Raw genomic sequence first — 144,179 nt, 5'->3', positions numbered from 1 at the left:
AATTCTTGACTGCATGTGTTAATGGTGACTATGGGTGATTCTTGATTCCTTTTTGTCATTTGTTGATGTTAACGTGTGGGCTTATGTTTGGCGGTTTGGTGGGAGGATGGGATCATTGTTGTTGATGTGGAGATTGACATTATATTCATTACTATTTATTGGTTATTGTTGGTGGGTGCAACTTTGGGAGAAAATGTGAAAAAAGAGGAGAATAAAAATATATTTTTTTAAATGTACAAAGATTAGTTGTAGATGAGTGTAGATTAAATGTTAATAATCAACTGTGTATTCTTGAGGAGTATGTGTTGAATCCAAATTAGTAGTGCTAATAAATTTACAGCTTTGTTTAAGTTCAAGCTATTTTGTCGTCTTTGCGAACTCTTCACCTACCATCCTGAAATAAGCAACACAAAGAACATCACATGGTACCAGGTGTCAATTCTATTAGTAACCAACTGTTAGATTAGGAAAGATTAGCAGAAGGAGATTGAAGAAACAATCCAGAAGCTACAAAACTCAGCAACTCTACAATGAAGACTAATCAGAAGATGGAGAGTCTCAAGAAGCCTAGCCACTTCAGGACAAATGGTAAACTATGACAAAACTGGCCATTCTTTAAACAGCAGTTTGACATTTTCCTTTCTGCCTCCATGCTTGAAAGTGCCTCCGACCAAAGGAAAATAGCACTCCTATTAAATTTGGCTGGACTGCAAGCATTGGAACTTTATGATTTGTTTGAATTCTGTGCTGATGAGGATAAAACTAAATACAACATGGTACTACAAAAGTTTGATATACACTGTAAGAAGCAGGTGATTGAGACCTATGAGCGCTACATGTTCAGAAAAAGGCTGCAGTTAAGAGGGGAGTCGGTAGATTCTTTCATAACAGCTTTAAAACTAAGAGCGCAGTCCTGTAACTTTTCCTCAGCATCCGAATCAATGCTGCATGATCAAGTAATTTTTGGGCTAAATGACAAATGTTTGCGCGAGAAAATGCTAAGACGACCGGTTTACCGCTGGAAGGTGCGATTAACATGTGCAATGCCAGTGAACGGGCATCGACTGAATATGAAGAGTTTGTGGCAAAAGAAAAGAGTGCAAAATCGGGAAACTTGGCTGACACCATTAATGCTGTGTCACAGCAAAGAAAACTGCGCACAGCGGCCGGCAGCCATTTTGAGAGTGACGGCATGAACGTGATGACGTGCACATGCTGTGGCCATGCACACAGTAAAAGAAACTGTCTGGCAAAAGGCAAGCAATGTTCCAATTGTTGCAAGTTGAACCACTTTGCAGCACAGTGTCGTTTGTCAGCAACTTCTCCAGTAACCAAATTTAGAAAGTACTCCACTGATTTCAGATGGATCCAAACTGTTCAGAGTGAAGTTAAAAAATCCAATATCTTGACTGATAGAGAGCATTGCCCACCGTAAACACTAACGGATACTTTCATGATTGGAGCAGTCACTCAGAGTAATTTACTGGATCCTAATTATAGAACAAGAGCTCTCGAAGATAATTAAGGAGTGAACAGTATCATTAGAAATCAATGGCATTTAAAATTGATACAGGAGCACATGCAAATATTATCACAGAAAGATATTTAATTGGGGTGGATACTTGTGAAAAATTGCAACTAGTTGAAAGTGTATTTCAACTGACCGAAATGAAGGGTCAACGGAATACTTAGGTGTTGTGGATAACCTCTCCAAACCAACCACTGATGCTGAAATATCAGAACCCCAGATCGCCCAAATAGTGGAATCTCAAGCCTCTTTCTTTACCAAGATACTACCAAAGTCTGACCAGAAACTATGCATAATCAAAGCCGAAACTGAAAAGAATTTGATGCTCCAAAAGGTGAAGAAATGCCTAAAAGAAGGATGGCCTACTGGATGTCAATCTGTCTTTCGAAATATAAAAGATGATCTTTCTGTAATAGATGGTTTCCTGCTCAAGGGAGATAGGATTGTTTTTCCTGCCAGTTTACACTTGGGTATTCTGCAGCAGATTCAAGAGGATCATCAGGGCAATGAACAGTGTTGTAGAAGAGCTAGGCAATTCAGTTGGTGAATTGGCCGGGAATCAACAGAGATGTTGATCAATATGTACAAGAGTGCACAATCTGCCAGATCCATCAGCCAGTACAGAGCAGAGAAAGCATGAAAGCTATGGAAATCGTTACATCCATGGAGCAAAGTGGGCATGGATTTATTCTATTTCCAAGATCGTGGCTATTTAATGGCCATATAAAGCAGTGATGCTAAGCCTTGAGGGGACTGTGTGCAGGAGTTAGCTAGAGAGAGTCAGAAGTACAAATTGTGTGAGTAAGAGCAGATCATAAGCGTAAAGATTGTTGCAGAGAGTGTAGTTTAAATGTTAATAACAAACTGTGTATTCTTTAGGAGTACGTGTCGAATCCAAATTAGTAGTGTTAATAAATTTATAGCTTTGTTTAAGTTCAAGCTATTCTGTGGTCTTTTTGAACACTATGCCAATCATCCTGAAATAAGCCACACAAAGAACACCACAGACGGGCCATCTCAGGGAAGGGGAACTGCGGTGACTTGTAGGGGAACTACTGGGTAGGGCACACACACCACTGGACGAAACAAGAGAAAAATGGGAGGAAGACACTATGCAGGGCTTTAATGACAGTGGACGTGGTCATATTGGGGCAGGGGATTGCAAATGGTAAGTGGGAGAACTCATCTATGATGTTGAGGAAAAATGTATTGCGGTTATTGGAGGGGAGGGGCCCTTTGAAATCGATACTGAGGCGTTCAAAGGGCCAGGATGCCTTTACCAGGTGGGCCTTATCTGGTTGATAGAAGTGCGGTTTACACTCCGCACAGATTTGGCAGTCCCTGGTCATAGCTCTGACCTCCTCGGTGGAGTAGGGCAGGTTGCGGCCCTTAGTATAGTGGACGAGCCGGGTGACCCCCGGGTGGCAGAGGTCATCGTGGATAGCCCGTAGTCAATCATCTTGCGCGCTGGTGCATGTGCCATGGGACAGAGCATCTGGGGGCTCGTTGAGCTTCCCAGGAGGATATACTATATCGTAGTTATAGGTGGAGAGTTCGATCCTCCACCTCAAGATCTTATCATTCTTGATTTTGCCCCGCTGCGTATTGTCGAACATGAAGGCTACCGATCGTTGGTCGGTGACAAGGGTAAACCTCCTACCAGCGAGGTAATGCCTCCAGTGCCGTACGGCTTCCATGATGGCTTGGGCTTCTTTTTCGACCGAGGAGTGTCGAATTTCAGAGGAGGTGAGGGTGCGCGAAAAGAACGCTACCGGTCTGCCTGCTTGGTTGAGAGTGGCGGCGAGAGCGACCTCTGATGCGGCGCTCGCCACCTGGAAGGGGACAGACTCATCCACCGCGCGCATCACGGCTTTGGCGACGTCCGCCTTAATGCAGCTGAAGGCCTGGCGGGCCTCAGTTGCCAGTAGAAAGATGGTGGCCCTGATTAGTGGGCGGGCTTTGTCCGCATAATTGGGGACCCACTGGGTGTAATATGAAAAGAACCCAAGACAGCTCTTCAGGGCCTTGGGGCAGTGAGGGAGAGGGAGTTGCAGGAGGGGGCGCATACGGTGAGGGTCGGGCCCGAGGACCCCGTTCTCCAGGACGTAGCCGAGGATGGCTAGTCTGGTTGTGCGGAAAACGCATTTCTCCTTGTTGCAGGTGAGATTGAGGGTTTGGGCGGTTTGGAGAATTCGGTGGAGGTTGGTGTCATGGTCCTGCTGATCATGGCCGCAAATGATGACATTGTCCAAGTCCGGAAATGTGACCCACAGCCCGTACTGGTCCACCATTCGGTCCATTGCTCTTTGGAACACCGAAACCCCATTTGTGACGCCAAAGGGGACCCAGAGGATCTGCCTCAAAAGCCGTGTAGTGGCAGTCCTCCGGGTGGATTGCGAGCTGGTGGTATGCAGACTTCAGATCCACCATGGAGAACACCCGGTAGTGTGCAATCTGGTTTACCATGTCTGCAGTCCGGGGAAGGGGGTACGCATCGAGTTGTGTATACCAGTTAATGGTTTGGCTGTAATCAACCACCATCCGGAAATTTTCCCCGGTCTTGACGACCACCACCTGGGCTCTCCAGGGGCAATTGCTGGCCTCGATGACACCCTCCCGCAAGAGACGCTGGACCTCGGACCTAATGAACGTCCTGTCCTGCATGCTATACCGCCTGCTTCTGGTGGCGACTGGCTTGCAGTCGGCGGTGAGGTTTGCGAAGAGAGGGGGAGAGTCGACTTTTAGGGTTGCGAGGCTGCATATGGTGAGTGGGGGCAGGGGCCCCCCGAACTTCAGGGTTAGAGTCCGGAGGATACATTGGAAGTCGAGTCCCAATAGGAGAGGAGTGCAGAGGTCTGGGAGCACATATAATTTAATGTTAGTGTACTCAGCGCCCTGTATTGCTAGAGCAGTGCACCCTTGGATTTGCACGAGGCGAGGGAGATGGTTTGTTGCACCAGCAAAATTGGGAGTGAGCAGCGTCTTACCATGTCCAGGTGAATGAAGCTCTCTGTGCTCCCGGAGTCGAAGAGGCAAGGCGTCTTGTGCCCGTTAACCCGGATGGCCATCATGGAGCTCCGGAGGTGCTTGGGTCACGACTGGTCCAGGGTGACCGCGTTGAGCTGCGGGTAGCTGGGGACATGGTCGGAGGTGCTGGGACGGCCCCTCGATGACTGTCCATATTGATCATATGCGTCGAGCGGCGTAGCAGATGGTGGCCAAGGTGGCGGCCCCATGAGTCGCACGTGCTGTGAGGGCTGGAAGATGGCTGCCCCCACTGATAGCACGAGGCTGAGGCATCTGCAGGGAGCGGAGTCAGCAGACATGCTGCCAGCCTCTGGGGTCTGCGGGCCTGTGAGTCTGAGGATCGGGTCTGTGAGTTAGAGCTCTTCGATCTGGCCAGGCAGACTTTGGCGAAATGTCCTTTTCTCCCGCAGCTGCTGCAGTTCACGTTGAGGGCCGGGCAGTGCTGTCGGGGTTGTTGAGACTGGCCGCAAAAATAGCAGGTTAGCCCCCCACGATGGGCGGGCGGCCGCGCAGCACAGGCCTGGGGTAGTCTTTGGTCGGGGGCCCACGAGGGGGTCGCGTGGTCAGCCGGGAACGCAGTAAGGCTCTGAAACGCAACCTCCAGAAAGGTGGCTAACTTTACCGTTGTAGCCACCTAAAGTGGCCAACTCCCGATTTAAATGGCGAACGGCAAAGGCTGATGGGAAAGTCAGCCAACAAGACAGAAACCAGTGGCTGCAGGTTTGCTGTGTATTTACCTCTGCAAAAACCAGACAACATCGATACCAGCGGCCATCAGCATAACAAAGTAGCAACCATCTGCTTACTGATAAGCAATCCCCGGGAACAATAAGTAACATTTTGACACACAAAACAAAGCCAGACTGCTCGGCGCCAGCAGGAGCCAACACAAAGGAAGAGAACGAGCACCTCAAGACCGCCCATCGATCAGGGAACCGCTCCAGTATTGGAGAAAATCGAACCAAGCAATTGGGACAAAGTCCAATCACTTGGGACCAGGTACAGGGTCCGCCCCGAAAGGCGGGAAGCCCCTGGGGACTAAAAGAATTGAGCCCCAAGTTCAAATTGCTCTCTTCTCTTTTTACCTCTGCGTCCTGCCCGGGTCACCCAGCAACACAAACCAACATTGACCGTGACCGGTGCAGTGACTCCAGTGATCACCGAAACCTGTAAGTCTTAACTCAACGCTCGCTATGAGATAGGTGCTCCTAGCTACCAATCCGTATCAACTTCGAATCCCACAGACTCAGAACCCGAACGAAAGGCTATTTGTTCCCCTGACCTGGTGGGCCAGTCCAAAGTTAAGTATAGGCCTGTTAGTTGTAGAAGTAGCTTAGACGTGGAATTTGTGCATGAGTAGCGATTACTGTGTATAATAAATGTGCTTTGATTTAAATCTTACTAATCGGTGTATTGGGTTATTGATCATTACTCGATCATTACCCTTGAACCTCGTGGCGGTATCATAAAGATACCTGGCGACTCGAGAGCAAAGGTAATAAAACAGAGCAATTGAACCAAGGAGAAAATCAGCAACATTATTTGGCGACATCCTGACGGGACCCGATCTAGAAGTGGGAAACCACTCCGGGAGAACCCAGAATTTGAATTACAGACCCAATTGGGAACAGAAAACCACAAGTATTCAAGCAGTTCTGATCAATACTCATAATTCGGAAGTGTGTGTATGCATGCGTAACTAACAGGGCGATAAGGTAAAACTGATAGATTTTTTGTTGCGACAAAACTGTCGGAAGTTTGTATATCGGAAAGTAGCGAAAGCCGTACCCGTATTTACAGCACCGTCTTAATACCCCTGTCCCAAATTTGAAGAGCAGCATTCGGATTAATACTCCTGTCCCCAAATTTGAAGAGCAGCATTCGGATAGGAAAGATGGCAATGCAGGCAATGCAACGCCTCATGAACCCAGAGGAATTTGCGGTCGCAGCGACCAGTAGCAGTAGAGTGGGACAATGTCCCATTTGGGAGGAAGGGATCAGGAAATATCTCAAAAGGAAGGGATGGCCCCTTTGGAATGAATTCTGTGATAACGAGGAATCAGGCCCCGGGAGTATAGGACATACTTGGTGGGAGAACCTGAGCGAGATCCACAAAAAGAGCTTAGGGAAAGCTCACAAACCGATGGCAATTGTGTCCTGCTTGGCACAATTGCGAGGCACAGAGGAGGTCGTTAGGACGCTCCGGAAATTAGTTGAGGGCATACATCGAATGAGTAAGGTCGATGTAAGCGAGGTAGAAAAGGAGAATTTGGAATTGAGAAGGAAGTTGGCAGCAAAAGACGGAGAGGTGGTGATGCCAAGTGGGCACACCAGTCTTGTCTGGCGCACTTAAGCAGCTTCCAGTCTCAATATGAAAAGGCCTATCAGGACACGCAAGGTGCAGTTCTGGTACGAGAGGAGACAGAAAAACAGGTAGAAGCGTTACACAGACAGTGTAGCGATCTAAAGGCAGCATTAAGAGCACTCCATGCTGCCACCACAGAACAAAGACAAAGCACGCTAGACCACGCAAAGTGCCGGAAGCAGATTGCAGAGCTGCAATCGCTGCTTTCAGTTCAGAAAGGCTTCCAGGAAACCTTTGGAGCGAAATTAGATCAGGAAGACAACCCTGATTGGGAAGAATTGAATGAGACAGCGCAGAGATATGTTCAGGGAACATGCGCACAGGGAAAGCCGCAAAAGAGGAAAGCGCCCCAACCCCCCACAGAGCAGATAGTTCAAGCTCCAATGAACCCAGTCACCACCCACCGCACAGCCACATCAGATGATGCGGAATTTCTATACTCCACCCCCTTAACAGTGACCCAATTATGGGACGCGTGCGATAAAATCACACCGTTCCTCCCCACCTCAGACCCCCACCATTTCTTTGCCACAGTTAAGCATCAGACGACCATGTACAGCCTGGATGAGCGAGAGCATGTAAAGCTCACCGTTTTAAGTTTAGATCCTTCAGTAGCAGCAGCCCTTCCCGACCTACAGAATGTAGGAGGAGGCACCCTTGCAGAAATGCATACCGCGATCCTAGATGCGAGCAGGTATAACCGGGGTGACCCCGTAGATGACCTCAACAAATGTAGGCAAAAGAAATCCGAGCACCCCACAGCGTTTGCTGGACGCCTGTGGATCCACTTTGCAGCAGTCTTTGGACACTTAGACCACGCCCATTTGTCCCCAGGCAACATGGCCAAATGGACCCGCACCCTTATCTCCCATGCCACAGGAACAGGACAGAAAGCTTGCGTGAGTTATGATCCCTCAGAGGAGGCCCATAACGAGAAGTGGGTAGTGAAAAGATTATCCCGCACTTGGGAGCAATCTATACAAAACAAACCCGCAGTCAAGAATCCCAAGGAAAAGCAGGCTGACGCAGATATACAGGCAGTAAAAACACACCAGAACCCCGCATGGGTGAATGAAGGAAAGAACAGCCCTCCACCCAAGTCACATGAGTGTTACAACTGCGGACAGTTGGGACACTTCGCAAGAGAGTGCAATGCCCCTAGAAAGCCACAGAGAGCCCAGCAGACGGGCACTCTGAGTAAGAAAAAGACAGAGCTCATTCATCGCGTTAGCGCCCGTTCAGATCAGACGGACTTGACCGGAACGGACTGACGGTGTACGGGCTCCCCCAGTTGGGTCTGCGACACCCTTTGGGATAGGTCCGGACGACCGGTAGTTGCAGCGAAAATTCGGGGACAGCCCATCGAATTTCTATGGGACACTGGAGGGTCCCGCACCACAATAAATTCCTCCACCCTGTTTCAAAAAGACACGTGGCCCACTATCACCCTCAGCGGCTTTACAGGCCACTCACAGCAGGGACTAATCACAGCCCCTATACCCATTCAAATCAGTACCATCACCACCAAGCACCCCATAGTTTTAGTTGACCTACCTCACACAGCAGAACAACATCTGGGAATCGATTTCATGAATTCCCACAATCTTTCATTCGATCCAGTCAACCAGTGTGTCTGGAAGATGGCAAAGTCTGCAAGAGCCCCCGCAACGCTCAACATAGGAGAATATGTGAACAGAATTAGCGCAGTAGGCGAATTTTGGTTCAACCCTACCACGCTTAGTACGGACAAGCAGGTTAGGGCAGTTTGGCAAAAGAACAGGACAGCATTCGCGACCCACAAACACGACTGTGGAGGAATGCCTGGCTCCGAACAAATAACAGGACCTGACCCTAGACCCCAAAAACAGTATGGATTTCCCCAAGAGGCAGAGGGAGAAATCTCCAAGGTAATAGAAAGCTTATTAGAGCAGGGCGTACTTAGATCAGTAGCCTCCACTAATAATGCCCCGATTTGGCCAGTGAGAAAGCCCGATGGATCATGGCGACTGACCATCGATTACCGGGAACTCAACAAAATCACCCCCGCAGCAGCCCCACACAGTAGCCACAAGTCCCGAGACCATGCTCAAACAGGGACTCAATTCCCGCTACTTCACGGTTTTGGATGTCAGTAATGGATTCTGGTCCATTCTATTGGCAAAGGCGTGCCAGTACAAATTTGCCTTCACCTTTAAAGCACAGCAGTACACGTGGACATGCCTGCCACAAGGCTTCCACAATTCCCCCTACATTTTCCACCGACAGCTGGCAAATGGTTTCGCCAAATTCTCTCGCCCTGAATGTCTCGTTCAGTCCGTAGACGACCTACTACTGCAGACAGACACCAAGGAAGAGCACATTGAGCTTCTGTCCGAACTCCTGGAAGTCTTGCACTCAATCGGTTGTAAAGTCAACCCCAAAAAGGCCCAGATTTTGGAAGAAAAGGTGATATATTTGGGAACAATTACATGGTAAACGCGAGATCGAGCATAAAAGGATTGACTCGATTGCTAAATTGCCCCTTCCCAAGAATGTTTCTGCCCTCCGGTCATTTTTAGGACTGGTTGGCTACTGCCGAAACCACATTGACGGTTTCGCCAGCAAGGCAGCACCCCTTTCAGACCTCCTAAAGAAAGGAGCCCGCTGGGAATGGCTTCCGCAGCATACGGATGTTGTGAACTCTTTAAAACAGGCACTCATAGCAGCCCCCGCACTACAAGTTCCAGACCCGCTTTCCCCTTAAGCCATAGAGGTAGCGACCACAGACCCTTTCGGCCGTGCTCCTCCAGGAACGGCACGACCAGTTAAGGCCCGTAGCTTACGCCTCCAGAATTTTAGATGCTGTGGAGCAGTGATTTTCAGCCGGTGAGAGGCACCTGCTCGCAGTATTTTGGGCAGTGCAGTATTTTTCGGACATTACCGGACTGAACTCCATCACAATTCTCACCGAACACACCCCCACCCAACTTTTACTGGACGGACAACTCAAGGACGGTACAGTAAGCCAGATTAGAGCAGCGAGATGGACCCTTCTCTTGCAGGGACGGGACATCCCTGTTAAACGGACAAAGACGCACACCTTTTTAGCTGACAACTTACAGTACCCCGGAACCCCCCATGAATGTGAAATTATCTCTCCACACCACAACACAGGCCCCTTTATTGCTAAAACAATCCCCCAAAAGATAGGTAGTTCAACCCAGAGCCCCCAGCAAACAGACACGTGCGAGCCTATAAAGATTATTGCGGATGGATCTTCCACAGTCTTGGATGGGAAGCGCATAACAGGTTGCGGTATCTATGTCGAGGACGCGCAGGGACGCGCCCTTGAGGAAATATCGTGAAAACTTCCAGGCCACTTAGGCGCGCAGGCAGCAGAGCTCGCGACCATCGCATATATAGTGGAACACCCAGATTCCTTCCCCAGCCCAGCAGACATATACTCGGACAGCCTCTACGTCTGCAAAAGCGTCATGGAATTTCTGCCCCTGTGGAAAGCAAGAGGATTTGTTTCCGCAGACGGAAACCCCCCCCCCCCCCACTCAGCCCCATTGCTCCGTCACATTTTAGAGAGAGCCCAGAACAGGACCTTTGGGATAGTCAAGGTTCGTAGTCACCATCCTTCCTCCCCCCTGGAAATGTGAAAGCCGACGCACTGGCTAAAGCAGGTTCCAGGCATGGATATTTTTGGATAATCCCCGAAAGCGCACCAGTGATTGCAGTTCAGGTCTCACAGACAAAGATCGAGGATCTAGTGGAGGCCCAGAAGCAGGACAGCAATCTCAGGGAGATTGCAAAAGGAAAATACCCAGCTCCCTATGAGAGGTTCAAAAATGCACTGACCACACATGACGGTGTGGTGTTAAAAGACACCCTTTATGTGGTTCCTGAACAGGACAGGAATCAACTGATTTGTTTGTTCCATGACGGTCATGGACATCAGGGAATCGATCCCACTACAGCCCATCTCAAGCAGCTTTGTTGGTGGCCGAATTTAAAGGATGATGTAAATCACTACATCGAGAATTGTCTTATCTGTGCCCAGAATAATCCGGACAGATATGCCAAAAAGGCTCAACTCAGCCACACCCGACCCGTTAATTGCCCCTGGACTAACCTCCAGATTGATTTTATAGGACCATTGCCCCCTTGCAGGAATGGCTATAAATATGTACTCGTGGTGATTGACACATTTACGAAATGAGTGGAAGCATTCCCAGCCCGCACAAACACTGCAAAAACCACAGCCAAGATTTTGACCCACCACATCTTTACAAGATGGGGACTCCCCCGCAGCATTTAATCAGACCAAGGTTCCCATTTTACAGGACGTGTCATGAAGAACGTCCTCACGATATTTGGCATCACCCAAAAATTCCACTTAGCATACCACCCACAGTCGAGTGGTATCGTGGAGCGCATGAATCGGACCCTAAAATCCACCCTCAGAAAAATGGTCCAGCAAAACAACACCACTTGGGACCCAGCCCTCCTTTTTGCGCTGATGTTTCTGCATAATACAATTTCTACTTCCACAGGTTACACCCCACACACTCTCATGACCGGACGCCCCATGAAAGTCACAGAATATCTGTTAGGTTTAGACTTGACCAGCCCCGAAGTGACGACCCTCACACACGAGAAAGCAGTGGAGCAATTAGTTGGAAATGTTAAAATGGCTCAGCTAGCAGCCGCAGTAAAATTGGACACAAGGAAGAAACAGAGCAAGGCTTGTTTCGACAAGACAGTGCATGCGACTGAGTACAGTATAGGACAGCAAGTTATGCTCTCCGTATATAACCCCAGCACATTCCTGTCACCAAAATACTCGGGTCCGTACTCCATTGCGGACAAAGTAAGCCCTTCCGTATATAAAATAAAGTATCCCAACGGTAAGACTGCGTGTATCCATATCAACCAGCAGAAGGCATATGGAACACAGTCTAACTACTCACACCACGCCCCGCCCACAGCCAATGTAACCCTACCATCCCCCAACACGTCCAGCCCAGCCACGGACTCAACCTCGACTCCACCCCCGAAATATACACTCCGCCCCGGAACACCCACAGACTGCAGCAGCAGAGACAGCGACTGTGACTCGGACCATAGCCACAGCACGCCTCCCTACTATCCCCATGCAACAGGACCCACACCCAACGATTCCGACTACGATCCGAGTGATCCCTTCATGATCACTTTCCTAAATAAACCCCACAACCGACCACCGAACTATACTGACGACCCCGATTCCGTCCCCACACAGCTAGACACCAACTATTGGCACCGAGATAACTCGTTCCGACTCGTCCGCAACGACGAGAGCGACCCCACCTCACACCATGCAGCCCTTTCAGCCCTGATACACTCAAGAGTTTGGCACCCAGGAGAAGATGACGACCTTGGGTCTGACTCCCAAACCGAGAACCCCTTTGCGACCCTGTTCACAACCGAGAACTGAGGTGTCCAGATGATGTTTTAAAAGGATCCGCTTGGGAGAAGTGGTGTCCTTTCTGATGGAACCTGCAGCATGTTTTATGTTGTTTGTAGTGTTTTGTTAAATGCTGTATGTCAGACAGGAATTTTTTTTTTCAAGGCCCCATGCCTTTTCGGCCGAAACCTCTGAGGACTTGCCCACAGAGACTCACTATTGCTAGACACTAGTTCAGCGGAACTAGCTTGTCTGCAGACACTTGTTAAAGTCCCTCCACACGCCCATTCGTAACTGCCCTTCTGGTTCGAAGGAAACAACCACTACCACAGCCCCACCACGATGACTACATTTCTTGCCCGTTCTTGTCGGTTGCTCAGGCAGTGGAGAAACGGCTTGGGACCCGCCCTGCCTGGGAACCCCCCCTCTGGTCAACTACGCTCGGGTAGGGGAGACACGGCATTGGTAGCCGTCCTACCCGGGAACTCCATCCAACTCTTACCCGTCGCGGCCCATACGCACCTCATTTCGGAAATTTTAGTTCAAAAAGTTTTGTTTCGTTTCAGGTAACCCTTAGGTTGCTAACCACATGCTATTTACATCCTCAAACATTTGGATGGTAAAGTGCACAGTCTGCGAGACGGCTCGCACTGGTTCATCATTTGGAAGTGTGCCTTGTCCTAAAATTCGGTTTTTGAAAAAAAAATGAGGGAGTCACACATAGTGACCAATTATAAAGGGAGTAATTGGCACTAAAGGACAGACAGGCTATCTTACGAGATGTTAAGCCAAGATAGTTACAGACACTATGCTTGATTCCACAGAACTCCAGAAGCTCCAGGACCGGAGAAGAAAAGAAAAGAAAAGAAGAAGCACCATGAGGACATCCTCCGGATGGCTTATCTTTATGCAAATTTGGTTGCGAGCGGACGCGAACCCCATGACCTCAAGCCCCCCAGCCGTTAACGTTTCACTTCCCCACAGTACCCAGAGCCCAGTCACCAGCGACACCGCACCATCTTGGTGTGACAGGTTTATAACCTGGTATTCCCTGTCCTACGTAATAGAATCCTTATTGGTATCCGTGATACTCTGCTGCATCGTGCAGACTATGCGTCTAAGAAAATGGAGAAGGAGAGCCTACCGCGCTCGCACACCGGTATATAGGATCAGATCCCCTATCTTCGGATACAACCAGACCCCCGACCCCCGCGGTCTATAATAAAGTGCATTCATTTGCGGTTTTATTGTAAATAAAGAAATGTAAAGAAATGTCATGAGCAATTGTACGATCCTGAGCTTGACTGCCAAGCCAAGAAAAATGTGTATAAACTGCTATGATTTTGTTTGTATTGTTGAGGAAGTTAGAGTGATGAAATGTTTAAGTGAGAGTCGTTTATGAAGAATAGTTAGAGGTTCCCATTTTTTATTGTTTTGTAATGCATGTCCCTTAAAATTGGCAGTTAAAACATTTTTGCATAGTTATGGTCAGTGTAGAGGCCATGAAAGAAGTGCTCCCCAGGTCAGGGAATGGAAAGCAACATCGTTATGTGATCCTTCACGCTTCGCGTTAGGATCACAAGGAGGGTGTGTAGCCACCTAAAGTGGCTAACTCCCGATTTAAAATGGCGAATGGCAAAGGCTGATGGGAAAGTCAGTCAACAAGACAGAAACCAGTGGCTGCAGATTTGCTGTGTATTTACCTCTGCAAAAACCAGACAACATCGATACCAGTGGCCATCAGCATAACAAGGTAGCAGCCATCTGCATACTGATGAGCAATCCCTGGGAGCAATAAGTAACATTTTGACACACAAAGCAAAGCCAGACTCCTCGGCGCTAGCAGGAGCCAACACAAAGGAGGTGAACGAGCACCTCAAGACCGCCCATCGATCAGGGAACCGCTCCAGTATTGGAGGAAATCGAACCAAGCGATTGGGACAAAGTCCAATCACTTGGGACCAGGTACAGGGTCCGCCCCAAACGTCTGGAAGCCCCTGGGGACTATAAGAATTGAGCCCCAAGTTCAAATCGCTCTCTTCTCTTCTTTACCTTTGCGTCCTGCCCGGGTCACCCAGCAACACGAACCAACATTGACCGTGACCGGTGCAGTGACTCCAGTGATCACCGAAACCCGTAAGTCTAAACTCAACGCTCGCTACGAGATAGGCGTTCCTAGCTACCAATCCGTACCAACTTCGAATCCCGCAGACTCAGAACCCGAACGAAAGGCCATTTGTTCCCCTGACCTGGTGGGCCAGTCCAAAGTTAAGTATAGGCCTGTTAGTTGTAGAAGTAGCTTAGACGTAGAATTTGTGCATGAGTAGCGATTACTGTGTATAATAAATGTGCTTTGATTTAAATCTTACTAATCGGTGTATTGGGTTATTGATCATTCCTCGGACTTGAACCTCGTGGCGGTATCATAAAGATACCTGGCGACTCGAGAGCAAAGGTAATAAAACAGAGCCAATTGAACCAAGGAGAAAATCAGCAACACTGTGTCGTCCAGATCCTGGGCCCCCTTTTCGAGCAGGCGCTGTCTCACATATTTCGACCGGACTCCCGCCACATAGACGTCTCGGACGGCAAGTTCCATGTGCTGAGTGGTCGTAACGGCCTCGTAATTACAGTTGCGTGCGAGGGCTTTGAGGTTGCATAGGTAGTCATCTAGTGACTCCCCGGGGCGCTGGCGGCGAGTGGTGAAGATGTGTCGCGCGTGGACCTCGTTCACGGGCCGTACGTAGAGGCATTCGAGTATCGCGAGGGCATCTGCATAGGAGGAGGCCTCGTCGAGCTGAACAGAAATGCGATGACTCACCCGTGCGTGGAGGAGGCTCAGCTTCTGTTCATCGGTGACGGAAGGCGTGGAAGAGGCAGCGAGATAGGCCTTGAAGCACCGAAGCCAGTGCGAAAAAAATGTTTCCGCCCCCGCAGCGTGCGGATCGAGTTCCAGTCAATCAGGTTTGAGGGCTGATTCCATAGTTGTGTTGAAGCTGATTAAATTGATGCGACCATCAATTCACTCAAAGACACGAGTAGAAGTAAACCATGGTTTTAACCAGCTTAGAACAGTGCCTGCCTGCGGCTGGTACAATACTGTGTACCGCCTACAGGTCAACTGCTCTTTATTCTTCCTTTCAAGGGGAGGAGCCATGGGCGGAGCCCGTACATGCCCCAACATATCCCCCTGTGGGTGAAGCCACACAATGGCCCATAGGTGGAGCCCGCAAGGTCAACAACATAACTTAGTGTAACACAATGGCAGAACATGATACTAATACACTGGTGAACTACTAGTACTATACATTCACCGCATATATACATATTTTCTTTTTTTTTTCCTTTTCTTTCTCTTTTCAATTGTTTTCAATGTATGTTCATGATTACGTTCGTTTATATAACACACAAAAATCTTTAATAAAAACATTTGTAAAAAAAATTAAATGGGAGGAGGAGCTGGGAGGGGAGCTGGGGACTGAAATATGGGCGGATTCATAGCGGAGGGTAAACGTGTCCTTGTCATGAGCAAGGTTAAGTCTCATCCAACTTAAAGTGTTACACAGGGCTCATATGACTGTGACGAGGATACTAGATTATTTGTGGCGGTAGCGAATAGGTGTGGGTGGTGTGTGGGGGGAGGGCACACAATATGTTATGGACGTATCCGAGACTGAGGGGGTTCTGGGAGGGGTCCTCAGACATGATGCCCGAGGTGCTGGATGGTTCTGAGACCAGAGATGATAATATTTGAGGTGTAGGAAGATCTGGGAGTACAGGGGGTAAGAGAGGCCGATGATTGGCCTTTGCCTCCCTGATAGCCCGGATCAACGCAATCTCGCGAGACGTTGCAAGGAGAATCCCGCTCACAATGGGCAGGATCACTTTTTGGCAAATCTGTACATTAGAGCGAGGCAGTAAGCCTTACTCTAATGTGCAGATTCCCAAGGTACCTGAGGCTTTGGGATTCAATCCCTTCGCCTCGGAGGCCTTGGGCGGGTGCCGTTTGGTACTGGTCCCCACAAATGGGGATCGGCGGCCCCCAGCTGCATGCTATTTGGGCAGGGTGGTGCCCAGGCACTGCTGGTGCCACCTGGATACCCTGGCAGGGGCACGGCCATGGTGCCAGGTTCGCACTGCCAAGGTGCCTAGCTGGCATTTTATGCGTGCGCGCGATTTGGCTGGGTTACCCATTGTGAGTGTTAGCGGGTCTGGGGGACCAACCCATGTTGTGTTTGGGCAGGGAGGAAATTGGGGATTTTATTTGTGGGCCTCAGAGATCGGGGTATCATTTAAAAATGGCATCACAATCTCTTGCTACAACGGGCAGTTCCAGCGAGCAGAGCTCCCCGTTGTCAGAAGTGGGGCTATGTGCATCCTCGGCCACGCGTTCACCGTTCAGGACCCTTATTCAACACGAGTAGCATTGAATAGCCACATGTTTCTCAGCACTGCAACTATTGGGAAACACGCAGCTAAACGTGCTCGCTCGGGGACTTTGTTCCCTTTTGGGATGATCGCGCCCATTGTATCACCCCTCACAGGTCCTCAACAGAAATGGAGGACACTTGCTTTTTGGTCATTTTACAGATCAGTCTCTATCCATGGGCTGCTGTTGTACAGGCAGCAGCAAGCATTTGATTTTGATTTGATTTGATTTATTGTCACATGTACCGAAATACAGTGAAAAGTATTTTTCTGCGGCCGAGGGAACGTACACAGTACGTACATAGTAGGCAAAGAGCAGCAAACACAAACTGCAGCACCACTTGAGAATAGTTTGTTTATTAAACGGCCAACAGAAACAATGTTTTGAAAATCAACTACGTAACATTCCACATATCACACTAACCATTAAACAACAAGGAAACGTCTCTGATCTATATTGGTACGAATACAAAGCTATATTAGCTCATTTTCACAGAAAGAAACCAAACACTCGGTATCACCTCTCGCAGGTTCCTCAACAGAAATGGAGGATAAGCCTGAGAAGGTGTTATCACGTCCAGAACTCTGCGGTAGAAATGATCTGTCCATCAATGTGTGACTTGTTCCATTCTCCATCCAGGAGCCGCAACTGTGCAGGTCCTCCCACAGGACCCAATCTCACTGGAACCAAATCCAGGCCTCCACAAATTCCACTGGCGCTCAAGGTGCAGTTGAATATCCTTGACTTCTAGCGTGTTTAACCCGCGGTGACCTGCCAGTTACATGCAGCACTCACCACACCAGCAACAAAAGCATCAGCAATCTGCGAAAGCATTTCTTCAACGGCATCATCAAATGGCCCATTTGGATCAATGTTACACACCAGATCCCCCAGCATCCCCTTGCTTTAAACTGGATTGCCTTCTGGACTCATGACTCCTGAGCCCGGTGTTCCAGGACCAAGGTATCTCAAAAAGAATTGTCCTTCTTTCAAGCAACAGATAAGGAAGGAAACAGCAATAGCAGCCTCCAGGCATCTTCAGCCACCAGCAGGAGCTGCAGCAAACACAACTGCAGCTGCGATGTGCTCTCACAACTAACAAGGCCAAATCCTTATCAGCAATAGCCTTCAACTGTGAAGCTTGAGGCTGCTCACAGTCAAAGGGAGATAAAGTGACCATCAGCATATAACCAAGAACACGGCTCTGTCCTGGAATTGTTTGGGAGGACAGACAGCCAGTTGCTTTAGTTGTTATGGGTTTCCACAAAATTAAAAGATTGCTTGAAGGCCTCACAGACAAAAAGTTCCTCACCCTCCATCCCCTCCCCTCCCCCAATGGAGCCCCCGATCTGGAACACGTCAGCTCCACCGACCACACCCAACCCCCCATCCCTGCCAGTAGCTCCAGTGCCCTTGAGCTGCATGACCAAAACGGAAATGGCTACTCACCTCCTCCGTTCCCCCAGCAGCCATTGCACCAGCGTCACATTTTTAAAAAGGAATGCTGAATGACACCTGCGTGATTTCTCACTGGAAAGCCACTTAGTTCCCAGGAGGCCATTACATTTGACTTGCTAATGAGATAGAAATCAATGCAAATTGAGGTTAGTGATATGCTCGCCATATTTGGGCATGTTCTGGAACTCGCTATCAAGAGCGGGCAGTTTAGATAGCAAACTGATTCACGCCTGGTGCAGATCGCGATTTTGTCCTTTCCCACTATTTAACCGGCGGACCCAGATCCGTACCGGACGCAACGCCATACATCCTTTAGCTGCTTTTCCCTTTTTTAAAATAAATTTAGAATACCCAATCATTTTTTTTTCCAATTAAGTGCCAATTTAGCATGGCCAATCCACCTAACCTGCACATCTTTAGGTTGTGGGGGTAAAACCCACACAGACAGTGCCCCAGGGCTGGGATCGAACCTGAGTCCTCAGCGCCGTAGGCAGCAATGCTAACTACTGTGCCACCGTGCCGTCCGAACTGCTTTTTCCTTGAATTCTCCTCAACAATATCTTGTTCAGCTCATTCGTCTCTGTTCTCTTATCTTCAGTCTTCCTGAGACATTCTTTTTGACCCAATTTCCTGGTTGTCTGGACTTTATCTGGTTCTTTGCAAAATTTGCTTTTTGCAGCCCCCTTGTCCTGTCCAGTTTTCCTTCTGGCAGAGTTGAGAGATGTTCGCTGTCCAGTTTTCCTTCTGGCAGAGTTGAGAGATGTTCGCTCCCTGATGTCCTATTTCCAACTGCACACAAATTCGAGGGCCCTTGGTTGCTGAGCAACGCTGCTATGCTTCTCTAACCTCATATTTACTTTTCACGCTGTAACCCTTTCTAAGCACAATATAAGCACTGTTTGAACTGAACCAAACCCCACACATTCAAACACCTTCATCCAGCATTAATCTAACTATAGGTTTACACTTCCAGGCACAGACACACTAAATAAAATCCACTTAAAATTATGGATGCGATTATCCGGAAAGGTTTCCAAGAGTTGTAGCGAGCGGGAATTGCCACGAGCATCCCGGCGCTCGGCCCAGCAAGGCCGGCAACGCTACTCAACATTAATTAGTCCACTTAATGAGGCCTCACAGGTCTTTTGCCGCATGAAGGCTCGCCAGCTGATCAGGTGCGACCACACTGGCCAGCAACAACCCCCCCCCCCCCCCCCCCCCCCCCACGGGCCCACCCCCGCCGATTCTCCAGCCGCGATGGACCGAAGTCCCGCTGCTGGAATGCCTGTCCTGCCAGCATGGATTAAACTACCTTTTGAACGGCGGGACGAGGCGGCACGGGCGGGCTCTGGGGTCCTGGGGGGGGGGGGGCGATCTGGCCCCGGGGGCATGCCCCCACGGTGGCCTGGCTCGCGATCGGGGCCCACCGATCCTTGGGTGGGCCTGTGCCGTGGGGGCACTCTTTTTCTTCCACCTTCGCCACGGTCTTCACTATGGCGGAGGTGGAAGAGACCCCCTCCCCTGCGCATGCGCGGGGATGACGTCAGCAGCCGCTGACGCTCCCGCGCATGCGCGGACCCGCGTCGCCTGGCGAAGACGTTTCGGCCCCGACTCACGTGGCGCCAAAGGCCTTTCCCGCCAGCCGATGGAGCGGAAACCACTCCAGCGCGGGCTTATGGTGAGCATTTGGCCCCTAAAGGTGCGGAGACTTCCGCACCTTTGGGGCGGCCTGACGCCGGAGTGGTTCCCGCAACTCCATCACACCGGGACCCCCCGCCCCTCCGGGTAGGGGAGAATCCCGCCCAAGGTCAATGACCTACACCGGGCAGCATGAGTGAGTGGATAGCAATGCCCCCTCCCCCCCACACACAACCCCCACAGGGGGGCATTTAATCCCCATGCAGCCGCCAACACTCCCTCCATCCCCTCCCCCTTCAACCACCCCAACCCTCCCTTCACACACCCATCTCACTACCATGAACCACGCATGTGTCTAATGATGCCCTCTCTATGTCTCTGCAGGAAAAGCTCTCCCATTGTCATTGGGAGAGGGCGCTGACTGGCAGAGGGGTGCCAGACTTAAGAATATTCACCTTCCTCGAGGAGCATGCCCTGGAGATGACTGAGGTGGCCGAGGATGGAGCGGTCACCCACACGGTGGTTGGAGGACGCCACAGAGGTGAGGAACCACCGGGACCCACCCGGAGGATTTGTAAAATGTGAGCTGTTATTGTCTTACAGACTGACCAATTCCTCCCACTGACCACATGTCCATTCTCCCGCAGGTCCTCCAACCGATGGCACCGGCCCATTACGGGCGGCCCCCGTTCCAGCCTCTCAGGAACACACCGAGGAGGAGAGCTCCAAGGAAGCCACTATAATAGTCATGGCACTATCCACCCTCCACCAGCACAGATACACACACCTCGGTGGGGCATGCTGGAGGACAGGCTTTGGGTCACAATCTGGTCAGCACCACACTGTTGATGATGTACATCAGACATAGGCAGGAAGCCCCAGGTAAGACAGTAGTCGAAGATCCCTCGACCCAGCTGAGTCCCAGGCTGATGTGGAGTCTGTGGAACAGAGATACTCAGAGCTGATTGAGATGATAGGGAGCAGCCGGGACATTCAGGGGGAGATGTCAGTGTCACTCCAGCAGGTCCATAGCAGCTTGGAGGTGTCCCAGAGGCTACATGTGCAGGAGATGAGGCCGGCAATGCGTAGTACCGAGGCCAACACTGCTTGGGTGGCGACTGCAGTGGAAAGCCTGATGCACTACGGCGGCCCCATTAGTGAAGGTGTCCAAGGCGTCGCACAGTCAGTGACAAGCATGGCTGAGGGTCTCGTCAGAATATCTGCCTGATGGGGGATGTCACCCAGTACTAGGCTGACCTTGATGAGTTTCTACCGGACATGTCCCGTTCTCAGATGGGAATGGCCCAGGGATTGCCGAGGCTCTGCAGAGCATGACCCAATCGCTGAGGAGCATCGCCGAGGCCGGCAACATAATGGTGCAGACAATGGGGTACTGCCAGTGATGGCAGAGCCAGATGATGCAGGGCCAGCGGGGGTTCGGACCAGCTGCCCCTTTGTCCCGAGGTGAACCCCAGGGCCCTGTGGCCTCCGACTGAGAAGTAACAACTGGGACCCATCTCATGGGACGGCGACGGTGGCCACCAGCTCTCCCAAGATCCATCCCTTGATGAGTCCGCGACACGGGGTCAGCACATGGGACAGGGTGGCATGGCTGTGCATGTGCCATCAACAAGTGAGCCGGAGCCTCCCCAGCACCAGAGCCCCAAGAGGATATCCGCCAGGGGATCGAAGGCCATGGGATGAGGTCAGCAGCTGGCTGCCTCCACCTCAGATATGCATTCTGGGGAAACACCAAGATGTAGTGTTAGAGCTAGGAGGACCAGGCACATTAAAGAGCACTGAGGGTACCGGGGCAGGGGGGAGGAGGTGAGGGTAGGTAGGGGGTGGGGTTGGGGACTGGGGGGGGGGTGGCTGGGAGGGACGGCACTCTCAGACATAGGGGATTTTACAGCACATTAAACAACTCTGTGCATAACCATTATTTCTTCCGCAAGACCGTCTTAGCCTCCGGACCCTTTGCCCATCTCACCAGGCAACTCCCCCTGCCATTTCCCTATAGCGATAGCCTTCAGCCGCGCAGCCAGAGTCCTCTGCAGTCGGTGGCGGTTATGGGTGATCGGTGGGGCAAATGGGTAGGGACAAGGGTTGCCACTGGAATAGGGTTGGGCTCCAGGGGTTGTCATTATGGTGCCGAGAGCGATTGCCCCCCCCCCCATTTTCTCCACTGCACCACCCCACTCCCTCCCATGGCGGCCCACCCCTCCAAAGCGTCCCCCCAGCCGATGGTCCCCCATCCCACGCTGAACACTGGATCAGCAAGTCCCACGCCGCTGGGCTCTATCCTTATGAGCATAGATGACTACTCATCTTCTAGGCTCACCAAAGAAGCCCTTCCATCAGGGTTACGGTTTTCAAAAGGAATACTAATCGGAGCCAGCGTAACCACTTGCTGGGGTCGCTGCTGATTGACGGGACGCCGTGGATAATGGGTGGCTCTCATTAAGTGTATGGAAATGGCGCTTAAGTGGTGATAATTGGTTTCTCGCCACGCTACGCCGAGATTCTGATTTCGCATACGGGAGCAGGGCAGTTGCATCGCAAACTGTTTGGCGCCTGGCGCTGTTCCTGTTTTTGGCCTCTCCCACTATTCACTGACCTTTTCACGCTTGAGCGTAAGTGTAACGAGGCCGGGTGACCATGTCCGACGTTTATCATGGCTTCTGGCTTTCTTACAGTTATCACTATTTTTATAGATCACTCCACTTACACAGTAACCAGTCTGCCACACCCAACTTCCCATCCCTCAGCCATGTCGACACATTTGATTGCATAGGGGCATATTTGTCCTTGCGGTAGAAGAATTGCTTCAGAATAATGCTGGTTCATCTGTTAAATCTTACAGAGAGTCAGAGCCACCTTGGTACATTTAATGATTTGGGCTCTTACTTCCTAGAATCACAGCCACAACACATAAACTGCAACATCAATATAACATGATGCGACATTACAACTATAGTGCAGATTGCTGCGTGTGTCAATTTCAAAGATATTTGCAGGAGGGTTTCGCAGGAGCGGATGTGTAAAACCCGTAAATGCTGATGTTCAGAGGGGAATGGGTTTACTCATACATGGAACATAGAAAGTCATTATACAGGTAAAGTGAAGAATCAGGAAGACAAATAGCATGTTGGTCTTTCGGGGATTGGAGCACAAGAATAAAAAAAATCTTGCTATAATTCTTCAAGGATTTGGTGAGAATATGGACGAAATTCTCCATTTGGGAGTGATAATGGTCAGCACTCTGCTGGTGTGAATTCCAAGCAATTCCTGGCCTAGAGGATATTCTAACAGTAAAAACCTCATGCTAGGGCCATATAGATAATTGTACCTTAATCTAATGATAATTTAAGTATTTATTTTGAATTAATTAACTAGTGCATAAATGTCACTCAGGGGGTGCAGTGCTCTAACTGTGAGGTGTGGATCCGTGACGCTTCCAGCGTTCCGTTCATCTACGTCTGCAGGAAGTGTAACCAATAGCAGCTCCTCACATACTGCATGGTTCGGTTGGAGAAGCAGTTGGATGCTCTTACGAGCATACAGGTGGTGGAAAGCGTCATAGATATGAGTTATAGAGGCGTGGTCACACCCAAGATGCAGTCAGACAGATGGGTGACCGCTAGAAAGGGTAGGCAGTCAGTGCAGGAATCCCCAGTGGCTGTCCCCCTCTCTAACAGATATACCATTTTGGATACTGTTGGGGGGGATAGCCTATTAGGGAGAACAACAGCAGCCAGAACAGTGGCACCACAACTGGCTCTGTTACTCAGCAGGAGAGGACAAAGTGCAGAAGAGCATTCGTTATAGGGGACTCTATAGTAAGGGGCACAGATACACACTTCTGTGGACGTGAAAGAGACTCCAGGAAAGTATGTTGCCTTCATAGTGCCAGGGTCAAGGATGTCTCTGAACGAACACAGGACATCCTGAAGGGGAAGGGTGAACAGCCAGACATCATAGTACGTATAGGTACTAATGACATAGGCAGGACGAGTGATGAGGTCCTGCAGAACGTTCAGGGAGTTAGGCAGGAAGCTAAAAAGCAGGACCTCTAGGGTTGTAATCTCAGGGTTACTCCCTGTGCCACGTGCCAGTGAGGCTAGAATTAGGAAGAGGGTGCAGCTAAACTTAACTGTTCCATGTCAAAAACAAAATCCCATAAACCAAAAAACCCTTTTCAAGGGCGTGGCCCAGCACTCTGCATTCTCACTTGAATAAGACTGGCTTTTCCTGAGATTCTGATCCTGTCTCACCAGCGGGTTTAGACCCTTCCGGAAAGCAAACTATATCTTTCAACTTACCAACACAGCAGGTAGCTATAATGAATGAGTTTTTACTGGAACAGATATATAAAATGAAAATAGAGAGAGAGAGAGTTAGGCCAAAACACTTGTGTTCTCTGTCTGAGTCTTCTGACGTAGATGAACAAAACAAAATGAAAGTGAAACCAAAACCTCACACAGCCACAGCCCAGCTCCACCCACACAATGACATCACTGAAGCCATGTGAGAGACAAAAACCTTTCTTCAAGGGACACTCACATGACACAGAAATGGATAGGTTCTTTATTGATAAGGGGATCAAGGGTTATGGGGAGAAGGCAAGAGAATGGTGATGAGAAAAATATAGGCCATGATTGAATGGCGGAGCAGACTTGATAGGACGAGTGGCCTAACTCTGCTCCTATGTCTTACGGTGCAACCAGAGTTAGTGTCAAAGAGCCTGGCAACTGGAGCTGTTTCTAAGTGCTCCACTTACCACACACTCACTGTAGCCATCAAGATGGCTCAGAGAAGATGTGACCCCAGAAGGTCAGGAGTCCAAGGTGGGCCCCACAGTTCCATGCCAGTGAGGAGCGGAGGGACACCCTCTTCCCCAGTGTGGGCCGCAGACTCAAACCTGTCCCCCTGAACACTGCGTGGAGGTGGTGACAGAGGCGGGCAGCACTGTCAGTCTCACCGGGAGGCAGCTGGTGATCCAGAGGGATGGGAGTCACTGGTGAGTCCTCTGTCCTGAGAGAGGCAGAGAACTGGGGATGGTTCCAAAGGCTGTGGTGCAGATGTCCTCTGGTTCGGGTGAGCTCTGCTGATCTCCTGCTTCCTCTTGGGGTTGCCAACACCTGGTGAGCTCCCAATAGAGCTTGATCCTTGGTCATACAGCAGGGGTCTGAGGCTGACCAGAGGGGTGGTCTGGATGGGCTCCCAGATGACTAGAGGCCTTCTGAGCATTTAAGGGACACAGGTAGCACTCAGCAGTGTAAGCAGTGAGGAGTCTGTCAGGAGCACCAAGGGGGTGTGTTTAATAGACAAACCACAGCAATGGAGATCTGCCAGGCCAACCCGATCACGAGGGGGGCATCTCAAGTCCATGGACTTGGCAGCAAGTCAAATATCCACTACTGACGGGCAGCCATCCCCTAGCAAGCCCGACAGTTTTCAATAATTTCACAGTGATTTGTTAGCTTCTTGCTCCCGCTCCGCAGCCATAATAATAATAATCTTTATTAGTGTCACAAGTAGGTCTGGAGCCCAGTCAATGTTTGTAACTACTTGTCCGACACCCCCGCGATTCTCCGGCACCCCCGCTATTCTCAGGCCCGGATGGGCCGAGCGGCCAGGCCAAAACGGCAGGTTCCTTCCGGCGCCGTCCACACCTGGTCGCTGCCGTCGGGAACAGTGCGGGAACGCTGGGGGGGGGGCGGCCTGCGGGGGCGGGGGGGGGAGATCCTGCACCAGGGGGTACCTCAAATGTGGCATGGCCCGTGATTGGTGTCCACTGATCGTCGAGCTGTCCTCTCTGAAGGAGGACCACCTTCCTTCCGCGGCCCCGCAAGATCCGTCCGCCATCTTCTTGCGGGGCGGACTCAGAGAGGACGGCAACCACGCATGCGCAGGTGACGCCAGTTATGCGGCGCCGGCCACGTCATCTATGCGGCGCCGCCTTTACGCGGCGACAAGGCCTGGCGCGTGTAGATGGCGCGGCCCCGATCCTAGCCCAATGTCGGGGCCTGAATCGGTCGGGATCGGGGCCGTTTCGCGCCGTTGTGAACCTCAACGGCGTTCACGACGGCGTGGGCACTTCGGCGCGGGAGTGGAGAATCCCGCCCCCGGTGTTTAACTTTCTGGCATTACGGGCCCTAACACGACATCTCGATGGTTCCCCAGACAGTGCAGCAGGAGTGGAGAGGGCCTGCTGAGACTCCTGCCCTGTGACCTGGGTCCCCGTTTGCAGGGTCTTCTGGGCTGCTGCTCGGGTGTCCCGGGTGGCTTGGTGTCGCCCCATTCTGCCTGCTGCCCACTAGATACACCAGGGAGAGGAGGGGGGAATCCAAGGTGCTGTGGTTTTCTGGCACCAACCCAGTGGGAGTCACCGGCACGGTCTCCATCACCTCCTGCCTCTGGGTGCCGATGATTATCAATAATAATAATTATAATTATAATAATCTTTATTGTCGCAAATAGGCTTACGTTAACACTGCAATGAAGTCACATTCCGGCGCCTGTTCGGGTATGCAGAGGGAGAATTCAGAATGCGCAAATTAACTAATAACACATCTTTCGGGACTTGTGGGAGGAAACCCGAGCATGAAATGCAAAAAATGAAAATTGCTTATTGTCACAAGTCGGCTTCAAATGAAGTTACTGTGAAAAGCCCCTAGTCGCCACATTCCGGCGCCTGTTCGGGGAGGCTGTTACGGGAATTGAACCATGCTGGTGGCCTGCCTTGGGCTGCTTTAAAAGCCAGCTATTTAGCCCAGTGTGCTTCACATAGAACCAGAATTAGGCCTCTTGGTCCATCAAGTATGCTCCGTCATTCAATCATGGCTGATATTTTTCTCATTGCCATTCTCCTGCCTTCTCCCCATAATCCCTGATCCCCTTTTTAATCAAGAATCTATCTATCTCTGTCTTAAAGACACTCACTGATTTGGCCTCCCCAGCCTTCCGCGGCAAAGAGTTCCACAGATTCACCACCCTCTGGCTGAAGAAATTCCTCCTCAACTCTGTTTTCAAGGATCGAGTCTTTAGTCTGAGATTGTGTCCTCTGGTTCTAGTTTTTCCTACAAGTGGAAACATCCTCTCCATGTCCACTCCCTCCAGGCCTATCAATATCCTGTAAGTTTCAATAAGACCCCCACTCATCCTTCTAAACTTCAACGAGTGCAGGCCCAGTGTCCTCAACCATTGCTCAGACGACAAGCTGTTCATTCTAGGGATCATTCTTGTGAACCTCCTCTGGACCCTTTCCAAGGCCATCACGTCTTTTCTTAGATACGGGGCCCAAAACTGCTCACAATACTCCAAAATGGGGTCTGACCAGAGCCTTATACAGCCTCAGAAGTACATCCCTGGTCTTGTATTCTAGCCCTCTTGACATGAATGCTAACATTGTATTTGCCTTCCTAACAGCTGACTGTACCTGCACGTTAACCTTAAGAGAATCGTGAAAAAGGACTCCCAAGTCCCTTTGTGCTTCTGATTTCCTAAGCATTTCCCCATTTAGAAAATAGTCTATGCCTAAATTCCTCCTTCCAAAGTGCATAACCTCACACTTTTCCACATTGTATTTTGTCTGCCACTTCATTGCCCACTCTCCTAGCCTGTCCAAATCCTTCTGCAGCCCCCCTGCAGCCTCCATACTACCTGTCCCTCTACAGGGGCAAAATTCTCCCCAAAACGGCGCGATGTCCACCGACTGGCGCCCAAAACGGCACCAATCAGACGGGCATCGCGCCGCCCCAAAGGTGCAGAATGCTCCGCATCTTTGGGGGCCGAGCCCCAACATTGAGGGGCTAGGCCGGCGCCGGAGGGATTTCCGCCCCGCCAGCTGGCGGAAACAGCCTTTGTTGCCCTGCCAGCTGGCGCGGAAATGACATCCCCGGGCGGCGCATGCGCGGGAGCGTCAGCGGCCGCTGACAGTTTCCCGTGCATGCGCAGTGGGGAGAGTCTCTTCCGCCTCCGCCATGGCGGAGACCGTTGCGGAGGCGGAAGGGTAAGAGTGCCCCCACGGCACAGGCCCGCCCGCGGATCGGTGGGCCCCGATCGCGGGCCAGGCCACCGTGGGGGCACCCCCCGGAGTCAGATAGCCCCGCGCCCCCCCCCCCAGGACCCCGGAGCCCGCCCATGCCGCCTTGTCCCGCCGGTAAATAGGTACTCTAATTTACGCCGGCGGGACAGGCAATTTATCGGCGGGACTTCGGTGGGGGGTCGGAGAATGACGCCCCAGATCTTTGTATCATCTGCAAACTTAGCAAGTGCATTCATTTCCTTCTTCCAGATCATTAATGTATAGTGTGAAAGGTTGTGATCCCAGCACAGACCCCCGAGGCACACCACTAGTCACTGGCTGCTATCCTGAAAAAGACCCCTTTATCACCACTCTCTGCCTTCTGCCAGTCAGCCAATCCTCTATCCATGTCAGGATCTTACCCTTAACACCATGGGCTCTTAACCTATTTAACAATCTCCTATGCGGCACCTTGTCAAAGGCCTTCTGGAAATCTAAATAAATCAAATCCACTGGTTCTCCTGTGTCTAGCTTCCTTGTTACCTCCTCAAAGAACATTTGTCAGACATGACTTCCCTTTTAAAAAGCTGTGCTGACAGTCCTGTTTTATTATGTACTTCCAAGTACTCCAAGACCTCATCTTTAATAATGGGCTCTAAAATCTTACCTATGACTGAAGTCAGGCTATCCAACCTATAATTTCCGTCTTCTGCCTCCCTCCCTTCTTAAACAGTGGTGTTACATTAGTCACTTTTCAGTCCTCTGGGATCCTTCCTGCCTCCAGTGATTCCTGAAAGATCACCACCAATGCCTCCACAATCCCTTCAGCTATCTCTTCTAGAATCCTGGGGTGTAGTCCATCCGGTCCAGGTGACTTATCCACCTTCAGACCTTTCAGTTTCCTAGAACCTTCTCCTTAGTGATGGCCATTGCACTTACCTTTGCCCCCTGATTCTCCTGGAACTCTGATATCTCCCACCGTGAAGACTGAAGTAACTATTCAGTTCGTCTGCCATTTCTTTGTTTCCTATTATTACTTCTCCAGTCACGTTTTCCAGTGGTCCAATGTCTATTTTTGCCTCTCTCTTACCTTTTATATATTCAAAAAAACTCTTCCTATCTTCTTTTATATTACTAGATAGCTTGCACTCTTATTTCATCTTCTCCCACCTTATTGCTTTTTTAGTTGTCCTCTCCTCGTTTTTAAAGCTTCCCAATCTTCTGGCTTCTCACTAATCCTTGCCACTTTGTATGCTTTTTCTTTTGCTTTTATGCTGTCCTCTACTTCCCTCGTCAACCATGGATGCTTTGTCCTCCCCTTAGCATGTTTCCTCCTTCTTGGGATGAATTTCTGCTGTGCATCCCGAATAACCCCAAAAACCCCTGTCATTGTTGTTCCACTGTCTTCCCTGCTAGTCTCCTTTTCCAATTAACTCTGGCCAGCTCCAACCTCATGTCTTTGTAGTTACCCTGATTTAATTGTAATACAGTCACATCTGATTTCAGCTTCTCCCTCTCAAACTGCAGATAAATTATATCATATTGTAGTCACTGGTCCCTTAAGATCCCTATCAAGTCTGCCTCATTACACATCACCCAATTCAGAATTGCCTGTTCCCTAATGAGAAGCCAGAGGATTGGGAAGCTATAAAAACGAGCAGAGGACAACTAAAAAAGCAATAAGGGGGAGATGAAATGTGAGTGCAAGCTATCTAGTAATATAAAAGAAGATAGGAAGAGTTTTTTGAATATATAAAAGGTAAGAGAGAGGCTCTGTCACAAGCTGCTCCAAAAAACCATCTCTTAGAAATTCCACAAATTCCTTTTCTTGAGATCCACGACCAATCTGATTTTTCCAGTCCACCTGCATATTGAAGTCCCCCATGATTATTGTAATATTGCCTTTTTTACATGCCTTTTCTATCTCCTGATTTATTTTCTGCCCCACATCCTGACTACTACTAGGGGGCCTGGACATAACTCCCATCAGGGTCTTTTTAACTTTGCGATTCCTCAACTCTACCCACAGAGATACTACGCCTTCTGACCCTATATCGCTCCTTGCTATCGATTTAACTTTGTTCCTTACTAACAAACCCACGCAGACACAGAGAGAATGTTCAGACTCCATGGGACAGAGCTGTGAGTGGATCTAACCCCTGAGGCTCCCCCGACACCTGGATCTGCCCGTCCTGGAGGCGCCTCTGGTCTCGACCAGTGTCCGCACGCTCGAGCCATGGCACCCAGGGAATGGACCATCGCCATCTGGGACTGCGCCACACCACCCATTGACTGTGCCACCACCTTCTGGGTTTGTATCACGTCAGCCAGTGACTGCACCATCTCCCTCCTGGTCTGGACCACCTCCCTCTGTGTCTGTGCCACGTCGGCCAGTGCCTGGGCAATGATGCTGACATTCCCAGCCATGGCCTGCTATGACTGGGCCACGCTCAGGAGAGCCGCTCTGATGTCCAGGTGGCTCTCACACATGGTTGCCAGTGAGAGGGCAACCGTGTCCTGGGCCTCGGCAAGCACTTGCACAAAATGCCTCAGGCCTTGGACATGTTGATCCACGGCCGTCGCCCCCAATGCCTCCAACAAAAGCCACTCATGAGGTGTTGGCCTGGGTGTCACGTATGGTCGGCACCACCTCCTGTTCCTGCAGGTGCTTGATGCTCGCTGACAGCCCTTCCTGTAGTCCCTGGCTCTGCGACCGCAAGTCCACAATTGATGAGACTGTCTGTTCCAGAAGCCCGACACCCGTCTGGATGGCAGCTAGTTCCTCAGGTCTGCCTGCCCTCTGATCGTCCACCCGCCCTTGGGTGTTCCTCCCTCCACCTGCTGTACCGGAGCAGCTGAGAGTGCGCACAGAGAGTGTCCCAGGAGCCTCTTCACTAAAGTCTCAGGTGTAGGGCTGGTGTCCGAGCTGCTCTCCCCCTCGGTGTTCGGCTCAAAGGGAGCTCCGGCTGTGGCACTGCCTGGGGGTGGGGGATGCCAAATGGACCCGTCCCATCACCAGCAGTTCCTGCGAGACACAAGACAATACGCATGAATAGACCGCAGGCCAGGGGTGGGGGGAGGAGGGGGGGCAGGAGTGAAAGTGAAGTGGGTGAGTGTGGTGTGGGGGTAAATGTGGTGTGGGGTTGGGAGGATGTGGGGTGAGGGTGGTGTTGGGGGAGGTATTGACACACTTGTCACAGGGAACCGCAACTAAACAGGGTTTCACTTCCTCGCCTGTGGCTGAACTCCATCGACGGCCTATCTTTCCTCCGGACCACCAACCATGTCCAGGACCCTCTGCTCTGCGACTGTGAGAGGTCGCAGGTAAGGCGGTCCCCCTCTTGTCTTCCCCCACGCCTGACGGTTGTTCAGGCATTCTCCTGAGGGAGCGGGGGTACATAAAACAACAGTGTTAGACAGTCCGGCTCACGCCGCCCAGGGGATAGGTAGAAGGGCACACGGCCATGGAGGCCGGTTAGGGTGCCAGCATGTCTGGCAGGGTGAGGGTTTGGTCACCCTCCTGGTTAAGGGGGGGGGGGTAGGGTTATGGGTGTATGGGGCGGTGGTTGGTTCCAGGGGCACAGTGCTGCCTGCTCACCCTGGCCGCTCGAAGGAAGTCGGTACAATTGTTTCCGGCACGGCTCTCCAGTCTGGATGGTGGCACTCACAGCTCCTGCCACCTGCGCCCTGGCAAGATGAATGGCGACAGCTAGCAGTCTCCTTCCTGGGCCGAGATATTGGGTCATCCTCCTGTCCAGTTCTGCATCTGTGAAAGGTGGAGCTGCGCATCTTGCTGCCATCCTGTTGGCTGGGATGGAAGGTGTGGCGGAGAATTGTTTATATGCGGCTGCAGCTTGTCAGCTTCCTGACTGTCCATTGTGAAACCGGCGAATCTGGCACCGTTACTAATTAGAATCGATTGTGTTCTCTGTGGCGCCGGTGCTAGCCCCTTAGCAGTAGTGGAATTGGTCCACGTGCAGCGGCAATTTTGCTGTCATGAAAGTTCACAAATTCTGTTTTGGCGTCAACACCTAGTCTCTGTGTATTTCTAGGGGTGGGGTTGGCTATTATTACAAGGAGTCCTTTCATTGATACCTCTTTAATGTTTATTTGCTGTCCCTTAATTCGACTGGTCACCTGGAACGGAAGGGGAATGGGTAGCCCAGGAAAGAGATCAAGAGTGTTTTCCCATCTAAAGAACTTAAACGCTGAGATGATGTTTGTAATGATATTTAGTACATCATCTTTGTATATGTGAATGCTCATGTAGAATAGTGTGTAATTACAGCATCCAGCCACTAGATGGGGTGAGAGCACATCTCACAACCCACACGGTGGTCCAGGTGATTTTGAAAAGAGTTAATAAAGTAAAGTACTCTTTCTTGTCACAAGTAGGCTTACATTAACACTGCAAAGAAGACACTGTGAAAAGCCCCTCGTCGCCACATTCCAGTGCTTGTTCGGGTACACAGAGGGAGAAATCAGAATGCCCAAATTGCCTAACAGCACATCTTTCAGGACTTGTGGGAGGAACCGGAGCACCCGGAGGAAACTCACGCAGACATTGGGAGGACATTCAGGCTCCACACAGACAGTGACCCAAGCTAGGAATCGAACCTGGGACCCTGGAGATGTGATGCAACAGTGCTACCCACTGTGCTACCATGTGGTTAGTTGAGTGGGTTAGAGGCAGTTGTGTTTTTCAGTAGTTCTGTGTATTGTAGTTATTTGATCTAATAATTAGCTTTGTCGGCATACTTAAGAATTCACACTTTAGAGTGCAGTGTAAACAAATTAGCTTTGACTAAGTACAAAGTCTGCAAATTCTTTGTAGCAACACTACAAACTTAATAATATGAATTTAAACAAAGACCATCGCAATGTTTCTTCAGGAGACCCATTTGTGGGTGAAGGACCAGTCGAGTCTCCGGAAGGGGTGGGTAGGGCATATGCTCCACTCAGGCTTCGATGTTAGAGCCCGATGCACAGCGATTTTAATTAATAAGCGAGTGTCTTTTTGACCACCGTGATTGTGGCTGACGCGGTGACATGTAATAGTGAGTTGGTCCTTGGCAGGTACTCTGGTAGTTATGGTGAATGTATATACCTCTAACTGTAACAATTGTAGCCACCTAAAATGGCTGATTCCCTATTAATTTGGCCAAAACCCGATTTAAAATGGCTCACCGAAAAGGCTGATGGGAAAAGCAGCCAACAGGACACAAACGGACAGCTGCAGACAGAATAGCGTATTCGGCTCTGGGGAAGTCAGCCCAGATCGATACTCAAGACCATTAGCAGCACATCAACCCAGACATCTGCAGTTTAATCGGCTATCCCCGGGAACAATTGCAACATATTAGCAATTGAATGCCGGGCCAGGCCTGTCGGCGCCTGCAGTGGCCGAAACAAAGACAGGTGAACGACCACCCCCCGATCGAGGAATCGCCCCGTTATTGGACGTATCGAACCCAGTGATTGGGAACACGTCCAATCACTTGGGACTCAGGGTCAAGGGCCGCCCCGAGAGGCGGGAAGCCCCTGGGCCCTATAAAGTAAGGGGCCAAGTTCAGATCGCGCTCTCTCTCCCTTCTTCTCCTGCTCGAGACCTTCGCGAGAACATCAACCAGAAACAGTAAGTTTGACTCCAGCGATCGCTACCCGATAAAGACTCCTAGCCATCGACCTGTATCAGCCTTTTTAAATCCCGTGGGCCAGATCCGATTCGATAAGCCATTCGTTTCCTGACCTGGTGGGCCCTTCCTAAAGTTAAGTATTGGCCAGTAGTGACAGGTTTCTATATAGATAGTAGGATTATTGTGTAAGCATTGCTTGTTGTATATAATAAATGACCGTTGATTTCAATCTTACTAAGCGGTGTGCTGACTTATTAATCATAACTCGAGCTTGAACCACGTGGCGGTATCAGAAAGATACCTGGCGACTCGTGAGCAAAGGTGACATAATCAGAGCTAATAAACTAAGGCTAAAAAGAGCAACATAATGTAACATTTATCAAAGGTTTGCTAGCCTCCTTCCCTGATTTAGACACACATCAATTGGTCTTAGATGGGGACTTTAACTGTGTTTTGGAACCTAAACTGGACCAATGGAACCCTAAATATCTGGCTCTCTTGGGGATGCCGACAGTGCTTTGAACTTTCATGGAGCAGATGGGGAGTAGGCCCGTCGGGAATTCTGCATTCACATGATCGGGAATTCTCATTTTTCTCACATGTACATACAGTCTACTCAAGAATAGACTGTTTATTGTTTGATAAATCTCTGCTCCTGGGAGTCAGAAAAGCAGAATATTTGGGGATAGTGATCTGTGATCACGCTCCACATTTTGTAGACCTTGACCTGGGGTCAGATAACATCGAACGGGCTCCATGGAGGTGAGATGCGGCACGACTGGCAGAGAAGAGTTTCTGCAGTTACGTAGCCACGGCCATTGAGGAGTACATTAGGTTTAATAGTAGTGGATCGGTCTCTCCCTCTACACTATGGGAGGCTCTTCAGCCGGTGTAAGAGGAGAGTTGATCTCATAGAAAGTACACTAGATAGGGCAGTGAGGGAGGTTCGGCAGTGTTTACTAGGAGAGATCCTGGAAACAGACCACCGATATTCGGAGGCTCCTACCCCGGAGCTGCTTGCAATCAGGAAGTGGCTCCAGGTGCAGTTTGACTTGGTATCCACTGGAAGGGCAGTGAAGCAGCTGTGGCTGTTATGTTCTTGTACAGAGACAATTACTGAGTCGGCGTATTAAAGAACATCTAATTCAAGACTAGTTAATTTTATTATAGTATAATAAACTGTGGGTAGGAATCTAATGCTATTAAACTGGCAGAGAATGGTCTCCTTCTGCACTGTAAATTCTATGATAATCTATGAAACTGGAACTAATACAAACACGCCTGACCACGACGGTGTCTCCTCAAGCCTCCCCCAGGCTACAATGTCACGTGCTACTATTTGCCTGACACATAATGGTCAGAGGCTATACATATTTACACATACACTTGTTAATGCATATCACTACAATGACATGCTAATAATAGGAGGAATGTCAAGATAGAAAGGATGAATACGTGACTTGAGAGATGGTGCAAGAGGGTGGGATTCAAATTCCTGGGACATTGGGATCGGTTCTGGACAGATGGGACCAGCACCAACTGGATGGTGTGCACTTGGGCAGAACTGGAACCAATGTTCTTGGGGTAGTGTTTTCTAGTGCTGCTGGGGAGGGTTTAAACAAATGGGAGATGGGAATTGATGCAGGAAGTCCGAGGGAAATAAAGTGGGGACTGAAACAAAGGGCAGTCAGGGGAAAAATGAAAGGCAGAGAAACCAAAGTCAAAAATCAAAAGGGCCACAGTACAGAGAACAGAGACTATGGATACCTCAGTGAATGGGTCCAGTAAGACTAAGAGAAATAAATCACAGGGAGTGTGTACACAACATGACCGGATAGATGGTTTGAGAAAGCAGGGCAGAGAGCAAGGGAAGTCTAGATTAAATTGCACTTATTTCAATGCAAGAGGCCTGACGGTTAAGGCAGATGATCTCAGGGCATTGATGGGTACATGGGACTGGGCTTTATAGCATTTTCTGAAACATGGCTATGGGAGGGGAAGGACTGGCAGCTCAATGTCCCAGGGTACAGATGCTATAGGAAGGATAGAATAGAAGGTAAGAGAGGAGGGGGAGGACATCCGGTGGCGATCATGATGTGAGTGGTCAAACACAAGGCAGCTCCAGCTTGAAGGCACAGAAACGAGCTCTTTTTACCTGATATTGGGTGGAATTGTGATGAAATGGCATTGGTGAAGGTTGGAGGAGTAGTTTCCCTTGGGAGTGGTATGTCTGCTGGTTATCAAACCCAGCAGAAGACAGTGAGGGACCAGGCTAAAGAATTGGAGCAGGCCTGTACTGCAGCAGCAGTTAGTGAAATCAAGGCGGTGAGGGAAGGGCTGATGTAAGCTGGAAGGCCCCAGATGGAGCAGTTGATGGCTATTATTAAGGAGGAATTCCAGCAGCAGAGGAAGCAAATGCAGGAGGATCGCTCGAAGGCCACCATGTGGCAACCCTGAAGAGTTCATTGGAATGGGTGAAGTGTTTGGAGGTGAAGGGGTCGCAGATTTGGGAGATCAAAGGCGTGATCTCGGACCACAGCAATCGTGTGGTGGCTCTGGTGGCGGAGGTGGGGCTCCTAAGGGACCTCTGTAAAATGATGAGGGCAAAGGTGGAGGAGCAGGAGAATACCTCGAGAAGGCATAACCTGTAAATAGTGGCCCGCCTGAAGAAGTGGAATGTATGAGTGCCATGAGGTATGTAACAAAGATGCTGGCAGGGCTCGTGGCAGAAAGGGTACGAGATATGGCCCCTGAAGTGGACCGAGCACATAGATCCCTGAGGCAGAAGCCTAGAGCTGGGGAGCGGGCAGTGATTGTGAGGCTCCACAAATTTGTGGAGAAAGAGAAGATATTGCATTGGGCTAGAGAGAAGCGTACCTGCGACTGGGAGGGGAATAAGGACCAAATTTATCAGGACATTAGAACTGAGTTGGCGAAGCGACGGGCAGACTTCAACAAGGCCAAAGCAGTGCTGTACCAGTGGCAGATCTGGTTTGGGATGCTCTACCCGGCAAAATTATGGGTGACGTTCGGAGGCCGGGACCATTATTTCGAGACCCCAGAATCGGCCGAAGAATACATTCAGGAACATTAACTGGGGGAGAACTGAGTGGGCAATCCTTGGGAACAGGGGTGCTGGCACTTTGTAATGGTTGGGAGTATGTTTGAAATGGGGGTAGACATTGGGGGATTTTTTTTTGGGGGGGTTGCTGTTTACTGTTGGGATTGTAAGGGGTTGTAGGGGTAAAAAGTATATGTGGGGATGGATGTTCCCATCCTCCCATCCTATTTTATGGGACTGTTTGTGTTTCACATTTGTTTGTTCGCTTTTGTAGAATGCTGCCTGGAGTTCAGGAGAAGTCCTTGTTTGGGTGGGGTGGGGGGGGGGGGTGGGGGGGTGGGGGGGGGGGAGGCCTTTGGGAGGTGCCTTTGGGTATGGTGGGGCAGGCAATAAATAAAGAAATAACTGATGGATGTAGAAATGGTACAGCAGTTATCATGGGGGATTTTAATCTACATGTCAATTGGTTTAACCAGGTCGGTCAAGGCAGCCTTGAGGAGGAGTTTATAGAATGTGTCTGTGGTAGTTTCCTCGAACAGTATGTAATGGAACCTACGAGGGAACAAGTGGTCCTAGATCTGGTCCTGTGTAATGAGACAGGATTGATTAATGATCTCAGAGTTAGGGATCCTCTCGGAAGGAGCGATCATAATATGGTGGAATTTAAAATACAGACGGAGGGTGAGAAGGTAAAATCAAACACTAGTGTTTTGTGCTTAAACAAAGGAGATTACAATGGGATGAGAGAAGAGCTAGCTAAGGTAGACTGGAAGCAAAGACTTTATGGTGAAACAGTTGAGGAACAGTGGAGAACCTTCCAAGCGATTTTTCACAGCGCTCAGCAAAGGTTTATACCAACAAAAAGGAAGGACGGTAGAATGAGGGAAAATCGACTGTGGATATCTAAGGAAATAAGAGAGAGTATCAAATTGAAGGAAAAAGCATACAAAGTGGCAAAGATTAGTGGGAGACTAGAACATCTTTAGGGGGCAACAGAAAGCAACTAAAAAAGCTATAAAGAAGAGTAAGATAGATTATGAGAGTAAATTTGCTCAGAATATAAAAACAGATAGTAAAAGTTACGACAAATATATAAAACAAAAAAGAGTGGCTAAGTTAAATATTGGTCCTTTAGAGGATGAGAAGGGAGATTTAATAATGGGAGTTGAGGAAATGGCAGAGGAACTGAACAGATTTTTTGGGTCGGTCTTCACAGTGGAAGACACAAATAACATACCAGTGACTAGTGGAAATGAGACTATGACAGGTGAGGACCTTGAGATGATTGTTATCACTAAGGAGGTAGTGATGGGCAAGCTAATGGGGCTAAAGGTAGACACGTCTCCTGGCCCTGATGGAATGCATCCCAGAGTGCTAAAAGAGATGGCTAGGGAAATTGCAAATGCACGAGTGATAATTTACCAAAATTCACTAGACTCTGGGGTGGTCCCGGCGGTTTGGAAATTAGCAAACATAACACCACTGTTTAAAAAAGGAGCTCGGCAGAAAGCGGGTAATTATAGGCCAGTGAGCTTAACTTCGGTAATAGGGAAGATGCTGGAAACTATCATCAAGGAAGAAATAGCGAGGCATCTCGATGGAAATTGTCCCATTCGGCAGACGCAGCATGTGTTCATAAAGGGCAGGTCATGCCTAACTAATTTAGTGGCATTTTTTGAGGACAATACCAGTGCGGTAGATAAAGGGGAGCCAATGGATGTGGCATATCTGGATTTCCAGAAAGCCTTTGACAAGGTGCCACACAAAAGGTTGCTGCATAAGATAAAGATGCATGGCATTAAGGGTAAAGTAATAGCATGGATAGAGGATTGGTTAATTAATAGAAAGCAAAGAGTGGGGATTAATGGGTGTTTCTCTGGTTGGCAATCAGTAGCTAGTGGTGTCCCTCAGGGATCAGTGTTGGGCCCACAATTGTTCACAATTTAAATAGATGATTTGGAATTGGGGACCAAGGGCAATGTGTCCAAGTTTGCAGACGACACTAAGATGAGTGGTAAAGCAAAAAGTGCAGAGGATACTGGAAGTCTGCGGAGGGATTTGGATAGGTTAAGTGAATGGGCTCGGGTCTGGCAGATGGAATACAATGTTGACAAATGTGAGGTTATCCATTTTGGTAGGAATAACAGCAAAAGGGGTAATTATTTAAATGATAAAATATTAAAACACGCTGCTGTGCAGAGAGACCTGGGTGTGCTAGTGCATGAGTCGCAAAAAGTTGGTTTACAGGTGCAACAGGTGATTAAGCAGGCAAATGGAATTTTGTCCTTCATTGCTAGAGGGATGACGTTTAAGTCTAGGGATGTTATGCTGCAATTGTATAAGGTGTTAGTGAGACCACACGTGGAGTATTGTGTTCAGTTTTGTTGGTCTCCTTACCTGAGAAAGGACGTACTGGCGCTGGAGAGTGTGCAGAAGAGATTCACTAGGTTAATCCCAGAGCTGAAGGGGTTGGATTATGAGGAGAGATTGAGTAGACTGGGACTGTACTCATTGGAATTTAGAAGGATGAGGGGGGATCTTATAGAAACATATAAAATGATGAAGGGAATAGATAGGATAGATGCGGGCAGGTTGTTTCCTCTGGCGGGTGAAAGCTAGCCTCAAAATATGGGGAAGTAGAATTAGGACTGAGTTTAGGAGGAACTTCTTCACCCAAAGGGTTGTGAATCTATGGAATTCCTTGCCCAGTGAAGCAGTTGAGGCTCCTTCATTAAATGTTTTTAAGATAAAGATAGATAGTTTTTTTGAAGAATAAAGGGATTAAGGGTTATGGTGTACGGGCCGGAAAGTGGAGCTGAGTTCAAAAAAGATCAGTCATGATATCATTGAATGGCAGAGCAGGTTCGAGGGGCCAGATGGCCTACTCCTGCTCCTAGTTCTTATGTTCTTATGTGTGCAGCAAGGGCTGCTGGATTCCGATCCTGGTACACCACGGATCCAGAGGCCTCCTGCCTGGAGTTCCCATACCGTGTGGGCATCAGCACTACATGTGAACATGCCTCCTCAAATTCAGCAAGACGCCTATCTATCCTGAACGTTGATTCTGCGGATGACTGATCCAGCCATTCACCTACCAGACCTGGATCACCTCCCAGTGCTGCAAAAGGTGCAGCACCTCAGGAACCGGCAAAAGCTGGCATACGATGCTCATGCTATTGATTTGACTGTGCTCTCTCCGGAAGATGCTGTTCGCATCAAGTTACCTGATGGAGGCTGGTCAGCTCCAGCTGTTGTTGTTCGACAGGCTGCTCCCAGGTCGTTTGTGGTTCGCATGGCTGATGGCTCCATTGTCAGGCGCAACTCTCATAATCTATCTTACTCTTCTATATAGCTTTTTTAGCAGCTTTCTGTTGCCCACTAAAGATTTCCCAGTCCTCTAGTCTCCCACTAATCTTTGCCACTTTGTATGCTTTTTCCTTCAATTTGATACTCTCCCTTATTTCCTTAGATATCCAGGGTAGATTTTTCCTCTTTCTACCATCCTTCCTTTTTGTTTGTATAAATCTTTGCTGAGCACTGTGAAAAATCTCTTGGAAGGTTCTCCACTGTTCCTCAACTGTTTCACCATAATGTCTTTGCTCCCAGTCTACATTAGCTAGTTCTTCTTTCATTCCATTATAATCTCCTTTGTTTAAGCACAAAACACTAGTGTTTGATTTTACCTTCTCACTCTCCATCTGTATTTTAAATTCCACCATATTGTGATCGCTCCTTCCGAGTGGATCCCTAACAATGAGATCATTGATCAATCCTATCTCATTACACAGGACCAGATCTAGGACCACTTGTTCCCTCGTAGGTTCCATTACATACTGTTCCAGGAATCTATCGCGGATACATTCTTTAAACTCCTCCTCCTTGACCGACCTGGTTAAACCAATCGACATGTAGATTAAAATCCCCCATGATAACTGCTGTACCATTTCTACATGCATCTGTTATTTCTTTGTTTATTGCCTGCCCCACCATAATGTTACTATTTGGTGGCCTATAGACTACTCCTATCAGTGACTTTTTCACCTTACTATTTCCACCCAAATGGATTCAACCTTATCTTCCATAGCACCGATGTCATCCCTTACTATTGCCCGGATGTCATCCTTAAATAACAGAGCTACACCACCTCCCTTACCATCCACTCTGTCCTTCCGAATAGTTTGATACCCTCAGATATTTAACTCCTAATCGTGGCCATCCTTTAACCATGTTTCAGTCATGGCCACTAAATCATAGTCATTCACGATGATTTGCGCCATCAACTGATTTACCTTATTCCGAATACTACGAGCATTCAGGTAAAGTACACTTATGCTGGCTTTTATACCTCTGTTTTGAATCTTAACACCTAGATCAGTAACCTCTCCTAAGTTATATTTCCTCCTAACGTTTCTCCTAATTTTCCTTGTCATTGAACCCATATCTTCATGTAACAACCTGCCACGTCGCTTACCATTTATATTTTGGTATTACTGGGCCTACTCACTGAGCTCCCCTCAGTCACTGTACCTTGTACTGTCGCCCTTTTTGATTTTTGACTATGGCTTCTCTGCCTTACACTTTCCCCCTTACTGCCTTTTGTTTCTGTCCCTGTTTTACTACCTTCCAACTTCCTGCATCAGTTCCCACCCTCCTGCCACATTAGTTTAAACCCTCCCCAACAGCTCTAGTAAAAACACTCCCGAGGACATCGGTTCCAGTCCTGAACCCTCTGGTTTGTACTGGTCCCACCTCCCCCAGAACAGGTTCCAATGCCCCAGGAACTTGAATCCCTCCCTCTTGCACCATGTCTCGAGCCACGCATTCATCCCTATCTATCTTGACATTCCTACTCTGACTAGCTTGTGGCACTGGTAGCAATCCTGAGATTACTACCTTTGAGGTCCTACTTTTTAGTTTAACTCCTAACTCCCTGAATTCAGCTTGTAGGACCTCATTCCGTTTTTTACCTATATCGTTGGTGCCTATGTGTACCACGACAGCTGGCTGTTCACCCTCACCCCCCCTAATGTCCTGCAGCCACTCCGAGACATCCTCGACCCTTGCACCAGGGAGGCAACACACCATCCTGGAGTCTCGATTGCGTCCGCAGAACCGCCTGTCTATTCCCCTTACGATTGAGTCCCCTATCACTATAGCCCTGCCATTCTTCTTCCTGCCCAGCTGCGCAGCAGAGCCAGCCATGGTGCCATGAACCTGGCTGCTGCTGCCTTCCCCTGGTGAGCCATCTCCCTCAACAGTATCCAAAGCGGTATAACTGTTTTGCAGGGAGATGACCGCTGGGGCACCTGCACTGCCTTCCTACTCTTGCTCTGTCTTTTGGTCACCCATTTTCTATCTCCCTCAGTAACATTCACCTGTGGTGTGACCAACTCGCTAAAGGTGCTATCCACGACGTCCTCAGCATCGCACATGCTCCAAAGTGAGTCCATCCGCAGCTCCAGGGCCGTGAAGTGGTCTAACAGGAGCTGCAACTGGACACACCTCTTGCACGCGAAGGAGCCAGGGACAGTGGACGTGTCCCTGAGCTCCCACATCGCACACGAGGAGCATGACATGAGTCTGGGATCTCCTGCCATGTCTTCAACCTTAGGTTAACTTATACAACTGCAATTCCAAAAAACGAAAGAAAACAAAAATTAGACAATGAAAAGAAAAACTAATTACCAGTCACTTACCAGAGTTAAAAAGCACCTCCTCCCCAACCAGCTTCGAATTCCCACCTAGTTTCAAATTCCCAAACTCACTCTTTGCTGTCTCACTCTGCCTGTGTCTTCTCTGGCTCACTGGGAGAACTCGTTTGCGTTGGAAATGGAATCGCTGGCCCACGACCGGTGGTGCAGAACTGCACAAAGCTGCATAATGTCCAGGCTTCCCACAATTTAAACATTGCCTGCCTCTTGCAGGGCATTGCCGCTTTAAGTGGGCGGTGCTGCAGTTCGGGTACATCATGACGTTGACGCCGTTACGCTCCGTGCGTCATCGCACATGTGCAGTGCGGTCAGCCGCCATTCGCACCTGCGCAGTGTGTCTTCGGCCGTTTTGTTCTCCCGATTGTGGTGCGCATGCGTGGGACCCCAGGAAAAGCACGCAAAATGGCCGCATTCATCGATACTAAGGCGCCGCATCCGGGCGATGGCCAGTACACTCTCTGCCTCGTGGGGGCAAGTTGGCCCTGTTCTGCCGATTTAAGACGGGAGTACTGACTTCTCGCCTGTTCATGCACTTTACATGTCTCGATAGCGACTGGCAGGGTCATGTTTTTTATTTTTAGGAGCTGCTCCCACAGGGCGTCGGAGTGGACCCCAAACACGATCTGATCCCTGATGAGGGAATCAGCAGTGTCACCATAATTGCAGATTGCGCTAATATATGGAGATGAGTTAGAAAGGATTGGAAAGGTTCATCCTTACCCTGAAGGCGCTGCTGGAAGACAACTTCAAAGCTTCACAGTGACTGTTGAATTTGGCTGAAACAGTCTTGAATTTGGTCTTGCCCTCGCCGTCGGCAAAAGTGAGCGAGTTGAAAATTTGGATGGCTTGGTCCCCCGCAGTCGATAGGAGCAGCGTGATTTTTTTTGGCATCGAATGCATCCTTGAGGCCCGAGGCCTCAATGTAGAGACTGAACTTCTGCTTGAAGACCCACCAGTTGGCGCCGAGATTGCCAGAGATCTGTAGTTGTGGAGAGGCCTGGATCTTCTCCATGCCGCTGGAAGGCACTTGCTGGTCGTCAGTGACTCACACAAGGTAGATTACTTAGATGAAGTAGACTACTGGTACCGTGTCAAGTTATTCACCCTGGGGTAACACGGACTGCGACTGGATGCAGTTGTACTGGAAAGCAGACACCAAACTTAGACGTTGGTTCAATATGATTTATTGAACTTCTGTAACAGTGCACACAGCTTGCTGTCGGTTGACACTCTACTACCCTAAGTGTGCTAACTCTAACTAACTAGAGCAGACTAGCTCTGAGAAGGTGCTAACTGATATATACACCCTGACTGTCACTGCAGTTGTCACCCGTGGAAAGAGGCGGAGTGCTGATGCCTTGTGTATTTTATAGTAGGAAACCTCCCTCTAGTGTTCTGCCTGGTGATTGGTTGTGCTCTGTCCTGTGTGTTGATTGGCTAACCTGGGTGTCTGTCACTGCCTGTCTTTACCTCATTATATGCATGAGTGCATATCATGACAGTTTCTACGCCGGCATAAAAATGCTGGCGTTGCACTCCTGTGTTTCCTCAAAATAATACAAGCTGATTCACTTACTTTCAGGGGGCTAGCAGGGACCAGGAGTGCTTCACGCAGCTTTGGCTGTGGATACGGGCCACTGCACATCTGGTTTCGAGTCCACGCATGCGCATGGTGACAGCCTGGCCCCCCCGGTGCCCGATCCCCCCGCTCCCCACTGGGGTGGCCGCGGCCTGAGTCCGCAGTCGCCACGCAGAATCCTGACCGGCCATAGCATGTTAGTTCCACGCAGTCGGGAACTTGGCCGGTCGGGAGTAGAGAATCGCTGGGCAGGACTCTGGCAATGGCCACACAGCCGCGCGGAATACTCCACGAACGCGCCGATTTTCAGGGCCCAGAGAATCGCCGAACCGGCGCCGGGCCCGACTTTGGCGTGAAATCGGATTCTCCACCCCCGGGTCAAACGCGATTTCGGCGTTGGGCTGCGGAGAATCCAGCCCAGAATCTACAGTCATTTAGACAGGCAAGGGCTAATTAGGGAAAGTCAGCATGGCTTTGTAAGGGGAAATCTCACCAATTTGACTGAGTTTTTTGAAGGGGTAACCAAGAAGGTAGATGAGGGCAGTGAAGACGACGTTGTCTACATGGACTTTAGCAAGGCCTTTGACAAGGTACCGCATGGTAGGTTGTTGCAAAAAGTTAAATCTCAAGGTCTCCAGGCGGAAGTAGCCAATTGGGTACAAAATTGACTTGGCGACCAAAGTCAAAGGGTGGTTGTGGAGGGTTGTTTTTCAAACTGGAGGCCTGTGACCAGCGGTGTGCCTCAGGTAATCGGTGCTGGGTCCACTGTTATTTGTGATATATAAATGATTTGGATGAGAATGTAGGAGGCATGGTTAGTAAGATTGCAGATGACACCAAGATTGGTGTATAGTGCAGAAGGTTATAGAAGATTGCAACAGGATCTTGAACAATTGAACCAGTGGACCGATGAATGGCAGATCTGGATAAATGTGAGGTGATGCATTTTGGTAGATCAGATCAGGGCAGGACCTACTCAGATAATGGTAGGGAGTTGGGGCGAGCTACAGAGCAAAGAGATCAGGGGGACAGGTTCATAGCTCCTTGAAGGTGGAATTGCAGGTGGACAGGGTGGTGAAGAAGGCATTCAGCATGCTAGGTTTTATTGGTCAGAATATTGAATACTGGAGTTGGGAAGTCTTGTTGAAGGTCTACAAGACATTGGTAAGACCACACATGGAATACTGTGTTCAGTTCTGGTCACCCAATTATAGGAAGGATATTGTTAAACTAGAAAGAGTGCAGAAGAGATTTATGAGGATGCTACCAGGACTTGATGGTCTGAGTTATAATGAGAGGCTGGATAGGCAGGGACATTTTTCCCAGGCATATAGGAGGCTTAGGGGTGATCTTATAGAGGTCTACAAAATAATGAGGAGCATAGATGAGGTAGATAATCAACATATTTTCTGAAAGGTAGAGGAGTCTAGAACTAGAGGGCATAGATTTAAGGTGAGAGAGGAGAGAAACAAAAGGGACCAGAGAGATGGTGAGCATCTGGAATGAGCTGCCAGAGGCAGTGGTAGAGGCGGGTACAATTTTTTCCTTCAAAAAGCAGTTAGACAGTTATATGGTCAGGGTGGGTTTAGAGGGAAATGGTCCAAATGAGGGTAAGTGGGACTAGCTTAGTGATAGAAACTGGGTGGCATGGACAAGCTGGGCCGATCTATGACTCTATGACGCTAAATAAAAATGAGGGGAGCAGCAACCTGACAGTGGTTGCCACAGCATGGAAGATTCATCCCTATCTGATGTACATCACCAAGGCAGCAATTCAGTTACATAGTACTGAAACTATTAACCTTTGTTATCTTCCATTTTGATTATAAGTTGGTTGCAAATGTGATCGCCATGCAGACCCCCCCTACCAGAAAGTTTCCCTCCAACCTGCACACCATTCTGACTTGCCATCAACATCTCTGTTCCTTCACTGTTGTCGGGTCAAGTTCATGAACTCCCTTTCTAATAGCACTGTTGGTGTTCTTTTTCAGATTGGTAACGTGTAATCAGTGGGGTTCCACAGGAATCAGTGCTGGGACCACAAATTACTGACTTGGAGGAAGCGAATGTACTGCATCCAAAATTGCAGATGACAAAAATCAATGGAAAAACGAGTTGTGAGAGGGATACAAACAGTTTGCAAAGAAATATTGACAGGTTAAATGATCAGGAAAAAGGTTGGCAACAGGAGTACATATGCGAAAATGTGTTTTTTTATTTTGGAAGGGAGAACAAAAGAACAGGGTATTATTTAAATGGTGAAAAACTGCAGAAAGCTGTAAGACAAAGGGACTTGGGGGTACTTGTGCACTAAACATAGAAAGCTAGTACACCGGGGCAGCAGGTAATCAGGAAGGATATTGGAATGTTGGCCCTGAGAATCATCGAATCATAAAATCTCTGCAATGCAGAAGGAGGCCGTTCACCCATTGAGTCTTCACTGCCCCACTGAAAGAACACCCCACCTTGGCCCAAACTCCCGGCCCATCCCCATAGTCTGACCTAACCTTTGGACACTTTGGGCCAATTTAACATGGCCAATTGACATAACCTGCACATAGAACATATAGTGCAGAAGGAGGCCATTCGGCCCATCAAGTCTGCACCGACCCACTTAAGCCCTCACTTCCATCCTATCCCCGTAACCCAATAACCCCTCCAAAAAGTTTTAGACACTAAGGGCAATTTAGCATGGCCAATCCACCTAACCCGCACATCTTTGGATTGTGGGAGGAAACCCACACAGACACAGGGAGAATGTGCAAACCCCACACTGACAATCACCCAACGTCGGAATCAAACCTGGGTCCCCGGCAGTGTGAGGCAGCTGTGCTACCCTCTGTGCAACTGTGTTGCCCTCATTTCAAAGGCTTGGAGTATAAGAGTAGGGAGGTCTTGCTGAAACTATACAAGGTACTGGTGAGACCACATCTAGTGTATTCTGAGCAGTTTTGAACCATGAAATCCGTACAATGCAGAAGGAGGCCATTCAGCCCATTGAGTGTGCACCAACCCTCTAAATAGGACCATATGGCTGCTAAATTCAGATGTGAAAGTGCTAGCTAAGTTGGTGGCGGGAAGGATAGAAGGTTGTATCTCAGGATGGTTGCGGAGGACCAAACAGGTTTCATAAATGGCAGGCAGCTTTCTAGTAATATAAGGAGGCTATTAAACATGATCATGACTGCATTGAGAGCCCAGGTGCCGGAGGTAGTGGTATCCATGGATCGGAGAAGGCATTTGACCGAGTGGAGTGGTGGTACCTGTTTGAGGTCCTGGGAAAGTTTGGGTTTGGGCCAAAGTTTGTAGCCCAAACCCAAAAAACGTGGCACCGATTGCAAGTAAGTGAACCAATGACATGGGTTTGCGAAACTTTAAACGGCACAGGGGAACAAGGCAAGGATGCCCACTTGACTCTGGCAGGGAGGATACAAATGGTGAAGATGAACATTTTGCCGAGGTTCCTGTTCATATTCCAGGTACTTCCAATCTTTGTTCGAAAGACCTTCTTTCGAAAACTGGATATGATTCTTTCAGACTTTGTAAGGGCAAGGGAAGTCCCAAGGGTTAAGAGGACGCTGCAACAGAGGTAGAGGCAGAAGGGAGGATTGGAGTTGCATTATTACTGGGCAGAGAACGTGGAGAAGGTGAGGTGGTAGTGGAAAGGAGAAGGGGCAGAACGGGTTAAGATGGAGGAAGAATCCTGTAGAGTGTCCAGCTTGAGGACTATGGTGACAGCGGCTTTGCCATTGGTGCCAAGGAAATTCTTGGAGAGCCCCATGGTGCAGTCCACAGTAAATGTCTGGAACCAGCTGCGGATATCGGTGTTGGCGCCGCTGTGTGAAAACCGGGGGAGGGGGGGATAGATGGTAGGAATAGGAAGGGGAGGGGGTTAGATGGCAGGTAAAGGAAGTGGAGGGAAGTGTGACTGGCTAAGGTGAGGGGTCTGTTCCTGGAAGAAGGGTTTGCCAGTATAGAAGAAACTGAGAGGATGGAGCACCCGAGAGGGAGTGAGTTTAGATACCTACAGGTAAGGGACTTTGCACGGAAGGTTTGGAAACATTTCCCAGGTTACGAGGTACATCCTGTTGGAGCAACTGCTGCTTCCGGATGTGGAAGGGGAGGGCAGGATCGGAGACATAGACGGGTGGCTGGGAGAGCAGGGAGGTGAGCAACTGGTGAGGGTAAAGAAGTGGGACGGGGAGCTGGGAGGGGAGATGGTGGGCCGCACAATAGCACAGTGGTTAGCATTGTTGCTTCACCACGCCAGGGTCCCAGGTTCGATTCCCGGTTTGGGTCACTGTCTGTGCGGAGTCTACATGTTCTCCCTGTGTCTGCGTGGGTTTCCTTCGGGTGCTCTGGTTTCTTCCCACAAGTCCCGAAAGAAATGCTTGTTAGGTGAATTGGACATTCTGAATTCTCCCTCAGTGTACCCGAACAGGTGCCGTAGTGTGGTCATTGGGGGCTTTATACAGTAACCTCATTGCAGTGTTAATGTAAGCCTACTTGTGACACTAATAAAGATTATTATTATAAACTGGGGAGTATGAAGTGAGGCACCATGAAGGGTAAATGTGAATTCCTCATGTGCAAGGGTGATCCTGATGCAGTTCAAGGTCATACACAGGGCCCATATGACTCGGGCAAGAATGTGTGGGTTCTTCCAGGGGGTGGTAGATGAGTGTGAGATGTGTGGACGGGGACCAGCAAATCATGCTCATATATTCTGGTACTGCGAGATTGGAGAGGTTTTGGCGGGAGTATTTGCGGCACTAACAAGGATAGTGGAGGAGGTTGAGTCGGGCAGCACAGTGGTTAGCACAGTTGCTTCACAGCTCCAGAGTCCCAGGTTCGATTCCCGGCTTGGGTCACTGTCTGTACGGAGTCTGCACCTTCTCCCCGTGTCTGCGTGGGTTTCCTCCGGGTGCTCCGGTTTCGTTCCTGTAGCACCATCGATCACACACGAGGCGAGACGTAAAGAACTTCAATCGAGGCTTTATTGAGCAGAATGCAGCTGCTGGGAGTAAAACGGGTTCTTATACCCCGCCTATCTGGGTGGAGCCCAGTAGGCAGCAGATCCAATCGGGACCCAGCATCTATCCTCCAAAAGCTCCTCGGCATTCATGGTGTACCGTATTACCCCTAATACATACCACCACATTCTCCCCTTGTTAAAAAAGAACCCGGCGGGGTGGTGGGCGGTATGGTGGTCGGGGTTTACAGGGTCGGTACCTTAACCATTGAACTATATACAATCATGCCGCTTTTACTGGGCCACTGAATTATTCACATTTTACCCGATTAGCAGCGTTAACTATTTACAACAATGCCGCTTTACTGGGCCACTGAATTAATTACATCTTAAGTCGATGCGATGAGTCGAGGTGGTGCTCTGGTCGCCCTTTCCGATCGTCTCAGCCCGGGTGGTGGTGGTGGTGGTGGCTCGGGTCCGGTCGACTCTGGGAGCTTTGTGCTGTCCCCTTCTGTTTCCTTACTCCTGGACGGGCCTGGGAGGAGAACCGATCCCCCCCGGAAAGGGGGTGGCTGTGGGGTGCATCGGCGGGAGTGAGGGGGAGGTGATTTGTGTTGGGGGGGGGGTGGGGAGCTCCGGCGGGCGCCAGGTCCCGCAGAGAGACCGTGTCCTGTCGGCCATCTGGATACGCCACGTAGGCGTACTGCGGGTTTGCATGGAACAGATGTACCTTCTCCACCAGTGGGTCTGATTTGTGCGCCCGCACATGTTTCCGGAGCAGAATGGGTCCCGGGGCTGCCAGCCAGGTCGGAAGTGACATTCCAGAAGCGGACCTCCTAGGGAAGACAAGGAGGCGCTCGTGCGGCGTTTGGTTCGTGATGGTGCACAGCAGGGACCGGACAGAATGAAGGGTGTGGTAGTATGTATTGGGGGTCATGTGGGACTGGAAGCCCTAATGTCATTGGCTGACAGATCCCGGGTCCTGGTTGGCCGTTGACCTCAAGCTCCGCCCTGAAGGCGAAGTATAAGAAGCCGGTGCCTTCCCCCGCAGGCCAGTTTACTATCGGGCTGCTGGGGAACAGACACGCTTAATAAAGCCTCATCGACTTCACTCTATTCGTCTCACGGAGTCTTTGTGCGCTACAATTTATTAATCCCAGGCGATGTTTGGGGTATTGCAGAGGCCAGAGTTGAAGGCCGATGTTGTAGCCTTCGCCTCTCTGATTGCCTGCCGAAGAATTCTGTTGGAGTGGCGGTCAGTACTGGCCTGGCGGCGGACTTATATGACTTTCTTCAGCTGGAAAAGATTAAGTACGAATTAAGGAGTTCAGCGGAGGGCTTTGAGAAAAGGTAGGGGGTATTCGTGGCCGTGTTTGAGGAGTTGTTCATCTCGGGGGGGGTGCGTGAGGGGGGAGTGAGGAGGGTTACGGAGGCAGGGCTGGGGACTGGGACTAACTAGTTTGCTCTTTTGGGAGCTGGTGCAGACACGATGGACCGAATGGCCTCCTTCGGTGCTGTAAGTAACAACAATAACAACAATGTCAGCCAGAATCTGTGGATGGAGAATCAGAGTTATCGTTTCAGGTCAATAGCCTTCCTTCAGAACTGAAACTGTTTGAAATTGAATAATTGTTCAGGAAGCATAGAGATGGGAGAGGGCCAGGGAGGAAGGAACAAACGGGACGGTCTGCGGAAGGAAGGCTGGAGTGATGAAAGGGCAAAGGGAACAAGACAAACAGGGGTGATAATGGAACAAGCAAAGAAAGAAAATATGGGTCTAGTGGAGGTGTAAATAGTAACAGAATCATAACCTGTCTGAAATTTGGGAGCAGTGATTATGATCTGAAATTGTTGAATTGCTGGCTTTCTTTTACCAATGCCAATTTGGAGATGGTTTGTCTTGCTCCAAATCTGATACATACAGCAGAGATACAAGTAGAAAAGGAATGATAGTGTGCTATGGTCATAATCATAAAGGCAACGTGCTATTTGGGCAGAGCTAAAGGGACTGACGAGCTGTGGAAAAATGAATGTGAGGCTTAATGGTAGCGTTCTATGTTAGGACCTTTGGAGAAGACGCTCCTGGAGCAGGAAATGGTGTGCACCACTCAGCTGATCCAGTACAGCAGATGGAGCTAGGAACTCCCGAGCGAACGGATGGTCAGAGGGCTGGCTGACCCCAGCCATCCAGACTGGTTTCGGGTAGGGGACAGTCCCATTGATAATGGAGATACCGTCGCAGAGCCAGGGACTACATGACAGGTTGTCAGCGAGCCTCCAGTATCTGCAGGTGGAAGAGTGCAACCGCATGCAGGAGCAGGAGGTGGTGCCGGCCATGTGTGGCACCCAGGCCAATACTGCAAGGGTGGCGTTTGTGGTGGAGGCCTGGTGGCAAGGGTCAGCATTTCCAAGGCACCCATACAGCCGGTGTCACTCTGCAGACCCAGAGGCCAAGGTGGGTGGTCAGTGGGGTGCGCAGCAAGATGGCTGCCTTGCAGGTCGCGCAATGGCAGGCTGTGTCTGGAAACTAGGTCCCGAGGGGTCACCCCGATCCTGTGGCACCCCATCCCCCCCCACCCCCCCGGCCTTGGCACAGGCCCTTCCCCCGCAGCCAGCCTTGTCAGTGTCAGGACCGGCAGACCATGGTCCACCTCTCCACGTCCTACCTCCTCCTTCTCCCTCATCAGCCACGGTGCCTGTTTCTCAAGTTTTAAGAGCACAGCTGAACCTCGCTGTCGGGAATTCCCCCGGTGGAGGTGGAGAATCGCCGACGCCACGGAGAATACTGGGTCAGGCCCGCTAATGATATGCAAATGACATTTACTGTACGGTGGAGTAGAACGCATTGTCGCTGCTGGTGAGTCACCGTAGAATAACAATTTGGCGTGAAACCAGCGCCGGCCACGATTTTGCCTTCAAAACTGATTGTCCACCCAATCGCATTTTGTGATTCCTGCGTCAGACAATAGCGAAAGGGTAAGGCACACGCCTGCGGTTTAACACTGGCAGGCGCATTAGTGACAGGAAGATAAAATGAATAAACAGTAGGAGACAGGAAGAACGTTGTAACTCCACCTCAAAAAAAAGGAATATAAATGCCAACCAGGAAAATAGTTTCATGACACCTGTTGACCCGTTTCAAGCGATACTGTTTCTGCAGAAAGAGCGTTTGAGAAGACAGAAGTGTACGGAGGCTGGGTACAAGATGTGGCTTTACTTCATTCTGTTGTTTGCGGTGGCTCAGAGGCCATGCAGAGCAGGTCTCTGTAAAATGGGTAAGAATTAACTATTGGAAACTGTAAAAATGCCGTTACGTCTTCGGTTTTCGGAACAGCGCTTCTGAGAAGTGTACTGAACATTGCTCGGGAATGTTTAACCAGCCAGATCACTTTTCATTTGTGATAAATAATATTAATCATTCATTGAACAGTCTTAATTCCTCATTTTGAGATTTCTCACCAGTCTGCAGTGGTTTGGGTAATTTTTGCATAATATCTCGAAAGCCTATATTGAACACACGGGAGAACAAATTGAAAACAAATGTTTTAGTGAAGATGAACGGACGTGAGGTGGTTTTGAAGTTCTTGGTGAAATTGTTTCTGTCCAGTTATTTACTACTGCAATTTTTGGCGATTAGTTTCTGATGGGATCAACTTTGATTTATTCTATTTTTTATTATCCCTTCGCACCTGAGCGTGTGAAGGATCCGAGCCACAATATAAAGTGTCCAGTCACATTCAACCGAGCGCTGTTCAGAAGCAAACATGCTCCGGACACCGAATATCGGAATTGGCGCCAGAAAATGCTGCAAATTCTCAGCAGGTCTGGCAGCGTCAGTGGTGAGGGGAACCGCTCGAATGTGTCAGCTCCAGGATTTAAAAAATCAAACCTAGAAACTGGAGCAACGGTAAGCAGAGAGGCAGGAAAGAGGGCGTGTGTGTATATAAAAAAGGAAACGTGTATGTAATAGGGAGGACGGGGGAAAGTAATTAAAGAGCGATGATGGTACAAGGTAGAAGGAGATGGTAATGGGACAATATGAAAAAAAAAGAAAAAGGATCCAGGGGAGATGTGAATGGGGATAAAACAGAATAGCACCAACAACTACTGTCCAATAAAAAAAACAAGCAGTGGTCATGATCTGAAATTGTTGAGTGCAGCGTTGAGTCCGGAATGCTGTAAAGTGCCTAATTGAAAAATGTGATGCTATTCCTCAAGCTCGCATCGAGTTCCACAGGAATGAGTGTAGGAGGCTAACAGCAGGAAGGTCAGAGTAGATGTGGGTTGAAGAATTAAAATTGCTGGTAATCGGTAACTGAATCACACCTGCGTCTTGAATGGCAGTTTTCCACCAAGTGGTCACCCATGATGTTAGGGCAGCACGGCAGCATGGTGGTTAGCACAATTGCTTCTTAGCTCCAGGGTCCCAGGTTTGATTCCCGGCTTCGGTAACTGCGGAGTCTGCACGATCGCCCAGTGTGTGCGTGGGTTTCCTCCGGGTGCGCCGGTCTCCTCCCACAGTCCAAAGATGTGCAGGTTATGTGGATTGCCCTTTGTGTCTAAAATTGCCCTTAGTGTTGGGTGGGGTTACTAGGTTATGGGGATAGGGTGGAGGTGTGGGCATGGGTAGGGTGCTCTTTCAAAGACCGGTGCAGACTCGGTGGGCCGAATGGCCTCCTTCTGCACTGTAACTTCTATGATTTGTCTCCCAAACTTGGAGCAGACTGCATTGTGAGCAGTGAATGTTGTGTACTAACTTGAAAGAAATACAAGTAATGGTACATCAAACAAAAATACCCAGAAGGAATGTTTCAGGTTTTAGGAGAGCAGGGAAGACTTGAAGGACAGTGTGGTGATATGCCTGTGATTAATATTCCATAAACTTAGCAATGCGACCTTCCACCAGCAGGTGGCATCAGACATCAGTCATGTGACATCTGGCAATCAGGAATTGGTAGTAAGGCGTACACAAGTGCATTTGCACATCAGGTCGTTCCAGAGCAACCTATTCCATATAGCATTCTATGTTATCCTTCCATGTGTTAACTAATAAGTCATCATTTTAAGTCATCATTCTAAGTAAGTCATCACAGTTCTGTATGAATCATTGCAAGGACAAGACAACAGAACACAACATGGTACCAATAGTGTTGATCATTTAATAAAACAGCAGATAAGACAAAGGAAAACCAGTTGAAAAATGAAACAGAATAAAGAAAATTCTTCAACCGACCGAGTAAACTACGCCCTGTAGAAACCCAACGCAATAAAAGACAATGAAGCTCGAGATGGTGGAGAGTTTAAAGGCACCTCACCAGCTTCAAGTATAGGGTAGGCACAGGCCCCGTAGGGAGTCCGTATCTTGTCGGCTGTCAGGGAACGCCACGTAGGCGTATTGGGGGTTAGCGTGTAGCTCGACCAACGGGTCCGACTTGTGCGCCCGCACGTGTTTTCGGAGCAGGATGGGTCCGGGTGTTGCCAGCCACGTCGGGAGCGAGGTCCCGGAGGAGGACTTCCTGGGAAACACAAGGAGACGTTCATGAGGTGCCTGATTGGTGGTTGTACAAAGCAGTGACCAGATGGAGTGGAGGGCCTCCAGGAGGACTTCTTGCCAGCGGGAGACTGGGAGGTTCCTGGACCGTAGGGCCAGCAGAACGGTCTTCCAGACCGTTCCGTTCTCCCTCTCTACCTGTCTGTTTCCCCGGGGGTTGCAACTGGTCATCCTGCTCGAGGCGATGCCCTTGCTGAGCAGGATTTGACGCAGTTCGTTGCTCATAAAGGAGGACCCCCTATCACTGTGTATGTAAGCGGGGAAACCGAACAGTACAAAGATACTATTGAGGACCTTGATGACGGTGGTTGCGGTCATGTCGGGGCAGGGGATGGCGAATGGTAACCGGGAGTACTCGTCAATCACGTTCAGGAAATACGTGTTGCGGTCGGTGGAGGGAAGGGGGCCTTTGAAGTCCATGCTGAGGCGTTCAAAGGGATGGGAAGCCTTAATCAGGTGCCCCCTCTCGTGCCGGTAGAAGTGCGGTTTGCACTCCGCGCAGATTTGGCAGTCCCTGGTGGCCGTCCTGACCTCCTCGATGGAGCAGGACAGGTTGCGGGTCTTAACGAAATGGAAAAAGCGAGTCACCCCCGGGTGGCAGAGGTCCTCGTGGAGGGCTCGGAGGCGGTCCACTTGTGCGGTGGCACATGTGCCGCGGGACAGGGCGTCAGGAGGCTCGTTTAGCTCCCCGGGACGGTACAAGATCTCGTAGTTGTAGGTGGAGAGTTCAATCCTCCACCTCAAGATCTTGTCGTTTTTTATCTTGCCCCGCTGTGCATTATCGAACATGAATGCCACCGACCATTGGTCAGTGAGGAGAGTGAATCTCCTGCCGGCCAGGTAATGCCTCCAATGTCGCACAGCTTCTACTATGGCCTGGGCCTCCTTCTCGACTGAGGAGTGGCGAATTTTGGAAGCATGGAGGGTACAGGAGAGGAAGGCCACAGGTCTGCCTGTTTGGTTGAGGGTGGCCGCCAGAGTTACGTCGGACGCATCGCTCTCGACCTGGAAGGGGAGGGACTCGTCGATGGTGTGCATCGTGGCCTTTGCAATGTCTGCTTTGATTCGGCTGAAGGCCTGGTGGGCCTCTATTGACAGGGGGAAAGTTGTGGATTGGATCAGGGGACGGGCTTTGTCTGCATAGTTGGGAACCCACTGGGCGTAGTAACTGAAAAACCCTAGGCAGCGCTTCAGGGCCTTGGGGCAGTGAGGGAGGGAGAACTCCATAAGGGCACACATGCGTTCAGGGTCGGGGCCTATAATTCCATTTCACACTACGTAGCCGAGGATGGCTAGGCGGTCGGTGCTAAACACGCAGTTATCCTTATTGCATGTGAGGTTAAGGATTTTAGCGGTCTGGAGGAATTTTCGGAGGTTGGTGTCGTGGTCCTGCTGGTCGTGGCCGCAGATGGTGACATTATCGAGATACGGGAAAGTTGCCCGTAAACCGTTCCGGTCGACCGTTCAGTCCATCTCGCGCTGGAAGACCGAGACCCCGTTAGTGACACCGAAGGGAACCCTTAAGAAGTGATAGAGCCGCCCATCTGCCTCGAAAGCAGTGTATATGCGTTCACTAGTGCGGATGGGGAGCTGGTGGTAGGCGGACTTGAGATCCACCGTGGAGAAGACCTTATATTGCGCGATCCTGTTTACTAGGTCGGATATGAGGTGGAGAGGGTACGCATCCACTTGATGGTCTGACTGTAGTCGATGACCATCCTATGCTTCTCCCCGGTCTTTACCACCACTACTTGAGCTCTCCAGGGGCTGTTACTGGCTTCAATGACCCCTTCCCTCAGCAGCCTTTGGACCTCTGACCTAATAAAGATCCGGTCCTGGGCACTGTACCATCTGCTCCTGGTGGCGACGGGTTTGCAATCCGGGGTGAGGTTCGCAAACAGGGAAGGCGGGTCGACCTTAAGGGTTGCGAGGCCGCAGACTGTAAGGGGGGGTATAGGGCTGCCGAATTTGAAGGTTAGACTTTGCAGGTTACACTGAAAGTCTAAACCCAGGAGTGTAACCGCGCAGAGGTGGGGAAGGACATAGAGGCGGAAATTTTTGAATTCTCTTCCCTGGACTGTGAGGTTTGCTAGACAGAACCCCTTTATCTCCACTGAGTGGGAACCGGAGGCCAGTGAGATTCTTTGATTAACAGGGTGGATAAGGAGGGAACATCGCCTTCCATTCGGGGTGTATAAAGCTCTCTGTGCTCCCAGAGTCGATCAGGCAGGACGTCTCGTGGCCATTGATGAAGACAGTCGTCGTTGCTGTTGAGAGTGTTCGAGGTTGAGTCTGGTCCAGAGTCACCGAGGCCAGACGCAGCAGTTGTGGATTTTGTTCAGGCAGTGCGTGGTCGGCCGAGCTGGTGTCCTGGGGCCCCATCCAAGATGGCGTCTCCCATTGGTCGCACATGGTGGCCGGGGGTGCACAAAATGGCGGCGACCATCCTTCTAGCGTGGTGTTCGAGGGACAAGGTGGCGGTGCCCGGGGTCCGCACGTGGCTCTTGGATATGGGGATGGTGGCGACTGCTGGCCGCACGGGGCCCGTGGAGAAGTTCGATGAGGCGGTCCGGAGTTGCCGAGACCGCGGAGACCGCGGCCACCGCTCGTGCCTGGCAGACCCCCACGAAATGGCCCTTTTTGCCACATCCCTTGCAGATGGATGTGCGCGCCGGGCAGGGCTGGCGGGGGTGCTTTGCCTGCCCACAAAATAAACAGCGGGGCCCATCGGGGTTGGCAGGCTGCCTTACTGCGCAGGCCGGCAGGGAAACGGGGAAGGTCTCTGGGTCGACCGCTGCGGAATTCCACGCTGCCCAGGGGGCCGCCGCGCGGTCGGGCACGTAGGCTTGTGCGTTCCTGGAGGCCACCTCCATGGACCCTGCAAGGGCCCGTGCCTCCCTAAGTCCCAGGGTGTCTTTTTCTAAAAGACGTTGGCGGATTAGTGAAGAACTCATACCTGCTACAATGGGGTCCCTGAATAGGAGTTCCGTGTGCTCGCTCGCCGAAACTTGCGGGCAGCCACAGCTTCTTCCCAGCACCAGTAGCGTGCGGTAGAATTCCTCCAACGATTCCCCGGGGGTTTCTCGCCTTGTTGCAAGCAGGTGACGAGCGTAGACCTGGTTTACTGGGCGAATATAGTATCCTTTTAAAAGTTCGATTGCTGCATCAAAGTCTTCCTCCTCCTCGATGAGGGTGTAGATCTCTGGGTTTACCCTTGAGTGCAGGATGTGCAGTTTCTGCACCCCCGAGGGTGTGCCTTCAGCCGTTTCCAGGTAGCCTTTAAAACACGCCAGCCTGTGCTTAAAGATCGCCGCTGAGTTCGCCGCGTTGGGACTGAGTTGCAGACACTCCGGCTTGATTCGGAGATCCATCCTTTCTACTTAAATCTAGCTTATTAAATTGATGCACGATCAATAACTACTAAAACGAGGTTGTAGTACAACTGAAGGCTTTAATAAGCTAGAAGTATTCGCCAGCCGCTCAGGTACAGAATGAGGGCTGCTGGGACGGCACGAGTTCTTATACCCCGCCTATCGGGGCAGAGCTACCATACTCTACAGCCAATGGTAAAACCCCTAGGTTTAACCAATGGTACTTCAGCCTCTCAGGTACCGTAATACCTGATAATCACACACTGGTTAGGTGAATTGGCCATGCTAAATTACCCCTTAATTGGAAAAAAAATAATTGGGTACTCTCAATTTAAAAAAAAAGCATAGGGTAACATAGACAAAAACTGATACGTTTTCAAACAGCAATTTAAGCTCTATGTTTCAACCCTTGACCTGCAGACACAGCCTGACGAGAGGCGCATTGTGTTGCTGCTCACGGTGGCAGGTCCACAAGCTATCGAAATCTACAACACATTTGCTTTTGATAGCGAAGATGAACGCAAGAGCTATGATCAAGTGATAGAGTACCTCGATGGGCATTGCTCTTCCAAAACGAATGAGACATTTGAAAGATATATTTGTCGTACCCAGAAACCTGCACCTTTTGAAAGTTTGGTTGTCAGCTTGAGGCTGAAGGCCCAGTCCTGCAATTTCCGTACACTGAAATCTTCAATGATCCGTGATCAAATAGTATTTGGCATATCAAATGACAAGCTCTGTGAGAGATTGCGGGAAGATTTGATATTGGATAAAGAAATTAAGATTTGTCATGTGAGTGAGTTGGCTGCACAGCAAATTGTACACTCAGCTCGAAACAGTTTGGCGGCAACATGGAGGAAGACACCAGCACCATCAGCACTGTGATGCAGTTCAATAAGAAATATGGTCTCTGTGTGGGTGGCAATTTGAAGTGGTCGACAGAAGCCACCCTCTTGTGCCATAAATGTGCCAACCGTCATGGCCCCCGGCAATGTCCAGCATATGGAAAAGTATGCTCCAGATGCAGCCGAACAAATCATTTCGTGAAGCAATGTTTTTCGCATCCTTCAATCGACCGAATTAGAGCAGTTACTGCAGTGGAGGAGATGGCTCTAGAAGAGCAGTTCTTTACTGTTTGAATTTCAGAAAAGAGCCAATGCAGTCTAACCAAAATGAGTGAAGAAATCCTTCTGAATAGTCGTGAGCAGCTGTATGGCCCTGTGTGTGCAGTATCGTATTTTACAGACTTTCCAGTGACACGGACTCTGAAAATGAGTCCTTTGATAAATCCTATGAAGACTATGCAAACAATGAAGTAACCAAAGGTCCGAATGGTGAGCCGGACCTGGGCGAATATGAAACACGAGTAAAGCTGGTTTTGCAGGAGAGATCGCCCACTCAATGAGGGAGCCTGTGCAGCACTACGTCAGTGGTTTGGCGGGAATGATGAGGTGAAGGGATGTCCAGCCTGAGCCGGACCTCGAGCAGTGTAAATGCTCTGAGATGGCATACGAAGAAATGGGCAGCTAGATTGCAGCAGCAGACACCTCAGCTAAACCTATGTCGCTCTGAACCTACAGGAAACAGAAAATACTTTATCAATTCTGAAGAAACTAGCTCCAGAAGCATGAAGGGAACCATCAAAGCCCCAGGAAGAAGTTCCAGTAGTGGACGCCCCAAAAAGTCATTCCACAACAGGGGACTTTGAAGAGCAAATGACAGCATCCATATACAGTTCTATGGCGATGGGTGACATACATCATAATCCATGACAGGGATGAACCATGACCTGCATCCATATGCAGCGCCACGACGACAGTTGATACTGAATCTGGATGCAGTTTCATGCCGTTGGATTACACGTACAGCTGTGAAGCCAGCACACAATGAGGATGAGTCCCCACTTGGGCTATGTGAAAAACATGAGGTGTACATAGTGATATCGAGTGATGAGGAGCCATCACTTGGGGCTCAAACGGAAGATGAAGGCACAGCACCCAGTGCTGACGATGCTAATCCTACCCAGATACCAGAATGTGGGGTTATCCGTCCCAGATACCAGAGGATGAGGCTCTGCAGATGGTCGCTGAAGGTGCTGACTTAACTACCACCTCACGGTCCGTTGGAAGCATGTCGACACAAGATGTCTCTGCAGACGACCCACAGCACACTGATTCTATGGCACAGGCCAGCGACAAGATGGGTGCCACCAGAGCCAAACCAAAGACGAAAAACACTCAAGCGATAGCATTTTTTAAACAGAAAAAGAGGGAGAGTGGGGGATACTTTGAGTCCCACCGAGGACACCAGGAAAGGAGACAGTGACAATGTGACTGACAGACCGGAGACCACACAACAGGTCAGCAGCAGAGAGCGTCGCGCGAGCACAGAGCAATGCAGCAGCCAACAGCATTGAGCAAAGAAACAGAAGAAGCTGGAAACACCAGGATGGCCTACAAGAATACCAAGTGCCAAGGCGCATCGTGTAAAAAGGCTAAAATATAAAAGACCGGCACGGAACCAGTCTTCAAAAAAACTGACAAAAGCCCTGACGACCAGCGGGGTGATTCCGTGAGGGAGGCACAATGAGCTGTGCACAAGGGACACACGCCTGCAGGCATATCATGTCTATGGACGCATTAGTTAAATCTGTTTGAACATAAACCACATATGTAAAGATATTAATCATGGGTTTGTATATAAAGACAAACATCTCCAAAAATGATATGCCTGTGTGAATAATATTGCATACACTCAGCAATGCGACCTCCCACCAGCAGGTGGCGTCAGACATCAGTCATGTGACATCTGGCTATCAGTAGTAAGGGATACACAAGGACAATCGCACATCGGGTAGTTCCAGAGCAACCTAGTCTGTATAGCTTTCTGTATGTTATCCTTCCACGTGTTAACTAATAAGTCATCATTCTAAGTAAGCCATCAGCATGTATGAATCAGTGCAAGGACAAGACAACTGAACACAACAGACAGGTGTTGGTAAAATACTGTAGAAAGGATAGAAGATGTTGGGGATTTCTGAGTGGACCAAGACGATGCGTACATAGAGACATAGAAGCAGCAGTAGGTCACTCGGCCCTTTGAGCCAGCTCTGCCATTCATTATGATCATGGGTGATCATCAAATGTAATGCCCTGATCCTGCCTTCTCCCCCCCTCCCCCACCATATCCCCTGATCCCTATACCCCCAAGAGCTATATCTAATTCTTCTTGAAATCAGACAACCCTTTGGCCTCAACTACCTTCTGTGGTAGTGATTGCCACAAGTTCACCACTCACTGGATGAAGAAATTTTGCCTTACCTCAGTCCTAAAAGGTATACCCCTTATCCTCAAACTATGACCCCTAGTTCTGGACTCCCCCACCATCGGGAACATTCTTTCTGAATCTAACCTTTCTAATCCTGTTAGAATTTCTACGTTTCTGTGAGATCGCCTTTCACTCTTCTAAATTCCAGTGAATATAATCCTAAGCGACTTAGTCTCTCCTCGTACGACAGTCCCTCCATCCCAGGAATCAGCCTGGTAAACCTTTGCTGCACTCCTTCCATAGAAAAAACATCTGTCCTCAGTGGGACTTCCAGTGGCGGCATGTCGGAGGAAGTCACACATTGGGGGGCTCCTGATCGAAGCTTAATTTCTTTGAGTTTGATGCCTGGTCCCAGGGGCATTTTTTTAACAATTGAGTGCAGGTTGGCATAAGGAAGGGGGGGTGATGTCGAAAAACCAAAAGAAAGCTGTCATGAGGAAGGCAGTGAGTGAATGTTCGCCGGAGAGTGAAAGGGTCAGCTTTGTAGCTGGAGAGGTGGCGGAGGCTGGGTCGCTGGGTGGGACTGCACTGCTTACGGCAGGAAAGATGACCAAGTGATGGCTTTGGAACTGGAGAAACAGTTTGCAAAGCACATGGAGGTGATGAGGAGGAGATGATCATAGAATTTATGTAGAATTTATAGTGCAGAAGGAGGCCATTCGGCCCATCGAGTCTGCACCAGCCCTTGGAAAGAGTACCTCACTTAAGCCCCACACCTCTGCCCAATCCCCTTGATCCCCGTAACCCAGTAACCCCAGCTAAGCTTTTTGAACACTATGGGCAATTAGAATGGCCAGTCCACCTAACCCGCACATCTTTGAGTTCTGGGAGGAAAGCGGAGCACCCGGAGGAAACCCACACACACTCGGGGAGAACATGCAGACTCCGCGCAGTGACCGAAGTCGAGAATCGAACCTGGGACCCTGGAGCTGTGAAACAACTGTGCTAACCACTGTGCTACCGTGCTGCCCATGATGGCGGCGCTGAAGATGCTGGTGGAGCAGTTTGAGAAAATGAAGGGAGGAAGCCATGTCGCAGCACAGCGATCAGCTCACCTTGCTGGGCGAGGAGAGTGTTCGGGGCCAACAAAGGGCTGTGAATTAAATTGGAGGATCTGGAAAATAGATTGAGGTAGCAAAACTTGAGAACCGTGGGCCTGCCTGAAGGGGCAGAGGGCCCGAGGCTGACAGAGCACTTTTCTAAGATGTTGGCGGAGTTGGTGGGAGAGGGAGATAATCCTTCCCGGTATGAACTGGAACTGGCTCATCGGTCGTCGGGGCCTAAACCAAAGACGGACAAGCTGCCAAGAGCAATGATTGTTTGCTTCCCAGGTATCATGTTAAGGAGAAGGTCCTGAGTTGGGCGAAACATAAGCGGGAGGTGCAGTGGGCTGGAGCTGGTATACGTATTTACCAGGGCTTAACCGTGGAGTTTTCAAGGAGGCAGGCGGCCTTCGGCATGTCGCAGCACAGCGATCAGCTCACCTTGATGGGTGAGAACATGGCACTGTATAATAGTGGCGTGCGGTTTGGCGTAGTGTACCCAGCTAAGTTGAGGGTGACCTACAACGCCATAGACTTTTATTTCGATACGGTGGAAGCAGCGGAGATGTTTGTGAAGGCGGAAGGATTGGGGCAGAAGTGAGGAATGGGACTGAGGACTGGTCTTGGACCGAGGGTAGGGGAGTTGGAAAAGTGTATATAGTTTTATTTTTTATTTCATGCTGTTATATGGGTTAAATGTTTTGGACAAAGTAAGAGGGGGGTTTTCTCTCTTCCTTTTTTTTGCAGCGTTGTTTTTTCAAAGGTTAGTATGTTTGCACTGGATTTATCTGTTTGAAGGGGATATGTATTTTCTTGTTGTTTTCCTGGGACTGAGAGGGGGAGGGGAGGAGGGCCGGGTCAGGGGCCCCCACATTAGCAAGTTTAAGTCGGCTAGTGAACGGAGGTGTGGTGGGGAGAGGGGCTGCGGACATTGGATCCTGGTGAACAGGTTTTGATGTGCCCAGGAGGTGTGAAAAGCTGGGGGTGAAAAGGGATCGGTACTGGGTGAGGTGTTTTCGCGAGGAAATGGATGGGCGGATTCTGGAAGGGGGTGAGAGGGGTTTGATGGCAACACTGGGACGGGTCGGCCAAACCCAGTGGGCATGGCCTGGAATTCTGATGATCATGGATAGGGGGGGTGAGGGGTGGGGGGTGGGGGGGGGGGGGAAGAGACCCCAGGTTAGGTTAGGTTAGTTAGGTAGGGGGGGGGGCAGTGAAGCGCTCAAGATTGTTTGCGCACCGAAAAGGTTTAAAGGCCGATGTGATTATGTTACAGGAGACTCATTTGAGGGCGAAGGATCAGGTGAGGCTCAGGAAGGGCTGGGCACGCCAAATGTTTAACTCGGGGTTCGACAGTAGGGTGCGGGGGGATAGCGGCTTTGATCAGTAAGAAAGTGAGGTTCCAGATGGAGAAGATGGTGGCATACCAGAGGGTAGATATGTGATAGTAACAGGGACATTGGAGGCGTTGGAAAGTGTGTATGGCCCTGTTATGGGCCAGGGTTTAGAGAACCCCAAAGTGTATCATGGAGTTCACCTGACCCACAACTTTTAATAGATTGTGGTTATGGGAACACAAGGGCCTACTTTATAGGGGAGATGCAACAGAAATCTACAGTACTTTTAAATTAAAACAATGTTTATTTATGAAACCAGTTAACACTTTATAAACCCACAGTAAACATTTTAACAACTATCACCACCAATAAATCCCCCAAGGAATACAGTACTCTCTAAGTAACTCTTAATCGTTCCTTGCAACATCCATAAGACAAAAATAACCCTTTTTACAGAAAGACATCAGGTTTAACTTCTCTACTGAGAACAGTTACCACGTTGAAATCATCAAATGAACATTCATAAGCTTGCAGAGATTCATACATATCTTGCTGTGACTGCAGCTTCTCCAATTCTAAATTGAAACTAAACACACCCTGTAGCTGCAAGTCAAAAGCGAAAGTAAAAGCAGACAGACAGCCCAGCTCCACCCACACTCTGACATCACTGATAAACACCCATTTCTTAAAGGTACACCCGCTACATCTATTTTATAAGCCCCCATTTCTTAAAGGTACTCTCACATGACACCTCCCCCCAAGAAGCAAAAATAAACCATCAACTTCAAGATGGTTTCGTTTTTCACCTTTTCACTTTCGTTGGGCAGCACGGTAGGATAGTGCAGCAAGTGGATAGCACTGTAGCTTCACAGTGCCAGGGTCCCAGGTTCGATTCCCCGATGGGTCACTGTCTGTGCAAAGTCTGCACGTTCTCCCTGTGTCTGCATGGGTTTCCTCCGGGTGCTCCGGTTTCCTCCCGCAGTCCAAAGATGTGCAGGTTAGGTGGATTGGCCATGATAAATTGCCCTTAGTGACCAAAAAGGTTAGGAGGGGTTATTAGGTTACAGGGATAGGGTGGAAGTGCGGGCTTAAGTGGGTCGGTGCATACTCGATGGGTCGAACGGCCTCTTCTGCACTGTATGTTCTATGTTCTATGTTCTTTAAGAAATATGGACAATGAATATCCGTTTTTTTTTCAACAAAACAAAAGACGCAAACATTTAATAATAACATAGTCCATTTTTGCTCTTTGTGGTATTATCAGATATTACAGTACCCAAGAGGCCGAAGACCATTGGTTAAACCTAGGAGTTTACCATTGGCTGTTGGTACATAGCTCCGCCTTGACGGGCGGGGTATAAGAACCGGTGCTGTCCCAGCAGCCCTCACTTTCTGTACCAAAGCTTCTGGGGAACAGTTCGAGTCGATTAAAGCCTTCAGTTATGTTACTACCTCTTCTTTGAGTTTAATTGATTGTGCATCAATTTAATGGACTAGACTTAAGCTGAAAGAATGGATCTCTGAATCTAGCCGGAGTGTCTACAACTCAGCCCCTACGCGGAGAACTCAGCGGCGATATTTAAGCACTGGCTGGCGTGTTTTAAAGGCTACCTCGAGACGGCAGGAGGCACCCCCTCAGGAGAACAGAAACTGCATCTCCTGCACTCGAGAGTAAGCCCTGGAATCTTCACCCTCATCGAGGAGGCGGAGGACTACGATGCTGCGATCGAACTGTTAAAAGGACATTATATCCGCCCTGTAAACCAGGTCTACGCACGTCACCTGCTCGCAACTAGATGGCAAAGCCCCGGGGAATCACTGGAGGACTTCTACCGTGCGTTACTGGTGCTGAGCAGAAACTGTGGCTGCCCGCAAGTTTCGGGCAGCGAGCACACGGAACTTCTAATCCGGGGTGCCTTCGTAGCATGTATGAACTCCTCAGAGATCCGCCAAAGACTCTTAGAAAAGGACGCCCTGGGACTGAGAGAGGCACGGGCCCTGGCAGGGTCCATGGATGTTGCCTCCAGAAACGCGCAGTCCTATGCGCCCGACCGCGCGACGGCCCCCTGGGCTGCGTGGCATCCTGCAGTGGCAGCCCCACTGACCTACCCCGTGTCCCCGCAGACCTGCGCTGTATGATGGCTTGTTAACTCCGTCGGGCCCCGCTGTTTCTTCTGCGGGCAGGCGGAGCATCCCCGCACGGGCTGCACGGCCCGCACCTCCACCTGCAAAGGGTGCGGCCAGAAGGGCTATTTTATGGGGGTCGGCCAAGCACGAGCCATGGCCGCGGTCTCCAGCGACTCCGGACTGCCGCGGCAATCTTCCCCTCGGCCCCAGGCGGCCAGCACTCACCTCCACCCCCCTATCCTACGGCCACGTCCTACCCACGGGCGTGGCCATCTTGCCCCTCGGACACCACGCTGGACGGATGGGTGCCGCCATTTTGTCCATCCCCACCGCCATTTTGTCCATCCCCAACCACCATGTGCGATCCATGGGAGACGCCATCTTGGATGGGGCCCCAGTCCCCCAGCACGGCCGACTACACGCTGCCCGATCACAACCCGCAACTGCTCCATCTGGCCTCGGTGACGCTGGACCAAAATCGACCTCGGATACTCGCAACAGCAACGACGACGGTGTTCATCAACGGCCACGAGACGTTTTGCCTGATCGACTCTGGGAGCACGGAGAGCTTTATACATCCCGACACGGTAAGGCGCTGTTCACTTGTTACCCACCCTGTAAACCAAAGAATCTCCCTGGCCTCCGGGTCACACTCGGTAGAGATAAAGGGGTTCTGCCGAGCAGACCTCACTGTCCAAGGCAGGAAATTCAACAATTTCCGCCTTTCTGTCCTGACGCACCTCTGCGCGGCTAAACTCCTGGGGTTGGACTTCCAATGTAACTTGCAAAGCCTGACCTTCAAATTCGGTGGCCCTATACCTCCCCTTACTGTCTGCGGCCTCGCGACCATTAAGGTCGACCCGCCTTCCCTGTTTGTGAACCTCACCCCGGATTGCAAACCCATCGCCACCAGGAGCAGACGGTACAGTGCCCAGGACCGGACCTTCATCAGGTCAGAGGTCCAAAGGCAACTGAGGGAAGGGGTCATTGAAGCTAGCAACAGTCCTTGGAGAGCTCAAGTAGTGGTGGTGAAGACCGGGGAGAAACATAGGATGGTCATTGACTACAGTCAGACCATCAACAAGTTTACGCAGCTGGATGCGTACCCTCTCCCCCGCATATCTGACCTGGTGAACAGGATCGCGCAATACAAGGTCTTCCCCATGGTGGATCTCAAGTCCGCTTACCATCAGCTACCCCTCCGCACTAGTGACCGCAAGTACACTGCCTTCGAAGCAGATGGGCGGCTCTACCAGTTTTTAAGGGTTCCCTTTGGTGTCACTAATGGGGTCTCGGTCTTCCAACGCGAGATGGACTGAATGGTTGACCGATACGGCTTACGCGCAACGTTTCCATATCTGGATAACGTCACCATCTGTGGCCATGACCAGCAGGACCCAAAGATGTGCAGGGTAGGTGGATTGGTCACTTTAAATTGCCCCTTAATTGGAAAAAATTAATTGGGTACTCTAAATTTATATTTAAAAATATAATTGTTACTCTTGTGATTTTTGAGGAGTTTTTCTGTTGCTTGTGTAAAATGGAAATCATATAGTCCGTGCCTGCAAAAGTGAGGGTATTTCCGGTTCAAATGGGTATTAAATGTAGTAAATGTTAAATATCTAATATTGGTTCTGATAGCTATTGATGCCAATGCTTGTGCATTGGAATTAATAATTTGCAGGTACTTTCTAGTAAAGTTGATGGGTATTGCGTTGAACTATTAGATAATGGGCTAGATTTTCTGACATAGAAACAGTAAATATTGGAAATACTCAGGTATAGCATAACTAGATTTTCTGTTCATTGACTATCGAATCCACCCCAACATTTTTAGATTGATGAGAGTAACTCCTTTGAAAACCCGTCAACTGGTCTTAAGAAATGAATTTTAGATAGATGATAGCTACACACTTTCAGCTGAGATTTTTTAACAGAAAATAACAATCTTTTGTTTCACAAAACTACAGTGCCTCATAAATGCATTTACAAGCTTAAAAAGTCATCTCCCATCATGTTTTACTTAACCTGATAGTTGTATTTTAAGAGCTTTATTGACATGAAAGAATACTTTTGACAGTCATCAGATGATACTTAACTCTGAAACTGCTTACTAATTGCTTGGATATTGCACATACTATGTCATTACAAATTAATTTAAGATTCCTTGAGGCTTTTAACAATGTTTTTTCATGGCCTAACCAACAAATCACAACTTTTCTAATATAATGGCGCACACTGCTTTCATCTCCAGTACAGTCACCCTTCAGTCAAAGATTGTGTAGGTTGATTCGACTTCCTCGCAACATGGTTGCATATATCAGCAGAGGGTGATTTATTGGGGTGTGACTATAGAAGATTCAAGTTTCCGTGAATTTCTGTCTGGTCGGAAACAAGCAATCGGTATTCCAGTGGAGATGCAATTGGTCAGAACCAATTTATCAGGTTGTCGAGTGACACTCTTATGATTTGTAGTTCACATCAAACCAATTCTAATTTATTTGCTGAATGTACGCCACACTTAAAGTATTATAATACTTTACTGGCAGTGTAAAAGCTCATCATATATTTGAACCAGACTTTGGCTGCCAAATATTTACTCTGTTGCAAGCAAAAGATCAGCAAATTAAAATTGGGCCATCTTCTAGATGACTTGTTTAAATATTGCTTCAGAGTAATTTATTTTCATGTATAATTGGGGTTGGTGGAAGAAGGAGAAAAATGCTTTGCGCAATTTCTAATGGAATCATAAACCTGTTTATCCATCTTTGATTTTGCCACAGCTAAAAAAACAACAGGAATCCTTCCCTCAAAATTAATTTAGTCAAATCCATTAAGAGCTTTCTTTAAATAACAGTTGATTTCTTTAATTTCCATTTGAAAGGACAATATATCTAAACTTTATATGCCCTTAGTGTTGGGTGGGGTTGCTGGGTTATGGGGATAGGGTGGAGATGTTGACCTTGGGTAGGGTGCTCTTTCCAGGAGCCGGTGCAGACTCGATGGGCTGAATGGCCTCCTTCTGCACTGCAAATTCTATGATTCTATGACACCAACCTCTGGAAATGTCTCCAGACCGCGAAAATCCTTAACTTAACGTATAATAAGGATAAATGCGTATTTAGCACCGACCGCCTAGCCATCCTCGGCTACGTAGTGCGAAACGGAATTATAGGCCCCGACCCTGAACGCATGCGCCCCCTTGTGGAGTTCCCCCTCCCTCACTGCCCCAAGGCCCTGAAGCGCTGCCTCGGGTTTTTCAGTTATTCTGCACAGTGGGTCCCCAACTACGCAGACAAAGCCCGACCCCTAATCCAGTCCACAACCTTCGCCCTATCGACGGAGGCCCGCCAGGCCTTCTGCCGCATCAAAGCAGACATTGTAAAGGCCACGATGCACGCCATCGACGAGTCCCTCCCCTTCCAGGTCGAGAGCGATGCGTCCGACGTAGCTCTGGCCGCCACCCTCAACCAAGTGGGCAGACCTGTGGCCTTCTTCTCCCGTACGCTCCATGCTTCAGAAATTCGCCATTCCTCGGTCGAAAAAGAGGCGCAACCCATAGTAGAAGCTGTGCAACATTGGCGGCATTACCTAGCCGGCAGGAGATTCACTCTCCTCACTGACCAACGGTCGGTGGCGTTCATGTTTGATAATGCACAGCGGGGCAAGATAAAGAACGACAAGATCTTATGGTGGAGGATAGAACTCCCCACCTACAATTATGAGATCTTGTACCGTCCTGGGAAGCTAAATGAGCCTTCCGATGCCCTGTCCCGCGGCACGTGTGCCACCGCACAAGTGGACCGCCTCCGAGCCGTCCACGAGGACCTCTGCCACCCGGGGGTGACTCGTTTTTTCCACTTCATTAAGACCCGCAACCTGCCCTACTCCATCGAGGAGGTCAGGACAGTCACCAGCGACTGCCAAATCTGCGCGGAGTGCAAACCGCACTTCTAATGGCTAGAGAGGGCGCACCTGATAAAGGCTTCCCGTCCCTTTGAACACCTCAGCAGGGAATTCAAAGGCCCCACCGACCGCAACACGTATTTCCTGAACGTGATTGACGAGTACTCCCGGTTCCCATTCGCCATCCCCTGCCCCGACATGACCGCAAACACCGTCATCAAGGCCCTCCAGGGTATCTTTACACTGTTCGGGTTCCCTGCGTACATACACAGTGATAGGGGGGTCCTCCTTTCTGAGCGACAAAATGCGTCAATTCCTGCTCAGTAAGGGCATCGCCTCAAGCAGGACGACCAGTTACAACCCCGGGGAAACGGGCAGGTAGAGAGGGAGAACTAAATGGTCTGGAAGACCGTTCTACTGGCCCTATGGTCCAGGAATCTCCCAGTCTCCCGCTGGCAAGAAGTCCTCCCGGAGGCCCTCCACGGCATCCGGTCGCTGCTCTATACAACTACCAATCAGTCACCTCATGATCGTCTCCTTGTCTTCCCCAGGACGTCCTCCTCTGGGACCTCGCTCCCAACCTGGCTAGCGACACCCGGACCCATCCTGCTTCGAATGCACGTGCGGGCGCACAAGTCGGACCCGTTGGTCGAGAGGGTCCACCTGCTGCACACTAACCCCCAGTACGCCTATGTGGCGTTCCCTGACGGCCGGCAAGATATAGTCGCCCTCCGGGACCTGGTGCCCGCCAGAACCCCACGCGCACCCGAACCATTACCCCCCCCCCCCCCCCCCCCCCCACAGCACCTCACTGGAGGGTCAGTCCTCCCGCCACTCCTACCTTGGCCATCCCACCCATCGACGCCCTCTACAGGCGCCTCCCTCTCGGCTCAACCATTGGCCCCACCAGCGCAGTCTAGGAGTGACAAAGCTGCCATGGAGACCGACGCCACGCTCCCGGAGTCGAAGACCTCCGGAACCCCACCAGAATCACCACCGAAGCCCAGACGATCCAGGAGGACGACCAGGCCACCCGCCGACTGATTGTTTCACTGTAACTATAACCGTAAACGTACACTGAATGTATATACTTTCCGCGCTTGTAAAATATTCTCGACAACTCTGTAAAGGGGTATCACGGTACCTCCATATCTGATCATACCATGTAGATGCAATTGTAACCACTGGCCACCACCCCCGCTGGACTCTTTTTTAACAGGGGGTGAATGTGGTATTATCAGGTATTACAGTACCCAAGAGGCCGAAGACCATTGGTTAAACCTAGGAGTTTACCATTGGCTGTTGGTATGTAGCTCCGCCTTGACGGGCGGGGTATAAGAACCGGTGCCGTCCCAGCAGCCCTCACTTTCTGTACCAAAGCTGCTGGGGAACAGTTCGAGTCGATTAAAGCCTTCAGTTATGTTACAACCTCGTCTTTGAGTTTAAATGATCGTGCATCACTCTTCTTCCTCCGACTGGAATCCTTCTTGATTAACAGTCTCTTTGGACAAGAAGGTCTGTGCACGATCCATTCATTTCTCTATGCCTCGGCATTTCTCTTTAAAGTCAGATACTTCAGTTCAATCTGATCACAGAGTCCCTTGTAATTCTCCAACACAGGAGCATTGGTTATCACACCTTTCAGGCAGTCAAATGCCTGTTGACACTCTGCTGTCCACTGAAATCTTTGACGTTTCTTCAGCAAGTCCATCAGTGGAGCAACCACGCTGCAAAGATTTGGCACAAATGTTCGATCAATAATACCAAGAAATCGCATTATTTCCCTTCGTCTCGATGGTATTGGAAACTCCTCAATAACTTTTGTTCTCACATCCCGTGTGACAATTCGACCCTGTCCGATTGTATGGCCAACGAAAGTGACTTGGGCTTTTCCAAATTCACTTTTGGCTAGGTTTCCCACCAAACCCGCCTCCTGAAGTCAATCGAATAACTCCATCAGATGCTTTCAATGTTCTTTCCACGACTGGCTAAAAATTACCAGATCGTCGATGTATACCGCAAAATTGGCTAATCCTGAAACAACTTTGTTAGTTCACTGTTGAAATGTGGCTGGGGCGTTTTTCATGCCAAATGGCATAACTTTGAATTGGTATATACCATTTGGAGTCACAAAAGCTGAAATCTCCTTCACCCTTTCGGATAAAGGTTCCTGCCAGTAACCTTTAAGTAAATCCGGTTTGAAAATAAAAGCTGATTGTCCCACTTTTTCAATGCAATTCTCCAAACGTGGAATAGTATAAGAGTTTGTTCTTGTAACTGCATTAACCTTTCTATAGTCCACACACAACCGTTATGTACCGTCTGGGACTGTACTCGTTGGAATTTAGAAGGATGCGGGGGGATCTTATAGAAACATATGAAATTATGAAGGGAATAGATAGGAATGATGCAGGCAGGATGTTTCCACTGGCGGGTGAAAGCAGAACTAGGCAGCATAACCTCAAAATAAGGGGAGGTAGATTTAGGACTGAGTTTAGGAGGAACTTCTTCACCCAAAGGGTTGTGAATCTATGGAATTCCTTGCCCAGTGAAGCAGTTGAGGCTCAAACAAAGAACAAAGAACAAAGAAATGTACAGCACAGGAACAGGCCCTTCGGCCCTCCAAGCCCGTGCCGACCATACTGCCCGACTAAACTACAATCTTCTACACTTCCTGGGTCCGTATCCTTCTATTCCCATCCTATTCATATATTTGTCAAGATGCCCCTTGAATATCCCTATCGTCCCTGCTTCCACTACCTCCTCCGGTAGTGAGTTCCAGGCACCCACTACCCTCTGCGTAAAAAACTTGCCTCGTACATCTACTCTAAACCTTGCCCCTCTCACCTTAAACCTATGCCCCGTAGTAATTGACCCCTCTACCCTGGGGAAAAGCCTCTGACTATCCACTCTGTCTATGCCCCTCATAATTTTGTATACCTCTATCAGGTCGCCCCTCAACCTCCTTCGTTCCAGTGAGAACAAACCGAGTTTATTCAATCGCTCCTCATAGCTTATGCCCTCCATACCAGGCAACATTCTGGTAAATCTCTTCTGCACCCTCTCTAAAGCCTCCACATCCTTCTGGTAGTGTGGCGACCAGAATTGAACACTATACTCCAAGTGTGGCCTAACTAAGGTTCTATACAGCTGCAACATGACTTGCCAATTCTTATACTCAATGCCCCGGCCAATGAAGGCAAGCATGCCTTATGCCTTCTTGACTACCTTCTCCACCTGTGTTGCCCCTTTCAATGACCTGTGGACCTGTACTCCTAGATCTCTTTGACTTTCAATACTCTTGAGGGTTCTACCATTCACTGTATATTCCCTATCTGCATTAGCCCTTCCAAAATGCATTACCTCACATTTGTCCGGATTAAACTCCATCTGCCATCTCTCCGCCCAAGTCTCCAGACAATCTAAATCCTGCTGTATCCTCAGACAGTCCTCATCGCTATCCGCAATTCCACCAACCTTTGTGTCGTCTGCAAACTTACTAATCAGACCAGTTACATTTTCCTCCAAATCATTTAGATATACTACAAAGAGCAAAGGTCCCAGCACTGATCCCTGTGGAACACCACTGGTCACAGCCCTCCAATTAGAAAAGCATCCCTCCATTGCTACCCTCTGCCTTCTATGGCCTAGCCAGTTCTGTATCCACCTTGCCAGTTCACCCCTGATCCCGTGTGACTTCACCTTTTGTACTAGTCTACCATGAGGGACCTTGTCAAAGGCCTTACTGAAGTCCATATAGACAACATCTACTGCCCTACCTGCATCAATCATCTTAGTGACCTCCTCGAAAAACTCTATCAAGTTAGTGAGACATGACCTCCCCTTCACAAAACCATGCTGCCTCTCACTAATACGTCCATTTGCTTCCAAATGGAAGTAGATCCTGTCTCGAAGAATTCTCTCCAGTAATTTCCCTACCACTGAAGTAAGGCTCACCGGCCTGTAGTTCCCGGGATTATCCTTGCTACCCTTCTTAAACAGAGGAACAACATTGGCTATTCTCCAGTCCTCCGGGACATCCCCTGAAGACAGCGAGGATCCAAAGATTTCTGTCAAGGCCTCAGCAATTTCCTCTCCAGCCTCCTTCAGTATTCTGGGGTAGATCCCATCAGGCCCTGGGGACTTATCTACCTTAATATTTTTTAAGACACCCAACACCTCGTCTTTTTGGATCACAATGTGACCCAGGCTATCTACACCCCCTTCTCCAGACTCAACATCTACCAATTCCTTCTCTTTGGTGAATACTGATGCAAAGTATTCATTTAGTACCTCGCCCATTTCCTCTGGCTACACACATACATTCCCTTGCCTATCCTTCAGTGGGCCAACCCTTTCCCTGGCTACCCTCTTGCTTTTTATGTACGTGTAAAAAGCCTTGGGATTTTCCTTAACCCTATTTGCCAATTACTTTTCATGACCACTTCTAGCCCTCCTGACTCCTTGCTTAAGTTCCTTCCTACTTTCCTTATATGCCACACAGGCTTCGTCTGTTCCCAGCCTTTTAGCCCTGACAAATGCCTCCTTTTCCTTTTTGACGAGGCCTACAATATCACTCGTCATCCAAGGTTCCCGAAAATTGCCGTATTTATCTTTCTTCCTCACAGGAACATGCCTGTCCTGTATTCCTTTCAACTGACACTTGAAAGCCTCCCACATGTCAGATGTTGATTTGCCCTCAAACATCCGCCCCCAATCTATGTTCTTCAGTTCCCGCCTAATATTGTTATAATTAGCCTTCCCCCAATTTAGCACATTCATCCTCGGACCACTCTTATCCTTGTCCACCAGCACTTTAAAATTTACTGAATTGTGGTCACTGTTACCGAAATGCTCCCCTACTGAAACATCTACCACCTGGCCGGGCTCATTCCCCAATACCAGGTCCAGTACCGCCCCTTCCCTAGTTGGACTGTTTACATATTGTTTTAAGAAGCCCTCCTGGATGATCCTTACAAACTCCGCCCCGTCTAAGCCCCTGGCACTAAGTGAGTCCCAGTCAATATTGGGGAAGTTGAAGTCTCCCATCACCACAACCCTGTTGTTTTTACTCTTTTCCAAAATCAGCTCCTTCATTAAATGTTTTTAAGATAAAGATAGATAGTTTTTTGAAGAATAAAGGGATTAAGGGTTATGGTGTTCGGGCCGGAAAGTGGAGCTGAGTCCACAAAAGATCAGCCATGATCTCATTGAATGGTGGAGCAGGCTCGAGGGGCCAGATGGCCTACTCCTGTTCCTAGTTCTTATGTTCTTACTTTCTAACTAACCCGTCTGGGGGAAGTTCAACCATATGGGGGCATTTTGTGGGCTTTTGATATCCATAAGTGCTGAGATTATAGCATCTTACATCTTTACATCCTAATCTATCACAGGTGTGCAATACTCCTGACAGTACAACCCTCCGAGGCCAGTCTCCCACACAAAGGGGGGCAGACTGGCCCATCGGCTGTTATAGTCAAATACCATCGAAATACTGAAGCATCCCCTTGTGATCCTATTACATTACATGTGTAACCCCACATTCCAAAACCCGTGTGTACATCATATATGCCCTTTAAGCGCACGTGTCCTTTCATGTAACAGTCCAAGCAACAACGTCCCGAATCTGAGAATGTGGCGAAATGGTGTCCTCCTCGTAGTTCCTGCAGAAAGTGTTCTTCTCATTTGTTGCTTTCCAATGTGTGATCGCCGGTGGGAGCTCCTCAATTCGAAGTCCACGTGGTTGGTCTTCCTGTCCCCCCTGTGGGGGCTGGGCGCCTTGTCTCGGGTGTGCCGGCCGGCATCTTCGTCCACGTATAGAATCTAGGAAGAAGGTGATATTAACTCCTCTAGTCACGGGCGGGGGGGGGGGGGGTTTAGATCTCTTTCAATTCTTTATACAACTTAAACTGGGTTTTGCATTTCCACCTCGACGAGCTTTTCACAACTACCAAGGCACAGGTACCCCCTGTGCCATCCGCCTCATACAGTCCTACCCATCGAGGCTGCAAACCTGCCCGTTCAGGAAGTACCTTGACCATTACCTTATCCCCCGCCTGGGGGTTTCGGATTCGGATGCAATCCTTCTCCTCCTCCCGCTCTTTAATTCTCTGCATGTCTATCACCTTCCCCCATTAGTCTCTGCAGCTGCTAGCCAGGAGTCTGATAAATTTAAATACCCTTTTCCCTTGCGTTGCAAATCTCTGCTCGCATTGGGCACAGACTATACGCTGCTTGATTCTGGCTGTCTCTTTTAAACCTCGACCACCACCAGTATCTTTACATTTGCTTAATCTTGTTATCTCCCTTGATGGGCGCTATCCCATGCTAAGGCTTTTCCTAAGGTTTTTCTCGTACACTGTGGCGCAACCGAATGGTTTTCCTTCACACCAGATTTTTTTCTCTGAATACAGTTCTTATTTACTTCATCTAGAATATTAGGAAATAGAAGTTTAAAGAGTAAATGGGATAGAGTTTATTACTGTATCTTTTCAGTCTATAAAATGGTCAAAGTAATTTACTGAGTGTTCTTCTAACTTTATCATGAACATTCTAAACACCATTTTTCCTGTTAGTGACTATCTAGATAGCTGGGAGCTGTGGGAGGACAAGGTGAGTAAAAGTCCTGTGAGTCATCGGGCACTGGGGTGGAGCTGTGCCATGTCAATTTCAACGCGTTGTTTTGAAGTAATTTTTCTCTACAGAACTCTTGACTATGCTCCCGAGTAAAATTTCTTTTTGCTTTTATGCTAAGACCAATTTTGTTCTGAACAGACTGATTTACTAACTCTTAATACTGGTCATATTCGGTCCCCGTGTTTCTGGCCCCTTACTGCCGCAATGCCCCTCTCCGCTATCCCAATATAAATGGAAGGGATTGGTCAGGTCTGAAAACCCTATGGCTCGGGCTAAAGTGAGGGCATGTTTTAATTTTTTTAAAGCGGTATCCTGCTCCCGTCCCCATTCTACCTGCTGTTGGGACTGCCTGCCCCCTGTGGTCAGTGCTTGCAGCGGCCCCTCAAGCTCGGAGTACTTATACACAAAGGCCCTTCAGTAGTCGAATAGCCCCATCGCTTTTCTTTTTTTTAAAATTTAGAGTACCCAATTAATTTTTTCCAATTAAGGGGCAATTTAGCGTGGCCAATTCACCTCGCCTGCACATCTTTGGGTTGTGGGGGCGGATCCCATGCAAACACGGGGAGAATGTGCAAACTCCACACGGACAGTGACCCAGAGCCGGAATCGAACCTGGGACCTCAGCGCCGTGAGGCTGCAGTGCTACCACTGCGCCACCATGCTGCCCTGCCCCATCACTGTTCTGACCCCTGTAACTATCCGGGGTTTTGGAGTTACTGAGATGGCTTTCTTTCTATCTGCTGGTAGCCCCATGACATTTAGCACTATCCTTTCTCTTTCTCTCTCTCTATTTGTCTCTCTGACTCTCTCTCTCTCTCTCTCTGTCTCTTTGTCTCTCAATCTTTAATAACATTGCAAAAACAGTTTTAAGTTTCAAGGCATTTTATCTGCTGCCCTGTATCGAAATCTGATCTATGGAATGCTGCCGCCTGCTGAATGCGCTTATACCTTGCTGGTTATTCCTCACGTTTCCAAATGAATTTATTTAGAGCGACCTATTTTGTTACTTTGGACCTCAAATTTTGCTGCTCGGGCTACGTTCTACGTTTATTTTGCTAATTAGACTGACGAGAGTTTATAATGAAATCTATATCGAATCACAGCCGTACACTCCCAATTTAAACTCCACACCAAATACTTTCTGTGTTATCGGCATTTTTCTTTCATTTGTCCTGAATCTTCCGAATGTAAGCGCCTATTACCACGCACATCGAATTTTATAGAGTATATTTACCAACTATTGCTTTTATACTTAACATAATTGCTACCATGCTTTGTTAAAATTACATGAGCCCTAGCAATTCGAGCCCAGGCTTTATACTGGAGTATGGTACTCTGTGTCCTGCTAAGTTTCACTTGGGCAACCACCTCTGCCATGTGGCTATGGAAAATGGCCGGACTATTGTGAAACCCTTGGGGTAGCCTAGCCCAAGTACACTGTTTTTCCCCTACGATAAAAGCTAATTCGTCCTGGTGCTTTTCCCACACAGGAATAGACCAGAACCTGTTGGCTATATCTAATACTGAGAACACATTCTGTTTTGGGCGAAGGTTATTCCAAATAGTGGTCAGATTTGCCACAATGAGGTATTTCCTTACCGCGCGCTTGTTTAAGCTGGTGTAATCCACCGTCAGTCGGTACGAGCCGTCCGGCTTCCTTACCGGCCAAATTGGGGAGTTAGTGGGTGAGTGGGTCTCTTTTACCATCTCCTGAGCTTCTAATTCTTGCACTATCTCCCTTACTGCCTCAGTCGCTTCCCTTTTTATGGATTCTGCTTATGTGGTGGGTGATGGTGACTGGAGTCACCTTCAGGCTCCCACAACCTTGCTTGTTCCTGACCAATACTACTGGATATGCTTGTGCTATTATTCCCCACATCCCTTGCTGCCCCCAGTCAGTTGTGACTGAAGCCATGCTGTGGACGTGGTGCCAGACCTTTTTGCCCCCCCTATCTACATTGTATGGCCTTTTCCACTCAATGACCTGTGTTTTAACGTTTATTACTGCTGCCAATTGCTCTAGCCAATCTATCCCTAATATAGTTCCCTCAGCAGTCTTACTACCCAGATTTGGATTCTTACAGTAAAATCCCTGATTTCTAAAAGGGTGGGTTCACTTCATGTGGCTACACGGACCCCATCCCCCATCTCCCTGATCTGAGTTGTTTGACCAGTTAAGGGTAAATCTATATCGGTGATGGATATTGCTGCCCTGCTATCTATCAACATTGTGCACAGCTGGCCCCCTAACAGCGCATCAACAAATATCCGGGAGTCCCTTTCTTTACTAATGAGGGCTGAAACGTGTTATTGCTTTAGGGCGCTGAACATTTTTGATAAATCTTCAGCTGAAACCTGTGTTACTTGATCCTGGGGACTCAACCCTCCACTGTCCTTTAGGGCTTTGGGCCCCTGACCTTCCTTGCCCCCTCCCTTTGCCCAACAATTTTCCTGCTCGTGTCCTGTTCTCCTGCAATCCGGACACCTCAGGAGTCCCTGCTTAGGTACTTTCTTGCTCCTGCACTCCCTTGCGAAATATCCTTCCTTTCTGCACTGCCTTCCTCCTTCTAATTTTTCTACGGGGTTGACCTTGGACCCTTTTCCTAAATTAGCCTCTGCCTTCCTAACCCATGCTAAGACCTGATTAAAGTTGTTCCTTACCGGAAGTCCCATATATACGATCCTAGTCAGATGCGGACCCATTCCATCAGTGAACATTTTTAAAAGATTTCATCATCTCTGCTGGGGACTACTGTCCTTGAATGATACTTAAACGCCTCAAATTTCATCTCTGCATAATCCTCGACCCTTTCATTTGGTCCCCAAGTAAGATGACCAGTGTCCAATTTGGGCTACCTCTCCCTATGGCAGTTCGCACTGCCATTCTAATGGTGGCAAAACGGGCGTCTTTGTTTCCCCCACCCCTCTGCGTGACCCATGTGCGATCCCTTTGTGGTTGTGGCATGCTTGCCCATACTGGTGCGGGAATCTTTGCCCTTAACAATAAATGGATATCATCATTGGTTAAACTATGAGTCTCCTGTAATTCGTCCAGTTTATCCCAAAAAGAGCCATTATCATTTGGTCGTTTTAGAGAGGGCAGTTCATTCAGGATCATTTGTCTTTCTCCAGGTGTGAAAGGTGTTTGGATATGCTGCTAAGTGGTTTGCCCCTCCACCGTTTTCCGCACCACACGCAATGGGGCTGCAGGCAATGGTTCATCCTTTTCCTCATAAGGAGGGCGGGTATGCATAATCCTGATACATTCCCCCCTCAAAACTGTCCCAGTCATCACCGTAGTCACTCTCTTCCATGACACATGGTGCTGTCGGGGTAACAGTCCCCACAAATCTGCCCTGTGGTTTTCTCCTGCCCCCTTCCGGCGCGCGTCTTACACCTGCTACTTTTGCCTCCTGCAATTTTTTACTACTGAGGTTCCTTAAAATCGCAATTGCAATTATTACCCCCTTCTCATATTTATTCTTGGTTTGGCCTGCCCACCAGGCCTTCTGCTCAGCTGCGGGTGCATCTGGGTTGTATCCTTTCTGTCTCATCTTTGCAATTAACTGACTATCGTGGTTTACATTCACCTGTACGAATGATCCCTCGGGTCCCCATCTATCTTGCTCTACCTTGCTCTTGCTGCCTGTTTTATCAGATCCGGCCATCTCTTCACACTCACACACTCTCATACACACACATTCCTCCTGTGGGGTTTGACCTCCGCGGCTCTATCCTCTCGCGGTTACTCCTGCGGCTACTCTTTTACCACACTAGGTTAAATCCTTCCAACTCTTTCTCCCATGGTATTTCGTCCTACGGGTTTTTACTTATGAACAGGCACTTCAATCTCCAAAGCAAATTCCTCAAAAAGTTTTCCTTAACTTAACTACCCGATCCCACACCCCGGTTTCCCCCAACGATTTTTACTCCACCTCACGCGGTCAGACTCTTCCTCTGTTTCGTTCTTTGGAATTGCAACTTCCGATAAGCCAACAATTAACGTGAAATCGCTCCCTAACTATGGGTGGTAGATAAAAGACACTCACCCGATTTGGAGCCACATAGCCGCCGGTCGTCCTGTGCTGATATCCTGCCGACTACGCCAAGTGATGGAGGGAAGTAAAGCTGTCCTCCACCTCCTCAAAAAACCTACTCTCCGGGCCACAGTCATATGAGCCCTGTGGACCACTTTGAATTGGATCAGGCGAAGCCTGGCACACGACAAGGATGTATTGACTCTTTTCAGGGCCTTCTCCCATAGCCAGGCTTCCATTTCCCCCCCAACACGTCCTCCCACTTTCACTTCACCTCCCCGGTTTGGACCCCTTCCCACTCCATCAATTCCTTATATATTTCCGATACCCTCCCCAATCCCTGTTTTAGACATCACCTTATCCAGTTGTTCCCTTAGAGGAAGGCGAGGGAAGCTTGGAAGCTGCCTCCGGAGAACGTCCCAACCTACAGGTACCGGAATCCGTTTCCACCCGGCAACTCAAACTCCTCCTCCAGCTCCTCCATGCTCGGGAACCCTTCCTCAATGAAGAGATCCCCAAACCTCTCAATCCCTGCCCGCTGCCACCTCCGAAAGCCCCAATCCACCCCCCCCCCCCCGGAGTGAACCGGTGATTGTCACAGATCGGTGACCACACCGACATCCCCTCCAGTTTCATATGCTGCCTCCATTGCCCCCACACTCTCAGGGCTGCCACTACCACTGGGCTTGTGGAGTACCGAGCCGGTGAGAATGGCAGAGGTGCCATTAACAGAGCCTCCAGACTCGTGCCCTAACAAGATGCAGCCTCTACCCACTCCCACACCGACCTCTCCCCCACTGCCCACTTCCTAACCATCAAAATATTAGCCGCCCAGTAGTGATTAATAAAGTTCAGGAGGGTCAAGCCTTCCTCCCCACGCCCCCACTCAAGAAGAACCCTCTTCACCCTCGGGGCTTTCCCAGCCCATATAAAACCCGAGATCGCCACGTTCATTTTCCTAAAAAATGCCTTTTGGATAAAAATTGGGAGACACTGAACACAAACAGCAATCTCTGGAGGACTGCCATTTTCACAGTCTGTACCATCCCTGCCAATGACAGCGGAAACACGTCCCACAAGCGGAAGTCCCCTTTCATTTGCTCAATCACCCTGCCCAAATTTAGTTGATGAAGCTTACCCCAATCCCTTGGCATCTGAATCACCAGATACCTAAAACTCCTTCCCACCACTTTGAACGGCATCTCCCTCAGTCTCCTCTCCTGCCCCCTTGCCTGGATCGGGAAAACCTCACTCTTGCTCATGTTTAGTTTGTAGCCTGAGAACAGACCAAATTCCTCCAGTATTCCCATAATTCCTGTAACCCCCCGCAACGGGTCTGTTATATACAGGAGCAAATCGTCCGCATAGAGCGAAACCTTATGCTCCACCCCCCTCTCACTATTCCCTGCCAAATGTTCGATGTCCTCTGCGCCATTGCCAAAGGCTCTATGGCCAGGGCAAACAGTAGTGGGGAGAGTGGGCACCCCTGCCTTGTCCCTCCGCACAGACTGAAATACTCTGACCGGACCCGGACAGTCCTTACATTCGCCACCAGTGCCTGATATAATAACCGGACCCAATCCACGAATCCCTGCCCCAATCCGAACCTTCCCAGGACAACCATAGGTACCTCCACTCCACCCGATTAAAGGCCTTCTCTGCATCCATGGCCACCACTACCTCGACCTCTCGCCCTTCCGCAGGCATCATTATCACATTTAGGAGCCGTCTAATATTGTACATCAGGTGTCGTCCCTTCACAAATCCCATCTGGTCCTCCCCTATTATCACCGGATACAATACTCTATGTGCATGGCCAAGATCTTTGCCAGCAATTTAGCATCCACATTCAACAGGGAGATCGGCCTATATGACCCACAACTCTCCGGGTCCTTATCCCGCTTAAAATAAGGGATATCGATGCCTGTGATATTGTTGAGGGGAGCACACCCAGCTCCTAGGACTCATTAAAAGATTTCACCAGGAGTGCCCCTAGCAACCCGGAAAACCTTTTATAAAATTCAACTGGGTAACTCAGGTCCCAGGGCCTTACCTGATCACCCCCAACCCATCTATAACCTCCCCAAGCCCAATTTGGGCACCCAAACCCTCCACCAACTCCTCAGCTATCGTCAGGAACTCCAACCCCTCCAGGAATCGCTTCATACCCTCCTCCCCGGCTGGGGGTTCCGATTTATACAATTTACTGTAAAACTCCCTAAACACATCATTCACTCCCGCCAGATCCGAAACCAACTTCCCACCTGTATCTTTTACTTTCCCAATCTCCCTCGCCGCCCCCTGTTTCCTCAGCTGGTGCGCCAACATCCTGCTGGCTTTTTCCCCTCCTCAGCTGTCCCTCCGCCTAACCTGTGGACAGGAGCCCAAATTCCAGCTGCTCCTTCAGAAGCCTGTCAGTCCGGAGACTGTCAGTCACCTGAGGACTGTTTAGTGGCACCAAGGTGCACATTGTATTCTTCTCTTTGAAGCTTAAGTAGTGTGAGACACCCTGGTTAGCTGAGGTCTGTATAAAAGACAGACAGAAAGCACACTCAGTAAGCTCTGCGCAGGTCAAGGAGACACAGCCTGAGTGAGACACATCCAGAGTGGGAATTGGAACTTGGTGCAGTGAGGTAATTCGGTGCAGAGTGAAAGAAGGTGCTTTTTCCCGACTGTTTTGTTCTCTCTCTTCTGGCCTGTAACTTTTAATCTGCAGGGAGAGAACCAGAGAGCATCTGAGAACCTGGGAATGGAAGTGATTTTTATTTATTTTTATTACCTTTTCAAATTGTGTGGGGGGGCTAACTGAAGTGACATCACAGTAAAGCTGTGACCTGATTGGCTGGTTGGGAATCTACACTAAGTTAAAACAATTAAGCATTGTTAAACTAATTAAACATAATTACTTAATTACTTAATTATAATTTAGAGGGGTATCTAAGCCAGAGATCGGAGACGACTGTATTTAGCTTTCACATTTATAGTAGAAAAATAGTGCTGGGAAACATTAGTTAACAGTAACTTAAAAAAAAAATTGAAATTCAATTTACTAATTAATTGACGCAATGTCAATTAGAGGGATGCAGTGGCTCTGACTGTGAGATGTGGCAGGTCCGGGACGCTTCCAGCGTCCCGGATGGCTTCATCTGCAGAAAGTGCACCCAACTGGAGCTCCTCACAGACCGCATGGTTCGGTTTGAGCAGCAGTTGGATGCACTTAGGAGCATGCAGGTGGCGGAAAGCGTCATAGATAGCAGTTATATAAATGTGGTCACACCCAAGGTGCAGGCAGAGAAATGGGTGACCACCAGAAAGGGCAGGCAGTCAGTGCGGGAATCCCCTGTGGTTATCCCCTTCCCAAACAGGCATACCCCTTTGGATACTGCCGGGGGATAGCCTATCAGGGGAAAACAGCAGCAGCCAGAGCAGTGGCACCACGGCTGGCTCTGATGTTCAGCAGGGAGGGTCAAAGCGCAGAAGAGCAATAGTCATAGGGGACTCTATAGTCAGGGGCACAGATAGGCGCTTCTGTGGACGTGAAAGAGACTCCAGGATAGTATGTTGCCTCCCTGGTGCCATGGTCCAGGATGTCTCCGAACGGGTAGCGGGTATCCTGAAGGGGAGGGCAAACAGGCAGAGGTCGTTGTACATATTGGTACTAACGACATAGGCAGGAAGGGGCATGAGGTCCTGCAGCAGCAGATCAGGGAGGTCGGCAGAAAGTTAAAAGACAGGACCTCTAGTGTTGTAATCACGGGATTACTCCCTGTGCCTCGTGCCAGTGAGGCTAGAGATAGGAAGATAGAGCAGCTAAACAGCTGGTGTAGGAAGGAGGGGTTCCGTTATCTGGACCACTGGGAGCTCTTCCGGGGCAGGTGTGACCTGTATAAGAAGGACGGGTTGCATCTAAACTGGAGAGGCATAACTATCCTGGCCGCGAGGTTTGCTAGTGTCACACGGGAGGGTTTAAACTAGAATGGCAGGGGGGTGGGCACCGGAGCAATAGGTCAGAAGGTGAAAGCATTGAGGGAGAACTAGGGAATAGGGCCAGTATGGCCCTGAGGAAGATCAGACAGGGAGATGTTGCTGAACACAGCGGGTCTGGTGGCCTGAAGTGCATATGTTTTAATGCAAGAAGTATTACGGGTAAGGCAGGTGAACTTTGAGCTTGGATGAGTACTTGGAACTATGATGTTGTTGCCATTACAGAGACCTGGTTGAGGGAAGGACAGCATTGGCAGTTAAACGTTCCAGGATTTAGATGTTTCAGGTGGGATAGAGGGGGATGTAAAAGGGGTGGCGGAGTTGCTGGTTAGGGAGAATATCATAGCTGTACTACGGGAGGACACCTCAGAGGGCAGCGAGGCTATATGGGTGGAGATCAGGAATAATAAGGGTGCAGTCACAATGTTGGGGGTTTACTACAAGCCTCCCAACAGCCAGCGGGAGATAAAGGAGCAGATAGGTAGACAGATTTTGGAAACAAGTAAAAACAACAGGGTTGTTGTTTTTGGGAGACTTCAACTTCCCCAATATTGACTGGAACTCACTAAGTGCTAGGGGCTTAGACGGGGCAGAGTTTGTAAGGAGCATCCAGGAGGGCTTCTTAAAACAATATGTAGAGAGTCCAACTAGGGAAGGGGCTGTACTGGACCTGGTATTGGGGAATGAGCCCGGCCAGGTGGTAGAAGTTTCAGTAGGGGAGCATTTCGGGAACAGTGACCACAATTCAGTAAGTTTTAACGTGCTGGTGGACAAGGATAAGAATGGTCCTAGGGTGAATGTGCTAAATTGGGAGAAGGCTAATTATAACAATATTAGGCGGGAACTGAAGAACCTAGATTGGGGGTGGATGTTTGAGAGTAAATCAACATCTGACATGTGGGAAGCTTTCAAATGTCAGTTGAAAGGAATTCAGGACCGGCATGTTCCTGTGTGGAAGAAGGATAAATACGGCAATTTTCAGGAACCTTGGATAACGAGAGATATTGTAGGCCTCGGCAAAAAGAAAAAGGAGGCATTTGTCAGGGCTAGAAGGTTAGGAACAGAGGAAGCCTGTGTAGAATATAAGGAAAGTAGGAAGGAGCTTAAGCAAGGAGTCAGGAGGGCTAGAAGGGGTCACGAAAAGTCAGTGGCAAATAGGGTTAAGGAAAATCCCAAGGCTTTTTACACGTACATAAAAAGCAAGAGGGTAGCCAGGGAAAGGGTTGGCCCACTGAAGGACAGGCAAGGGAATCTATGTGTGGAGCCAGAGGAAATGGGTGAGGTACTAAATGAATACTTTGCATCAGTATTCACCAAAGAGAAGGAATTGGTGGATGTTGAGTCTGGAGAAGGGTGTGTAGATAGCCTGGGTCACATTGAAATCCAAAAAGACAAGGTGTTGGGCGTCTTGAAAAATATTAAGGTAGCTAAGTCCCCAGGGCCTGATGGGATCTACTCCAGAATACTGAAGGAGACTAGAGAGGAAATTGCTGAGGCCTTGACAGAAATCTTTGGATCCTCACTGTCTTCAGGTGATGTCATGGAGGACTGGAGAATAGTCAGTGTTGTTCCTTTGTTTAAGAACGGTAGCAAGGATAATCCAGGGAACTACAGGCCGGTGAGCCTTACTTCAGTGGTAGGGAAATTACTGGAGAGAATGCTTCGAGACAGGATCTCCCCTATTTGGAAGCAAATGGACGTATTAGTGAGAGGCAGCATGGTTTTGTGAAATGGTGGTCGTGTCTCACTAACTTGATCGAGTTTTTCGAAGAGGTCACAAAGATGATTGATGCAGGTAGGGCAGTGGATGTTGTCTATATGGACTTCAGTAAGGCCTTTCACAAGGTCCCTCATGGTAGACTGGTACAAAAGGTGAAGTCACACGGGATCAGGGCTGAGCTGGCAAGGTGGATACAGAACTGGCTAGGTCATAGAATGCAGAGAGTAGCAATGGAAGGGTGCTTTTCTAATTGGAGGGCTGTGACTAGTGGTGTTCCGCAGGGATCAGTGCTGGGACCTTTGCTGTTCGTAGTATATATAAATGATTTGGAGGAAAATGTAACTGGTCTGATTAGTAAGTTTGCAGATGACACAAAAGTTGGTGGAATTACGGATAGCGATGAGGGCTGTCAGAGGATAAAGCAGGATTTAGATCGTTTGGAGACTTGGGTGGAGAGATGGCAGATGGAGTTTAATCCGGACAAATGTGAGGTAATACGTTTTGGAAGGTCTAATGCAGGTAGGGAATATACAGTGAATGGTAGAACTCTCAAGAGTATTGAAAGTCAGAGAGATCTAGGTGTACAGGTCCACAGGTCACTGAAAGGGGCAACACAGGCGGAGAAGGTAGTCAAGAAGGCATAAGGCATGCTTGCCTTCATTGGCCGGAGCATTGGATATAAGAATTGGCAAGTCATGTTGCAGCTGTACAGAACCTTAGTTGAGCCACACTTGGAGTATAGTGTTCAATTCTGGTCGCCACAGTACCAGAAGGATGTGGAGGCTTTGGAGAGGGTGCAGAAGAGATTCACCAGGATGTTGCCTGGTATGGAGGGCATTAGCTATGAGGAGCGGTTGAATAAACTCGGTTTGTTCTCACTGGAACGACGGAGGTTGAGGGGCGACCTGGTAGTCATCTACAAAATTATGAGGGGCATAGACAGGGTGGATAGTCAGATGCTTTTCCCCAGGGTAGAAGGGTCAATTACTAGGGGGCATAGGTTCAAGGTGCGAGGGGAAAGGTTTAGAGGAGATGTACGCGGCAAGTTTTTTACACAGCGGGTAGTGGGTGCCTGGAACTCGCTGCCGGAGGAGGTGGTGGAAGCAGGGATGATAGTGCCATTTAAGGGGCATCTTGACAAATACATGAATAGGATGTGAATAGAGGGATACGGACCCAGGAAGTGCCGAAGATTTTAGTTTAGTCGGGCAGCATGGTCGGCACGGGCTTGGAGGGCCGAAGGGCCTGTTCCTGTGCTGTACTTTTCTTTGTTCTTTGTTATTTCTCCTTAGCCTCCCAAATCTCCATGGATCCCCCCCCCCCCCCCCCCATGCGCTCCAGAAACCCCAGCAGCTCTTTTGCCATAGCTGTTACCTTCCCAGACGTGGAACTCGACCGATCCAGCCTCGGACCCAGGACCCTGTTGAAATCTCCCCCACAATCAGTCGATATGAATCCAGGTCCGGGATCTTGGCAGCACCTGTCTGACAAACTCAACACCATCCCAGTTTGGGGCATATATATTTACCAATACCACGGCCATTCCCTCCAACGTCCCACTAACCATAACATATAAGAACATAAGAACTAGGAGCAGGAGTAGGCCATCTGGCCCCTCGAGCCTGCTCCGCCATTCAACGAGATCATGGCTGATCTTTTGTGGACTCAGCTCCACTTTCCAGCCCAAACACCATAACCCTTAATCCCTTTATTCTTCAAAAAACTATCTATCTTTAGCTTAAAAACATTTAATGAAGGAGCCTCAACTGCTTCACTGGGCAAGGAATTCCATAGATTCACAACCCTTTGGGTAAAGAAGTTCCTCCTAAACTCAGTCCTAAATCTACCTCCCCTTATTTTGAGGTTATGCTGCCTATTTCTGCTTTCACCCGCCAGTGGAAACAAGCTGCCCGCATCTATCTATCTATTCCCTTCATAATTTTATATGTTTCTATAAACTCCCCCCTCACCCTTCTAAATTCCAACGAGTACCGTCCCAGTCTACTCAAACTCTCCTCGTAATCCAACCCCCTCAACTCTGGGATTAACCTAGTAAATCTCCCCTTCACATCCTCCAGCGCCAGTACGTCCTTTCTCAGGTAAGGAGACCAGAACTGAACCTAATACTCCAGGTGTGACCTCACTAACACCTTATACAATTGCAGCATAACCTCGCTAGTCTTAAACTCCATCCCTCTAGCAATGAAGGAAAAACTCCATTTGTCTTCTCAATAACCTGTTGCACCTGTAAACCAACTTTTTGCGACTCATGCACTAGCACACCCAGGTCTCTCTGCACAGCAGCATGTTTTAATATTTTATCTTTTAAATAATAATCCCTTTTGCTGATATTCCTACCAAAATGGATAACCTCACATTTGTCAACATTGTATTCTATCTGCCAGACCTTAGCCCATTCACTTAGCCTATCCAAATCCCTCGGCAGACTTCCGGTATCCTCTGCACTTTTTGCTTTACCACTCATCTTAGTGTCGTCTGCAAACTTGGACACATTGCCCTTGGTCCCCAACTCCAAATCATCTATGTAAATTGTGAACAATTGTGGGCCCAACAGTGATCCCTGAGGGACACCACTAGCTACTGATTGCCAACCAGAGAAACACCCATTAATCCCCACTCTTTGCTTTCTATTAATTAACCAATCTTCTATCCATGCTACTACTTTACCCTTAATTCCATGCATCTTTATCTTATGCAGCAACCATTTGTGTGGCACCTTGTCAAAATCTTTCTGGAAATCCAGATATACCATATCCATTGGCTCCCCGTTATGTACCGCACAGGTAATGTACCCAAAAAATTCCATTAAATTAGTTAGACACGACCTGCCCTTTATGAACCCACGCTGCATCTGTCTAATGGAACAATTTCCATCCAGATGCCTCGCTATTTCTTCCTTGCTGTTAGATTTCAGCATCTTCCCTACTACCGACGTTAAGCTAACTGGCCTATAATTACCCGCTTTCGGCCTCCCTCCTTTTTTAAACAGTGGTGTCACGATTGCTAATTTCCAATCCGCCGGGGCCACCCCAGAGTCTCGTGAATTTTGGTAAATTATCACTGGTGCATTTGCAATTTCCCTAACCATCTCTTTTAGCACTCTGGGATGCATTCCATCAGGGCCAGGAGACTTGTCTACCTTTAGCCCCATTAGCTTGCCTATCACTACCTCCTTAGTGATAACAATCATCTCAAGGTCCTCACCTATCATAGCCTCATTTCCATCAGTCATTGGCATGTTATTTGTGTCTTCCACTGTGAAGGCCGACCCAAAAAACCTGTTCAGTTCCTTAGCCATTTCCTCATCTCCCATTGTTAAATCACCCTTCTCATCCTCTAAAGGACCAATATTTACCTTAGCCACTCTTTTTTGTTTTATATATCTGTAGAAACTTTTACTATCTGTTTTCATATTCTGAGCAAGTTTACTCTCATAATCTATCTTACTCTTCTTTATAGCTTTTTTAGTAGCTTTCTGTTGCCCCCTAAAGATTTCCCAGTCCTCTCGTCTCCCACTAACTTTGCCACTTTGTATCCTTTTTCATTCAATTTGATACTCTCCCTTATTTCCTTAGATATCCATGGTCAATTTTCCCTCTTTCTACCGTCCTTCCTTTTTGTTGGTATAAACCTTTGCTGAGCACTGTGAAAAATCGCTTGGAATTTTCTCCACTGTTCCTCAACTGTTTCACCATAAAGTATTTGCTCCCAGTCTACCTTAGCTATCTCTTCTCTCATCCCATTGTAATCTCCTTTGTTTAAGCACAAAACACTAGTGTTTGATTTTACCTTCTCACTCTCCATCTGTATTTTAAATTCCACCATATTGTGATCGCTCCTTCCGAGAGGATCCCTAACTATGAGATCATTGATCAATCCTGTCTCATTACACAGGACCAGATCTAGGACCGCTTGTTCCCTCGTAGGTCCCATTGCATTCTGGTATCGGAAATTATCGCGTATACATTCTATAAACTCCTCCTCAAGGCTGCCTTGACCGCCCTGGTTAAACCAATCGACATGTAGATTAAAATCCCCCATGATAATTGCTGTACCATTTCTATATGTATCCGTTATTTCTTTGTTTATTGCCTGCCCCACCATAATGTTACTATTTGGTGGCCTATAGACGACTCCTATCGGTGACTTTTTCGCCTTACTATTCCTGATTTCCACCCAAATGGATTCAACCCTATCCTCCATAGCGCCGATGTCATCCCTTACTAATGCCTGGATGTCATCCTTAAATAACAGACCTACACCACCTTCCTTACCATCCACTCTGTCCTTCCGTATAGTTTGATAGCCTTGGATATTTAACTCCCAGTTGTGATCATCCTTTAACCATGTTTCAGTTATGGCCACTAAATCATAGTCATTCACGATGGTTTGTGATTTGCGCCATCAATTCATTCCGAATACTACGAGCATTCAGATAAAGTACACTTATGTCGGCTTTTATACCTCTGTTTTGAATCTTAACACCTTGATCAGTAACCTCTCCTAAGTTATTTTTCCTCTTAACCTTTCTCCTAATTTTCCTAGTCGTTGAACCCATATCTTCATGTAACAACCTGCCGCGTAGCTGTCCATTTATGTTTTTACTTCCCATTTATTACTTTTAGTATTACTGGGCCTATTTACTGAGCCCCCCCTCAGTCACTGTACCTTGTACTGTCGCCCTTTTTGATTTTTGACTATGACCTCTCTGCCTTACACTTTCCCCCTTACTGCCTTTTGTTTCTGTCCCAGTTTTACTACCTTCCGACTTCCTGCATCGGTTCCCATCCCCCTGCCACATTCGTTTAAACACTCCCCAACCGCTCTAGCAAATAGCCCTCCGAGGACATCAGTTCCAGTCCTGCCCAGGTGTAACCCGTCCAGTTTGTACAAGTCCCACCTCCCCCATAACCGGTCCCAATGCCCCAGGAATCTGAAACCCTCCCCCTGACACCATCCCTTCATAGAACATAGAACATTACAGCGCAGTACAGGCCCTTCGGCCCTCAATGTTGTGCTGACCTGTGAAACCACTCTAAACCCCATCTACACTATTCTCTTATCGTCCAAATGTCTATCCAATGTCCATTTGAATGCCCTTAGTGTTGGCAAGTCCACTACTGTTGCAGGCAGGGCATTCCACACCCTTACTACTCTCTGAGTAAAGAACCTACCTCTGACATCTGTCTTATATCTATCTCCCCTCAACTTAAAGCTATGTCCCCTCGTGCTAGCCATCACCATCCGAGGAAGAAGGCTCTCACTGTCCACCCGACCCAATCCTCTGATCATCTTGTCTGCCTCAATTAAGTCACCTCTTAACCTTCTTCTCTCGAACGAAAACAGCCTCAAGTCCCTCAGCCTTTCCTCATAAGATCTTCCCTCCATACCAGGCAACATTCTGGTAAATCTCCTCTGCACCCTTTCCAATGCTTCCACATCCTTCCTATAATGCGACGACCAGAATTGCACGCAATACTCCAAATGCGGCCGCACCAGAGTTTTGTACAGCTGCAACATGACATTATGGCTCCGAAACTCAATCCCTCTACCAATAAAAGCTAACACACCGTACGCCTTCTTAACAACCCTCCCAATCTGGGTGGCAACTTTCAGGGATCTATGTACATGGACACCGAGATCTCTCTGCTCATCCACACTGCCAAGAATCTTACCATTAGCCCACGTATTCAGCCATGTATTCATCCTATACATCCTGTCATATCTACTCTGACTAGCACATGGCACCGATCGCAATCCTGAGATCACTACCTTCGAGTCCGATTTCTTTACTTCCTTCCTAGCTCCCTGTATTCTGCTTTTCGGACCTCATCCCATTTTTTACCTATGTCGTTTGCACCGATGTTTACCACGACCACTGGCTGTTCACCCTCCCCCTCCAGAATGACCTGTACCCGCTCCAAGACATCCTTGACCGTAGCACCAGGGAAGCAACATACCACCCTGGAGTCTCGTTTGGAGCCACAGAACGCCTGTCTATTTCCTTACAATTGAATCGGCCTGGGTCCGCCTCCATCTTCCCCACCTCGAATGCCATCCGTTTATTGACCAGATTGCCACCCCCTCGTTTCAAAGACTAATCCCCAATGAAACACCTGCCCAACCCATCCCTTCCTAAACGTAATCTGATACCCCACCTTCAAATGTGTCTCCTGCAACAAGGCCACGCCCACCTTCAGTTGCCTCAAGTACGTGAACACACGGGACCTTTTGACTGGCCCATTCAGTCCCCGAACGTTCCACGTGACCAGCCTGGTCGGGGGGCCCACCACCCGCCCCCCCTGCCGATCAACCATAACCTCTCCGGGGCCAATCTTCGGCCCATGTCCCGCACCTCCCCTGGCCCGCCCTCGGGAAACCACCGTCATCAACCCTCCTCCTCCACTTTGAAAGTCCCCTCCCCGACAGCAGTCTAGTTCCCCCCCTCCAAACCCCCGCCCTCCCCCTCCCATCCCCCCCACATCGGTCTTCAGATCACCCCCCACTTTGCTTCCGTGAACTAGCCCTGCCAGCTAGCCTGGCAGCCCCTGCCAATGGCGCCTAGAATCTCACCTCCACTGGTTCCCCTCCTCCCCCCCCCCCCCCCCCCCGCCCCCGCTTAGTGCAAGCAGTCGAAACAAAGGCAAGAAACAAAAACAAACAAACAATCCCTCCCAAGGTCCGAGCACCAAGGCCCACCCCTCCTCCCTTTACAAATGACTATATACCAGCCTAACCCCAAACAGAACTGGAAAATAAAATGACAAGAAACAAGCAAAATTCCGAAATAAGTCCAAACAACACAGATCCAAAGTTTTACCAAACATAGTTCAGTTCTCCTCAGTCGAAGTTCAAGATCTTCCTTCTTCTGTCTGTCTATTCTCCTTCATAAAGTCCGCTGCCTCCTCCTCCGAGCCGAAGTACCACTGCCGGCCCCCATCGGTCATCCATAGGCGGGCCGGGTATAGTAGTCCAAAGTTTATGCCCTTTTTGTACAGGGCTGACTTGACCATATTAAAGCTTGCCCTCCTCTTTGCAAGCTCGGCTCCTAGGTCCTAATACACCCGGATCTTGAATTCCCACGTACATCGCCTCATCTGTCTGGCCTACCTCATAATGCGTTCCTTGTCCAGGAACCGATGTATCACAGCACCTCCAGCGGTCGATCAAACGCACCTTCCCCAAGCAGCTTCCAACATCTTCCCCACATACGCACCAGCATCCAATCCTTCGATTCCCTCTGGTAGACCCACGCTCTGAAAGTTCTGCCTCCGAGAACGATTTACCAGGTCCTCCACTTTCTCCAGCAGCCTCTTCTGCTGGTCACGCAGCATCCCAATCTCTGCTGCCATCGAGATAGACTGGTCCTCATGCTCCCCCGCCAGCTCCTCCAACCTCTGGATTGCCTGACCCTGGGCCGCCAGTTACGTCTCCACGTGGTCAACCACGGCCTTGATCGAGTCCACCTCCCGGGTCAGGTCCTCTGCACTCTCCTTCAGTTGTTGGGTGAACTTCTCATTTAAGAAGCTCACAAACTGGTCCATCGACCACTGAGCGGACGGGGTCCGACCCGGTTCGTCCGCCATCTCCACGCAGGTTGTCCGCGCCTCACTCGCCACCATCGACTGGTTTGTTCTTCTCTGATGAAGGCTGGGCAGCAGCTCCATAAACTGAGATTCCCTTTTTTCTGCTTTTGCTTCTACACCCTTTCTCGATAACTTTCCTGCGACAGTCCGGCTTAAAAGCCACACAAAGAGCACCATGAGCGGGAGGTGCCAAATGTGCGACCGCTCTCTCCATGGTCACTGCCGGAAGTCCCCATGATATCTTGCCTGAGAATACCCTTACATTTTCATTGCTACAATATCAGTTCAGCCATCAAAAGTCAGGACATTTCAGAACCATCAACATGTTTGAATTCTTGGACACATTTCACATTTTCAAATCTCATTTTGCTATTTCACAAATGGACTGAAGCTCATAAAACACAGGGGTGTTTGTGCTTCTTGTCACAACGCCGACAATCACTTCTTCATTCAAGATTTGATGTCAAAACAAAATCAATAAACATGCTCACGCAGTGACATTACTATCTTTCCTAATAATGGATATGACTAGTCCCATACGAATAAAAGCTTGATTCATGCATAAGTTATCATTGACACTCCTGCAATGGGATCATACAAAAATCACATTCACTTCCGCTGTAAACTATACGATGTTCTCTCAGAACTTCCCCACACCACCCCTCCAGGCCCGACCCTTGAGTTACAAATTGGCACTCCGGATCCATGGCACTGCTCACATGGCACCTTGGAAGTGCTGCTGGCATCCTGGCAGTACCTCCTAGGCACCCTGGCAGTTCACTAATTGCTATGCCAGGTGCCCAGGGTGGCACGGCCAGGATGCAAGACTGGTAGTGCCAAGGTGCCCGTGTCCGAGGATACCACCCTGTGTCCCTGACCACTCACGGTTTCTCCTGCCCTGTGAGATGTACCCAAAATGCCATTACACGTAGTCCACGTTTGTGTCAACCACTCCAAAATGACGCCCTGGCGAGGTATCGCATGCATGGCCGTTTGCTCCTGGGAGCCGTGTGAACCGGCATCTGGATATTTAAATGACTCATTTCAATGCGCATTTAAATTTGCATTGATGGATCTTACCTGGCCTAATTTGGGGCTCTCCCGGGATGAACCCAGCACACCTGGATCCGTGCCGGGCGCATGGGGACCGTTGAATCCCGCCCACAATATATCATAAGACCTGTTTTTCGCTGTTAATTAACATGTCCATGCTTAGAATATATCACATCTTCTGGAGCAATCCAAATTTTCACAGTAACTTTATTGCAATGTTAATGCAATCCTACTTGTGACACTAAAGTTTATTATTATTGATAGAATAAATTACAAATGTTGGTAATACCTTTTGCATAAATGAAAAGCAAACAATGATAATCATTGGTATTTTGTAAACTCAATAAATAAAATTGAGCAGACAGGTTTGTACTGCCTGCAGTTGAAACATCTTGTTACATTGTACTTCAGAATACAATATATACTCCTTAAATGGGAGGTCCAGAGTAGTCTCCAAATAAGTAACACAGCACTCAAATTTTCAAATCTCCCATGATTTTTATTAATGTTGTTGACCTTCTCTTGCTCAGTTTATGTGTTTTTTGCTGCAATGATTTGGACTATTGCTTTACTTCACTGACAACTCTGGTATCATCAACAGCAACATCACCATCGACTTCAACATCAACTGAACCATCTACAATGGTAACCACAGCTATAAACACTTCAGCACCAATATCAACAAGTAAAACAACAGGTATTTTCAGTGCTATCCAATTATCAATGTTCAACATCTAACTGATATGTAAAACAAGCAGTGAACCAGTCTTACCTGGAATATCATCATCAACCTATGTGAAATTGTAACAGCCTTACATATTTTCATGCCTGCGAATACCCTTACATTTCCGTTGCTACAATATCAGTTCAACCAGTTGAACTGAAGCTAATAAAGCAAATGGGAGTTTGTGCTTATTGTGATAACGCCCACGATAACTTCTTCATTCAAGATTTGATGTCAAAACAAAATGAAGAAACATGCTCACGCAGTGATATTCCTATCTTTCCTAATAATGGAAATGAATAGTGCCACAATGAATAAACGCTTGATTCATACATTAGTTATCATTGACACTCAATTATCATTAAAATTAAATGAGTGAAACAACAGGTAATTTCAGTGCTATCCAGTTGTCAATGTTTAACCAGTAACTTATAACTCGTATGTTGAACAGGCAGTGAACCAATCATACCTGGTTCATCATCATCAACATTTGTGAAATTGGATCATTCTTCCATATTTTCATGATTTCAAGCCTGCGGATATCCTTACATTTCCATTGCTACAATATCTAAATTCAAGACATTTCCAGAACCATTAACATTTTTGAATTCATGGACACATTTCAAATTTTCAAATCTCATTTTGCTATCTCACAAACTAAAGCTAATAAAACAAATGGTTGTTCGGGCTTCTTGTCACAATGCCTACAATTACTTCTTCTTTGAAGATTTGATGTCAAACCAAAATCAATAAACATGCTCATTCAGTGACATTCCTATCTTTCCTAACAATGGATATGACCAGTGCCATAACGAATGAAAGCTTGTTTCATGTATCAGTTATCATTGACGCTCATTCAATGGGAGCAGACAAAAATGACATTCAGTTCCGCAGTAAACTATACGACATTCTCTCGGCCGCTAGGAACATCCCCTCACCACCCCTCCAGGCCCGACCCCTGACAGTTACAAACTGGCACCCGGATCCATGGCACTGCCCACATGGGACCTTGGAAGTGCTGCCGACACCCTGGTAGTACCAGCCAGGCTCCCCGGCAGTGCCATAATTGCTATCCCAGGTGCCCAGGTGGCACTCCAAGGATGACAGGCTGGTAATGCCAAGGTGCCCGTGACCGAGGATACCACCCTGTGTACCTGACAACTCAGGGTTTCTACTGCTCTGTGTGATATACCCAATGCGCCATTACACATGGCCCATGTTTGTGTTGCCATGTCCTAAATAGCGCCCTGGCAAGGTCCCACAGGCATGGCCCTTTCCTCCCGGGCGCTGCGTGAACCGCCGTACAGGTATTTGAATGACTCATTTCAATGGTGTATTGAAAATGCATTTCTGGATCTTGCCCAGCCCGATTTAGGGCTCGCCCTGGTTTCACCCAGTATGCCTGGATCTGTGCCGAGCGCAAAGCGATTGCTGAATCCCGCCCACAATTTATCATAATTACTTATTTTTCGCTGTTAATTAACATTTCTTTGATTAGAATATATGACAACTTCTGGAGCAATCCAATTTTTCACAGTAACTTTTCACAGGAACTTCATTGCTTTGTGAATGTAACCCTACTTGTGACACGAAAGATTATTATTATTGACAGGATAAATTACAAATGTTGGTGATACCTTTTGCATAAATGAAAAGCAAACAATGATAATCATTGGTATTTTGTAAACTCAATAAATAAAATGAGCAGACAAGGTTGTACTGCCTGCAGTCGAAACATCTTGTAACATCGTACTTCAGAATACAACATGTACTCCTTAAATTCGAGATCCAGGGTAGTCTGCGAATGAGTATCACAGCACTAACATTTTCAAATCTCACATGATTTTTATTCATGTTGTTGACCTTATCTTGCTGAATTTATATGCTTTTTGCTGCAATTAATTCTGGTATTGCTTCACTTCACTGATAACTCTATTATTATCAACAGCAACATCACCATCAACTTCAACATCAACTGAACCATCTACAATGGTAACCACAGCTTTAAACACTTCAGCTTCAACAGCAACAAGTGAAACAACAGGTATTTCCAGTGCTATCCAATTGTCAATGTTCAAACTCTAACTGGTAACAGATACGTAAAAGAAGCAGTGAACCAGTCTTACCTGGATTATCATCATTAACCTATGTGAAATTGTAACAGCCTTCCATATTTTCATAATTTCATGCCTGCGAATACCCTAACATTTCCAATGCTACAATATCCATCAAAAGTCAGGACATTTCAAGAACCATCAATATGTTTGAATTCTTGGACACATTTCAAATTTTCAAATCTCATCTTGCTTTCTCACAAATGAACTGAAACTAATAAAACAAATGGGTGTTTGTGCTTCTTGTCACAACGCCGACAATCACTACATCATTCACGATTCTATAACTCTATATTAGCAGGAAAACACCTTGTCACAAGCTACATAATAATACAATATGTGCTCCTTAACTTGGAGATTCGAATAAGTGTCACAGCACTTTCAAGTTTTAAAATCTACCATGATTTTTATTTATGTTGTTGACCTTCTCTTGCTCAATTTATGTGCTTTTTGCTGCATTGGTTTGGGCCATTGCTTTACTTCACTGACAACTCTGTTATCATCAACAGCAACATCACCATCGACATCAGCATCAACTGAACCATCTACAATGGTAACCACAGCTTTAAACACTTCAGCGCCAATATCAACAAGTGAAACAACAGGTATGTTCAGTGCTATGCAATTGTCCATGTTTAATCACGAACTGATAACTCATATTTTTTTTAAATAAACATTTTATTGAGATATTTCTTTGGCATTGTAACAGCAACAAGATAAACAATGTACATAAAAAGGAAAATACTACCATAGTGCAAATACCACTTCCCTCTCCCACAGGTCCCACCATTATTTAACCCCTAATCTACGCTAGCCTAACCCCCCCCGCCCCACCTTCTGCTGACGATTAATTCTCTGCAAAGAAGTCGACGAATGGTTGCCACCTCCGGGCGAACCCTAACAGTCACCCTCTCATGGCGAACTTAATTTGCTCCAGGCAGAGGAAGCCAGCCATGTCCGTTAGCCAGGTCTCCGATTTTGGGGGCTTCGACTCCCTCCATGCTAGTAATATCCGCCTCCGGGCTACCAAGGAAGCAAAGGCCAGAACATCTGCCTCTTTCTCCTCCTGGATTCCCGGATCCTGTGACACCCCGAAAATCGCCACCTCTGGATTCAATGCCATCCTTGTATTTTGATGCACGATCCACTAAAGCAGGGTTGTAGTCCAAATGAAGGCTTTAATAAGCTAGATGTTTCCCGTAGCAGCTCAGGTACAGAATGAAGGCTGCTGGGGCGGCACGGGCTCTTATACACCGCCTAGGAGGGCAGTGCTACGATACATCTTAACCAATAGAAAGCATACAGTTTCCACCAATGGTGCTTCAGCATACCAGGTACCGTAATACCTCTACTACCACATTCACCCCATGTTAAAAAAGAGTCCGGCGGGGGTGGTGGCCTGATACTACAAACATGGCAACGTGGTAGAATTAGTTATAGAGGTACCTTAATACCTCCGTACAGCGTTTTGTAACAATTTACAATTCTAATAACTATTTACAATTGCTGATTTAAATTTACAGTTTACAGTTTAAAATGAAGCAATCAGTCGATCGGGGACCCTGGTCGTCCTCTGTGATCGTCGGAGCTTCGGTGGTGACTCTGGTGGAGGCTCGGGCGTCTGTGACTCCAGAAACGTGGCTTCGATCTCCATGGCAGCTTCGACACCCCTAGACTGCGCTGGGGAAAACGGTTGACCTGGGAAGGGAGCGCCTGCGGGGAGCGTTGGTGGGTGGGGGGGACTAGACGGGGCCGGTGGAAGGACCGATCCTCCTGTAAGGTGCCCTGGTGGAGGGGAGGGTGGGACTGGTGGCTGGGGTGTGCGTGGGGCTCCGGCGGGCGCCAGGTCTCGTAGGGAGCCTGTATCTTGTCGGCCGTCGGGGTACGCCACGTAGGCGTACTGGGGGTTAGCGTGGAGAAGATGGACCCTCTCGACCAACAGATCCGACTTGTGCGCCCGCATGTGTTTTCGGAGCAACACGTACTTCCTGAACGTGATTGACGAGTACTCCCGGTTCCCATTCGCCATCCCCTGCCCCGACATGACCGCAACCACTGTCATCAAGGCCCTCCATAGCATCTTTGCACTGTTCGGGTTCCCCGCTTACATACATAGTGATAGGGGGTCCTCCTTTATGAGCGACGAACTGCGTCAATTCCTGCTCAGCATGGGCATCGCCTCGAGCAGGACGACCAGTTACAATCCCCGGGGTAACGGACAGGTAGAGAGGGAGAACGGAACGGTCTGGAAGACCGTTCTACTGGCCCTACGGTCCAGGAATCTCCCAGTCTCCCGCTGGCAGGAAGTCCTCCCGGATGCCCTCCACTCCATCCAGTCACTGGTTTGTACCACCACCAACCAGACACCTCACGAACCTCTCCTTGTCTTCCCCAGGAAGTCCTCCTCTGGGACCTCGCTCCTGACCTGGCTGGCAGCACCCGGACCCATCCTGCTTTTGATCTTGTCCCGCTGTGTGTTATTGAACATGAAGGCAACCGACCGTTGGTCAGTGAGGAGAGTGAATTTCCTGCCGGCCAGGTAATGCCTCCAATGTCGCATAGCTTCCACAATGGCTTGGGCCTCCTTTTTGACAGAGGAGTGCTGAATTTCGGAGGCATGGAGGGTGCGGGAAAAGAAGGCCACGGGCCTGTCCGCCTGGTTGAGGGTGGCGGTCAGAGCTACGTCTGATGCATCGCTCTCGATCTGAAAGGGGAGGGACTCGTTGACCGTGTGCATTGTGGCCTTGGCGATGTCTGCCTTGATGCGGTTGAAGGCCTTGCGGGCCACAGGGGAAAAACTGTGGACTGAATGAGTGGGCGGGCCTTGTCCGCATAATTACGGACCCACTGGGCATAGTAGGAGAAAAACCGTAGGCATCATTTCAGGGCCATGGGGCAGTGGGGTAGGGGGAGTTCCATGTGGGGGCGCATGCGGTCGGGGTCGGGACCTAGAACTCCATTTTCCACGAGATAGCCAAGGATGGCTAAGCGGTTGGTGGGGAACACGCATTTCTCCTTATTGTACGTGAGGTTAAGGATTTTGGCGGTCTGGAGGAATTTTTGGAGGTTAGCGTCACGGTCCTGCTGATCGTGGCTGCAGATAGTGACGTTATCTAGGAACGGGAAGGTGGCCCGCAGTCCATACCGGTCAACCATTTGGTCCATCTCATGTTGGAAGACCGAGACCCCATTAGTGATGCCGAAGGGAACCCTAAGGAAGTGATAGAGGCGGCCATCTGCCTCGAACGCAGTGTATTGGCGATCCTCCGGGCGGATGGGGAGCTGATGGTAGGCGGACTTCAGGTCCACTATGGAAAAGACCCGATACTGCGCAATCTGATTGACCATGTCAGATATGCGTGGGAGGGGGTACGCGTCGAGCTGCGTGTACCGATTGATGGTCTGACTGTAGTCAATGACCATCCTGTGCTTCTCTCCAGTCTTTACTGCTACCACTTGAGCTCTCCAGGATGTAGAGCCGGAGGTTGCTGAACTCTACGCCTTGGACGGTGAGGGTCGCGATGCAGTACCCCCGGATTTCCACGGAATGGGATCCGGAGGCCAGGCAGATTTTCTGGGTAACGGGGTGTACCGCGAGGGAGCAGCACCGTACCATCATAGGGTGGATGTAGCTCTCTGTGCTCCCGGAGTCAAAAAGGCAGGTTGTCTCGTGCCCATCAATTTTCACCGTCGTTGTTGCGGTCGCGAGGTTGCGGGGCCGGGACTGATCCAAGGTGATCGAGGCGAGCTGCGGCAGATGCTGGGAGGTCCCGGGATGGTCAGCGGTGGTGGAGGTAGCGGCAGGCGATGAACGGCCAGACGAGCAGGCCTCCTGAGGCGCGCCCACGGGCCGCATGTGGCCTGCGGAAAAGAAGATGGCGGCGCCCACAGGCCGCTTGTGGCTTGCGAGGAGGAAAATGGCGGTGCCCCTGAGTCGCACGTGGGGGGTGTAGGAACGCCGGGCCTGGAAACAGCGGCGACCGACCGGGCCTGGCAAACAGAATCAAAGTGTCCCTTCTTTTCACATCCATTGCAGGTCGCGATCCGTGCCGGGCAGCGCTGCCGGGGGTGTGTGTTCTGCCCTCAAAAATAGCACTTGGGCCCCCCCCCAGGGTTGGCTGGCTGCCGCGCGGCACAGGCTTGCGGTGAGATGGAGTCGGCAGCTGGTGGGGCCCACGATGCCCACAAGGGTGCCACGCGGTCGGGGGCGTACGACTGGACGTTACGGGAGGCAATTTCTAACGAGTTCGCGAGCTGCCTAGTTCCCGCAAGATCAAGCGCACCCCCTTCCAGTAGGCGCTGGCGGACGTACGCAGACCTCATGCCCGTAACAAAGGCGTCTCGGATTAAAAGTTCTTTGTGCTGGACTGCCAAAACTGTCTGGCAGTCACAGTTCCTCCCCAGGATGTGCAGGGCACGCCAAAAATCGTCCAGAGACTCACCAGGGAGTTGCTGTCTCGTGGACAGGAGGTGCCTGGCGTGTGGTTGATTGACTGGCCAAACGTAATGTCCCTTCAGGAGCTCCATCGCTTCGGAGTAAGTGGGCGCATCCCAGATGAGAGGAAAAATGTCAGGGCTCACCCGTGAATAAAGGACTTGGAGCTTCTGCGCGTCCGAGTGTCCCTCAGCGGATGTTCGGAGGTAGCTTTCGAAGCAGGCTAGCCAGTGGTCAAAAGCGGACATAGCGTTGGCTGCTTGAGGGCTCAGCTGCAGGCGATCACGCTTGATGCGAAGATCCATCGTTTTAAAAATCTCTGCTCAATAATCTGATGCACTATCAATTACCACAAAGACGAGACTAGTGGAATAATCGAGGCTTTATTGAGCAAAGATGTTGTGCCTCCTGTAGCTGGAACCAGAATGGCTGCAGCACCGGCGAGCACACACATTTATACGCCACCTACTGGGCGGAGCCAACAGGCAGGGATTTACCCATGTACCTCTACTATACATGTCTTCCCGTAATACATATAATACAGCTAGTGGTGACTACCACACTCCTCTTCCCACTTGTGCTTCAGCACCTCGGTCTGCGTCTCCTCCGATCCCATAAGCTCTTTATGTATATCCGAAACGCTCCCCTCTCCTATCCATCCTCTAGGAACCACCCTATCCTGAATCCCCCTAGCAGTAGGAGTGGGAAGGTTGCTATCTGCCTCCACAGAAAGTCCCGTACCTGCAGATATCGAAATTCATTTCCCCCCGCCAGTGTAAACCTCTCCTCCAGCGCCCTCATACTCGGGAAGCTCCCTTCTATAAACAAGTCCCCCATCCTCTCGATCCCCGCTAAATTCGGAACCCCCCGTCCTCCTCCCCGGGGCAAACCGGTGATTATCGCAGATTGGGGACCAGACCGATGCCCCCTCTGCTCCCACTGTCTCCTCCACTGCCACCAGACTCTCAGGGCTGCCACCACCACTGGACTGGTGGAGTACCACGCCGGCGGGAACGGCAGAGGCACCGTTACCAACGCCCCCAGACTTGTGCCGCCTCCATACGCACCCATGCCGACCCCCCCCCCCCCCCCATCTCCTCACCATGGCTATATTAGCCACCGAGTAATAATTGCTGAAATTCGGCAGTGCCAGCCCACCATCCCCCCGACTCCGCTCGAGCATTGCCCTCTTCACTCGCGGGGACTTGCCCCCCCCACACAAAGCCCAATAACTTTATTGACCCGCTTAAAAAAGGACCGCGTGATGAAGATGGGGCGGCGTTGGAAAACGAATTAGAATCTCGACAGGACCGTCATTTTTCCCGTTTGAACTCTGCCCGCCAGAGACAACGGGAGCGCATCCCATCTCCGGAAATCCTCCTTCATCTGCTCCACCAGCTGGGCCAAGTTCAATTTATGTAGCCTTTCCCAGTCCCTCGCCACTTGGATACCCAGGTACCTAAAACTGTCCCCTACCACTCTGAACGGCAGTTCCCCCAGTCGCCTCTCCTGACCCCTAGGCTGGATCACAAACATCTTGCTCTTTCCCAGATTAAGCTTATACCCCGAAAACCGTCCAAATTCCCCTAAAATTCCCATAATTACTTCCATCCCCTCCATTGGATCTGAAACGTACAAAAGCAAGTCATCCGCATACAGCGAGACTCTGTGCTCCACCACCGCCACCCCCCCCCCCCCCCGCCACCGCCCCCCCCCCACTCGCCCCGGACCAGCCCCTTCCAGCCCCTTGAGGCCCTCCGAGCAATCGCCAGCGGCTCTATTGCCAGCGCTAACAGCGATGGGGAGAGGGGGTATCCCTGTCTCGGCCCCGGTGCAGTCTAAAATAGTCCGAAGTCGTCTTGTTCGTCCGTACACTTGCCACCGGAGCCTGGTACAGCAACCTAACCCAGTCAATAAAGCCCCTCCCAAATCCGAACCGCTTCAGCACCTGCCACAAATAATCACACTCAATCCGGTCAAAAGCTTTCTCCGTATCCATCGCGACCATGGCCTCCACCACCCTGCTCTCCGGGGGCATCATGATCATGACTACCAGCCTTCTTACATTGGCCACCTGCTGCCTGCCCTTAACGAACCCCATCTGATCCTCCACGATAACGACCGGTACACAGTCCTCAATCCTGGAGGACAAAATTTTGTCCAACAGTTTGGCATCTACGTTCAACAGGGAAATCAGCCTGTAAGACCCACATAGCTCCAGGTCCTTCTCTCGTTTCAGGATAAGCAAAATTGTGGCCTGTGACATCGTCTGGGGCAGAACCCTCGTTACAAACCTTCAACAGCACCGGTCCCAATATTCCGGAGGACATTTTATAGAACTCAACTGGGTACCCATCCGGTCCCGGGGCCTTGCCCGACTGCATGGCCTTCAAACCCTCCACTATCTCTTCCAAACCGATTGGGGCCCCAGCCCTACTAAGAGCTCCCCGTCCACCTTCAGGAACGTCAGCCCCTCCAGGAAGTGCCTCATCCCCTCTGGCCCCGCAGGGGGTTCCGACCTAAACAAACTGCTGTAAAAGTCCCGGAAGGCCTTACTCACCCCTGCCGAGTCCCCAACTACGTTCCCATCCCCGTCAATAACTTTCCTTATTTCTCGAGCTGCCTCCCTCTTTCTGAGCTGCTGTGCAATCTTCCTGCTGGCCTTCTCACCATGCTCGTATGTCGCCCCCTTCACCTTTCTGAGCTGTTCCACTGCGCTCCCTGTGGTTAACAAGCCAAATTCCGCCTGTAGCCTCTGGCGTTCCCTTAAAAGCCCTGCCTCTGAAGCCTCCGCATACCTCCTCGACTCGTAGAATCTCTTTTACCAGTCGGTCCGTCTCTGCCCTATCCGTACTGTCCCTGTGAGCCCGGATCAAAATCAGCTCTCCTCTCACCACTGCCTTCAGTGCTTCCCAGACTACCGCTGCTGAGACCTCCCCCATATCATTTACCTGCAGGTAGTTCAACATACAATTACTCAGCCTCTCGCACACCACTTCGTCCTCCAATAGCCCTACATCCAACCTCCATTGCGGGCACTGCTTGCTATCTATACTCACCTGCAGGTCCACCCAGTGCGGAGCATGGTCCGAGATCATGATTGCCGAGTACCCCGTGTCCACCACCCCTGTCAGTAGGGCCCTGCCCAAGACAAAGAAGTCGATCCGAGAGTACACCTTATGTATGTGGGAGTAAAAAGAAAACTCCTTCGCCCTCAGCTGCCTAAATCTCCACGGATCCACCCCCACCATCTGCTCCCTGAACCCTTTCAATTCCTTTGCTATTGCTGGCACCCTGCCCGTTCTCGAGCATGACCGATCCAGGCTGGGATAAATATCTGTATTAAAGTCCCCTCCCATGATCAGCTTGTGCGAGTCCAGTGTGGTAGTATGTATTGGGGGTCATGTGGGACTGGAAGCCCTAATGTCATTGGCTGACAGATCCCGGGTCCTGGTTGGCCGTTGACCTCAAGCTCCGCCCTGAAGGCGGAGTATAAGAAGCCGGAGTCTTCCCCCGCAGGCCAGTTTACTATCGAGCTGCGGGGGAACAGACACGCTTAATAAAGCCTCATCGACTTCACTCTATTCGTCTCATGGAGTCTTTGTGCACTACAATTTATTAAGCGTGCCTAAAAAGGACTATGGAGCTCAGGATCATTCCAGAATGCCTGAGGATCAGCCCCCACGCAGTGAACACGGCAGCAGCCTTCAAACACTGGCATACTTGCTTCGAGGCCTACATCAGAACGACCACTGGCCGAGTCTCAGACGAACAAAAACTGCAGGTCCTGCACTCGAGGGTGAGCACGGAGATTTTCACCCTCATTGAAGACACCGACGATTTCCAGACGGTGTTCACAGCACTCAGAAGTCTCTACGTTCGCCCAGTTAACCAAATCTACATTCGCTACCAGCTCGCAACGAGACGGCAAGCTCCCGGAGAATCGATGGACGAATTCTACGCCGCGCTGCTGATTTTGGGACGAGCCTGCAGCTGCCCGTCGGTGAACGCAAACGAACACACGGACATGTTAATGCGCGATGCTTTTGTGGCAGGTATGCAATCCTCCCAAATCCGCCAAGGACTTCTAGAAAAAGAGTCGCTAGGACTCTCAGAGGCACGGGCCCTAGCAGCCTCCCTAGACGTGGCCGCGCGTAATACCCGCGCCTACGGCCCCGACCGCGCGGCAGACCATTGGGCCCCGTATGTACCCGTCGCGGCAAACCCCCTACCCCCCCCGGACACCCCACAGGCTTGCGCAGTCCAAACGCCGAGTCGCACCGGGGGCGCCCGCTGTTATTTCTGCGGCCAGGCGAAACACCCCCGACAGCGCTGTCCTGCCCGCGCAGCCATCTGCAAAAGCTGCGGAAAAAAGGGCCATTATGCGGTTGTGTGCCGGTCCCGCGAGGTCGCCGCCGTCCTGGGAGCACAGGGAGCCCTACAAGCAGTCTATGCGCCCCAACCCCCCCAGCACGCCATGTACGACCCGCAGGCGCAGCCGCTCTGGGTCCCGACCACCGCGGTCCCGGGAGAACTGGGAGCCCTGCACGCCGCCTACGCTCCCCAACCCCCCTCCCCGCAGCCCATGTATGACCCGCCGCCGGCGCTACCGCTTTGGGTCCCGGCCAACACTCTCCACGGAGAGGAGGGAGTTTTTCGCGTCCCTAACGCCACCCTAACCCCCGTCCCGCGCCCCACCCGCCGGCGCCACCTACTTGGACCCCGACCACCGCTGTCCCCGGTGAGGGAGCTCCTCGCGGTCCTTGAGCTCGCGGCCCCACGCCTGACCCACCAGCGCCGCCGACTTGGGCCCCGACCACCGCAGTCCCCGGTGAGGGAGCTCCGCGCGGTCCTAGCGCTCGCGGTCCTAGCGCTCGCGGTGAGGGAGCTCCGCGCGATCCTAGCGCTCGCGGTCCTAGCGCTCCCCAGCCCCCCCAGCACACCATGTGCGACCCGCAGACGCCGCCATTTTGGTTCCCGACCACCACGAGGGGAGGAGGGGCGCCGATGTGCGACCTGCAGACGCCGCCATTTTGGGTCCCGACCACCACGAGGGGAGGAGGGGCACCGCGATCTTGGACCGCCCCAGACCTGTACGACGCATGGGGCGGCCATTTTGTCCACCCCCGCCGCCATCTTGTGAACCCCAGCCACGTGCGATGTATGGGGGCGGCCATTTTGTCCATCCCCGACGCCATCTTGGATGGCAACAACGGACCCCACTCCACTACTACAACCACGGCTCGCTTCGGTTGCGCTCGATCAGGCTCGGCCCCGGACACTCCAGACGACGACGACAACGGTCCTAATTAACGGCCACGAGACGCCATGCCTAGTCGACTCCGGGAGCACGGAAAGCTTTATACACCCCGACACGGTAAGACGCTGTTCCTTGACCACCTATCCCAGCGCACAAAAGATTTGCCTGGCTGCAGGATCCCACTCCGTACAGATCCAGGGATTCTGCATAGTTACCCTTACGGTGCAGGGGAGGGAGTTCAAAAACTACAAACTTAATGTCCTTCCCCAACTCTGTGCCCCCACCTTGCTGGGATTAGATTTCCAATGTAATCTACAGAGCCTTACGTTCAAATTCGGCGGCTCCATACCCCCACTCACTATCTGCGGCTTCGCTACCCTCAAGGTGCAACCCCCGTCCTTGTTTGCGAACCTCACCCCGGATTGCAAACCCGTCGCCACTAGGAGCAGACGGTACAGCGCCCAGGACCGGACCTTCATTCGGTCCGAAGTCCAGCGGCTACTAAAGGAGGGCATAATCCAGGCCAGCAATAGTCCCTGGAGAGCGCAGGTGGTAGTAGTGAAGACAGGGGAGAAACAAAGGATGGTCATTGACTATAGCCAGACCATCAACAGGTACACACAACTAGACGCGTACCCTCTCCCCCGCATATCCGACATGGTCAATCGGATTGCCCAATATAAAGTCTTCTCCACCGTGGACCTCAAGTCCGCCTACCATCAGCTCCCCATCCGCCCAAGTGACCGCAAGTACACAGCCTTCGAGGCAGACAGGCGATTATACCATTTCCTACGGGTCCCTTTTGGCGTCACAAACGGGGTCTCGGTCTTCCAACGGGAGATGGACCGAATGGTTGATCAACATGGGTTGCGGGCCACGTTCCCGTATCTCGACAATGTAACCATCTGCGGCCACGATCAGCAGGACCACGACGCCAACCTCCAGAAATTCCTCCAGACCGCCAAAGCCTTGAACCTCACGTACAACGAGGACAAGTGCGTTTTTAGCACCGACCGGCTAGCCATTCTGGGCTACATAGTACGCAATGGGATAATAGGCCCCGACCCCGAACGTATGCGCGCACTCATGGAATTTCCCCTCCCGCACTGCCCAAAAGCCCTGAAACGCTGCTTGGGGTTCTTTTCGTACTACGCCCAGTGGGTCCCCCAGTACGCAGACAAGGCCCGCCCCCTAATACAGACCACGACCTTCCCTCTGTCGACAGAGGTTTGCCAGGCCTTCAGCCGCATCAAAGCGGATATCGCAAAGGCCACGATGCGCGCCATCGACGAGTCCCTCCCCTTCCAGGTCGAGAGCGACGCCTCCGACGTAGCTCTAGCGGCCACCCTTAACCAAGCGGGCAGACCCGTGGCCTTTTTCTCCCGAACCCTCCACGCCTCAGAAATCCGCCACTCCTCAGTGGAAAAGGAAGCCCAAGCCATAGTGGAAGCTGTGCGACATTGGAGGCATTACCTGGCCGGCAGGAGATTCACTCTCCTCACTGACCAACGGTCGGTAGCTTTCATGTTCGATAATGCACAGCGGGGCAAAATTAAAAATGACAAGATCTTAAGGTGGAGGATCGAGCTCTCCACCTTCAACTATGAGATCTTGTACCGTCCCGGAAAGCTGAACGAGCCGTCCGATACCCTATCCCGCGGCACATGTGCCAACGCACAAATTGACCGCCTCCAAACCCTCCACGAGGACCTCTGCCACCCGGGGGTCACTCGGTTTTACCACTTCATCAAGTCCCGCAATCTCCCATACTCTTTAGAGGAGGTCCGTACAGTCACAAGGGACTGCCACATCTGCACGGAATGCAAGCCGCATTTTTTCAGGCCAGATGGAGCGCACCTGATTAAGGCTTCCCGCCCCTTTGAATGCCTCAGTCTCGATTTCAAAGGGCCCCTCCCCTCCACCGACCGCAACGCATATTTTCTTAATGTAGTGGACGAATACTCCCGCTTCCCTTTTGCCATTCCCTGCTCTGACATGACCGCGGCCACAGTCATTAAAGCCCTGAACAGCATCTTCACACTGTTCGGTTACCCCGCATACGTCCACAGCGACAGGGGGTCCTCTTTCATGAGTGACGAGCTGCGCCAGTTCCTGCTCAGCAAGGGCATAGCCTCAAGCAGGACGACCAGCTACAACCCCCGGGGGAACGGGCAAGTAGAAAGGGAGAACGGCACGGTCTGGAAGGCCGTCCTACTGGCCCTACGGTCCAGGGATCTCCCAGTTTCACGGTGGCAGGAGGTCCTCCCGGACGCTCTCCATTCCATCCGGTCGTTATTATGTACGAGCACTAATCAAACGCCTCACGAGCATCTCCTTGTCTTCCCTAGGAGGTCCTCCTCTGGAACGTCGCTGCCGACCTGGCTGGCGGCCCCAGGACCCATCCTGTTCCGAAAGCATGTGCGGGCACATAAGGCGGACCCGTTGGTCGAAAGGGTTCACCTCCTCCACGCAAACCCCCAGTACGCCTATGTGGAGTACCCCGACGGCCGACAGGACACGGTCTCCCTGCGGGATCTGGCGCCCGCCGGCAACACGCACACCCCCCTGACACCATCAACCCAACCGCCCCCCTTCCTGCCACCGCCGCACCCCGCGACCGCCCCCTTCCCAGGAGGATCGGTCCCCCTCCCCTTTGCACCGACAGCTGAAACCGTACGGCTCCTGGAGGCGACAACACTGGTACAAGCACCACCACCACCGCCGGGGCCGAGGCGATCGACACGGACGACCAGACCGCCCGACCGACTCGTGGCGTCGATGTAAAACAAAGATGGACTGTTCAAAGAACATTTTGCTTTTCTTTCCTATACCCTCTGTAAATAGTTGCAACAGGACGAAATTGTCCAATACTGTATTGCCATGTGAATGTTCTATCCTCCCAGGACCAGCCCTGTAAACCCTTACCACCATACGAAGCATCACCCCGCCGGGTTCATTTTTGACAAGGGGTGAATGTGGTAGTATGTATTGGGGGTCATGTGGGACTGGAAGCCCTAATGTCATTGGCTGACAGATCCCGGGTCCTGGTTAGCCGTTGACCTCAAGCTCCGCCCTGAAGGCGGAGTATAAGAAGCCGGAATCTTCCCCCGCAGGCCAGTTTACTATCGAGCTGCGGGGGAACAGACACGCTTAATAAAGCCTCATCGACTTCACTCTATTCGTCTCATGGAGTCTTTGTGCGCTACATCCAGGTCCGGAATCTTCCCTCGCACCCTCTTTATAAATTCCCCGTCATCCCAATTTGGCGCATATACATTAACCAGCACTACCTTCATCCCCTGCAGCTTACCACTGACCATGATATGTCGACCTCCCACATCAGAGACTATTCTACCCACATCAAATGTCACCCGCTTATTAAACAAGATCGCAACCCCTCTAGTCTTTGTGTCCAGCCCCGAGTGGAAAACCTGACTAATCCAGCCTTTCCTCAACCTGACCTGGTCCACCTCTCTAAGGTGCGTCTCCTGCAACATTACCACGTCCGCCTTCAGTCCCCTCAGGTGCACAAACACACGTCTCTCCTTACCGGCCCATTTAGCCCTCGAACATTCCAGGTAATCAGCCTATTTGGGGGGAAATGTGCCCTCCCCTCCGCCGATCAGCCATCCCCTTTGTTGGGCCCGCCTCCAACCCCTGCGCCGCACCTCTTCCGGCCCGCCCCATGGCGGCCCCCATTCCCGACCTCCTCACTGTCCCTCCACCGAAGCCACTCCCTCGTCAGCAGAACCGACCCCCCCCCTCCCGCAACACTACTCTAAGACCTAACCCATCTAGTAAACTGAACATATGCACACTCCCCACTGTGCTTCCGTGAACTTCACCTGCTTCTTGAAGAAGATTGACTTGACTTGGTTAAAGCCTGTTCTCTTCCTCGCCACCTCCACACTCAGGCCCTGGTACTCCCGCAGGATACAGTTGTCCCACTTACAACTCCGCGTTCGTTTGGCCCACCGAAGAATAGATTCCTTGTCCAGGAACCTATGAAATCTCACCACCATTGCCCTCGGAGGGTCCCCCGCTCACAGCTTCCTTGCAAGCGCTCTGTACACCCTGTCCACTCCAACGGTCGGGGGAATGCCCCCTCTCCCAGCAGTTTTTCGAACATACCCGCTACATATGCCCCAGCATCTGCTCCCTCAGCCCCCTCCTGGAACGCAACAATTCTTAAGTTCTGCCGGCAGGACCGATTCTCAAGATCCTCCACCATCTCCAGAAGCCTTTTCTGCTGGCCCCGAAGCATCTCCAGCTCCACCGCTGTTTGATGCTCCTCCTGCTCAGCCAGCGCCTTCTCAACCTTCTGGATCGCCCGATCCTGGGCGCCCAATCTGTGCTCTAGCCGATCGATCGGTTCTTTAATCGGGTCCAAACAATCCCGCTTCTGCTTGGCAAAACCGTCCTGGATGACCTGCATCAACTGCTCCGTTGGTCGCTGTGTCGCCACCCCAGGGGTCCGGCCCTCGACCATGCTGTCTCCTACTGCAGCTTCAATACAGCTCTTGGATAACTTTTTATTTCTGTCTTTTTGTGCACTTCTGGTTCTTTGCCCCATACACTAATACGTGGAAATGGTGCCCAATTGCCTCAGTCTTCGAATTCACTGTTTAAAACCAGAAAAAAGTCTGTCGGGAAAGGTCCAAAAGTCCGACTCGAGCGGGAGCCACCAAATGTGCGACTTACTCCTTCATAGCCGCCACCGGAAGTCCTGATAACTCAAATGTTGAACAGGCAGTGAATCAATCTTACCTGGAATATCATCAACATTTGTGAAATTGGATCAGCCTTCCAAATTTTCATGATTTCATGCCTGAGAATACCCTTACATTTCCATTGCTGCAATATCAGTTCATCCATCAAAACACAGGACATTTCCAGAGCCATCAACATGTTTGAATTCTTGGACACATTTCAAATTTTCAATCTCATTTTGCTTTCTCACAAATGAACTGAAACTAATACAACAAATGGGTGTTTGTGCTTCTTGTCACAATGCCTACAATCACTACATCATTCAAGATTTGTTGTCAAAACAAAATCAATAAACATGCTCACGCAGTGATATTCCTATCTTTCCGAATAATGGATATGACTAGTGCCATAACGAATAAAAGCTTGATTCATGCATCAGTTATCATTGACGCTACTTCTGTCTCCTATTGCCCAGCCAGTTCTTTATCCATCTCGCTAGTACACCCTGAACCCCATGCGACTTCACTTTTTCATCAACCTGCCATAGGAAACTTTATCAAACGCCTTACTGAAGTCCATGTATATGACATCTACAGCCCTTCCCTCATCAATTAACTTTGTCACTCCCTCAAAGAATTCTATTAGGTTTGTAAGACATGACCTTCCCTGCACAAAACCATGCTGCCTATCACTGATAAGTCTATTTTCTTCCAAATGTGAATATATCCTATCCCTCAGTATCTTCTCCAACAGTTTGCCTACCACTGACGTCAAGCTCACAGGTCTATAATTCCCTGGATTATCCCTGCTACCCTTCTTAAACAAAGGGACAAAATTAGCAATTCTCCAGTCCTCCGTGACCTCACCCGTGCTCAAGGATGCTGCAAAGCTATCTGCCAAGGCCCCAGCTATTACGTCCCTCGCTTCCCTCAGTAACCTGGGATCGATCCCATCCGGACCTGGGGATTTGTCCACCTTAATGTCTTTTAGAATACCCAAAACTTCCCCCTTCCTTATGCTGACTTGACCTAGAGTATTTAGGCATTCATCCCTAACCTCAACATCCGTCATGTCCCTCTCCTTGGTGAATACCGATGCAAAGTACTCATTAAGAATCTCACCCATTTCCTCTGACTCCACGCATAAATTCCCTCTTTTGCCTTTGAGTGGGCCAATCCTTTCTCTAGTTACCCTCTTGCTCCTTATATATGAATAAAAAGCTTTGGGATTTTCCTTAACCCTGTTAGCCAAAGATATTTCATGACCCCTTTTAGCCCTCTTTATTGCGCGTTTAAGATTTGTCCTACTTTCCCGATATTCCTCCAAAGCTTCATCAGTTTTAAGTCGCCTAGATCTTATGTATGCTTCCTTTTTCATCTTAGCTAGTCTCACAATTCCACCCGTCATCCATGGTTCCCTAATCTTGCCATTTCTATCCCTCATTTTCACAGGGACATATCTGTCCTGCACTCTAATCAACCTTTCCTTAAAAGACTCCCACATTTCAAATGTGGATTTACCCTTAAACAGCTGCTCCCAATCCACATTCCCTAGCTCCTGCCGAATTTTGTTATACTTGGCCTTTCCCCAATTTAGCACTCTTCCTTTAGGACCACTCTCGTCTTTGTCCATGAGTATTCTAAAACTTACAGAATTGTGATCGCTATTCCCAAAGTAATCACCGACTGAAACTTCAACCACCTGGCCGGGATCATTCCCCATTACCAGGACCAGTATGGCACCTTCCCGAGTTGGACTATTTACATACTGCTCTAAAAAACTCTCCTGGATGCTCCTTACAAATTCTGCTCCATCTACGCCTCCAACACTACATGAGTCCCATTCAATGTTGGGGAAGTTAAAATCTCCCATCACGACCACCCTATTGCTCCTACATTTTTCTATAATCTGTCTATATATTTGTACCTCTACTTCACGCTCGCTTTTGGGGGGCCTGTAGTAAAGTCCCAACAATGTTACTGCACCCTTCCTATTTCTTAGCTTTACCCATATTGCCTCAGTGCCCGAATCCTCCATAGTGCCCTCCTTAATCACAGCTGTGATATCATCTCTAACCAGTAATGCAACTCCTCCACCCCTTTTATCTCCCTCTCTATCCCTCCTGAAACATCTATACTCTGGGATATTTAATTGCCAATCTTGCCCTCCCCTCAACCAAATCTCAGTAATACCAATAACATCATATTCCCAGGTACTAATCCAAGCCCTAAATTCATCTGCCTTACCTGCTACACTTCTCGCATTGAAACAAATGCACCTCAGACCACCTGTCCCTTTGCGTTCATCATCTCTTTCCTGTCTTCTCAGTCCCCTCAGTCACATTGAGTTTATTATCTAGTACCTTACTGGCTTTAGTTTCTGCCTCTTTACTGACCTCTAACTTCTTAATCTGGTTCCCATCGCCCTGCCACATTAGTTTAAAACCTCCAAAACAGTGTTAGCAAAAGCACCCCCTAGGACATTGGTTCCAGTCCTGCCCAGGTGTAGACCATCCAATTTGTAAGGGTCCCACCGTCCCCAGAACCAATTCCAGTGTCCCAAAAATCTGAACCCCTCCTTCCTCCACCATCTCTCAAGCCGCATATTCATTCACAGCACTCAAATTTTCAAATCTCACATGATTTTTATAGCCTTCCATATTTTCACGATTTCATGCCTGCAAATACCCTTACATTTCCATTGCTACAATATCAGTTCATCCAACATGTATTAGTTATCGTTGACACTCCTTCAATGGGATCATACAATAATGACATTCACTTCTGCTGTAAACTATACGACGTTCTCTCGGCCGCTGGGAACGTCCTCTCACCACCTCTCCAGGCCCGACTGCTGATAGTTACAAACTGGCACCCGTATCCATGGCACTGCCCACATGGGTCCTTAGAAGTGCTGCTGGCATTCTGGCAGTACGGGGGCAGCATGTTAGCATGGGGGCAGCACGGTAGCATAGTGGTTAGCACAATTGCTTCACAGCTCCAGGGTCTCAGGTTCGATTCCTGGCTTGAGTCACTGTCTGTGCGGAGTCTGCACGTTCTCCCCGTGTGTGCGTCGGTTTCCTCCGGGTGCTCCGGTTTCCTCCCACAGTCCAAAGATGTGCCGGTTCAGTGGATCTGCCATGCTAAATTGCCCTTAGTGTCCAAAAGTGCCCTTAGTGTTGGGTGGGGTGACTGGGTTATGGGGATGGTGTGGAGGTGTGGACTTGGGTAGGGTGCTCTTTCCAAGAGCCGGTGCAGACTTGATGGGCCGAATGGCCTTCTGCACTGTTAATTCTATGAGTACCACACTGTCACAATGGCAGTGCCATAATTGCTATGCCATGTGCCCAGGTGGCACTGCAAGAATGACAGATTGCCAAGGTGCCCATGATCGAGGATACCACCCTGTGTACCTGACCACTCGGGGTTTCTACTGCTCTGTGAGATGTACCCAAGGTGCCATTACACGTGGTCCACGTTGCTCCGTCCTAAATGGTGCCCTGGCGAGGTCCCGCAAGCATAGACGTTTGCTCCTGGGTGCTGGGAGAACCGGCGTACGGGAATTTGAATGACTCATTTCAATGGCGCATTTAAATCTGCATTTCTGGATCTTGCCCAGCCCGATTTGGGGCACTCCCGGGTTTCACCCAGCATGCCTGGATCCGTGCCGAGCGCTAAGTGATCACTGAATCGTGCCCACAATTTATCATAATTAACTGTTTTTCGCTGTTATTTAACATTTCTATGATTAGAATATATGACAACTTCTGGAGCAATCCAGTTTTTCAGAGGAATGTTTCACTGTAAATTCATTCCTTTGTTAATGTAATCTGTTGCTAACTTTTGGTTGGTTCAATTGGCTCTGTTTTATAACCTTTGCTCTGGAGTCGCCAGGTACCTTTATGATACCGCCACGAGGTTCACGTTCAAGTAATGATCAATTAATCAACACACCAATTAGTAATATTCAAATCAATACACATTTATTATACAGTCAATCGCTACTCATGCATAAACTCTACTTTATAGGCTATTTCTATAACTAACAGGCCTATACTTAGCTTCGAACTGGCCCACCAGGTCAGGGGAACAAATGGCCTTTCGTTCAGGTCCTGAGTCTGCGGGATTCAAAAGCTGGTATGGACTGGTAGCTAGGAGCGCCTATCTCGTAGCGAGCGTTGACTTGAGACTTACTTTCTTGGAGGCCGCCAGACTGTTCACTCTCAGGGGTTGCTTCGCGTTGCTGAGTGACCCTGTCAAGAAGGACGATTTAAACTTGGGGACTTTACTTTATAGTCCCCAGGGGCTTCCCGCCCTTCGGGATGGACTCCATACCTGGATTCAAGTGATTGGACTTCGTTCCAATCGCTTGGTTCGATTTCTCCAATATTGGAGCTGTTCACTGATCGTTGGGCGGTCTTTAAGTGTCCGTTAACCTCTTTTGTGTTGGCTCCTGCTGGCGCTGAGAAGTCTGGCTTGGCTTTGTTTACCTTAAAATGTTTTGATTGTTCCCGGGGATCGCTCATTACTATGTAGATGGCTGCTACATTACTATGCAGATGGATGCTTGTATCGCTGCTGTCTGGGTTTCTGCAGAGTCTAATACACAGTAAACTTGCACCTGCTAGTTGTTGCCCGTGTTGGCTGAATTTCCGTTCAGCCTTTGCGGTTCTCCATTTTAAGTTGGGATTTCCCATCCAAATGTTTGAGGATGTAAATAGCATAGGGTTGGCAACCTAAGGGTTGCCTGAAAACAAAACAAAACTTTCTTTTGAACCAAAAAGTGCCGAAATGAGGTGCGTATGGGCCATGACGGGTAAGATTGGATGGAATCCCCGGGTAGGACGGCGACCAATGCCGTGTGTTCTCTACCGAGCGTAGCTGACCAGAGGGGGGGTCCTCAGGCAGGGCGGGTCCCACTGCCTGAGCAACCGACAAGAACGGGCAAAAATGTAGTCATCGTGGGGGGGTTGCCGTATTGGTTCTACCTTCGAACCAGAAGAGCAGTTATGAATGGGGGTCTGGCAAGCTCTCAGCGGTTTCGGCCGATGAGTGTGCTGGCACGTTCTCAAAGATTTCTGCCGACAAATAAGGCGTTGGGCCGTGGAAAACAATTTTCCGATCTTACGTGCAACATTTAACACTAACAGTAACAAACAACATTAAACAACATGCTGCAGGTTCCATCAGAAAGGACACCGTTTTCTCCCAAGCGGTTCCTTTTTAAAACATCATCTGGATACCTCAATTATCAGTTGCGAACAGGGTCGCAAAGGGATTCTCGCTTTGGGAGTCAGACTCAAAGTCGTCATCTTCTCTCGGATGCCAAACTCTCGAATGTATAAGGGCGGATAGGGCTGCATGGTGTGATTTGGGATCCATTTGGGACGAGTCTGAATGAATTGTCCCGGTGCCAAAAGGATGTGTCCAATTATGTTGGAATGGAGTCGGGGTCGTCAATGTAGGTCGGTGGTCGGTGGTGGGGTTTGTTCAGGAAAGTGATCATGAAGGGATCACTCGAATTGTGCTCAGATTCTCTGGGTGTGGGGCCTGATGTACGGTGATAGTAGGCGGCGTGCTGTGGCTATTGTCTGTGTCCCAGTTGCTGTCGCTGCTGCTGCTGTCTGTGGGTGTTCCGGGGCGGAGTGTATAGTTCGGGGGTGGAGTCGGGGTTGAGTCCGTGGCTCGGCTGGACATGTTGGGAGAGGGTAGGGTTACGTTGGCTGTGGGCGGGGCGTGGTCTGCTGCGTCGAGCATGACGTGGTGTGTGTGGTTCGACTGTGGTCCATATGCCTTAAGCTGGTTAATATGGAACCATGCAGTCTTTCCGTTGGGGAACTTCATTTTGTACACGGAGGGGTTTACTTTGTCCGCAATGGAGTACAGACCCGAATACTTCGGTGACAGGAATGTGCTGGGGTTGTATATGGAGAGCATCACATGCTGTCCTACACTGAACTCAGTCGCATGCACTGTCTTATCGAAACAGGCCTTGCTCTGTTTCTTTCGTGAGCCTAATCTTACCGTGGCTGCTAGCTGAGCTGTTTTAACATTCTCTACCAGTTGTTCTACTGCTTTCTCGTGTGTGAGGGCCGTCACCTCGGGGCTGGTCAAATCTAATCCCAATAAAAATTCTGTGCCTTTCATGGGGCGTCCGGTCATGAGGGTGTGTGGGGTGTAACCTGTTGATGTTGAAACCGTATTTCGCAAAAACATCAGCGCAAAAGGGAGGACTGAGTCCCAAGTGGTGTTGTTTTGCTGGACCATTTTTCTGAGGGTGGATTTTAGGGTCCGATTCTTGCGCTCCAACGATACCACTCGACTGGGAGTGGTGTGCGATGTGGAATATCGTGAGGACGTTCTTCATGACACGTCCCGTAAAATGGGAACCTTGGTCGGATTCAATGCTGCGGGGGAGTCCCCATCTCGTAAAGATGTGGTGGGTTAAGATCTTGGCTGTGGTCTTTGCCGTGTTCGTTCTGGATGGGAATGCCTCTACCCATTTTGTAAACGTGTCTACCACAACGAGTACATACTTATAACCATGCCTGCAAGGGGACAATGGTCCTATAAAATCAATCTGGAGGTTAGTCCAGGCCCCATTAACGGGGCGGGTGTGACTAAGTTGACCTTTCTTTGCGTATCTGTCCGGATTGTTCTGGGCACAGATAAGGCAATTCTCAACGTAGTGTGTTACGTCTTCTTTCAAACTTGGCCACCAACAGAGCTGCCTGAGGTGGGCTGTAGTGGAATCAATTCCCTGATGTCCATGACCGTCATGGAACAAACAAATGAGCTGATTCCTGTCCTGTTCAGGAACCACATAAAGGGTGACTTTTAGCACCAGACCGTCATGTGCAGTCAGTGCATTTTTAAATCTATCATGGAGTGCTGTAAATGTTCCTTTTAAAATCTCCCTGAGATCGCTGTCCTGCTTCTGGATATTTGTCTGCGAGACCTGAACTGCATTCACTGGTGCGCTCTCGGGGGGTGTCCAAAAATATCCGTGCCTGGAACCTGCTTTTGCCAGTGCGTCGGCTTTTAAATTTCCAGGGGGGGGAGGAACGATGGTGACTACGAACTTTAACTATTCCAAAAGTCCTGCCCTGTGCTTTTTCTAAAATGTGATGGAGCAATGGGGTTGAGGGGAGGGGTTTTCCGTCTGCAGAAACAAATCCTCTTGCTTTCCACAGGGGTAGGAATTCTGTAAGGCTGTTGCAGACATAGAGGCTGTCCGAGTATATGTCTGCTGGGCTGGGGAAGGAATCTGGGTGTTCTACAATCAATGTATGCCACGGCTGCTAGTTCAGCCGCCTGTGCACCTAAGTGTCCTGGAAGTTTTATTGCGATTTCTTCTAGGGCGTGTCCCTGCGCGTCCTCGACATAAATGCCGCATCCTGTTATGCGCTTCCCTTCTAATATTGTGGACGATCCATCCACATATATTCTTATGGGTTCGCACATGTCTGTGTGCTGGGGGCTCTGGGTTGGACTACCTATCTTTCTGGGGGGTGTTTTTGCAATAAAGGGGCCTGTGTTGTGGTGCGGTGAGATGATTTCACATTCGTGGGGGATGCCTGGGTACTGTAGGTTATCTGCTAAGAAAGTGTGGGTCTTGGTCCTTTTAACAGTGATGTCCTGTCCCTGCAAAAGAAGGGTCCATCTGGCTGCTTTTATTTGACTGACTGTACCGTCCTTAAGTTATCCGTCCAGTAAAAGTTGGGTGGGGGTGTGTTCCGTCAGGATTGTGATGGGGTTCAGTCCAGTTATACATGAAAAATATTATACTGCCCAAAAAACTGCGAGCAGGTGCCTTTCACAGGCTGAAAATCCCTGCTCCACAGCATCTAAAACTCTGGAGGCGTAAGCCATGGGTCTTAATTGTCCGTGCCATTCCTGGAGGAGCACGGCCGAAAGGGTGCGGTCTGTGCTTGCTACCTCTATCGCATAGGGGGAAAGCGGGTCTGAAACTTGTAGTGCGGGGGCTACTATAAGTGCTCTTTTCAAAGAGTCCACAGCATCCATAGGCTGCGGAAGCCATTCCCAGGGGGCTCCTTTCTTTAGGAGGTCTGAGAGGGGTGTTGCCTTGCTGGCGAAACCGTCAATGTGGTTTCGGCAGTAGCCAACCAGTTCTAAAAACGACTGGAGGGCTGAAACATTCTGGGGAAAGGGCAATTTGGCAATCGAGTCAATTCTTTTGTGCTCGATCTCACGTTTGCCATGTGTGATAATTGTACCCAAATATATCACCTTGTTTTCCAAAATCTGGGCCTTTTTGGGGTTGATTTAACAACCAATTGAATGAAGGAGTTCGGCCAGAAGCTCGATGTGCTCTGCCTTGGTGTCTGTTTGCAGTAATAGGTCGTCCACATACTGGACCAGACATTCGGGGCGAGAAAATATTGATAAACCATTTGCCAGCTATCGGTGGAAAATGGAGGGGGAGTTGTGGAATCCTTGTGGAAGGCATGTCCACATGTACTGCTGTGCTTTAAAAGTGAAGGCAAATTTGTATTGGCACGCTTTTGCCAATTGAATGGACCAGAATCCATTACTGATGTCCAAAACCGTAAAGTATTGTGAGTTGAGTCCCTGTTTGAGCATGGTCTCGGGACTTGTGGCTACCGTGGGGGCTGCTGCGGGGGTGACTTTGTTGAGTTCCCGGTAATCGATGGTCAGTCGCCATGATCCATCGGGCTTTCTCACTGGCCAAATCGGGGCATTATTAGTGGAGGCTACTGATCTGAGTACGCCCTGCTCTAATAAACTGTCGATAACTTTTGCGATTTCTCCCTCTGCCTCTTGGAGAAATCCGTATTGCTTTTGGGGTCTAAGGTCAGGTCCTGTGATTGGAACGGAACCAGTCATCCGGCCATAGTCGTGTTTGTGGGTCGCGAATGCTGTCCTGTGCTTCTGCAGAACTGCCCTAACCTGCTTGCCTGTGCTAATCGTGGTCGGGTCAAACCAAAATTCGCCTACTGCGCTAATTTTGTTTGCATATTCTCCTATGGTGAGCGTTGTGGGGGTTCTTGCAGATTTTGTCATTCTCCAGACACATTGATTGACTGGATCAAAGGATAGGTTGTGGGAATTCATAAAATCTATGCCTAAAATGTGTTCTGCTATGTGGGGTAGATCGACTAAAACTATGGGGTGCTTGGTGGTGATGTTGCTGATTTGAATGGGTACAGGGGCTGTGACATGTCCCTGTTGTGAGTGGCCTGTAAAGCCGCTGAGGGTGATGGTGGCTGTAGTGGGCCACGTGTCTTTCTGGAATATGGTGGAGGAATTGATTGTGGTGCGGGACCCTCCTGTGTCCCAGAGAAATTCGATGGGCTGTCCTCGAATCTTTGCTGCAACTACTGGTCGGCCGGACCTATCCCAAAGGGTATCGCAGACCCAACTGGAGGAGCCCGAACACCGTCAGTCCGTTCCGTTCAGGTCCGTCTGATCTGAACGGGTGCTAACGCTATGTATTGGCTTTGTCCTGGTCTTATTTAGAGTGCCTGTCTGTTGGGCTCTCTGTTGCTTTTGTGGGGCATTGCATTCTCGTGCAAAGTATCCAAAATGTCCACAGTTGTAACTCTCCTGTGGCTTTTGTGGGGGGCTGTTCCTGCCTTCATTCACCCATGCGGGATTCTGGTGTGCCTTAACTGTGTGTATATCCGCTTCTGCCTGCTGTCTTCGGGATTTTTATTCGTCGGTTTGTTTTGAACAGATTGCTCCCAGGTGCGGGACAATCTTTTTACAACCCATTTCTCATTATGAGCCTCCACTGAGGGATCATAATTGGCACAAGCTTTTTGTGAGTTGCTGAGTGACCCTGTCAAGCAGGACGATTTGAACTTGGGGACTTTACTTTATAGTCCCCAGGGGCTTCCCGCCCTTTGGGGCATACCCCGTACCTGGTTTCAAGTGATTGGACTTTGTTCCAATCGCTTCGTTCGATTTCTCCAATGCTGGAACTGTTCCCTGATCATTGGGCGGTCTTTAAGTGTCCGTTAACCTCTTTTGTGTTGGCTCCTGCTGGCGATGAGGAGTCTGGCTTGGCTTTGTTTACCTTAAAATGTTTTGATTGTTCCCGGGGATCGCTCATTACTATGTAGATGGCTGCTGCATTACTATGTAGATGGCTGCTACATTACTATGCAGATGGATGCTTGTATCGCTGCTGTCTGGGTTTCTGCAGAGTCTAATACACAGTAAACTTGCACCTGCTAGTTTTTGCCTGTGTTGGCAGAATTTTACTTCAGCCTTTGCGGTTCTCCATTTTAAGTCGGGAAGTGGCCAACTCAGGTGGCTACAAATCCTACTTGTGACACTAAAGATTATTAGTATTGACAATACATAAATTACAAATGTTGGTGATACCTTTTGCATAAATGAAAAGCAAACAATGATATTCATTGGTATTTTGTAAACTCAATAAACAAAATTGTGCAGACAAGTTTGTACTGCCTGCAGTCGAAACATCTTGTAACATCGTACTTCAAAATACAACATGTGCTCCTTAAACTGGAGACCCAGGGTAGTCTGCGAATAAGTATCACAGCACTCAAATTTTCAAATCACACATGATTTTTATTCATGTCGTTGACCATATCATGCAGCATTTATATGCTTTTTGCCCAATTAATAGGGCTATTGCTTCACTTCACTGACAACTGGGCAGCACGGTAGCATTGTGGATAGCACAATTGCTTCACAGCTCCAGAGTCCCAGGTTCGATTCCGGCTTGGGTCACTGTCTGTGCGGAGTCTGCACATCCTCCCCGTGGGTGCCTGGGTTTCCTCCGGGTGCTCCGGTTTCCTCCCACAGCCCAAAGATCTGCAGGTTAGGTGGATTGGCCATGATAAATTGCCCTTAGTGTCCAAAATTGCCCTTAGTGTTGGGTGGGGTTACTGGGATAGGGTGGAGGTGTTTACCTTGGGTAGGTTGCTCTTTCCAAGAGCCAGTGCAGACTCGATGGGCCAAATGGCCTCCTTCTGCACTGTAAATTCTATGATAACTCTATTATCATCAACAGCAACATCACCATCGACTTCAACATCAACTGAACCATCTACAATGGTAACCACAGCTTTCAACACTTCAGCTTCAACAGCAACAAGTGAAACAACAGGTATTTTCAGTGCTATCCAATTGACAATGTTTAACCTCGAAATGATAACTCATATGTTGAACAGGCAGTGAATCAATCTAACCTGGAATATCAACATTTCTGAAATTGGAACAGCCTTCCAAATTTTCATGATTTCATGCCTGCGAATACCCTTACATTTCCATTGCTACAATATCAGTTCATCCATCAAAAGTCAGGACATTTCCAGAACCATCAACATGCTTGAATTCTTGGACACATTTCAAATGTTCAAATCTCATTTTGCTTTCACACAAATGAACTGAAACTAATACAACAAATGGGTGTTTGTGCTTCTTGTCACAATACCTACAATCACTACTTCATTCAAGATTTGTTGTCAAAACAAAATCAATAAACATGCTCACGCAGTGATATTCCTATCTTTCCTCATAATGGATATGGCTAGTGCCATAAGGAATAAAAGCTTCATTCATGTATCAGTTATCATTGACGCTCCTTCAATGGGATCATACAATAATGACATTCACTTCCGCTGTAAACTAGATGACGTTCTCTCGGCCGCTGGGAACTTCCCCTCACCACCCCTCCAGGCCCGACCTCTGACAGTTACAAACTGGCAACTCCAGATCCATGGCACTGCCCATGTGGGACCTTGGAAGTGCTTCTGGCACACTGGCAGTACCACCCAGGTGCACAGGAAGTGCCATAATTGCTATGCCACCTGCTCAGATGGCACTGCAAGGATGACAGACTGGTAATGCTAATGGCGCATTTAAATAGACATTTCTGGGTCTTGCCCAGCCCGAATTGGGGTCTCCCGGGTTTCACCCAGCACGCCTGGATCTGTGCCGAGCGCAAAGTGATCGTTGAATCGCAAACACAACTTATCAGAATTAACTGTTTTTTGCTGTTATTTAACATTTCTACGATTAGAATATATGACAACTTCTGGAGCAATCCAATTTTTCACAGTAACGTTTCACCTTAAATTCATTACTTAGTTAATGTAATCCTACTTGTAACACTAAAAATTATTATTATCATTGACAGGATAAAATAAAAATGTTAGTGATACCATCTGCAGAAATGAACTGCAAACAATGATATTCATTGGTACTTTGTAAACTCCAAATAAAATTGAGCAGACAAGTTTGTACTGCCTGTAGTCTAAACATCTTGTAACATCGTACTTCAGAATACCCCATGTACCCCTTAAATTCGAGATCCAAAATAGTCTGCGAATGAGTATCACAGCACTCAAATTTTCAAATCTCTCATGATTTATTTTCATGTTGTTGACCTTATCTTGCTGAATTTATATGCTTTTTGCTGCAATTAATTGGGCGATTGCGTCACTTCACTAACAACTCTATTATCATCAACAGCAACATCACCATCGACTTCAACATCAACTGAACCATCTACAATGGTAACCACGGCTTTCAACACTTCAGCTTCAACATCAATAAGTGAAACAACAGGTATTTCAATGTTCAACGTCTAACTGATAACTGATACGTAAAACAAGCAGTGAACCAGTCTTACCTGGAATATCATCATCAACCTATGTGAAATTGTAACAGCCTTCCATATTTTCATGATTTCATTCCGGCGAATGCCATAACATTTCCAAAGCGACAATATCAGTTCATCCATCAAAAGTCAGGACATTTCCAGAACCATCAACATGTTGGAATTCTTTGACACATTTCCAATTTTCAAATCTCATTTTGCAATCTTACAAATGAACTGAAGTGAACACAGAGGGGTGTTTGTGCTTCTTGTCACAACGCCTACAATCACTGCTTCATTCAAGGTTCTATAACTCTATATTAACAGTAAAACATCGTGTAACAAAGTACTTCAGAATACAATATGCGCTCCTTAACTTGGAGATCCGAATAAGTATCACAGCACTTTCAAATTTTCAAGTCTCCCATGATTTTTATCTATGTTGTTGACCCTCGCTTGCTCAATTTATGTGCTTTTTGTTGCATTGATTTGGGCCATTGCTTTAATTCACTGACAACTTTGTTATCATCAGCAACATTACCATCGACTTTAACATCAACTGAACCATCCACAACGGCAACCACAGCATTAAAAACATCAGCGTCAACATTAATAAGTGAACATAAGAACATAAGAACTAGGAGCAGGAGTAGGACATCTGGCCCCTCGAGCCTGCTCCACCATTCAATGCGATCATGGCTGATCTTTTGTGGACTCAGCTCCACTTTCCGGCCCGAACACCATAACTCTTAATCCCTTTATTCTTCAAAAAACTATCTATCTTTATCTTAAAAACATTTAATGAAGGAGCCTCTACTGCTTCAGTGGGCAAGGAATTCCATTGATTCACAACCCTTTGGGTGAAGAAGTTCCTCCTAAACTCAGTCCTAAATCTACTTCCCATTATTTTGAGGCTATGCACCCTAGTTCTGCTTTCACCCGTCAGTGGAAACAACCTGCCTGCATCTATCCTATCTATTCCCTTCATAATCTTATATGTTTCTATAAGATCGCCCCTCATCCTTCTAAATTCCAACGAGTACAGTCCCAGTCTACTCAACCTCTCCTCATAATCCAACCCCTTCAGCTCTGGGATTAACCTAGTGAATCTCCTCTGCACACCCTCCACTGCCAGTACGTCCTTTCTCAAGTAGGGAGACCAATACTGAACACAATACTCCAGGTGTGGCCTCACTAACACCTTATACAATTGCAGCAGAACCTCCCTAGTCTTAAACTCCATCCCTCTAGTATCCAATTGACAATGTTTAACCACTATCTGATAACTCATATGTTGAACAGGCAGTGAATCAATCATACCTGGAATATCATCATCAACATTTCTGAAATTGGAACAGCCTTGCAAATTTTCATGATTTCATGCCTGAGAATACCCTTACATTTCCATTGATACAATATCAGGTCATCCATCAAAAGTCAGGGCATTTCCAGAACCATCAACATGCTTGAATTCTTGGACACATTTCAAATTTTCAAATCTCATTTTGCTTTCACACAAATGAACTGAAACTAATACAACAAATGGGTGTTTGTGCTTCTTGTCACAATGCCTACAATCACTACTTCATTCAAGATTTGTTGTCAAAACAAAATCAATAAACATGCTCACGCAGTGACATTCCTATCTTTCCTAATAATGGATATGACTAGTGCCATAAGGAATAAAAGCTTGATTCATGTATCAGTTATCATTGGTGCTCCTTCAATGGAATCATATAATAATCACATTCACTTCCGCTGTAAACTAGATGACATTCTCTCGGCCGCTGGGAACTTCCCCTCACCACCCCTCCAGGCCCGACCCCTGACAGTTACAAACTGGCAACTCCAGATCCATGGCACTGCCCATATGGGACCTTGGAAGTGCTGCTGGCACACAGGCAGTACCACCCAGGTGCCTGGGAAGTGCCATAATTGCTATGCCACCTGCCCAGGTGGCACTGCAAGGATGACAGATTGGTAATGCCAAGGTGCCCGTGACTGAGGATATCAGACTGACTGAGGATACCACACTATGTACCTGACCACTCAGGGTTTCTACTGCTCTGTGAGATGTACCCAAGGTGCCATTACACATGGTCCACGTTTGTGTTGCCCCGTCCTAAATGGCGCCCTAGAGAGGTCCCGCAGGCATGGCCGTTTGCTCCTGGGCGCTGGAAGAAGCGTCGTACCGGTATTTTTAATAAATCATTTCAATAGCACATTTAAATTTGCATTTCTGTGTATTGCCCAGCCCGATTTAGGGTCTCCCGGGTTTCACCCAGCACGCCTGGATCCGTGCCGAGTGCAAAGTGATCGTTGAATCGCACACACAATTTATCATAATTAACTGTATTTTGCTGTTATTTAACATTTCTATGATTAGAATATATGACAACTTCTGGACCAATCCAATTTTTCACAGTAACCTTTCACCGTAAATTCATTGCTTTGTTAATGTAATCCTACTTGTGACACGAAAGATTATTATTATCATTGACAGGATAAAGTACAAATGTTGGTGATACCATTTGCACAGCAAACAATGATATTCATTGGTACTTTGTAAACTCCAAATAAAATTGAGCGTCCAAGTTTGTACTGCCGGTAGTCGAAACATGTTGTAACTTCGTACTTCAGAATACCCCATGTACCCCTTAAATTCGAGATCCAAAATAGTCTGCGAATGAGTATCACAACACTCAAATTTTCAAATCTCACATGATTTTTATTCATGTTGTTGACCTTATCTTGCTGAATTTATATGCTTTTTGCTGCAATTAATTGGGCGATTGCGTCACTTCACTGACAACTCTATTATCATCAACAGCAACATCGCCATCGACTTCAACATCAACTGAACCGTCTACAATGGTAACCACAGCTTTAAGCACTTCAGCTTCAACATCAACAAATGAAACAACAGGTATTTTCAGTGCTATCCAATTGACAATGTTTAACCTCTAACTGATAATTCATATGTTAAACAAGCAGTGAACCAGTCGTACCTGAAATATCATCATCAACATTTGTGAAATTGTAACAGTCTTCTATATTTTCATGATTTCATGCCTGCGAATAATTTTACATTTCCATTACTAAAATATCAGTTCAGCCATCAAAAGTCAGGACATTTCTAGAACCATCAACATGTTTGAATTCTTGGACACATTTCAAATTTTTAAATCCCATTTTGCTTTCTCACAAATGAACTGAAACTAATAAAACAAATGGGTGTTTGTGCTTCTTGTCACAACGCCGACAATCACTACTTCATTCAAGATTTGATGTCGAAACAAAATCAATAAACATGCTCATTCAGTGACATTCCTACCTTTCCTAATAATGGATATGCCTTGTCCCATAACGAATAGAAGCTTGATTCATGTATCAGTTATCATTGACTCTCCTTCAATGGGATGATACAAAAATGACATTCACTTCCGCTGGAAATGATACAATGTCCTTTCGGCTGCTGGGAACTTCTCCTCACCACTCCTCCAGGCCCGACTCCTGACAGTTACAAACTGGCACCCCGGATCCATGGCACTACCCACATGGCACCTTCGAAGTGCTTCTGGGACCCTAGCAGTACCAACCTGGCAGTACCATCCATGCACCCTGGCAATGCTATAATAGCAATACAAATGTTGGTGATACCTTTTGCACCAAAGAAATGGATCCTGGGCGGCACGGTGGCATACTGGTTAGCACTGCTGCCTTCGGCACTGAGGACCCGGTGTCGATCCCATCTCCGAGTCACTGTCTGTGTGGAGTTTGCAATTTCTCCCTCTGTCACCCCACAACCCACAAATGTGCAGATGTGGCAAATTGGCCACGTTAAATTGCCTCTTAATTGGAAAAAAAATAATTGGGTACTCTTCATTTATAAAAAACAATAAATGCAACCATTGATATTCATTGGTTTTTTGTAAACTCATTAAATTAAATTGAGCATACAGGTTTGTACTGTCTGTAGTCGAAAACTCTATATTAACAGCAAAATATCTTGGAACAACATACTTAAAAATACAATATGTACTCCTTAACTTGGAGATCCAGATAGTCCTTATCTTGTTCAATTTATCTGCTTTTTGCTGCAATTAATTGGGCTACTGCTTTACTTCACTGACAACTCTATTATCATCAACAGCAACATCACCATCGACTTCAACATCAACTGAACCATCTACAATGGTAACCACAGCTTTAAGCACTTCAGCTTCAACATCAACAAATGAAACAACAGGTATTTTCAGTGCTCTCCAATTGACAATGTTTAACCTCTAACTGATAATTCATATGTTAAACAAGCAGTGAACCAGTCGTACCTGAAATATCATCATCAACATTTGTGAAATTGTAACAGTCTTCTATATTTTCATGATTTCATGCCTGCGAATAATTTTACATTTCCATTACTAAAATATCAGTTCAGCCATCAAAAGTCAGGACATTTCTAGAACCATCAACATGTTTGAATTCTTGGACAAATTTCAAATTTTTAAATCCCATTTTGCTTTCTCACAAATGAACTGAAACTAATAAAACAAATGGGTGTTTGTGCTTCTTGTCACAACGCCGACAATCACTACTTCATTCAAGATTTGATGTCGAAACAAAATCAATAAACATGCTCATTCAGTGACATTCCTATCTTTCCTAATACTGGATATGCCTTGTCCCATAACGAATAAAAGCTTGATTCATGTATCAGTTATCATTGACTCTCCTTCAATGGGATGATACAAAAATGACATTCACTTCCGCTGGAAATGATACAATGTCCTTTCGGCTGCTGGGAACTTCTCCTCACCACTCCTCCAGGCCCGACTCCTGACAGTTACAAACTGGCACCCCGGATCCATGGCACTACCCACATGGCACCTTCGAAGTGCTTCTGGGACCCTAGCAGTACCAACCTGGCAGTACCATCCATGCACCCTGGCAATGCTATAATAGCAATACAAATGTTGGTGATACCTTTTGCACCAAAGAAATGGATCCTGGGCGGCACGGTGGCATACTGGTTAGCACTGCTGCCTTCGGCACTGAGGACCCGGTGTCGATCCCATCTCCGAGTCACTGTCTGTGTGGAGTTTGCAATTTCTCCCTCTGTCACCCCACAACCCACAAATGTGCAGATGTGGCAAATTGGCCACGTTAAATTGCCTCTTAATTGGAAAAAAAATAATTGGGTACTCTTCATTTATAAAAAACAATAAATGCAACCATTGATATTCATTGGTTTTTTGTAAACTCATTAAATTAAATTGAGCATACAAGTTTGTACTGTCTGTAGTCGAAAACTCTATATTAACAGCAAAAGATCTTGGAACAACATACTTAAAAATACAATATGTACTCCTTAACTTGGAGATCCAGATAGTCCTTATCTTGTTCAATTTATCTGCTTTTTGCTGCAATTAATTGGGCTACTGCTTTACCTCACTGACAACTCTATTATCATCAACAGCAACATCACCATCGACTTCAACATCAACTGAACCATCTACAATGGTAACCACAGCTTTAAGCACTTCAGCTTCAACATCAACAAATGAAACAACAGGTATTTTCAGTGCTATCCAATTGACAATGTTTAACCTCTAACTGATAATTCATATGTTAAACAAGCAGTGAACCAGTCGTACCTGAAATATCATCATCAACATTTGTGAAATTGTAACAGTCTTCTATATTTTCATGATTTCATGCCTGCGAATAATTTTACATTTCCATTACTAAAATATCAGTTCAGCCATCAAAAGTCAGGACATTTCTAGAACCATCAACATGTTTGAATTCTTGGACACATTTCAAATTTTTAAATCCCATTTTGCTTTCTCACAAATGAACTGAAACTAATAAAACAAATGGGTGTTTGTGCTTCTTGTCACAACGCCGACAATCACTACTTCATTCAAGATTTGATGTCGAAACAAAATCAATAAACATGCTCATTCAGTGACATTCCTATCTTTCCTAATAATGGATATGCCTTGTCCCATAACGAATAAAAGCTTGATTCATGTATCAGTTATCATTGACTCTCCTTCAATGGGATGATACAAAAATGACATTCACTTCCGCTGGAAATGATACTATGTCCTTTCGGCTGCTGGGAACTTCTCCTCACCACTCCTCCAGGCCCGACTCCTGACAGTTACAAACTGGCACCCCGGATTCATGGCACTGCTCACATGACACCTTGGATGTGCTGCTGGCACCTTGGCAGTGCCACCCAGGCACCCTGGCAGTGCGATAAGTGTTATGCCAGGTGCCCAGGTGGCACTGCCAGGATGCTTGGCTGGTAGTGCCAAGGTGCCCATGTCCGAGGATACCACCTGAGTACCTGACCACTCAGGGTTTCTACTGCTCTGTGTGATGTACCCAAGGTGCCATTACATGTGGTCCACGTTTGTATTGTCCAGTCCTATATGGCGCCCTGGCGAGGTCCCGCAGGCATGGCCGTTTGCTCCCGGGCGTCGTGTAAACGGGTGTCCAGGTATTTAAATAACTAATTTCAATGGTTCATTTAAATATGCATTTCTGGATCTTGCCCAGCCCGAATTGGGGCTCTCCCAGGTTTCACCCAGCACGCCTGTATCCGTGCCGGACACAAGGTGATCACTGAATCGCCCCCACAATTTATCATATGACCTGTTTCTCACTGTTAAATAACATTTCTATGATTAGAATGTATGACTACTTCTGGAGCAATCCAATTTTTCACTGTAACTTTTCACAGTAACTTCATTGCTGTATTCATGTAATCCTTCTCATGACAATAAAGATTATTATTATTATTGACAGGCTAAATTACAAATGTTGGTGATACGTTTTGTCTAAAAGAAATGCAACCAACGACATTTGTTGGAGGGAAGTACTGCAACTAATGATATTCATTGGTATTTTGAAAACTCAATAAATAAAATTGAGCAGACAAGTTTCTACTGCCTGTAGTCGAAAACTCTATATTATCAGCGAAACATCTTGTAACAACGTACTTAAGATGACCATGTGTACTCCTTAACTTGGTGATCCAGAGGGCAGCACGGTGGCACAGTGGACTAGCACTGCGGCCTCATGGCGGCGAGGTCCCAGGTTCGATCCCTGCTCTGGGTCACTGTCGGTTTGCTGATTCTCCCCGTGTTTGCGTGGGTTTCGCCCCCACAGCTCAAAAAGATGTGCAAGCTAGGTGGATTGGCCATGTTAAATTGCCCCTTAATTGGAAAAAAATGAATAGGGGACTCTAAATTTATTTATTTTTAAACTGGAGATCTAGGGTAGACTGCAAATAAGTATCACAGCATTTTCAAATTTTCAAATCTTCCATGGTTTGTATTCATTATGTTGACCTTCTCTTGATCAATTTATCATCAACAGCAACATCACCATCGACTTCAACATCAACTGAACCATCTACAATGGTAACCACAGCTTTCAACACTTCAGCTTCAACAGGAACAAGTGAAACAACAGGTATTTCCAGTGCTATCTAATTGTCAATGTTTAATCTGTAACTGATTACTCATATGTTAAACAAACAGTGAACCAATCTTACCTTGAATATCATTATCAACAGTTATGAAATTGTAACAGCCTTCCATATTTTCATGCCTGCGAATGTGGTATTATCATAACTATCAGCATTACAAGGGTTAATTAGTACTGTGAATAACCACCAGAGGGAGCTGCAGATGCCACGAAATAAAGCAGTGACAGTACAAGCAAAGATAAATACAGCACAGGAACAGGGCCTTCGTGACCGAGGATACCACCCTGTGTACCTGACCACTCGGGGTTTCTACTGCTTTGTGAGATGTACCCAAGGTGCCATTACACGTGGTCTACGTTTGTGCTGCCCCGTCCTAAATAGCGCCCTGTCGAGGTCCCGCAGGCATGACCGTTTGCTCCCGGGTTCTTGGTGAACCGGCTTACGGATATTTGAATGACTCATTTCAATGGCGTATTTAAACATGCATTTCTGGATCTTCCCGCCTGGTTTGGGACTCCCCCGGGTTTCACTCAGCACGTCTAGATCCGTGCCAAGTGCAACGAGATTGCTGAATCGGGCCAACAATTTATCATAATTACATGTTTTTCGCTGTTAATTAACATTTCTATAATTAGAATATATGACAACTTATGGAGCGATCCAGGTTTTCACAGTAACTTCATTGCTTTGTTAATGTAATCCGACTTGTGACACTAAAGATTATTATTATTATTGACAGGGTTAAGTACAAATGTTGGTGATACCATTTGCAGAAATGAACAGGAAATAATGATATTCATTGGTACTTTGTAAACTCTAAATTGGAAAAAAAATAATTGGGTACTCTTCATTTATAAAAAAGAATAAATGCAACCATTGATATTCATTGGTTTTTTGTAAACTCATTAAATTAAATTGAGCATACAAGTTTGTACTGTCTGTAGTCGAAAACTCTATATTAACAGCAAAATATCTTGGAACAACATACTTAAAAATACAATATGTCCTCCTTAACTTGGAGATCCAGATAGTCCTTATCTTGTTCAATTTATCTGCTTTTTGCTGCAATTAATTGGGCTACTGCTTTACTTCACTGACAACTCTATTATCATCAACAGCAACATCACCATCGACTTCAACATCAACTGAACCATCTACAATGGTAACCACAGCTTTAAGCACTTCAGCTTCAACATCAACAAATGAAACAACAGGTATTTTCAGTGCTATCCAATTGACAATGTTTAACCTCTAACTGATAATTCATATGTTAAACAAGCAGTGAACCAGTCGTACCTGAAATATCATCATCAACATTTGTGAAATTGTAACAGTCTTCTATATTTTCATGATTTCATGCCTGCGAATAATTTTACATTTCCATTACTAAAATATCAGTTCAGCCATCAAAAGTCAGGACATTTCTAGAACCATCAACATGTTTGAATTCTTGGACACATTTCAAATTTTTAAATCCCATTTTGCTTTCTCACAAATGAACTGAAACTAATAAAACAAATGGGTGTTTGTGCTTCTTGTCACAACGCCGACAATCACTACTTCATTCAAGATTTGATGTCGAAACAAAATCAATAAACATGCTCATTCAGTGACATTCCTATCTTTCCTAATAATGGATATGCCTTGTCCCATAACGAATAAAAGCTTGATTCATGTATCAGTTATCATTGACTCTCCTTCAATGGGATGATACAAAAATGACATTCACTTCCGCTGGAAATGATACAATGTTCTTTCGGCTGCTGGGAACTTCTCCTCACCACTCCTCCAGGCCCGACTCCTGACAGTTACAAACTGGCACCCCGGATCCATGGCACTACCCACATGGCACCTTCGAAGTGCTTCTGGGACCCTAGCAGCACCAACCTGGCAGTACCATCCATGCACCCTGGCAATGCTATAATAGCAATACAAATGTTGGTGATACCTTTTGCACCAAAGAAATGGATCCTGGGCGGCACGGTGGCATACTGGTTAGCACTGCTGCCTTCGGCACTGAGGACCCGGTGTCGATCCCATCTCCGAGTCACTGTCTGTGTGGAGTTTGCAATTTCTCCCTCTGTCACCCCACAACCCACAAATGTGCAGATGTGGCAAATTGGCCACGTTAAATTGCCTCTTAATTGGAAAAAAATAATTGGGTACTCTTCATGTTTAAAAAACAATAAATGCAACCATTGATATTCATTGGTTTTTTGTAAACTCATTAAATTAAATTGAGCATACAAGTTTGTACTGTCTGTAGTCGAAAACTCTATATTAACAGCAAAATATCTTGGAACAACATACTTAAAAATACAATATGTACTCCTTAACTTGGAGATCCAGATAGTCCTTATCTTGTTCAATTTATCTGCTTTTTGCTGCAATTAATTGGGCTACTGCTTTACTTCACTGACAACTCTATTATCATCAACAGCAACATCACCATCAACTTCAACATCAACTGAACCATCTACAATGGTAACCACAGCTTTAAGCACTTCAGCTTCAACATCAACAAATGAAACAACAGGTATTTTCAGTGCTATCCAATTGACAATGTTTAACCTCTAACTGATAATTCATATGTTAAACAAGCAGTGAACCAGTCGTACCTGAAATATCATCATCAACATTTGTGAAATTGTAACAGTCTTCTATATTTTCATGATTTCATGCCTGCGAATAATTTTACATTTCCATTACTAAAATATCAGTTCAGCCATCAAAAGTCAGGACATTTCTAGAACCATCAACATGTTTGAATTCTTGGACACATTTCAAATTTTTAAATCCCATTTTGCTTTCTCACAAATGAACTGAAACTAATAAAACAAATGGGTGTTTGTGCTTCTTGTCACAACGCCGACAATCACTACTTCATTCAAGATTTGATGTCGAAACAAAATCAATAAACATGCTCATTCAGTGACATTCCTATCTTTCCTAATAATGGATATGCCTTGTCCCATAACGAATAAAAGCTTGATTCATGTATCAGTTATCATTGACTCTCCTTCAATGGGATGATACAAAAATGACATTCACTTCCGCTGGAAATGATACAATGTCCTTTCGGCTGCTGGGAACTTCTCCTCACCACTCCTCCAGGCCCGACTCCTGACAGTTACAAACTGGCACCCCGGATTCATGGCACTGCTCACATGACACCTTGGATGTGCTGCTGGCACCCTAGCAGTACCAACCTGGCAGTACCATCCATGCACCCTGGTAATGCTATAATAGCAATACAAATGTTGGTGATACCTTTTGCACCAAAGAAATGGATCCTGGGCGGCACGGTGGCATACTGGTTAGCACTGCTGCCTTCGGCACTGAGGACCCGGTGTCGATCCCATCTCCGAGTCACTGTCTGTGTGGAGTTTGCAATTTCTCCCTCTGTCACCCCACAACCCACAAATGTGCAGATGTGGCAAATTGGCCACGTTAAATTGCCTCTTAATTGGAAAAAAAATAATTGGGTACTCTTCATTTATAAAAAACAATAAATGCAACCATTGATATTCATTGGTTTTTTGTAAACTCATTAAATTAAATTGAGCATACAAGTTTGTACTGTCTGTAGTCGAAAACTCTATATTAACAGCAAACTATCTTGGAACAACATACTTAAAAATACAATATGTACTCCTTAACTTGGAGATCCAGATAGTCCTTATCTTGTTCAATTTATCTGCTTTTTGCTGCAATTAATTGGGCTACTGCTTTACTTCACTGACAACTCTATTATCATCAACAGCAACATCACCATCGACTTCAACATCAACTGAACCATCTACAATGGTAACCACAGCTTTAAGCACTTCAGCTTCAACATCAACAAATGAAACAACAGGTATTTTCAGTGCTATCCAATTGACAATGTTTAACCTCTAACTGATAACTCATATGTTAAACAAGCAGTGAACCAGTCGTACCTGAAATATCATCATCAACATTTGTGAAATTGTAACAGTCTTCTATATTTTCATGATTTCATGCCTGCGAATAATTTTACATTTCCATTACTAAAATATCAGTTCAGCCATCAAAAGTCAGGACATTTCTAGAACCATCAACATGTTTGAATTCTTGGACACATTTCAAATTTTTAAATCCCATTTTGCTTTCTCACAAATGAACTGAAACTAATAAAACAAATGGGTGTTTGTGCTTCTTGTCACAACGCCGACAATCACTACTTCATTCAAGATTTGATGTCGAAACAAAATCAATAAACATGCTCATTCAGTGACATTCCTATCTTTCCTAATAATGGATATGCCTTGTCCCATAACGAATAAAAGCTTGATTCATGTATCAGTTATCATTGACTCTCCTTCAATGGGATGATACAAAAATGACATTCACTTCCGCTGGAAATGATACAATGTCCTTTCGGCAGCTGGGAACTTCTCCTCACCACTCCTCCAGGCCCGACTCCTGACAGTTACAAACTGGCACCCCGGATTCATGGCACTGCTCACATGACACCTTGGATGTGCTGCTGGCACCCTAGCAGTACCAACCTGGCAGTACCATCCATGCACCCTGGTAATGCTATAATAGCAATACAAATGTTGGTGATACCTTTTGCACCAAAGAAATGGATCCTGGGCGGCACGGTGGCATACTGGTTAGCACTGCTGCCTTCGGCACTGAGGACCCGGTGTCGATCCCATCTCCGAGTCACTGTCTGTGTGGAGTTTGCAATTTCTCCCTCTGTCACCCCACAACCCACAAATGTGCAGATGTGGCAAATTGGCCACGTTAAATTGCCTCTTAATTGGAAAAAAAATAATTGGGTACTCTTCATTTATAAAAAACAATAAATGCAACCATTGATATTCATTGGTTTTTTGTAAACTCATTAAATTAAATTGAGCATACAAGTTTGTACTGTCTGTAGTCGAAAACTCTATATTAACAGCAAAATATCTTGGAACAACATACTTAAAAATACAATATGTCCTCCTTAACTTGGAGATCCAGATAGTCCTTATCTTGTTCAATTTATCTGCTTTTTGCTGCAATTAATTGGGCTACTGCTTTACTTCACTGACAACTCTATTATCATCAACAGCAACATCACCATCGACCTCAACATCAACTGAACCATCTACAATGGTAACCACAGCTTTAAGCACTTCAGCTTCAACATCAACAAATGAAACAACAGGTATTTTCAGTGCTATCCAATTGACAATGTTTAACCTCTAACTGATAATTCATATGTTAAACAAGCAGTGAACCAGTCGTACCTGAAATATCATCATCAACATTTGTGAAATTGTAACAGTCTTCTATATTTTCATGATTTCATGCCTGCGAATAATTTTACATTGCCATTACTAAAATATCAGTTCAGCCATCAAAAGTCAGGACATTTCCAGAACCATCAACATGTTTGAATTCTTGGACACATTTCAAATTTTTAAATCCCATTTTGCTTTCTCACAAATGAACTGAAACTAATAAAACAAATGGGTGTTTGTGCTTCTTGTCACAACGCCGACAATCACTACTTCATTCAAGATTTGATGTCGAAACAAAATCAATAAACATGCTCATTCATTGACATTCCTATCTTTCCTAATAAAGGATATGCCTTGTCCCATAACGAATAAAAGCTTGATTCATGCATCAGCTATCATTGACTCTCCTTCAATGGGATGATACAAAAATGACATTCACTTCCGCTGGAAATGATACAATGTCCTTTCGGCTGCTGGGAACTTCTCCTCACCACTCCTCCAGGCCCGACTCCTGACAGTTACAAACTGGCACCCCGGATCCATGGCACTACCCACATGGCACCTTCGAAGTGCTTCTGGGACCCTAGCAGTACCAACCTGGCAGTACCATCCATGCACCCTGGCAATGCTATAATAGCAATACAAATGTTGGTGATACCTTTTGCACCAAAGAAATGGATCCTGGGCGGCACGGTGGCATACTGGTTAGCACTGCAGCCTTCGGCACTGAGGACCCGGTGTCGATCCCATCTCCGAGTCACTGTCTGTGTGGAGTTTGCAATTTCTCCCTCTGTCACCCCACAACCCACAAATGTGCAGATGTGGCAAATTGGCCACGTTAAATTGCCTCTTAATTGGAAAAAAAATAATTGGGTACTCTTCATTTATAAAAAACAATAAATGCAACCATTGATATTCATTGGTTTTTTGTAAACTCATTAAATTAAATTGAGCATACAAGTTTGTACTGTCTGTAGTCGAAAACTCTATATTAACAGCAAAATATCTTGGAACAACATACTTAAAAATACAATATGTACTCCTTAACTTGGAGATCCAGATAGTCCTTATCTTGTTCAATTTATCTGCTTTTTGCTGCAATTAATTGGGCTACTGCTTTACTTCACTGACAACTCTATTATCATCAACAGCAACATCACCATCGACTTCAACATCAACTGAACCATCTACAATGGTAACCACAGCTTTAAGCACTTCAGCTTCAACATCAACAAATGAAACAACAGGTATTTTCAGTGCTATCCAATTGACAATGTTTAACCTCTAACTGATAATTCATATGTTAAACAAGCAGCGAACCAGTCGTACCTGAAATATCATCATCAACATTTGTGAAATTGTAACAGTCTTCTATATTTTCATGACTTCATGCCTGCGAATAATTTTACATTTCCATTACTAAAATATCAGTTCAGCCATCAAAAGTCAGGACATTTCCAGAACCATCAACATGTTTGAATTCTTGGACACATTTCAAATTTTTAAATCCCATTTTATTTTCTCACAAATGAACTGAAACTAATAAAACAAATGGGTGTTTGTGCTTCTTGTCACAACGCCGACAATCACTACTTCATTCAAGATTTGATGTCGAAACAAAATCAATAAACATGCTCATTCAGTGACATTCCTATCTTTCCTAATAATGGATATGCCTTGTCCCATAACGAATAAAAGCTTGATTCATGTATCAGTTATCATTGACTCTCCTTCAATGGGATGATACAAAAATGACATTCACTTCCGCTGGAAATGATACAATGTCCTTTCGGCTGCTAGGAACTTCTCCTCACCACTCCTCCAGGCCCGACTCCTGACAGTTACAAACTGGCACCCCGGATTCATGGCACTGCTCACATGACACCTTGGATGTGCTGCTGGCACCTTCGCAGTGCCACCCAGGCGCCCTGGCAGTGCGATAATTGTTATGCCAGGTGCCCAGGTGGCACTGCCAGGATGCTTGGCTGGTAGTGCCAAGGTGCCCATGTCCGAGGATACCACCTGAGTACCTGACCACTCAGGGTTTCTACTGCTCTGTGTGATGTACCCAAGGTGCCATTACATGTGGTCCACGTTTGTATTGTCCAGTCCTATATGGCGCCCTGGCGAGGTCCCGCAGGCATGGCCGTTTGCTCCCGGGCGTCGTGTAAACGGGTGTCCAGGTATTTAAATAACTAATTTCAATGGTTCATTTAAATATGCATTTCTGGATCTTGCCCAGCCCGAATTGGGGCTCTCCCAGGTTTCACCCAGCACGCCTGTATCCGTGCCGGACACAAGGTGATCACTGAATCGCCCCCACAATTTATCATATGACCTGTTTCTCACTGTTAAATAACATTTCTATGATTAGAATGTATGACTACTTCTGGAGCAATCCAATTTTTCACTGTAACTTTTCACAGTACCTTCATTGCTGTATTCATGTAATCCTTCTCATGACAATAAAGATTATTATTATTATTGACAGGCTAAATTACAAATGGTGGTGATACGTTTTGTCTAAAAGAAATGCAACCAACGACATTTGTTGGAGGGAAGTACTGCAACTAATGATATTCATTGGTATTTTGAAAACTCAATAAATAAAATTGAGCAGACAAGTTTCTACTGCCTGTAGTCGAAAACTCTATATTATCAGCGAAACATCTTGTAACAACGTACTTAAGATGACCATGTGTACTCCTTAACTTGGTGATCCAGAGGGCAGCACGGTGGCACAGTGGACTAGCACTGCGGCCTCATGGCGGCGAGGTCCCAGGTTCGATCCCTGCTCTGGGTCACTGTCCGTTTGCTGATTCTCCCCGTGTTTGCGTGGGTTTCGCCCCCACAGCTCAAAAAGATGTGCAAGCTAGGTGGATTGGCCATGTTAAATTGCCCCTTAATTGGAAAAAAATGAATAGGGGACTCTAAATTTATTTATTTTTAAACTGGAGATCTAGGGTAGACTGCAAATAAGTATCACAGCATTTTCAAATTTTCAAATCTTCCATGGTTTGTATTCATTATGTTGACCTTCTCTTGATCAATTTATCTGCTTTTTGCTGCAATTAATTGGGCTATTGCTTCACTTCACTGACACTCTATTATCATCAACAGCAACATCACCATCGACTTCAACATCAACTGAACCATCTACAATGGTAACCACAGCTTTCAACACTTCAGCTTCAACAGGAACAAGTGAAACAACAGGTATTTCCAGTGCTATCTAATTGTCAATGTTTAATCTGTAACTGATTACTCATATGTTAAACAAACAGTGAACCAATCTTACCTTGAATATCATTATCAACAGTTATGAAATTGTAACAGCCTTCCATATTTTCATGCCTGCGAATGTGGTATTATCATAACTATCAGCATTACAAGGGTTAATTAGTACTGTGAATAACCACCAGAGGGAGCTGCAGATGCCACGAAATAAAGCAGTGACAGTACAAGCAAAGATACATACAGCACAGGAACAGGGCTTTCGTGACCGAGGATACCACCCTGTGTGCCTGACCACTCGGGGTTTCTACTGCTTTGTGAGATGTACCCAAGGTGCCATTACACGTGGTCTACGTTTGTGCTGCCCCGTCCTAAATAGCGCCCTGTCGAGGTCCCGCAGGCATGACCGTTTGCTCCCGGGTTCTTGGTGAACCGGCTTACGGATATTTGAATGACTCATTTCAATGGCGTATTTAAACATGCATTTCTGGATCTTCCCGCCTGGTTTGGGACTCCCCCGGGTTTCACTCAGCACGTCTAGATCCGTGCCAAGTGCAACGTGATTGCTGAATCGGGCCAACAATTTATCATAATTACATGTTTTTCGCTGTTAATTAACATTTCTATGATTAGAATATATGACAACTTATGGAGCGATCCAGGTTTTCACAGTAACTTCATTGCTTTGTTAATGTAATCCGACTTGTGACACTAAAGATTATTATTATTATTGACAGGGTTAAGTACAAATGTTGGTGATACCATTTGCAGAAATGAACAGGAAATAATGATATTCATTGGTACTTTGTAAACTCTAAATTGGAAAAAAAATAATTGGGTACTCTTCATTTATAAAAAACAATAAATGCAACCATTGATATTCATTGGTTTTTTGTAAACTCATTAAATTAAATTGAGCATACAAGTTTGTACTGTCTGTAGTCGAAAACTCTATATTAACAGCAAAATATCTTGGAACAACATACTTAAAAATACAATATGTACTCCTTAACTTGGAGATCCAGATAGTCCTTATCTTGTTCAATTTATCTGCTTTTTGCTGCAATTAATTGGGCTACTGCTTTACTTCACTGACAACTCTATTATCATCAACAGCAACATCACCATCGACTTCAACATCAACTGAACCATCTACAATGGTAACCACAGCTTTAAGCACTTCAGCTTCAACATCAACAAATGAAACAACAGGTATTTTCAGTGCTATCCAATTGACAATGTTTAACCTCTAACTGATAATTCATATGTTAAACAAGCAGTGAACCAGTCGTACCTGAAATATCATCATCAACATTTGTGAAATTGTAACTGTCTTCTATATTTTCATGATTTCATGCCTGCGAATAATTTTACATTTCCATTACTAAAATATCAGTTCAGCCATCAAAAGTTAGGACATTTCTAGAACCATCAACATGTTTGAATTCTTGGACACATTTCAAATTTTTAAATCCCATTTTGCTTTCTCACAAATGAACTGAAACTAATAAAACAAATGGGTGTTTGTGCTTCTTGTCACAACGCCGACAATCACTACTTCATTCAAGATTTGATGTCAAAACAAAATCAATAAACATGCTCATTCAGTGACATTCCTATCTTTCCTAATAATGGATATGCCTTGTCCCATAACGAATAAAAGCTTGATTCATGTATCAGTTATCATTGACTCTCCTTCAATGGGATGATACAAAAATGACATTCACTTCCGCTGGAAATGATACAATGTCCTTTCGGCTGCTGGGAACTTCTCCTCACCACTCCTCCAGGCCCGACTCCTGACAGTTACAAACTGGCACCCCGGATCCATGGCACTACCCACATGGCACCTTCGAAGTGCTTCTGGGACCCTAGCAGTACCAACCTGGCAGTACCATCCATGCACCCTGGCAATGCTATAATAGCAATACAAATGTTGGTGATACCTTTTGCACCAAAGAAATGGATCCTGGGCGGCACGGTGGCATACTGGTTAGCACTGCTGCCTTCGGCACTGAGGACCCGGTGTCGATCCCATCTCCGAGTCACTGTCTGTGTGGAGTTTGCAATTTCTCCCTCTGTCACCCCACAACCCACAAATGTGCAGATGTGGCAAATTGGCCACGTTAAATTGCCTCTTAATTGGAAAAAAAATAATTGGGTACTCTTCATTTATAAAAAACAATAAATGCAACCATTGATATTCATTGGTTTTTTGTAAACTCATTAAATTAAATTGAGCATACAAGTTTGTACTGTCTGTAGTCGAAAACTCTATATTAACAGCAAAATATCTTGGAACAACATACTTAAAAATACAATATGTACTCCTTAACTTGGAGATCCAGATAGTCCTTATCTTGTTCAATTTATCTGCTTTTTGCTGCAATTAATTGGGCTACTGCTTTACTTCACTGACAACTCTATTATCATCAACAGCAACATCACCATCGACTTCAACATCAACTGAACCATCTACAATGGTAACCACAGCTTTAAGCACTTCAGCTTCAACATCAACAAATGAAACAACAGGTATTTTCAGTGCTATCCAATTGACAATGTTTAACCTCTAACTGATAATTCATATGTTAAACAAGCAGTGAACCAGTCGTACCTGAAATATCATCATCAACATTTGTGAAATTGTAACAGTCTTCTATATTTTCATGATTTCATGCCTGCGAATAATTTTACATTTCCATTACTAAAATATCAGTTCAGCCATCAAAAGTCAGGACATTTCTAGAACCATCAACATGTTTGAATTCTTGGACACATTTCAAATTTTTAAATCCCATTTTGCTTTCTCACAAATGAACTGAAACTAATAAAACAAATGGGTGTTTGTGCTTCTTGTCACAACGCCGACAATCACTACTTCATTCAAGATTTGATGTCGAAACAAAATCAATAAACATGCTCATTCAGTGACATTCCTATCTTTCCTAATAATGGATATGCCTTGTCCCATAACGAATAAAAGCTTGATTCATGTATCAGCTATCATTGACTCTCCTTCAATGGGATGATACAAAAATGACATTCACTCCCGCTGGAAATGATACAATGTCCTTTCGGCTGCTGGGAACTTCTCCTCACCACTCCTCCAGGCCCGACTCCTGACAGTTACAAACTGGCACCCCGGATCCATGGCACTACCCACATGGCACCTTCGAAGTGCTTCTGGGACCCTAGCAGTACCAACCTGGCAGTACCATCCATGCACCCTGGCAATGCTATAATAGCAATACAAATGTTGGTGATACCTTTTGCACCAAAGAAATGGATCCTGGGCGGCACGGTGGCATACTGGTTAGCACTGCTGCCTTCGGCACTGAGGACCCGGTGTCGATCCCATCTCCGAGTCACTGTCTGTGTGGAGTTTGCAATTTCTCCCTCTGTCACCCCACAACCCACAAATGTGCAGATGTGGCAAATTGGCCACGTTAAATTGCCTCTTAATTGGAAAAAAAATAATTGGGTACTCTTCATTTATAAAAAACAATAAATGCAACCATTGATATTCATTGGTTTTTTGTAAACTCATTAAATTAAATTGAGCATACAAGTTTGTACTGTCTGTAGTCGAAAACTCTATATTAACAGCAAAATATCTTGGAACAACATACTTAAAAATACAATATGTACTCCTTAACTTGGAGATCCAGATAGTCCTTATCTTGTTCAATTTATCTGCTTTTTGCTGCAATTAATTGGGCTACTGCTTTACTTCACTGACAACTCTATTATCATCAACAGCAA

The 144,179-nt window shown here is 48.1% G+C and overlaps 1 protein-coding gene across 1 annotated transcript; it reads left to right on the top strand.

The window, feature by feature from the left end:
• The first annotated feature begins 51,974 nt into the window (after positions 1–51,974).
• Positions 51,975–130,034, top strand: LOC140389028 (uncharacterized). Its single transcript, XM_072473193.1, has 9 exons — positions 51,975–52,139; positions 95,165–95,260; positions 97,236–97,331; positions 97,911–98,006; positions 122,832–122,927; positions 124,295–124,390; positions 127,252–127,347; positions 128,575–128,670; positions 129,898–130,034. Exons 1-9 carry the CDS (start codon positions 51,983–51,985, stop codon positions 130,032–130,034), a joined length of 966 nt encoding a protein of 321 aa, XP_072329294.1. The 5' UTR covers positions 51,975–51,982.
• Positions 130,035–144,179: the final 14,145 nt, after the last annotated feature.

Source organism: Scyliorhinus torazame, chromosome 14, assembly GCF_047496885.1.
Source record: "Scyliorhinus torazame isolate Kashiwa2021f chromosome 14, sScyTor2.1, whole genome shotgun sequence".
Classification (NCBI taxonomy): domain Eukaryota; kingdom Metazoa; phylum Chordata; class Chondrichthyes; order Carcharhiniformes; family Scyliorhinidae; genus Scyliorhinus; species Scyliorhinus torazame.
The sequence above is the reverse complement of the archived record's forward strand: the minus strand, read 5'-3'. Positions and strand labels throughout refer to the sequence as shown.

What these genes read in the sequence shown, in the direction of transcription:
- LOC140389028 (XM_072473193.1), top strand. Translation starts at nt 51,983, where the DNA reads ATGACACCTGTTGACCCGTTTCAAGCGATACTGTTTCTGCAGAAAGAG. An exon ending in AGCAGGTCTCTGTAAAATGG is followed by an intron (nt 52,140 to 95,164) that starts GTAAGAATTAAC and finishes TATCATCAACAG; the next exon opens with CAACATCACCATCGACTTCA. An exon ending in ATCAACAAATGAAACAACAG is followed by an intron (nt 128,671 to 129,897) that starts GTATTTTCAGTG and finishes TATCATCAACAG; the next exon opens with CAACATCACCATCGACTTCA.